This window comes from Denticeps clupeoides, chromosome 5 (assembly GCF_900700375.1).
Source record: "Denticeps clupeoides chromosome 5, fDenClu1.1, whole genome shotgun sequence".
Taxonomy (NCBI): domain Eukaryota; kingdom Metazoa; phylum Chordata; class Actinopteri; order Clupeiformes; family Denticipitidae; genus Denticeps; species Denticeps clupeoides.
The window spans coordinates 19,074,356-19,215,270 of record NC_041711.1 but is presented as its reverse complement, the minus strand read 5'-3'; the positions used below and the strand labels follow the sequence as shown (position 1 = coordinate 19,215,270).

General features: G+C 44.2%; 8 protein-coding genes and 3 pseudogenes across 31 annotated transcripts in view; 3 read left to right on the top strand and 8 right to left on the bottom strand.

The window, feature by feature from the left end:
• Positions 1-1,532, bottom strand: part of LOC114789663 (tubulin alpha chain-like) — a 1,837-nt gene extending 305 nt beyond the window's left edge. Inside the window, exons 1-3 of the mRNA XM_028978893.1 lie at positions 1,313-1,532; positions 1,024-1,172; positions 1-936 (exon numbers count right to left, since the gene is read on the bottom strand). The exon at positions 1-936 is cut by the window's left edge and continues 16 nt beyond it. Of these exons, the coding sequence (XP_028834726.1) occupies positions 1-936; positions 1,024-1,172; positions 1,313-1,493 (1,266 nt within the window). The 5' untranslated portion in view covers positions 1,494-1,532. The remainder of the gene's footprint in view (positions 937-1,023; positions 1,173-1,312) is intronic.
• A 1,115-nt stretch (positions 1,533-2,647) lies between these two features.
• On the top strand, positions 2,648-8,249 carry LOC114789907 (tubulin alpha-1 chain-like; annotated as a pseudogene).
• A 3,007-nt stretch (positions 8,250-11,256) lies between these two features.
• Positions 11,257-14,625, bottom strand: LOC114789905 (tubulin alpha chain-like; annotated as a pseudogene).
• A 2,863-nt stretch (positions 14,626-17,488) lies between these two features.
• On the top strand, positions 17,489-21,620 carry LOC114789662 (zinc finger BED domain-containing protein 4-like). Of its 2 annotated transcripts, XM_028978892.1 has the most exons (3): positions 17,489-18,486; positions 19,202-19,868; positions 20,058-21,620. In XM_028978892.1, the coding sequence occupies exons 2-3, from the start codon at positions 19,762-19,764 to the stop codon at positions 20,791-20,793; spliced, it is 843 nt and encodes a 280-aa protein (XP_028834725.1). In that variant the 5' UTR covers positions 17,489-18,486; positions 19,202-19,761; the 3' UTR covers positions 20,794-21,620. The 2 variants fall into 2 exon arrangements, with proteins under 2 accessions (XP_028834725.1, XP_028834724.1); XM_028978891.1 differs by lacking the exon at positions 17,489-18,486 and having other exon boundaries at positions 18,634-19,868.
• A 10,026-nt stretch (positions 21,621-31,646) lies between these two features.
• Positions 31,647-48,837, bottom strand: bin1b (bridging integrator 1b). Of its 8 annotated transcripts, XM_028979659.1 has the most exons (20): positions 48,561-48,837; positions 43,606-43,686; positions 43,164-43,218; positions 41,060-41,154; positions 39,748-39,783; positions 39,403-39,498; positions 39,054-39,161; positions 38,639-38,731; positions 38,375-38,460; positions 38,196-38,271; positions 38,012-38,067; positions 37,659-37,691; positions 37,314-37,380; positions 36,803-36,931; positions 34,905-34,928; positions 34,148-34,495; positions 33,881-33,913; positions 33,701-33,769; positions 33,525-33,626; positions 31,647-33,231 (listed from the first exon to the last, which is right to left on the bottom strand). In XM_028979659.1, the coding sequence occupies exons 1-20, from the start codon at positions 48,639-48,641 to the stop codon at positions 33,130-33,132; spliced, it is 1,770 nt and encodes a 589-aa protein (XP_028835492.1). In that variant the 5' UTR covers positions 48,642-48,837; the 3' UTR covers positions 31,647-33,129. The 8 variants fall into 8 exon arrangements, with proteins under 8 accessions (XP_028835492.1, XP_028835493.1, XP_028835495.1 ...); XM_028979660.1 differs by lacking the exon at positions 37,659-37,691 and having other exon boundaries at positions 48,561-48,836; XM_028979662.1 differs by lacking the exon at positions 39,748-39,783 and having other exon boundaries at positions 48,561-48,836.
• A 1,233-nt stretch (positions 48,838-50,070) lies between these two features.
• LOC114790126 (indian hedgehog B protein-like) lies at positions 50,071-55,969 on the bottom strand (annotated as a pseudogene).
• Positions 55,970-56,501: 532 nt separating this feature from the next.
• Positions 56,502-64,964, bottom strand: nhej1 (nonhomologous end-joining factor 1). Its single transcript, XM_028980715.1, has 8 exons — positions 64,944-64,964; positions 64,234-64,857; positions 63,348-63,569; positions 63,068-63,206; positions 62,867-62,925; positions 58,657-58,861; positions 58,070-58,170; positions 56,502-56,744 (listed from the first exon to the last, which is right to left on the bottom strand). The coding sequence occupies exons 2-8, from the start codon at positions 64,399-64,401 to the stop codon at positions 56,667-56,669; spliced, it is 972 nt and encodes a 323-aa protein (XP_028836548.1). The 5' UTR covers positions 64,402-64,857; positions 64,944-64,964; the 3' UTR covers positions 56,502-56,666.
• Positions 64,965-65,878: 914 nt separating this feature from the next.
• On the bottom strand, positions 65,879-100,337 carry nbeal1 (neurobeachin-like 1). Of its 8 annotated transcripts, XM_028979674.1 has the most exons (55): positions 100,185-100,337; positions 99,078-99,406; positions 92,905-92,996; positions 91,784-91,945; positions 91,174-91,255; positions 90,692-90,819; positions 90,245-90,327; positions 89,465-89,550; positions 88,479-88,815; positions 88,196-88,302; positions 87,691-87,774; positions 86,050-86,133; positions 85,314-85,412; positions 84,521-85,095; positions 84,305-84,437; positions 83,728-83,847; positions 83,298-83,604; positions 83,060-83,145; positions 82,895-82,984; positions 82,581-82,752; positions 82,112-82,245; positions 81,860-82,019; positions 81,624-81,726; positions 81,383-81,539; positions 80,028-80,186; positions 79,647-79,806; positions 79,308-79,396; positions 78,274-78,870; positions 77,548-77,723; positions 77,134-77,422; positions 76,692-77,000; positions 76,203-76,352; positions 75,953-76,110; positions 75,647-75,771; positions 75,363-75,486; positions 74,944-75,092; positions 74,551-74,684; positions 74,321-74,422; positions 74,102-74,197; positions 73,887-74,011; positions 73,077-73,217; positions 72,842-72,972; positions 72,651-72,760; positions 72,311-72,428; positions 72,067-72,164; positions 71,664-71,780; positions 71,380-71,469; positions 71,176-71,285; positions 70,917-71,089; positions 70,483-70,577; positions 70,254-70,370; positions 69,975-70,136; positions 69,601-69,749; positions 69,241-69,376; positions 65,879-68,072 (listed from the first exon to the last, which is right to left on the bottom strand). In XM_028979674.1, the coding sequence occupies exons 2-55, from the start codon at positions 99,126-99,128 to the stop codon at positions 67,986-67,988; spliced, it is 8,208 nt and encodes a 2,735-aa protein (XP_028835507.1). In that variant the 5' UTR covers positions 99,129-99,406; positions 100,185-100,337; the 3' UTR covers positions 65,879-67,985. The 8 variants fall into 8 exon arrangements, with proteins under 8 accessions (XP_028835507.1, XP_028835502.1, XP_028835506.1 ...); XM_028979669.1 differs by having other exon boundaries at positions 65,879-69,376; XM_028979673.1 differs by having other exon boundaries at positions 65,879-69,376; positions 81,383-81,536.
• Positions 100,338-102,628: 2,291 nt separating this feature from the next.
• stradb (STE20 related adaptor beta) lies at positions 102,629-109,558 on the bottom strand. Of its 6 annotated transcripts, none has more exons than XM_028979321.1 (12): positions 109,485-109,558; positions 108,369-108,444; positions 107,958-108,041; positions 107,307-107,403; positions 107,076-107,197; positions 106,854-106,962; positions 105,543-105,666; positions 105,236-105,407; positions 105,032-105,136; positions 104,529-104,776; positions 104,199-104,241; positions 102,629-104,112 (listed from the first exon to the last, which is right to left on the bottom strand). In XM_028979321.1, exons 2-12 carry the CDS (start codon positions 108,378-108,380, stop codon positions 103,954-103,956), a joined length of 1,275 nt encoding a protein of 424 aa, XP_028835154.1. In that variant the 5' UTR covers positions 108,381-108,444; positions 109,485-109,558; the 3' UTR covers positions 102,629-103,953. The 6 variants fall into 6 exon arrangements, with proteins under 6 accessions (XP_028835154.1, XP_028835156.1, XP_028835153.1 ...); XM_028979323.1 differs by having other exon boundaries at positions 107,958-108,011; XM_028979320.1 differs by having other exon boundaries at positions 109,398-109,542.
• Positions 109,559-110,260: 702 nt separating this feature from the next.
• On the top strand, positions 110,261-125,341 carry trak2 (trafficking protein, kinesin binding 2). Of its 4 annotated transcripts, XM_028979315.1 has the most exons (17): positions 110,261-110,345; positions 112,378-112,577; positions 113,449-113,592; positions 118,013-118,093; positions 118,422-118,498; positions 118,586-118,702; positions 118,971-119,177; positions 119,557-119,635; positions 120,368-120,498; positions 120,583-120,657; positions 121,795-121,932; positions 122,015-122,094; positions 122,255-122,449; positions 122,545-122,834; positions 123,543-124,058; positions 124,188-124,287; positions 124,392-125,341. In XM_028979315.1, exons 2-17 carry the CDS (start codon positions 112,523-112,525, stop codon positions 125,185-125,187), a joined length of 3,081 nt encoding a protein of 1,026 aa, XP_028835148.1. In that variant the 5' UTR covers positions 110,261-110,345; positions 112,378-112,522; the 3' UTR covers positions 125,188-125,341. The 4 variants fall into 4 exon arrangements, with proteins under 4 accessions (XP_028835148.1, XP_028835149.1, XP_028835150.1 ...); XM_028979316.1 differs by lacking the exon at positions 118,013-118,093; XM_028979317.1 differs by lacking the exons at positions 110,261-110,345; positions 112,378-112,577; positions 113,449-113,592 and adding an exon at positions 114,346-114,426.
• A 2,460-nt stretch (positions 125,342-127,801) lies between these two features.
• Positions 127,802-136,363, bottom strand: trim25l (tripartite motif containing 25, like). The gene is made up of 20 exons (XM_028980500.1): positions 135,397-136,363; positions 134,750-134,845; positions 134,219-134,452; positions 133,965-134,124; positions 133,332-133,367; positions 133,216-133,251; positions 133,083-133,130; positions 132,910-132,948; positions 132,791-132,838; positions 132,653-132,706; positions 132,465-132,530; positions 132,241-132,306; positions 130,842-130,898; positions 130,711-130,755; positions 130,416-130,478; positions 129,521-129,565; positions 129,277-129,297; positions 129,087-129,152; positions 128,933-128,998; positions 127,802-128,747 (listed from the first exon to the last, which is right to left on the bottom strand). Exons 1-20 carry the CDS (start codon positions 136,042-136,044, stop codon positions 128,170-128,172), a joined length of 2,472 nt encoding a protein of 823 aa, XP_028836333.1. The 5' UTR covers positions 136,045-136,363; the 3' UTR covers positions 127,802-128,169.
• Positions 136,364-140,915: the final 4,552 nt, after the last annotated feature.

Genomic DNA, 140,915 nt, shown 5'->3' with positions numbered 1-140,915 from the left:
AGCGCCCACTTCTTCATAATCCTTCTCCAGGGCAGCCATGTCTTCTCTGGCCTCAGAGAACTCTCCCTCCTCCATACCCTCTCCCACATACCAGTGGACAAAGGCTCTCTTGGAATACATCAGGTCAAACTTGTGGTCTAGTCGAGCCCAGGCTTCAGCAATGGCTGTAGTGTTACTCAGCATGCACATTGCTCTCTGCACCTTGGCCAGGTCTCCACCTGGCACCGCAGTAGGAGGCTGGTAGTTGATGCCCACCTTGAAGCCAGTGGGACACCAATCCACAAACTGAATTGTTCGCTTGCTTTTGATGTTGGCAATGGCAGAGTTTACATCTTTGGGCACCACGTCGCCACGGTACAGCAGGCAACAGGCCATGTACTTACCGTGTCTTGGGTCACACTTCACCATCTGATTGGCTGGCTCAAAGCAAGCATTGGTGATGTCAGCTACTGACAGCTGCTCATGGTAGGCCTTCTCAGCAGAAATAACAGGGGCGTAAGTGGCCAGGGGGAAGTGGATGCGGGGGTACGGCACCAGGTTGGTCTGAAATTCAGTCAGGTCCACATTCAGCGCACCATCAAAGCGCAGGGAGGCGGTGATTGAGGACACAATCTGTCCGATGAGACGGTTGAGGTTGGTGTATGTGGGACGCTCAATGTCTAAGTTTCTGCGACAGATGTCATAGATAGCTTCATTGTCGACCATAAAGGCACAGTCCGAGTGCTCCAGAGTGGTGTGGGTGGTCAGGATGGAGTTGTAAGGCTCAACCACAGCAGTAGACACCTGAGGAGCTGGGTAGATCGCAAACTCCAGTTTGGATTTTTTTCCATAGTCAACAGAGAAACGCTCCATTAACAAGGAGGTGAAACCAGAGCCAGTTCCTCCACCAAAACTGTGGAAGATCAGGAAGCCCTGGAGCCCAGTACACTGGTCAGCCTAAGAAACAAAACAGGAAAGAAAAAATTATTAAAAAACACTTTCAAACTAATTAAAAAATGTGGAAAAATTAATAAAAATACATACCAGCTTTCGGACACGGTCAAGAACCAAATCAATGACTTCTTTTCCGGCCGTGTAGTGGCCACGAGCATAATTGTTTGCAGCATCCTCTTTCCCAGTTATAAGCTGCTCTGGGTGGAAAAGTTGCCTGTAGGTACCTGTGCGAACCTCATCTAGAGGGGAGGGGCCAAAATAAAATCATGTTAACAAAAGCAATTAAATAAAAAGAAACAGGTTTTAAACATTTTAAATCAGCAGAATGTGAAAAAAAATCCAACTTTTTGGTAGATATTATATTTAAAGTACAACTTACCAATGACTGTTGGCTCCAGGTCCACAAAGACAGCACGTGGGACGTGTTTACCAGCACCAGTCTCGCTAAAGAAGGTGTTGAAGGAGTCGTCTCCACCTTCAATGATCTTATCACTCGGCATCTGACCATCAGGCTGGATTCCATGTTCCAGGCAGTACAGCTCCCAGCATGCATTGCCCATCTGAACTCCGGCTTGACCGACATGTATTGAAATACATTCACGCTGAAAAACCAATCAGGAGGGTAAGTAATCAATATTACATGTGATTATAATATGCAAACTTATTTAACTTTTTTTAAAAAAATGCACACATAATATCACGAAAGTAAGAAATCCCAAAAAGCACTTACCATTTTCGTTAATTCTTTTTCTGCCGACAGCGAAGTGTTTGTGCTTATATAGATACTGTTTTTTTTCTTTTTTATATAGGGAGGTGGCGCAACGCTATTGGCGGGAAACTTTTACGGTTTCAGAAAAGAATTTCCTTATTTATTTATTTTTTACTAACAAATTTTCATGACCATACGTTCCCTGAATTCTGTGATAATGTGGGAAGGGGGAATCCCGGAAAATGTTCAACTAAAGTTGAGAACCATTAAAAGTTGAACTGAAAAAACTGAATTTGAACTGAATTTTCCAGGTTATAAAAACCATAAGAATCCAATACTTAGCATGTGACACACGGATAGTGCGAGTAGTAGCGATGAATCACACATGAAGGGCCTAGTAAAAGTAAAATTGCTAAAATGTTAGCTTGGACATCATTTTTTTTCTAAAAATGTTTTTTTTCTCGATTAGTTACTAAAATAAAAGGACACAATCAAACGGTGAGTGTGCACAACTGCAAGCGGGAACAATGCAGGGTGTGGCACCCCCCCAATCTTATACAGAACTAGAAGCCAAAATTCCAGGGGAAATTTTGATGGGTCTGTCCGGGCATTGGTCACAGCTGCGGGCATGGGATTTGTAAAATGGGGCTTCTTTAATGTGGTACTGCAGTATCACTTCAAAGAATTCCCATTCGGCCTGACCACTCCGTTGTTTCTTTACGTTTGACGGTCTTCGCGTGGCGGTCTTTAACGTAAGACATGTTCTTTTTTGCCATTCTCAGCACAATAATAAATAGTCTGTCTTCCTGACAGACCCAATTATAGTAGACAACCCCTGAAACAAAATGCACACGTAATATCACTAAAGACAGAGGTCCCTAAAAGCTGAGTGCGAGAGACACGTACCATTTTTGTTGATTCTTTGTTCTTTCCGCCTGACAGCGAAGTGGGGGATTTCTCAGGGGCTTCGCTGGTAGGAGGAAAGAACAAAGAATCAAAGATCAGATGCCCAGTGATAAGACCATTGGAGGTGGAGACGACTCCTTCAACACCTTCTTTAGCGAGACTGGTACTGGCAAACACATCCAACGTGCTGTCTGAATCCAACAGTCATTGGTAAGATGTACTTCAAATATAATTTCTACCAAAAAGTTGGATTCTTTTTCCCCATTCTGCTGATTTAAATGTTTAAAAATCAGTTTTTTTTTTTTTTTTTAATTGAATTGCTTTTGTTAATATGATTTTATTTTGGCCCAGAGCAGCTCATAGCTGGGAAAGTGCAACATTCGTGCCACCTCTGCCACGCCCCCAGCGGTCGAACTCTCCCGTGTATTAGTGTGTGTGTTCTTCCGGGGCTCACTAGCACCCTGATTATTCCCACCTGTTCTTCATCACAGGTAAGTGGTGGTAATCACGGGTGCTTAGCGGGATAATGACTTCTGATCGGTGATTTCTTTAGTTTTGCGGTAATGGGTCTGTCCACTCTGTAACGAATTCGCTCAAAAGGAAATATCTATAATTAACTAGAAGCCAAAATTCCAGGGGAAATTTTGATGGGTCTGTCCGGGCATTGGTCACAGCTGCGGGCATGGAATTTGTAAAATGGGGCTTCTTTACTGTGGTACTGCAGTATCACTTCAAAGAAGTTTTATTTTACAAATCCGTTGTTTCTTTACGTTTGACGGTCTTCGCGTGGCAGTCTTTAACGTTCTTTAATGTTCTTTTTTGCCATTCTCAGCACAATAATAAATGGTCTGTCTTCCTGACAGACCCAACTAGAAGCCAAAATTCCAGGGGAAATTTTGATGGGTCTGTCCGGGCATTGGTCACAGCTGCGGGCATGGGATTTGTAAAATGGGGCTTCTTTACTGTGGTACTGCAGTATCACTTCAAAGAAGTTTTATTTTACAAATGCTACCAATGCTAAAATTAGCGATCAATACATTCCAATGGGAAATGACCCTGTTTCAGCGTTAATAGCTCGGCCAGGCCCAGTCCGATCGCTTATAAAAGTAATAGCACACCTCACACAACAAAGTTCTAATTTTTGATATATAGCACGCCGGTGTGCGTGCTTCGGTACGACCCGCATTAATTGCCGAAAAAAGGCTATAATAATAAATAAATAAACTTTTTTCGCGCATTTACACTTTTTTGTTTTCCCAAGTTTGTGCATGATCCGTAAGTCAGACGGCGATAAACCATACGTCAAATCGTCGGCCATGGCGAGATCTACGAGACGACATCAATATCTTCTTTGTATGTCAAACCGTCTGGACACAAACTCCAAAAAAGTCCAATTTTGGGCTAGAATAATAAACGCGTTCCGAAAACGTTTTTTGGCTAATTGCGCGCGGACCATAAATCCGGCCGAGCCGAGCCATACGTCAAACCGTGCGTAACGACAAGCCGCACGATTTGATATGAGATTCGTGTGTGTGCTGTGAAGCGTTTCATCGCAAATTCTTGGAAACCAGATTTTTTCACACTTTTAATGTTTTGGACGCGATTTGTGGCCCTCCTGTAATCCCCAAAGAAGCAACCAATACGTCATTGTGTGTGGAGAGGTCAGGCCTTCGGCCTGACCTCTCCGTTTTTTTTGTGCGTCTCACGGCCTTAGCGTGGCAGCCACAAATGCGAGACATGGCCTTTTTGGCCTTCTTCCCTATTTCTCATGTTTTCCTGACCACTGTTGGCGGTAGCAACACGTCCAATATGTCAGATCATGTGTCTCGGCGAGGCCTTCGGCCTCGCCTCGACTCCCGTGTCTCTAGCTTTTACAGCTGGTCACAGGGAGCTGAAAACCTCTTCCTCTGCGCAACAGTAAACCGCACTTTTTACGCTTTGAACCCGATTTGTGGACGGGCCTTGCGACCTACCAAAACAAAAAATATATCACCGTGTGCGGAGTGATCAGGCCTTCGGCCTGACCACTCCGTTGTTTCTGTGCGTTTCACGGTCTTATCGTGGCGGCCTTGGACGTAAGACGTGTCCTTTTATTGCCTTTTTCCCGGTTTTCCGGCTTTTTCCGGGTTTTCCAAACCCCCGTTGGTGCCACCGACTCGTCCCATACGTCGGATCGTAAGACTCGGCGAGGCCTTCGGCCTCGCCTCGATTTTCGGGTCGCTAGCTTCAGCGGTTAGCCCCAGGGAGCCAAAAACGCGTTCCCGGCACGATGGTAAACGGTACTTTTTACACGTTTTAACCCGATTTGTGGCCGGGCCGTACGACCTACCAAAACAAAAAATATATCATGCCTGACCACTCCGTTGTTTCTTTACGTTTGACGGTCTTCGCGTGGCGGTCTTTAACGTGAGACATGTTCCAGGGGAAATTTTGATGGGTCTGTCCGGGCATTGGTCACAGCTGCGGGCATGGAATTTGTAAAATGGGGCTTCTTTACTGTGGTACTGCTGTATCACTTCAAAGAAGTTTTATTTTACTAATCCGTTGTTTCTTTACGTTTGACGGTCTTCGCCTGGCGGTCTTTAACGTAAGACATGTTCTTTTTTGCCATTCTCAGCACAATAATAAATGGTCTGTCTTTCTGACAGACCCAATTATAACTGGTTATAATTAATAATAAACATTTAGATTAGATTTTGGAATAAACTGTAGCAGAATTAATGTTACAATTACTTGATCTGTCCGTCCACGGAGCAGATAATATAATTATTTATCAATTCTGGGAACGATTATCCCCCCTTTTGCCAGGAAAGGTAGCTTTCCCACTCTGCGTGCTAGCAGTAATTTAGCATGTAGCTTAAAGGGTCAACGTTCAGTGACTCCAGATGTGAGCAGCACACAGAAACAAACGATTGTGAATATAAAGAATTTAATAAACAAGGCTATAGCTAACATACAACAATTAAACAAACATATAAACACAGGATAAAGGAAAGTGCTGAAAAGAGAATGGCAGTATTACACATCAATTAACCGCAGCCTAATGAGAATCGTCAGAGAATCAAAGTTCACCTTAAAAGGGGTTTAAACATCCATCTAAACAGTTATAGACGTTACTTGCATTGGTCCTTGTTTCATGCAAAAGAGTCCTGATGCGGTAGGGTCACGATCCTCGACCTTTAGGCGTGAGCTGGAGGTCTTCCTTGAAGTTACTTGAAGGTAAACTTGCCCAAGAGGTGAGCTTAACAAAGTGTTGAAAAGACGTGTCTCAGGAGGAAGAAAGGTTTTCTGAGCGATGCGTGGCCTGTGTGAAGTGCTTTTGATGCTTTCTGTCACGCCCATCATGTGGCCTGAATGGCCAATCACAAGTGTGAATTTTTGGCGGGAGAAACCTTCTTTGTCTTGGCTTTTACGACCTACTGGGGGTTTATTGTTCGCTGAGAGAGAAACTGCAGTTCTACAAGGTACAAATTGTATGATGCATTTTGTGATCACCTAGTATGCGTCACTGTTTCAGTAGTAAAGAGATGTTCCTTCTGATACCAAGAAATGGACCGTTAGGAGTTAGGAAAGTGGATACTAGAGATACACAAGTATAGGTAATTAGAGTTTACCTAATGCAAAATAGAAAGTTGTAACTAGTACTAGGGAACGTACACACAACGCATGCATATACGGGATCCACTTATAATCACAGATTCCTAGCACAAGATACAGAGAATGTGTTTAAGTGTGTATTGCAAGGGTGAGCCCGACAGGAGGTTCATTTACATTTACATTTACAGCATTTATCAGACGCCCTTATCCAGAGCAACTTACAATCAGTATTACAGGGACAGTCTCCCTGGAGCAATTTAGGGTTAAGTGTCTTGCTCAGGGACACAATGGCAGTAAGTGGGATTCGAACTTCATGGTTCATCTTCTGGTTCATAGGCGAGTGTGTTACCCACTAGGCTACTACCACCCTCAGGTCTCTGGAATGCTTTGAAGCTTGGAGCCCCGATCTGTTTAGCATCCTTGTGACAGTGGTGCAAGGCTGTGGGCAATCAAGCCTCCATCTAGGTGTAGGCTGAGGATCCTGGTTTGTAATTTATATGTAAATGTCAGAGGTCAAAAAGGGGTCTTTGAAGATCGGCCATCTGTGATCCTACGCAGACGCTTCAACTCCTCTTTATAACCAGCCGGTCCCTTTAGTCCTGCGTTCGGTCTCCCTCACACAACCTGAGTTTATCTCCGCACGTTGTCCGTAACGACAACGACAGTAAACCCCACGGTAGGACTGGAACTCTACTCTCCCCTTTGGGCTCGCTACAGCTCCGCCACGCCGAAGCTCCCGGATCTCCCCTTCTCTACTGCTCTCTCGCTCTCTCCGTGTGTGTGTGTGTGTGCGCTTGTATCCTGCATTCTCTGTGCAGAATTCCCGTATGCGGTGTATCCCAGGTGACGTACCGGTGCGTGAGTGACGCAACAAGTAAAGATGCTCACGCTGCGTACGGAGGGCGCAGGTTCGAATCCAGCGCATGGCGATAAAGCACACACGGGTTTAAGCTAAGGCAAGGAACGCGGAGACGCCGGTTCGAGGCCTGTGCAAGACAAAGGCGATCCTCGGATCTCACGCTTAGGGCCTCGCTGAAGATCCTGCAATACGACCTCTAGAGGAGAGGTGTGGCACTACGATCAAGGACATTTCAGTCATTTCATTTCAATTTCCCTGAGTTTCAATAAAATACTCATTTCTCATTTCAACCGGCGTCCTCCATTTATCACCAGAGCTAGAGGGGAACATGACAGAAAGAGAATGCTACAAACAATTATTCTTGTGGTTGTAAAAGAAATCATAGATATGGTTCTTGACCGTGTCCGCAAGCCGGTATGTATTTTTAAACATTTTTCCACATTTCATTAGTTTCAAGTGTTAGTTTTTTTTTCTTTCTTAGGCTGACCAGTGTCCTGGGCTCCAGGGCTTCCTGATCTTCCACAGTTTTGGTGGAGGAACTGGCTCTGGTTTCACCTCCTTGTTAATGGAGCGTCTCTCTGTTGACTATGGAAAGAAGTCCAAACTGGAGTCTGCGGGCTGCCCAGCTCCTCAGGTGTCTACTGATGTGGTTGAGCCTTACAACTCCATCCTGACCACCCACACCACTCTGGAGCACTCAGACTGTGCCTTTATGGTCGACAATGAAGCCATCTATGACATCTGTTGCAGAAACCTAGACATTGAGCGTCCCATGTATACCAACCTCAATCTGCTCATCGGCCAGATTGTGTCCTCCATCACTGCCTCCCTTTAATGGTGCCCTGAATGTGGACCTGACTGAGTTTCAGACCAACCTGGTGCCATACCCACGCATCCACTTCCCCCCTGGCCACTTACGCCCCTGTTATTTTTGCTGAAAAAGCAGCTGTCAGTAGCTGACATCACCAATGCACGTGATGTGGCTCACTAACGTACATCTAGCAGATACTGTTTTAATTGTAAACGTAGAAAAAACGTTTCTTACGAGACTTACGTACTTTATGTTATACACATGCGTCAGATTTCTAGGGAATTTCTAGCCGCAGCTGTGGTGTGGAGGGTGTCGAGATTGTTGGCAGGAACTCCAGGTTGGGAGAGAGGTCCTGTCTCAAGTGGAGGAGTTTAAGTATCTCAGGGTCTTGTTCATGAGTGAGGGAAGAAGGGAGCAGGAGATTGACAGGTGGATTGGGGCAGCATCTGCAGTGATATGGACGCTGAACCGATCTGTCGTGGGAGCTGAGCCAAAAAGCAAGGCTCTCGATTTACCAATTGATCTACGTCCCAATCCTCACCTATGGGAGTAATGACCAAAAGAACGAGATTGCGGATACAACCGGCCAAAATGAGTTTCCTCTGTAGGGTGGCCGGGCGCAGCCTTAGAGATAGGGTGAGGAGCTCGAACATTTGGGAGGGACTCAGAGTAGAGTAGACTCAGAATATACTGTCCGGCTTAGGAACTAATATGCATGGAGAACTCCTTGCACTCTTAGTCGGCATGGCAAGCCCTTGGCTAACCAAATAATCTACCTCAGTCTGCATCACATCGCTCATGGTAGGGCTGACGCGATAAGCATGTTGCGTAATCGGTGCATGGTCTTCCACATCAATGTCATGAGCCAGCACTCTGGAACGAGAAGGAATGTAAGAAAATAATGCAGGAAATTAATATATGAACTCCCATACCTTTTTTGCTCGATCGTCTGCCAAACCTGGTAATAGCGGTCTTAAGTCTTTGAGGAGTTCCGAATTCTGAAGTCGGGCACCCGACATAGACAGACACACAGGCCATCGGTGCAACATTATTAGTCGGCGAATCCTTCGACACATATGCTTAAAACATACTCACCTCTTCCTTCTTCTATCAGGAGTATGAATCACATAGTGTCGCTAAGCTTCGAATCAATGACATAAGAAGTACTGCTATCATTCCCTGCTGAAATGATAGCAGTACATAAAGTACATTTGCGATCATAAAGTTTTTTGTATTTTTAGTAACATAATCCAATATATTGGTTGATTTAGGTTTCCTAAGCAGTCTTGGCCAGACCAGTGTGATTGTGGACCCAGTGTGCACCAGTGCCCTGCATGGTGTGTTCTCGATCATACAATCCACATACAATCCTCTAGTGTGGCCCACACAGCCCATGGTGGTGTTCTGGTGGTGAGAATAAAGTGTCCATGGCGGGAGTTGCTTCCCTCACAGCAACCTCCGCTGTCCGTTTCCCTGCAGTCGTGGCGGGCTCTGGCAGGGGCGGGTGCCAGGCAGTAACGTGCAATGTGCCCTTCCTCACCGCAGTGATAGTAAGGGTCCCGCTGTGGTTGGGGGTGCACCGGTGCAGCAGATCATACCACCCCCTCATCCTGTGTCTCACCGTCGCTGTCCTCTCAGCAGGCATGGCTGGGCCTGCCGGGTTGTCCAGTTGTCCTTACCGCAGACGGCAGAATCACTTCTGCACGCTCTGCCTCAATGATGGCCACGTCGAGCGTCTGTGGGGCGTGCAACTGTAGGGCGAACTCCTCCGTTGTCAGTCTAGAATGTCCCCACCGTGCGTAGTGGATGAGGTTCCGCCAGTGACCTCTTTTACTTTATTTTACTATATTTTACTGCAAAATCATGTAAAATAAAGTAAAGAAGGTCACTGGCGAGTGCCCTTAGCTTCTTGTCATGCCCTCGTCGCTGCTGGGCCAGATTCTCCCTCAAGGTGGCCTCATTTTCCTGCTGTCCAAACCACCGCTCCAATGTGTTGAGCAGGCAAGAATATGTTGCTTTAGATTGCTGTGATTACTGGTGTGGATTCATGTAAATGTGTTTCATAAAAGCAGGTCATTGCCTTACATAATTCAATAGTAACATCCAACCAAATAAACGGTGTTTTACTCCACACCCTCTCCTCACTCCTCGCCTTGTTCATGTTAGCCACAGGCCTGCAAGGGGACACTGGTAAGCAGACAGCCAGATCTGACCCGCCAGATCTGGCCCGCCAGATCTGGCCCCAAACATCCCAACTAAATTGTCCCGGCCTCCAGATCTTCACTTGCCAGCTTGTACTGAGCGCTGCAGGGACACCATCCTCCCTCCTCCACACATGACGTAAGCAACCTGTAAACACAGCCTGTCCAGACTTACAGGCCCATTTTATAAACCTGCAGTCATGAAAGATGAAACTGTGGGTGTAGTGAAGTGCTGAATCTAAAGGTGAACTGCGTTGGAAGGTTTTAACAGTCAGGGTGGACAAATCAACCCTCCATGATTAGTGCGTTCAAGCGCCTAGACACAGTTCTTCAGCAATACATATATAGAGAAGTTAGGCTGCCTATTCTCTCCTCCTTGAACTGACACCTTATCGTGGAGGAGGAGTTTGAGAGCCCTAATGGTCCTAGGAGCTATGTTGTCTGGGGCACTTGGTGCCCCTGGTAGGGTTTCCCATGACAAATTGGTCTTAGGTAAAGGGCAAGACAAAGAACCCACCACTCGCAGGAGGAACATGAAGGGTCCGGTGCAATGTGGATCAGAGGCGGGAGCTTTGGTGATCCAATCCCCGGACAAGGAAACTGGTTATTCTGACATCACCTCTTTGGCGGGGAAGGAGCTGGAGCTTTTGGAAGAGGTTGAGCGGTAGCGGCTAGATATAGTCGGACTCCCCTTGAGAGAGGTTGGACACTCTCCTTTGCTGGAGTGGCTCCGGGTGAGAGGCGGAGGGCTGGGGTTGGCTTTTTGTTAGCTCCAAGACTCTCAGCCTGTTTGTTGGGGTTAACCCTTGGGGACGAGAAGGTAGCTTCCCTGCGCCTTCGGGTCGGGAAAAGGGTCCTGACTGTTTTTTGCGCTTATGCGCCGAATAACAGGTCAGAGTACCCACCTTTTTTGGAGTCCCTGGGACAAGTGCTAGATAGTGCGACTGGGGACTCGATTGTCCTGCTGGGGGACTTCCATGCTCACATGGGCAATGACAGCATGACCTTGGGGGGCATGATTGGGAGGAATGGCCCGCCAGATCTAATAGTTTAGCCATAACAAACACCATGTTCGAACATAAGGATGCCCATCGGTGCACTTGGTACCAGGGCAGTCTAGGTCGAAGGTCAATGACTGACTTCGTAGTCGTATCATCTGACCTGCGGCCATATGTTTTGGACAATCGGGTCAAGAGAGGAGCGGCGCTGTCAACTGATCACCACCTGGTGGTGAGTTGGATCAGATGGCAGGGGAAGATACCACGGAGACCTGGCAGACCCAAACATATAGTGAGGGTCTGCTAGGAATGCCTGGCAGAAGAATCTGTCAAGATGGTGTTTAATTCCCACCTCCGGCAGAGCTTTGACCGCGTCCCGAGGGCAGTGGAGGACATTGAGTCCGAATGGACCTTGTTCCGCTCTACGATTGTTGAGGCGGCTGTTGCTAGCTGTGGTAGGTGGCCGGTGCCAGTTGCGGTGGTAACACCCATACCTGCTGGTGGACACCATAGGTTAGGGGAGCCGTCAGGCTGGAGAAGGAGGCCTTTGGGGCATGGCTGGTCTGTGGGTCTCCAAAGGCTGCAGAAAGGTACCGGATGGCCAAGCGGGGTGCAGCAGTTGCAGTCGCCAAGGCAAAATCTCGGGCATGGGAGGAGTTTGGTGAGGCCATGGAGAAAGACTACTGATTGGCTCCAAATAGGTTCTGCCAAACCATCCAACGCCTCAGGAAAGGAAGGCAGCAACTCGCTCACACTGTTTACAGTGGGGATGGGGAGCTGCTGACGTCGACTGGGGCCATAGTCGGGCGGTGGAAAGAATAATTTTAGGAGCTCCTCAATCCCACCGATGCGCATTTTGATGAGGAGCCAGAGCTGGGATGCCTGGGTATGGACTGTCCAGGGGCAGAAATTGCTGATGTAGTCAAACAGCTACACAGCAGCGGAGCCCCGGGGGTGGATGAGATCCGTCCTGGGTATCTCATGGCTATGGATGTTGTAGAGCTGTCATGGTTGACGCGTCTCTGCAACGTTGCGTAGACATTGTGGCCAGTTCCAGCGGAGTGGCAGACTGGGGTGGTGGTCCCCATTTTTAAGAAGGGGGACAAGAGGGTGTGTTCCAACTCTAGGGGGATCACACTCCTCAGCCTCCCTGGTAAGGTCTACTCCAAGGTACTGGAGAGAAAGGGCCGGTCAATAGTTGAATCTTGAATTATGTTAAGGGCCATTCAGTCTCTGTACCAGAGGATTGTGAGTTTGGTCCACATAGCCAGCAGTAAGTCTGATCTGTTCCCGGTGAGAGTTGGACTGCAATAACTTATATGGACAGAATTTCTTGCCGCAGCCGTGGTGTGGAGGGTGTCGAGTTTGGTGGCAAGAGAATATCGTCTCTCTGCTTTTTGCACATGATGTGGTCCTCCAAGCTTCATCAGTCTTTGACCTTCAGCTCTTGCTGGGTAGGTTCGCAGCCGAGTGTGAAGCGGCTGGCATGAGAATCAGCACCTCCAAATCTGAGACCATGGTTCTCGACCAGAAAAGGGTGGCTTGCCAACTCCAGGTTGGGAGAGAGGTCCTGCCTCAAGTGGAGGAGTATAAGTATCTCGGGGTCTTGTTCACGAGTGAGGGAAGAAGGGAGCAGGAGATTGCCAAGCGGATTGGGGCAGCGTCTGCAGTGATGCAGACACTGAACCTATCTGTTGTGGTGAAGAGGGAGCTGAGCCAAAAACCAAGGCTCTCGATTTACCGGTCGATCTACATCCCAATCCTCACCTATGGTCATGAGCTTTGGGTAATGACTGAAAGAATGAGATTGCGGATTCAATCAGCTCAAATGAGTTTCCTCCGTAGGGAGGCTGGGCACAGCCTTAGAGATAGGGTGAGGAGCTCGGACATTCAGGAATAACCTCTGCTCCTCCACATCGAAAGGAACCATTTGAGGTGGTTCGGGCATCTGGTCTGGATGCCTCCCTGGGGAGGTGTTTTTCGGGCATGTCCTGCTGGCAGGAGGCCCCCAGGTCGACCCAGGACACACTGGAGAAATTATATCTCAAGTCTGGTCTGGGACTGCCATGGGGTTCTGCCGGAGATGGTGGATGTGGCTGGGGAGAGGTCTGTCTGGGATTCCTTACTTGGGATGCTGCCCCCATGACCCGGACCCGGATAAGCGGAGGAAGATGAGGATGAAGACTGCCTTTTAGAGACTAAACCAGAAATCAGTTTCTGTTTGCATTGTATACAGTTCTGTGAACTTCTCACATTTACAAAACACAGTTGCTGACACTACTGCTTTGCTGCAGAGTTCATTATTATGTGGACAGAAACATGGCGGTAAGGAAAAAAATGCACTGTTACAATGAAAGACAAAAGCTAATTTTTAAACATTAAAAAAAAAGTCACACAACACAAAACTTCTCTTGATGCCCACCTTGAAGCCAGTGGGATAACATTGTGCGCTTGCTTTTGATGGTGGAAATGGCAGAGTTGACATCTTTACAGCAGGCCGTGTACTTACCATGACGTGGGTCACACTTCACCATCTGATTGGCTGGCTCAAAGCAAGCATTGGTGAGCTACTGACAGCTGCTCATGGTAGGCCTTCTCAGCAGAGATAATGGGGGCGTAAGTGGCAAGGGGGAAGTGGATGCGGGGGTACGGCACCAGGTTGTCTGAAATTCAGTCAGGTCCACATTCAGGGCACCATAAAAGTGCAGGGAAGTGGTGATGGCGGACACAATCTGGCTGATGAGCTGGTTGAGGTTGGTGTAAGTGGGAGGCTCAATGTCTAGGTTTCTTCAACAGATGTCATAGATGACATTGTCGACCATAAAAGCACAGTCTGAGTGCTCCAGTGGGGTGTGGGTGGTCAAGATGGAGTTGTTGGCTCAACCACAGCAGTAGACACCCGAGGAGCTGGATAGACCGCAAACTCCAGTTTGGACTTCTTTCCATAGTCAACAGAGAGACGCTCCATTAACAAGGAGGTGAAACCAGAGCCAGTTCCTCCACCAAAACTGTGGAAGATCAGGAGGTCCTGCAGCCCAGTACACTGGTCAGCCTAAGAAACAAAACAGGAAAGAAAAAATATATAAAAAAAACACTTTCAAACTAATGAAATGTGGAAAAATTAATCAAAATACATACCAGCTTGCGGACACGGTCAAGAACCATATTAATGATTTCTTTTCCGACCGTGTAAGTGGCCACAAGCATAATTGTTTGCAGTGTCCTCTTTCCCAGTTATGAGCTGCTCTGGGTGGAAAAGTTGCCTGTAGGTACCTGTACGAACCTCATCTGAAGGGGAGGGGCCAGAATCATATTAACAAAAGCAATTAAATTAAAAGAAACAGGTATAAAAAAATATGAATCAGCAGAATGGGAAGAAATAACCAACTTTTTGGTAGAATTTATATTTGAAGCAGAGCTTACCAATGACTGTTGGCTCCAGGTCCAAAAAAAGACAGCACAGCACGTGGGCCGCGTTTACCAGCACCAGTCTCGCTAAAGAAGGTACTGAAGGAGTCGTCTCCAACTCCAGTGGTCTTATCACTGGGCATCTGACCATCAGGCTGGATTCCATGCTCCAGACAGTACAGCTCCCAGCATGCATTGCCCATCTGAACTCCGGCTTGGCCGACATGGATTGAAGGCCAATGTAAAATGTTAGGTTACTAACGTTTTTCAGAATCTGAAAAATCTCTCCCAGCCCTTGAGGGAGGCATCCGTGGTCACCATCTTCCTTACGGACACGACACCCAGTGCCACGCCGGACAAATAATTGCCCGCCTTCTGCCACCAGCGGAAAGCCATGAGGCAGTCCTCCGAGACCATGACAGAACGACAGTACGCGACTGTAAGATGGGGCGTCGCAGGACCATGGCCTTTCTACGCTTTTGTTTTGCATAGCGGCCGTCTGTAAGAAGAAATGTGACATTCCTGTGCCTTTGTTGTGCATGAAGATTCAACACCTCAGTTTTACATGTCTTTTGTCAGACGGCAGTGCAACATTTGCCTCCCCTGAGCCAAATATGTGAGGTGTCGGCCGTCGGGGCCGCCCACTCTCTTTGTCTTCTCAGACGGAAGGCACCGGGGGCGTGACGTCAGAAACAACAAGTTCTGATTGGTCTGTGAAAACTTCCTGTAGGCCAGGTGTATTAAAGATCTGTTCACATGTGGGAAAGGGACTGGGCTTTCTTGCTCAGGGGTTTTTCCATCGGAAGCCTTCCGGCTTCCGAGTTTTTTCTCTTCTTTCATTTTTCTCCTAGCTTTTTTCTCTCTCTACACCCACAAAAGCACTGTATTCAAACCACTTGATGTTACCTGGAAGAAAGAGGCATGGCACAATAGAGGTTAAAAAATGAACAGTTTCTAATTTATTAACACCGGTAAATTATTATTACAGTTTCATGTGAATATTGTATGTAAAATGGTACCAATGTTACAGAGAAAACTAAAATGGAAAGAAAGAGTAAGGAGAGAGAGAGGGGGGAGGCAAATGTTGCACTGCTGTCCGACAAAAGACATGTAAAACGGAGGTGTTGAATCTTCATGCACAACAAAGGCACAGGAATGTCACATTTCTTCTTACAGACGTCCGCTATGCAAAACAAAAGTGTAGAAAGGCCATGGTCCTGCGACGCCCCATCTTACACGACAGTCTCTCGGACAGTGAAGTGCAAAAAGACACAGAATTTATCTGGAGGCCCAGATATTCTACGGTCTGGGACGGAACCAGTGCACTCTTGGCATAGTTTATACTGAAACCCAGGAGATGGGTCACCAGTACCTTTGTTTCATGCACTGCCTGCTCGGGCGCAGAGCAGATAATGGTCCAGATAAGCCAGAACCTTGACGCCCGAATATCTGAGTGGGGTCAGAGCTGCTTCTATACATTTGCTGAACACGGGGCGCGAGGCTCAGGTCGAACGGGACCATGAGAAACTTGTAATCCACGCCGTGGAAACAGAACCTGAGATACCGCTTGTGGGCAGGATAGATTCCTATGTGAAAATACGCGTTCTGCAGGTCCACTCTAGTGAACCAGTCGCCGGGACGGACAGAGCAAAAAAAGGCCCTTGTGAGTGAGCATTCTGAATCTGAACTGTCTGAGGTGTTTGTTGAGAACACGCAGGTCCAGGAAATAGCGAGAATAAAAAACATTTCCTTCACAGGCTCATTTGCTTATTTGCTCAGAAGAGAGGTTATTTCTGCCTCCAAAACCTGAGCTGCGTCCCAAGTTGCCCCAGTTGTTGGAACCACTCCGTTGAACTCAGGGGGCTGCAGTCTGTAACCTTTTCCTACCATTACCAGGACCCAAGGGTGAACTGCACATGCATGCCAGCTGTCCACACAGCGTGCAAGGGGGTTCATCTGCCCCACCAGCGGCGCGTGAGCACCATCTAGTGGAAGTGCAGGGGCATGACGCTCTCCGCTTAAGTTTCGTTTTTTGGTTGTGGAACTGCGCCCTCAGCCGGTTGCTTGGATGCGTCAGTGTAATTTTTAATGGTGGCGAGGGGAAAATCATCTGAACAAGCTGAGGGGAGGGCGTAAGAGGGAGCACGGTGTGAACTGGTGGTCTTGTCCTGCAATAAAGCGGAGGAACATAAGTGGGCGCTGAATATTGAACAGAACTGTCTGCCGACATGCACAGCTTCGCCCGTTTTGCTTGGGGAGGGGTGAGCGGAACGTTGGTCTAGAAAGAGGGGAGGCCAGAGACCACGTGGTGCTGGCGACGCCCCTGCTGTGAGGGAAATTAATCCCTAGGTCTGCTGGCGCTTCTTATCGCTGGGGGGAGGAGCCGGGTGTTCTGCTACGTATAACGGCTTTGTCCCCTGTCTGAAGCTGGTAGCCCGGTGTTGAGCTCGGGCCTCAGCTGCCCTCCCTGTGGCCTGCGGGCCAGGTGACCATGCCGGCTTGGAAGGCAGACAGAAGTCGAAGGCTTCCTTCTTTCTTCTGGAGGTCGCACCTCTCCCACATTGCCTCGACTGTTGGGCCGAAAAGGTTCTTACAGTCCACTGGCGCGTCGAGAAATTCAACCTTCTCCCGGTCAGTGAAGCTGGATAAGTTTAACCACTACAAGCGCTCGCCTGCGACGGTGAGACCAATTGTACGGCCACAACTCTGAATTGCGCCATGTGAAGTGCGCAGATTCAGGTCTGAGATCATGCAGATCTCCTCCCAGGTCGCTGGATTGGGGTTGTCCAGCTGCTTTCCCAGCTCCTCGAGCAGTTCGACTTGGTACGCCGTCAGGAGCAGTGTTGTTTTCGTCAACGATGACGATGACGAAATCATTTCGTTGACGTCACTTTTTTTCATGACGATAACGAGACGGTGAAGAGATAAACACTGCTCTTTGATGACTAAAACATGACGAGACGTGTATGAGTTTTCGTTGACGAGACGAGAATGGACGAACATGTTAGTGGGTGGTCTGTCAGACGTTTAAAATGCATGACATTTCTGCTTATTGTGCGTGTCAATTAAGGGTGTACTCACACTATGCGGTTTGAACCGTGCCCGAGTGTGTTTGACCACCAAAGCGCGGTTCGCTGGACTAGCGTGAGTGCTCCGAGCCGTGCCCGGGCGCGGTTCGTTTAGCCGGCCCTGGCCCGGTTGGAAGAGGTGCGTCCGGGCGCGGTTCAGTTGGACTCGGTTCGCATGAAGTGTGAGAGCTAACCGTGCTGAAGCACGGAACAGTACGCGTGATGTCACGTTTTTGCGACGTTCCAAAACAAACATGGCGGGGAAAGGGTCGCTTTGGTCTACTGCAGAGGTGCAATGTTTGTAGGAAATTTGGGCAGATGAGAGCATACAACAACAGCTGGACAAAACGCATTAAAACTCCGATATATTTCGCAAAGTCCGGGATTATCTTCTTCATACGAGCAGCACGACTGCAAGAAAACTTTCGTGTAGCAACAGACTGTGAGAGGGCTGTGGACCAAACGACTCAGTAGTAGCCACAAAGTGACCAGAGCGATGGACTCTATTGCAATCAGCGAGAGCGCCGCGCTTTCGGTTTATCCTGAAACCCCGCCCACCATAATGACGTAAGCGTGCTCCGGCACGAATGCTGAAAGCATATGTGAGAGCAGGCCGGGGGGGGGGCATCGTACTCGGGCCCGGTTCACGGCAACCGTGCCTAGTGTGAGTACACCCTAAAACCTAAAAAGTATCTGTTGCTGCATTCTATCCTTGTTTGGTCACGCCCATCACCTGGCATGCAGCGCTCAACACGTCACACTGTTGTCACTCATCACAGACAATTGACCACAATGGTGGCAGTTTCAACACAGGGGCTTGGTGGTCGCAAACGTAGAGACGACATATGGGTGTATTTTAAATATAACCCAGCAGATAATAAAACAGAGTGTATTGTGAAGGAAGACGGTGACAAATGTGGCCACAAAGTAGGCGGAAAAAATACGACCAACCTTAAGCGGCACCTGAAGGCTCACCACAAGGATATTTTTTCGAAGGTAAGTTACAAGTGCTCTTAACATATCGTATAGCCTACGTAACGTTACAATGTTACTCGACAATCGGCTCGTGCTAAATTTCATAGTAAGCTTATAAAATATTAAGTTTTCCACATACTCTTGCCGCAAATGGGCTGCTAACTTCAGGCTAAAGTTAGCTTTTGTTATGCTAACGTCAGTTCATTGTGTGTGTGTTACTTTAGCAGCATGTTTAGCCATGTTTACATTCAGTGACGGTGTGGTCATCTCTTTGTGTGTCTATGTTCTGTCAGCGTGTAACTTGATATGTTAAACAGGTCGAGTTATTGTTATACGTAGAGTCTGCTAGCTTCAGTCTAAAAGCCACAAGTGACGCTCTACAGCCCTAACCATGACCTGTGCGCTCACAGTAAAGTTACACATACACACAAACACACACACACACACACACAGTACAGATACATTATAATTTGGTTGCTGCTCAGAATGAAAGTACAGAAAGTTTTAGTACAGGGCCAGTTAATAAGCTAGGTATTTTTGTTTTGCTTGTTTGAGAGAGTTAAGACTATTCTATTTTCTTAACATGGTAGTATTTTGAGTATTTTTCATAGTATTTTAAGTATTTTTATGGTATACCTACATTTGATTGTTTTGTATTCACCTGTAAACCTTGGACGTGTACGTTGTATACAGAGATAGAGTAAATGTATCCCTTCTTTGTTTTTACCTCAACCAGATCCCAGAGACCAGAACTCCTAAACAGAAACCTGGTGGTCCAAAGAACAGGGCACAGTCATCTATTCCAGCAGCCTTCGCCGCAGCATCCAAATATAAGTCAGACTCCCTGGAACAACGTGCCAAAGAACAGGCAATCGCTCTTTGGATTGGACGTACTGGTCTACCTGCTTGCACAGTTGAGGATGAAGATTTCATCCTCATGATGGAGACCTTTGATAAGAGGCTGACCATACCCAAAAGAACAAAAATAAACAACTTAGTTGACAAGATGTTTGATGACGAAAAACAAAAGTATAAAGAGAGGCTTGCCACAGCACGCAAAATAACAATTGGGCTGGACATATGGACCAAAAAAGGACTTACATCATCATTTCTGGCAATTAGTGCATGCTTTTTTTGCACTGTGGAAAACAAAGCAAAGCACATATTGTTGAGACTTGACCAGATTGCTCACCCACACACTGCAGAGTGTATAAAAACAGTGTTGATCTATGCACAGAGGACTGGGGAATACCACAACACAAAATTCTGACAGTCATAACAGATAACGGAAGCAACATGATTGCAGCGTTCAAACCTAATGAATCGGATGCATCAGCCAGCTCCGAGGAAGAATCCTCCGAGACAAGCGACACTGAAGACTCTGAGGTGGTTGAAGACCAAAGGTAAATTATTTCAGTTTGCTGTTAATTAACAATTTCAGAATGTCAGTCACATTGAGTTATGCTAGGTTATAGTCACTTAGAGCTATTGTTTATTGTATTGCATGGTGTTGTTCATGGCAATTTTACTAAATTTCTTATATAAGATTAATAAAGTGTCTTTTTCTCTGTGTTTTTGTCTTATCTATCTAGGTTTGGACACATAAATAGGACTCCCTGTGTTGTACACACACTGCAACTCGTGGTGAACATCATCCAGAAAGATGCAAGTGTCAGCCGACTGCTGGGCAAAGTTAGAGCACTCGTCAAGCTCTTCCGCAAGTCATCAGTGGCAACTGAGCGACTGCTGCAGCTGTGTCAACTAACTCTGGTCAAAGACTGCCCTACTAGATGGTCCAGCACATATCTGATGATATCACGGCTTCTTCAAATCAAGGACTCAGTAGTTCAAGTTGCGGATGGGATGAGCTGGGACTATCTACTGCCAAGTGAGTGGCAGAGGCTGACTGCTCTAAGAGATTTACTCCTCCCCTTCACTGAGCATACCCAGATGCTCCAGAGCGACACACAGTCTTTATCCCTTGTTGTGCCTGCCCTTCTGGACCTGCAGGGTCATCTGTCTGAGTTCCCCAATGCCGAGGGTTCTAGCTTCAAGGACCTAGCTTCCCTGGCAAAGAAGATGAAGGAAAACATGGGCAAGCGGTTAAGCTGCTTTCTTGATCACACTGACTCTAAGTTTTCACCCCTCACTGCTGCTGCATGCTTTCTTGACCCAACAGTTTCACCTGAAACACTCCTTGAAAATGATGATCAGCAAATTACAGCGCTTCTGGAAAAAGCAGAAGAGTACATTGCTCAGTTGGTGCCACCAGTTGTATGGGAAGAGGAGGTTGAAGATGTGAAGCCAGAGGAGGAAGAAAAGGAATAAAAAAAGGGACCACAAAGAAAGCGCCCCAGATTCAAATTCTTGTCAAAAACAAGCCGGCCATCCAGGTCTAGCTGCTCAAAGCCATGTGTCAAGGAGGAAATAAAGAAATTCAAGGAGCAGCTGTCACAGCCTACAAACGAAGAGACTGCCCTTGAATTTTGGGCTGCACAGGGAGATTCTGTTTATCCAAGCCTAAAACCTATCGCCTTAGATCTTCTGGCCATGCCAGCATCTCAAGCATTTGCTGAGAGAGTGTTTAGCATTACAGGTGACCTCACTCGTGGCCGTCGAAACAGAGCAAGAGCCATTTTAGAGCGAAGCGCTTTTCTGAAACTAAATCGAGGTCAGTAGGCTAATTTTGCTAACAGCAAGCTGTTACTATAATTAGTACAGTTACAGATATGTGATTGTGATATTCTGTTTGTTCTTGTTGTGAGACGGACCCTCCTCTGCTGTTGTTGTTGTTGTTTTTATTTGTTGAATTTACTACAGTGTTTACACTATTTACAAGGTGGTCTTATTTATTTTGTTCCAAAAACTTAAGAACATGCTTGTTTCATACTTTCAAGTATGTATAACTGGTATAACTTACAACCTACCTCACTGTACCTCAGGGATCTTTAATTATTTTATTACATTGTTTGCACAAGTTAAAGTGGTGTTGTATGATGTTTGTTTTTACAAATAATATGCATCTTAATTGCACTGGCAGACAAGGCCAAGTTGAGCATATGTGTTCCTCATCCATCACATCCATTTTGGGCATGTGTATGTTCATTGCACTTTAGCAAATTCTGTGAAATAAAGCCACAATTGTTGAAGTAGAATGTTTTTGTTTTTGGCTTTTTTGGAGTAGTGAACATTGATTCCACTGTTACCACTTTATCTGTGTGTAATGCACAATCATTAGATCAGAAAGTATTTGCAGTTGGGTGGAAACCTTATACGTCTAAAACCATTCCTTTATTATTGTAATTATTGATGAAAATAGCTGATCTGCAAGCTCACAATGTGTTGAACTTATAGATCTTCTGCTATTTTCACAACTTATCTGTGACACTGCCCAGCAGCAATCCCCAATACTTATTGACCTAAATTAATTTGTTAAAAGACTACTTTTTTCCTTTTTTTGACTGAAAATAGACTAAAACCTTTTTGAGTTTTTGTCGACTAAAACTGGACTAAAACTATCACATATAGAAGTGACTAAAATTTGACTAAAACTAATAAGCATTTTAGTCCAAAAGACTAAGACTAAGACTAAATCTAAAATGGTTGTCAAAAACAACACTGGTCAGGAGTGAGGCCCTGGCAGAAAGAGTGTAAGATTTAAGAATCTTCTGATAAATGGACGCGGTGAAGCGATACATTTTACCTGGGAGTGACGGTCCTGTTGATGAAAAAGAAGCCCTCCTGGTCGGGTGGAGTTGATGAGCCACCGAAGCCTCGACCGTGGGGGGGCTGGAGAGCCCCAGCTCCTCCATGTCGCCAATATCCAAAAACGATTAGCCCTTGACGGGAACGTGGTTAGAAAAGGTTTTATCCCAGGACCGCCTGACTTCGGTCACACACGCAGGCACCGTGGGAAGCTATTGGCTGCATGCGGGCGGACGAGAAGGGAGTCTTTTCCCGTCAAAAAAGTCCCTCTCGACCCCAAGGTCACCACGGGGAGCTGGCCATGCAATGCCCAGCCTGGCCGCGGCTCTTCAAACAAACCTCGACCAAACCGAAGTCCCCCGTGGAGGGCTCGCTGCCCTGAGCGCTGGGAGGTCTAGAGGGCCGCGCATTCGGGAGAATGGTGTCCTCGTCATCCTCCTCCTAAACGTCTGCTACCTCCCTGTCCGCCAACATGTGCTCGTCGAACAGCAGGTGCAGCATAGGGCACTCGACATCCATTATGTATGCCCAGCTAGTGGAGGCACCCTCCGCCGTGGTTGTAAGCAGGAGACACGTGTCGGTGCTTGTGGCCATGGCAACGCGTAGTGTCCTCTCCAGAGTTTTCAACGACATGGCTTTGCAGTGATTAGATTAGATTAGATTCAACTTTTTTGTCATTACACATGTACAAGTACAGGGCAACGAAATGTAGTTTAGGTCTAACCAGAAGTGCAATAAGCAGCAAGTGCAGGATACAGTTCAAATAATTTATATATATAAAGTGATATGTGCAAGATAAAGTGATATGTGCAGGAGTAGTACAGTGCAGTGATTATCAGGAGTGTATGGGGGGGCAGAGGAGTTCAGCAAGGGAACAGCTCTGGGGAAAAAAGCTGTTCTTAAGTCTGCTGGTTCTTGTCCGTGGTAGACTGAAGCGTCTGCCTGAAGGCAGGAGAGAGAACAGTTCGTGGGCAGGGTGAGAGGAGTCCTTAAGAATACTGCGAGCTCGACGCAGACAGTGCTTCCTCTGGATTTCCCCAATGGATGGAAGTGGAGTCCCTGTGATGCGCTGGGCAGTTTTCACCACCCGCTGCATCGCCTTACGCTCAGCAACAGTGCAGCTTCCATACCACACTGTGAGACAGCTGGTTAGGATGCTCTCTATTGTAGAGCGGTAGAAGTTCAACAGGATGATTGTGGGTAGCTGGTTCTTTTTTAATGTTCTCAAGAAGAAGAGGCGCTGGTGAGCCTTCTTGACCAGGCTGGAGGTGTTAATGCTCCAGGACAGGTCCTCTGAGATGTGGGTCCCCAGGAACTTGAAGGATGTAACAGGCTCCACAGTCATCCCATTGATGTGGAAGGGATCATGCGAGCCTCTTCTCTCCCTCCTGAAGTCCACAATGAGCTCCTTGGTCTTGGTGGTGTTTAGGAGAAGATTATTTTCTGTGCACCAAGTGGCCAGATGCTGGACCTCCTCCCTGTAGGCAGTCTCATCGTTGTTGTCGATGAGACCTATCACCGTGGTGTCATCTGCAAACTTAATAACGGAGTTTGATCCATACATAGGTCGGCAGTCGTGGGTGAAGAGGGAGTAGAGGAAGGGGCTCAGCACACAGCCCTGTGGTACACCAGTGTTGAGCGTGACAGTAGTGGAGCGGATGTGGCCTGACCTTACATGCTGTGGTCTGCTGGTCAGAAAGTCCATAATCCAGTTGCAAAGTGAGGTGTTGATGTCCAAGTTTAGAGATTAACTTAGAGGGGATGACAGTGTTAAATGCTGAGCTGAAATCAACAAACAGCATCCGTGCATATGTGTCTTGCTTGTCCAGGTGTGTGAGTACAGAGTGCAGCGCTATGGAGACTGCATCCTCTGTGCTCCGATTGCTACAGTACGCAAACTGGTGTGGGTCCAGAGTTGGTGGGAGAAAGTCCCTCAGATGTGCCAGGACTAACCGCTCGAAGCACTTCATGATTATGGGTGTAAGTGCTACAGGGCGGTAGTCATTCAGGCATGTTGGGCTAGAATGTTTTGGCACTGGCACAATGGAGGTGGATTTGAGGCATGTAGGAACAGCTGCTTGGGCGAGGGACATGTTAAAAATGTCTGTGAATACGCCAGCGAGCTGCTCTGCACATGCTCTAAGTACGCGCCCCGGGATGCCGTTTGGTCCAGCAGCAGCCATCCGGGTCAGCAAGCGACGCCTGAGTGTGCTTCATCCCCATGCACGTGATGCACATGGGGTGCGGGTCCTTGCCTGAGATACATTTACATTTACATTTACATTATTTATCAGACGCCCTTATCCAGAGCGACTTACAATCAGTAGTTACAGGGGACAGTCCCCCTGGAGCAATTTAGGGTTAAGTGTCTTGCTCAGGGACACAATGGTCGTAAGTGGGATTCGAACCCGGGTCTTCTGGTTCACAGGCGAGTGTGTTACCCACTAGGCTACTACCACCCAGATACTGAAACCACAAGCTGCAGGGCAATAGTGGGACACGACGTCCTTTGTCCAGGAGGACCCGGCAGCAGAGGGGTTGGCCATCAGAACTTGGTAAGAGCGTTAGCGTCAAATTTCGTCCTTTCGCATTTTTTTCTGCTTTCCTACCCCCTTGCCTTGACACGTTAGGCAGTATTCGGAGGACAGTGGGGTTGAGACCACTGTTCCTCCACAGAAACTGAGTGAAAGGAAGACCTCTCAGTACCTCAAGGAAGGCGACTGCAGGCCTGCCTTCTGCGGTGAGGTCCTTGACGGTTCGCCTGTTTATTGTAAGCAGGGGGCAGCCACAGTCTGGGCACTGAGGAAAGTCCGCAGATCTTCACGGAAAAGAGTGCAAGAAGGCCATTCCAGTGGGCTGCAGTCACCTGGTAGGGAAGCGGGGCTCCCGAGATGCAGCTGCCATTGGTCCGTCTGTGACGGACGTGGTGTCATTGGTGCTTCTGCGATCGGTCACACTGAGGGCATTCCCATAGTGAGATACTGAGCGAATGTTTGAAAGAGAACAGTGAATATACAATAAATTAAAACATATCAGGAGGGTCAGTAATCAATTATTGATGTGATTATAATATGCAAACTTATTTTACAGGTCCCAAAAGTCCCATTAAACAGGACTCAATGACTGCAGTGTAGAACTGGCAGCCCCTGTGCAAGACTGGACTACCTCAGTTGTACATTTTACTTTTACCGCATTTGGCAGATGTTCTTATCCAGAGCGACTTGTGAAATGAAATGAAATCCCTTTTTTGGTTCACTAAGACCCGATTTGTAGGTTCATATAGCAACTCAGAACCCAACCAAGCATCTGTATTTTGAACCTGATGTGGGCAGCTATGGGAAGCCATTGTAGGCAACACAGCCGGGGAGTTACAAGCAGCAGGCAAAGACCTTTAATAGATCATCTTGCTAATAATACTCAATCACCAGAGCTACTGGCTATAATGTAAAGACAAACCGATATCACATTAGCCATGGTACAACAACACCATAAGTCGTCATTGCCAGCAAGGGAAATTCCACAGTTTGACGGGGACCCTCTTCAATTTAGACCATTCATTAAAGCATTTGAACAGGGTGTGGAAAGCAAAGCTAAAGATGAAGATTGTCTGTATTATTTGTAACAGTTCACCAGAGGACAGCCACAAGAGTTGGTGCATAGCTGTCAACATATGACACCTGAACATGGCTACACCATGGCGAAGGGTCTTTTGCAGGAGCACTTTGGCAATCCATATAAAGTTGCTACAGCTTACATGAAGAAGGCTTTGGCATGGACAACAATTAAGCCTGAAGATGTGGAAGCACTGCAAGCCTACTGATTGTTTTTACGAGGTTGTTGTAATGCGATGTGGGAACTTCAATACCTACAGGAATTGGACATGCCTGTAAATATAAGAACGATTACTTCAAAACTTCCATTTAAAATGAGAGAGAAATGGTGATCTACTGCTCATGATATCATGATGAGGACTCAAGACAGAGCCCACATCAGTGATTTGGTACAGCTTATGGAACACCATGTTCAAATCCTTTCTGATCCTCTCTTTGGCAACATACAGGATGCACGTCTGGGAGTTTCTGTGTCAAGGCCTACATCAGGGTCTAAACCACAGCCTAGGAGTTATGCAAGGGCTAACATTGTGGCTACTACTCTAACCTCTAAAGATGTGTCTAAAGATGCAAAGGAGGAACTGTTGGATAAGGAGGATGTAGTGAAAGAGAAATGTCTTTGTTGCAAGCATTGCCACTTTCTGGAGGAGTGCAGGCAATTTGAAGTAAAGAAGCACAAAGAGAATATTCTTTTCTTGAGACAAAGGGGAATTTGTTTCGCGTGTCTACGCATTGGGCACATGAGCAATGATTGTGAAAAGCGTTTAACATGTAAAAGTTGTGAACGGTCTCATCCTACTGTGCTACAACCGGACAACCGGAACAGTTAAGAGCCTCAACTGATCAGCAGCAGTTGGTATTAGAACCATGGGAGGTCATCAATAGTTGCCATAATGGTCCATATGCAATTAGAACAGTGTTGGGATGGGTGGTCAATGGCCCACTGAGTGGAAACAGTGAGGCAACGTTATCGTATGTCACAGTGAACGGTATCTCTCTGCAGAGGCTTGAAGACATGCTCACCAGTCAATATAATCAGGACTTCATTGAGAATGCTACAGAGAAAAAGGAAATGTCTCAAGATGACCTCAGATTTATGGAGATAATGGAGAGTTCAGTAGCCTTGCAGGATGGAAGATACTGTTTAAAGTTACCTTTCAAGAAGGAGGATGTTTCTCTGCCCAATAACCTAGCAGTAGTTAAGCAGAGGATGCACAGATTAAGAAGAAGATTCTTGCATAATGAATGCAGCATATGTGAATAATCTTATTTCTAACACCAGCGGAATCTCCAAGGCGAATCTGGCAAAGTATGGTACGTTCCTCACCATGCAGTTCGCCACCCAAGGAAAGGAATCCTTCGGGTTGTGTTTGATTGTGGAGCAACGTTTCAGGGCCCATCCTTAATTAAAGAGTTACTTCAGGGTCCTAATTTTACCAGTTCATTGCTTGGGGTCTTGCTTCGCTTTAGGAAGGAACCTGTTGCATTCATGGGTGACATACAAGCCATGTTTCACCAGGTAAAAGTTGCTGAAGAGGATCGTGATTTTCTCAGTTTTTTGTGGTGGCCCAACGGAGATATCACTCAAGAACTGATAGAATACCAGATGACCGTACACTTGTTTGGAGCTGTGTCTCTGAGGAAAAGTGCTGATGATCATCAGTCTGAGTTTGCGGCCGGTGTATGTCAAGCAATCAAGGAAAACTTTTACGTGGACTTCTGTGAAGTGGTGCAGGCCCAATTACATCACTTTGCTGATGCCAGTGAAATTGGCTATAGATCTGTGACATACTTAAGGATGGAGAATCGACAAGGGCACATCCATGTAGCCTTTCATCTTGGCAAGACTAGAGTTACACCGCTGAAGGCTATAACCATTCCACGACTGGAACTGACTGCGGCAGTCCTGGTTGTGAAGGTAGACTCAATGCTGAAGATGGAGCTGAATTTAAGATTGGATGATTCTGTTTTTTTGACAGACAGTACTTCAGTGTTAAAATACATCAAGAATGAGGATAGAAGGTTTCACACATTTGTAGCTAATAGAATATCAACCATCCGAGGGGCATCAAAGCCTTGGCAATGGAGGCATGTTTGCTCCAAGGATAATCCAGCAGATGATGCTTCGAGAGGTTTGAAGATAGCAAACTTTTTACAAACTTCTAGGTGGTGTAGAGGTCCCACTTTTCTTTGGAAGTCGAAGGAGGACTGGCCCAATGCTGTACTGGACTATTCTTTAAGGGTTGATGACCAAGAGGTGAGAAGAGAGGTCTCTACAAATGCTGTAGAAGTGTGCGTCTTAGTCAAGCCTACTGACCAACTCATCGAGTACTTTTTAGACTGGAGAAGGCTCAAAAGAGCAGTAGCAAGGTTTCTCCATCTAAAAACCATGTTGCTGGAGAAAGACACTGAAGAGTCCTGTGGAAAGGTTCAGGGTGACACCGTGTAAAACATTGATTGTGGATGATCTGTTGCATGCCGAGGCTGCAGTGATTCGCTATTGTCAGCAGCAGCATTTCAAGAAGGAGATTGAAGCATTGTCCTCTAAGAGGGACGCAGTGAGTCGCCAGAGTCCGATATACAGGTTGAACCCGGTTCTGGTTGATGGCCTATTGAGGGTTGGAGGCAGACTGAGCAGAGAAGCAATGCCTGAAGAACTTAAACATCCCATTATTCTCTCTAAGGAACAACATATCTCAACACTTATACTCAAACAAGCTCATCAAAGTCTGGGTCATGCAGGACGAACTCACACATTGTCATCAGTTAGAAAGAAATTCTGGATTACCAAGGCAAATGCAGCAGTGAGGAGAATGATTGCTGGTTGCAGCTTCTGTAGGCGATACAATGGACGTCTTCTGGAGCAAAGAATGGCTGATCTTCCAGAAGCAAGAATCCAGCCTGATCTACCACCTTTTACCAAAACGGGAGTGGATTATTTCGGTCCTGTAGAAGTGTGGAAAGGAAGAGGAATATGTAAAAGGTATGGCGTCATATTTACCTGTTTAGCTAGCAGAGCTGTACATCTAGAAGTTGCAGCTTCTCTAGAGACGGATGCCTGTATCAACGCTCTGCGGCGCTTTATCAGCAGAGGAGGTCAAGTGACTCACCTGGTATCTGATAATGGTACAAACTTTGTTGGCGCAAATAGAGAACTGAAGGAAGCTCTTACTGCAGTGAACAATCAGCAGATTGAAGGAATTCTTTCACAAGTTGGAATTCATTGGCATTTTAACCCACCAACGGGTTCCCATCATGGTGGTGTGTGGGAGAGGATGATTCGTATGATACGAATGGTCCTTAGTTCGGTTCTACGTCAGCAGACGCTGGATGATGATGGTTTACATACAGTGTTCTGTGAGGCAGAAGCAATATTGAACGATCGACCACTTACCAAGTTGTCAGATGATCCCAATGATTTGGAAGCACTTACACCTAATCATCTTATTTTGTTGAAAGGAAAACCAGCTTTGCCAACTGGAGTGTTTGAGCCTCATGACATCTATGTAAGAAAGAGGTGGAGACAAGTGCAATATCTCTCTGACTTGTTCTGGAAGAGATGGATACGAGAATATCTGCCTATACTCCAAGAGAGGCAAAGGTAGAATGAGAAAAGGAGGAGTTTGAAGACTGGAGACGTGGTTGTTATCATGGATGCCTCAGCTCCTCGAGGTTCGTGAACATTAGCGAGGGTACTTGAAGTTCATCCTGATAAACAGGGTTTGGTACGTTCTGTGAAGTTACAGACAAAATCTAATGTTATAGAAAGACCTGTGACCAAGCTTTGTTTAGTCTGTGAGGAATAATTCTTGAATGTATTGTTTTGTTTATCACATAATGTTTTGCAACATTTGTCTTTTTGTTTTTTTTTGTTTTTTGTTTTTGGGGGGTTTTGAACAATTAGGGGCCAGTGTGTAGCTGCCAAATGTTGCAAGGTTAATGGTTATAATATCCCAGGTGGAACACAGGGTGGCGCATGCAGGTATTCAGGTATAAAGGTAGCACAAACTATGTTGTTGGTAGGTGTTTGACCCGGAAGGGCAAAGGGTTTTTTGACCACTTGCCAGCTCTTACAGGACTGTTTGCTGTACCTCCAACTGCTAACTGGTGATATCTGCAAAGTGCTTTGGAATAAATGGACATTTTTGTATTAGACATCGAGGTTCATTTAATTGTGTAGCATATAACGGAACCAACAGAGTATAGCATTGTTACATCAAGCTCGTCAGCCAGGCCACGTCCCGTGTCAGGCACCTCAGTAGTTTGGTAAAAGACAAAACTCCTTTAATACAATCAATTAAGTATTTATAGCATCACTAACATCTGGTTAACTGTGAGGCTCATTTATATCTTGCATCTAATTATACACTGTTCAAAAGGTGGAAATTATAGGCGATTAGCAAGACATCCCCAATAAAGGCCTGGTCCTGTAGGTGGTGACCACAGACCACTTCTCAGTTCCTATGCTTTCTGGCTGATGTTTTGTTCACATTTGAATGCTGGTGATACTTTCACTCTAGTGGCAACATTAGACTGAGTCTACAACCCAGATCAAGTGGCTCAGGTAGTGCAGCTCATCCAGGATGGTACATCAATGCACAGACCTCCATGTGATCGTCAGAGGTAGCCTGACTGCCATTAGTTACCGAGATGAGATCCTCAGAACCCTTGGGAGACCATATACTGGTGCATATGGCCCTGGGTTCCTCCCCAATGACATTGACAATGACATTAATGTTTTAATGTCAATGTTTTAAAGGCATTGATGCTAAGGACTAGGGTGGTAGTAGCCTAGTGGGTAACACACTCGCCTATGAACCAGAAGACCCGGGTTCAAATCCCACTTGCTGCCATTGTGTCCCTGAGCAAGACACTTAACCCTAAGTTGCTCCAGGGGGACTGTCCCTGTAACTACTGATTGTAAGTCGCTCTGGATAAGGGCGTCTGATAAATGCTGTAAATGAAATGTAAATGTAAGGACTAGACTTCCCATTCCCCAAACTTGATTCCAAATGAGGAAATCAATTCACACATCATGTCACGCTCGATCCACCAGTGTTGCACCACAGACTGTCCAGGAGTTCGCGGATGCTTTAGCCCAGGTCTGGGAGAAGATCCCTCAGAAGACCATCCATCACCTCATCAGGGGCATGTAGGTAGATCATACAAGCACATGGAGGCCACACTACATCAAAGTCAAATCAGCTGTAGTGTGTCTTTCCACTTTTTGGGTTGATACATTTGATATACATCTATACTGTTGTGAGATTTTGTCATCAACAAAGAACAAAGTATTTAATAAGAAGATTTCATTCATTCAGATCTAGGATGTCTTAGAGAAATGTATATACTGATCATGCTAACAATAGTGTTAACATCAGAATCAGAGTTATATGTTAACACACCAAGGGATTTGGTAGCTGCTCTCTTTCCTGCTGTGATCTGTAACCACTGACTGGTGTCTAAAAAGAAGACAAAACACAAAACCACTCTTGAACACATTTTCCTTTAACACAAACTGTTGATTTCTTTGGGAACTAAGTGATCAGCCTTGAAGAAAAATATTCCTCTCCTTCTTCATCTTCCTCTCCAACACAGTCAGTACTAACCGCAATGTGGGTTACACTTTCTTAAGTGATTTGCTATTGAATAATGAGAATTTTGAAATTATTGTGTATGTTTTGCTAAGCAACCTTTTTTTGCATGTTCAGATAAAGATTTTGGTACTGAACTGTCCACTGTTTGGTAGTTAAATTCTAATAAAATTACAGTCTACAGACAATTCTTGAGAATCTTCTTTTACAGTTTTCTAATTCAATTCCTGTATAAAACCAAAGATGTAGAGGTAAAAAAGGAGAGAGGATGTTTAAATTAATCTCGTTTTTTAATGTTCAAGATTTTCAAGTTGACAGATCAGGAGACAGAGTGGTTCTATAATTACAGTGTGTTCAGACAAGAGAAACAAACAATTTCTCTGAATAAAAAAAATTCCAACTTTATAAACAGACCCAGGATCAGTTTTCCCGTAATCCGCAAACCAAAAAAATCTGTAACTGTTCTTGTTTCATTAGAAGTCCTTATCTTAATATTAGAGTAAACACATAAATTGTTACCCCTTTTAACCATTTTCCTAATAATTACTAATAGTATGTGATGCAGATAAGGGGCAGTGGTCTTCTAGCGTTTAAGGAAGCGCCCCATAATCAGAAGGTTGTCTGTTTTAATTCTGATCCACTAAGGTGCTACTGAGGTGTCACTGAGTAAAGCACCGTCCCCACACACTGCTCCCCGGGCCCCTGTCATGGCTGCCCACTGCTCACCAAGGGTGATTGTTAATATTATTCATATTAAGGGAATATGAGTGGGCGTAAAAATTTGCAATTTCCATTCATTTGATAACGGTTAATAATTTCCTGTTTCTGGTTCTATTTGACATTCCAGCATGCATCAAACATTGATTTACGTTTTGAGACAAAGTTCTTCACTGACGAGTGCCTTGTAAGGAAGTGACTTATTTTTCTGAGCTGAACACCTTTCTATTTGATCAGTGATGCAGCTGAGATAGAAAGTTCAGTTACTGCGATAATCAACCTACACACTGGTCCAAGCTCAGATCTCTGAATTGATTTGTGGGGGAAAAAAAAAAAAACTGATCCCACATCAGTTTGTTCCAGTCTTTTACACCAACATACAAAAACATACAAACAAAATTCACCATGCAACTATGACAAGGTTTTAAAATATATATTTTTATAATACATATTTGTGATTATACGAGTATTCATTCTAATGAGGTCCAAAATGTGCTTTTCTTTACTTTTTCCGTTTTGCTTTCATGTCAGATGATATTCTCAGAACAATCAAACAGAAATATATATAAATAAAACGAAAGCTACGTTAAAAGATAGGTATGTCAGTGAACAGGTTTTTATTTATACCCGAGTCATCAGTGACTGAGGAGAGGTGTTTGTCACCTAAAGGCCAGACTAAAGGTTAAGGGTAACAATGATGAAGGGACAATAAATCCTTTACAGCATCTTGGAGGCAATTTTATCATCATAATCATTCATTGGTGTTTCAGGGAGATTTCTTGGGGTCCTAGTGAACCGGAATTGATCTCTTCATTGATGGTAACTTGAAAGCACGTTGTAAGTCGCTCTGGATAAGGGCGTCTGCCAAATGCCGTAAATGTAAATGTAAATTTGAGTAGAGAACACAATTTAGGGCATGGCATGTGTTTGGTACAGTTCGTTAGCCCTTCATTCAAAGAAATTGAGAAAGACAGATAAGGACATGGGAGTGAGGAGGATAGAAGGAAGAAATTAGAGAAAGCAAGAAATTGGACAACTCAGCACTTCTGGGTGAAGTTCTCAGGAAAAACTCCCTTTGCAGAGAGACTCTTATTCTGAAGCCAGTCAGATTCCTTCACACCTAGCAACCATCCATCGTCCTAAATTCAGAAGAGAAGCGCATAATCATGTGTTTGAGGGCGTTTTCCAAGCATGTTAAAAGCACAACTGATGAATGTTGCAGAGCTCCACTTACATACACATCAAGTACAGACTATGCATTTTCCTAATAGAACAATAGCTCTGTGGGTGATCTCTGCTAGAACAAATGTGAGATTTTCAGAGATATATAGGTTAGAAGTGATAAGTTCTGTGCAAGCTAATACTGGTACTGTGATACCTTAATACTGAGCAGTGTGTATATGGGTACATGGAAGTATCTGTTCTGTATGACCTGTTCATCAGGGCTGTCAAAGGCAATCACCAGAACAACATCCCCAGCTTTCATGTCCAACTCATCTGAATCTGTAGCAGCGTAGTCGTGCATCGCTTTAACCTGAGCAGAAATCACACTACATTTATTAGTGCTCTCATGTAACATACCTTGTAAATGCAAAGACACAAACACACCTTATAAAGCAGTCCAGGTGGTAACTCTCCACTCTCAGATGAGCCATTAGTTACCGTTGGAACAGCATTCTGGGGTAAATATGGATAAAATAGACAATTCGACATGCACAATTAAATAAAAAAATGAAAGCATGACAAATCATAAAATTAGTGAACTTTAAATGAACTTTAAAGACTTACAGATGTTGCTTCAGTCACTGCAAATGTGTCAGTCTGGGGGGGAGAAAATGCATGGAATAAGCACAGAAAAAAAAAAACTAAATAGTGAAGGCTGAGAAAGTTGAATCACTACGCCAGTATCACCCACAAATGGACCAATGACACTTTTACTTACAGAACTGGCCTGAAACATCATTGTGTACCAACAAGTGCCTAAAGAGATCTGGCATCTGTGACTACAAAATCTAGCCACACCAACTTTTACACCTATTCAATCTGACTGCTTACACTCTGTAAGTCATCCCCTTCCCAGACTGCCTGCGGAGACTCCGCCCACTCAGTTCGGGCTTCACCATCCCATTCTGCCTCAGCAACCTCATGAGCAGATCCCTCCAACCCCACTTGATTCTCCTCATGAGCCCCATCCTTTGACCAGCCGGTATGAGCTGTGACATAGTCATCGTTGTCCCAGCCGGCCTGATGAGTCTCCTCTGTGCAGTCATCATCCCAGCTGGGCTGTTCATACGACTGCACAGTTTGGGGGTTGCCATCCCAACTTGGCTGTGCATTCGAATCCAAGTCTTCGTCTGAGTCCCACTGCTGAGGCTCATCTGAAGCTGCAGGGGGTGCTTCAGGCTAATGAGGATTGGTAGGGGTTGGCAGGTAGTTAAGAGGGGTCAGTGCCGGATTTGATGGGACAGGTTTTAAGCGTGGAAGGGAGGAGTGAAGAATCCAGCAGAAGATATTTTAATGCTTCTGAACTCAAAGACTATATTATAAAAATAAGCGTATAAAAAGAACTATTCTTAAGTACATAATTGTAAATTTATTCCTTGCTCTTTATAACTATTATCTTGTAGGTGATGTCTTCAAAGGTCCTTGCTATTCAACATTCCCTTTAAACGATCTTCAAAAAAACTTCAAATGGCATTCATAACTGACCCTTTAGTATTTATAGCAAAATATGGACAGGACAGCTAATAAACATTAACAACAATAACTGCTCCATTGCTTATGAGGTATGAACCTATGAACCCATGCTTACCTCCCATGAATCCCAAGACGGCGCCTTCCGTGAGGCAGTAAAATGTGACAGTGTGTGAGTGTTACAGAGAGGGAATTATGTTGAGGGAATTATTTTTTCATAAAGACATTTATGACATTTTAAAGGCTATTTAAAGACATTTATAATAAGACTACTGTTTGGAGGCAAATTACATATAGCTCCGTGGTCAATTGTTTCAGTAGACAGACATTTGCATTTTGCAAGCGCCTTGTAATTAAATACATGTAATTAACAAAGCAACGAAATGAAAACAGGCATTAAGGGGTCACAACCCTGGTCCTGGAGAGCACCAGCCCTGCACAGTTTAAATCTTTCAATGTTCTACCAAACTTGATATAACTCAAGAACTGTGTGCTAAAGAGGCAAAAATGTTTGCCACATGTGTGCTACATGAGGGGCAAACCCAAAAATATGCAGAAAAAGAGTAGTCCAGGACTAGGGTTGCTGACGTCTGCTTTAGAGAGTAAGATAACATTCTTACTCAAATATATTGGGAAATGAATTTGCTTGCTGTAGGACAGAGGCCAGGTTAATGCTTGAGCCAAACAGTGATTTTTGCCAGGACAACAAATGTTCAAGTTTTAGGCTTCGTCTCAGCTTCCTCTCCCTGAGTTATGTCAATACATAGAACAAGCACCAACTGAGGCAGGTAGCCTTTATGACAAAGTGAAGTGAAGTGATTGTCCTTGTCATTGTGAAATACTGCATCACAGCACACTGTGCACACAATGAAATGTTTCCTCTTCATTTAATCAATCACCTTGGTCAGCAGTCATGACAGGCACCAGGGGATCAGTGTGTGGGGACGGTGCTTTGCTCAATGGCACCTCAGTAGCACCTTGTCGGTTCAGGAGAACCGGTAACTTTCCTATTACAGGTCCGCTTGCTTACCCGGTAGGCTATCCACTGCCCCAAAGCATACAACGTACCAGAGGGTGTGCTTTAGCGTGACCCTGGTCAGTCCTATTCAGGACAATGCACATAGACCTACACACCCCTCATCTGGGCACTTGTAATTATGTCACACAGCTCCTGAATTTGTAATATAAAGCTTCTGCCTGAGCCTGACCTCTCTTGTCCTGCAAAACCCACCTGGGTGGTTGGTGGGACGGTAATGGCCTGCATGACATCCAGGTCCATATCAAGCAGATTTCCCACTGCTGGGGTCTCAAACTGCCCCACAAATGCAAGCACACACACAGGAGTGGCAAAGGAGAGATAGAGCATATTTACTGGGGAGGGTTACTACAAACACTGCTTAAAGGTCCCCTATCATGAAAATTTCACTTTGTGATATTATTTAACATTAATACGAGTTTCCCTAGCCTGTCTATGGCCCAGTGGCTAGAAATGGCAATATATATAAAGAGTGCTCTGGCCATTCTGTTTCACCGACAAGCCTTCCTGTCTGCGCATTGTGGTTGGTGAATGGTGATAATTTCTGCGAATGTCCTCCACCTTCTATAGGCCGACCTTGCCCTAATTTGCATTTAAATCTACACACACCAAAACAGCACATCCAGGGGGAAATCTCTTTGTGGGACTGACTAACATTGGATGTAATTCTACACTTCAGATATAGTATTAGGGGACAACTAACACCTACAGAAAGCAAAGAACATTTTCATATCAGGGGACCTTTAACTAGGAGAGGAAAATTGGAATTTACAGGAGTGCATATAAACTCATTGCAGAATTGCAGAGCACTAGTGTGCAAGCACTATCAGAGAGTTTGTGTGAACTCTAAAAACCATGATGGTCCTTAAAGTGGTCCGTATGTACAGGAAGGTGTCTGAGTTTATATGTATGAGGATTCTAAAGGTTATCAAGGAGCAATTAGAGCAGGATAGATGGGAGTGGGATGCTGGTTATCTGACCTGTGTTGGAGTGGTTGTGTTAACAGTGGGGACTGGTGCATCCCCAAAGAAGTCAATTATGTTCTCCTGCTGAACGTCTTTAGATGGACTTGCTTTAGGCATAGGGGGAACAGGTGGACCTGGTCTTAACTGTGATGTCCAACACATTCACAAGCATGCACAAGCATGAAGACACACACCCACAGCAGCAGTAAAGGGGAAAACAGACATAACGCATGGTTAGTACACTTTACCAGTACACACCATAGGTTAATGATTTAACTTGTTGGAGCAGATACATTCTTGCAAATGTGGGAACAAGATTGCAAACAGTACCCATACAATTAAGCATAATGAAATTGTATGTTGATAGATTATTTGAGGAAAATGTTACACTAGTGTTATGATTTTTAGGAATAAATTTTTTTTGCAGAGACTTTGTCTTGCACTCACCCATATAACAATACCTAACTCCCAAGATGTACATGTACATTGGATGACATCTTTCAGTGTCTTTCTCACTATACTGTACCTTAGACGGTGATTTGGGAATGGCTGAATCCGTCTCTGTGCTGAGGTTATGATTGGCTGCTGCTTCACTGTGTGACAAAAAAACACAATATGGTTTTTAGAAGCTTTTGCTCCTCCAGATTTTTACTGGTATAAAATCAGCATGCACCATTCTACTCATCCAACAGGGGGAAGCAAAGATCTGTGAGATCAGTAAGGCTCCAGCAGCATGCAGGTCATGTTTGTTAACAGCTGTTATCTGCAACATGCATTTTGTTCAGTGAAAATTTCTTCACTAATTTCTACAACATGCAGATATGCACCCAAGCACACAAAGATTCAGACAAATATGATTCCTTGCAGTTACCTCCTCCCTTTGGCTGGTGTCTTCACATTTTTTCTGTAAACATCGTGAGTCATTTACTCTAAAAGCATGCAAAATCAATAAATGCTACAGCTGAATGACTAAATAATAGGGAAACTTGACAGAAAGAGAACTTCAATTCAGTCCCCAATTCAAAAGGGCTAGGCTTAATCCATGAACGTGTTGTTATCTGTAAGCAGGGTTCATTTCCACAAATTTTGTACTGGGAATTCTACTGGGAAGACTTGCTTTGAAAAATACCCCTACTGTACACATTAACAGACTGTAAACTACACAAGTGACTATCACCTGCATGTGGACTGTTTCAGAGTATGTAGAAGTAATCAAAGACTCACTTGGCTTGACGCTGTTCTTCCAGTTTGGTCATGACATCATACAGATTCTGACTCATCTGTCAGCAGGTGGAAAAATAGTAGATCCACAATGTAAATTTAACAGTGTATTAAATCAAGCAACAAATTAATTACTTCAGAACTCTATTTAAGTTACTTATCAAATAGTCTTTCTGAAGGTGCATACCTTTCCCATTTCTCTGTGAAACTTCTCACTGAAACTGGAAACATTCTGGAATGTCTCAACGTAGAAGCCAACACGACTGGATTAAGGGGTAGAGAGAGGGTTATAAGGTTATAAAAACGTGTCAATTCATGTAATATAAAGGCTGTGGATGAGAGAGAGAGATGGTAAAGACTGTTCACCTGTTCCACAATGATGGGAGATCCTCCTGTAGTTCCATATTTAACTCTTCAAAAACTTTCTGAGCTCGCCCCAACTCTTCTTCTGCCTACAACCATACACAAAATTCCTTTATAAAGGCAATGTCACCCTTGAGGAACATTTTTTTTTGTAATCATAAATAAATCATCTGCAGAATGGAATGAGCACAAGCAAAAGGACAAATCAATAGCACAATCTGTCTGGGGTTAGAGTGGAGACAGAGGAATGAGTGACATGTGAGTCACCTGGTTCCAGGTGAGGTTAGTTTGAGCAACGTGATGCGCAGAGATTATCCCCTGGGCCCAACCTGGAGCAGCCTTCTCCAGAATAGCAACTGGCTAAACACATTGACAGATGTCAGAGAGATAGGGGTGAGTAAACATAGAAAGCTAGAGAGTAATTAATAAAAGCAAGACATCAGTCACTTAAAATGTTATAAATGTGTTTTATGACACACACACATTTGTATGCAAGCACACAGTCATATAGGCCACACATGGTATGGCATCCACAGACATTTATCAGACATAGGATGCGTCAGATATAATCCTGGACATGCAGGACATTTGCAGTGAATAGTTTTTGTTTTGAAGTAAGAGAATTCTCTCTACAAAACATACATGAGAATGATCGAGTAGCGTTTGCATGCAACTCCATTACCTTAGCCATCTTCACTTCATCCTTCTTCTTGCCCTTCTGCAAAGAGCCAAAATGATGTCTGGCGCTGTCATAATCCACCAACTTTCTGTCACGCTTAGCAATGCGAGCCTGCAGAAGGGCACACAGAAGTTAGTTAATCATAAATTCATAAGATCAATTTAATGTATGATGTATGTGGACATTTACCAATTGATACATAAACAGAAATAGCACAAATACATAATGCCTTTTGCTCTAAATTCTTTATCGAAGACCAATGCATTATAATACAATAACATAAGACAAGTATGTCAATATAATATTACAATATAGCAACAAAATATAAATCCAAATGAATGACAATGTTTACCTTAATGTCTGGAAACTGGGACAGATATGTATCCATGGACATGACAGCATGGTCAACCAACTTCTGATGATAATCAATCCAGAGGAGGTCTGTGTCCTGCCACATAAAACAATATTAGGGGCTGGAATAATGAGCATTACATTCACAGCTACACAAAACACAACTGAAACTAACAACTGATTTTAAAGATTGGTAAAGCATTTGCACACTGGGTTTCTATAGCGGCAGATCTATATTTGTAGATCTATAGCATCTAATTTACTCTTCCAGTCACACCTCTACAGTCCAGCACAAATCAATGTGACTCTACTGAGTATCTACAATAATGAAACTTTCCTGTTTTACCTCCAGGTTATTGTCCATTTCTTTCTCTATCATCTCCTTTTGAGATTAAGGGGGGGGACAAGCAGTCCCGAGAGAAAAAGCAAAGCATGAGCCGACAGAAAACTAAACATTCTTCTGAATGAGACATAATGGGAGGACCCCTAATCCTAAAATTAACCCACAGTCACTGTTAATTTCCATAACTACGTTGTTTATCATGTTCTCATTAGTCATGATAACGTGTTAAACAATATGAAGGACAAAATGTATTGCAAAACTATGCCAATTTCTAGTCTATATATTTAATATATTGAGTTCTAAAACAAGGATTTGACTGGGATATCTTGTTTTGCTTGTAGAGCCTCAACGGTTGGTTAATACCATCATGCCACTCTTTCTATTAATGTTGGTGCAGTACTTTGGTTTAAGGAGATATAGCATAATACAGTTATAGTTGTAGTATTATAGTACTAGTGTTGTAATAGGTATGTTGTCATTAGTGCATAATCAATTTGCATTCATAAGCTTTACATCCACTTACAGAGCACATCCTCTTTCAGGGAGGCTGCCATGTTTAAAGTAGCATTTTAAATAGTAGCAGCTATGATCACTTTAATAACACGTTAGGATCTAATCCATGATAGGAAAAGAGCATTCAGATGGTTACAATCTCAAGAAATAGTATACAGTATCTTTTACAATAAAGAACCTGGTTCACAATTTGTCTACAATCTACAAATCCTTTGTTTAAACAGTCCCCAAACCACAAATGTTAACCTGAGGCTCTCTAAGTGATGTGACACAGGTTCCTGGCTTGCATCATTGTTTTGGTCTGATCACCAAATGTCATGACATATTTTAAGCAAGATTATTGTTATGTCCATAATTTACACTAAAACAGCACATGGTGCACACCATGAAATGTGTCCTCTGCTTCTAACATTTGGTGAGCAGTGGGCAGCCATACTACAGATTTAATTTCTTAAGATATCTTCCCCATGTCACAGGCTCCAAGACAAGCCCAAAGCATCATCAAAGCACCCCATGTGGAACTGGGGTGATCAAAACATTTGGCATGGTATTTCATTCCTTTTAATAATGTATAAGTCTTACAAAATGCCTTTTGCTGACCACTTCATTTTGTCCACTTGACTTTTCACTTTCAATCACTATCACTTAAATGCCACTCTATATAGAATGAAATTAAAAATAAAATTTAATCAGTGTAAAAACCAGTAAACCACACATGCATGACAGACAGACTGTATTCAAAGAGCTCTGAATTAGGAGTTAAGGTGGCCACACATTTTCCTGAGGTGATCACCCCACGCACCTCTGCAATAGAGTCCATTTCCTCCTTGCCAAACCACTCTGGCTCGTACATGTCTGCCAGACAGTCCTGTAGGCGCTTGGACGACTCATGCATGGCTGTGAAGGCGAAAAGGATATAGTTGACAACAGAGAGATGCACATACACATGAAAATAGGGTTACAGGTGACACATAGAAAGAGAGATATGGCGGATGATACAGACAAAGGGATTTGCTGTCTAGGATTGGCCTGATAAAGGTTTTGTTTGCTAGGGACCTCGCATTTATCCTGAAGGACCTCGTCGCGTGGACTAACTGCAAGTATCATTTCTGATGTTAAAGGACTGCTAGACTGATGACAAAAGAAAACACCACCTTTCTGACATTATTGTGTCAAATGTTTTTTTTTTTTGTTTTGTTTTAAGATAGTTTACTCTGTTCTTAAATGTGCAGCCTGTGAAAAATATTTTTTATTGAGTAGGTCTCTTCCACTAGGGCTCAAATCTCTCCGTTTTCTGAAAAGGTTTGAGCTGGTGACCCTGTCCTCTCTAAAAGAGATTGTTGGTTGATTAAAGCCTGCTGAATGATAAAGTCTTTTGCTGACTGTTTAAAGAGGTGTCACCCACAGTTGGACCTGTGATTGATCAGAGTTTGTCAGGTGTGGTCCCAAAAAATATTAAACAGTGGATCAGGCCATTATACTATCTAATTTGAAGCAGTGGTTGGGTATCAGGGGCACAAAACTTGGGTGCTGCAGGTCCTACATGACAGAGCAAACTTTTTGTGTCAGTCTTTGTGACATTCTTTGCTCCTCTCTTGTGTGGTGTCCCACAGGGCTCCGTTCTTGGTCCCCTCCTCTTTTCTTTGTATTTACTCCCTCTTGGATTTATACATCAAATAAAAATACATCACTTTTATGCTGATTACTACCAGATCTGTGTCCCCCTCAAGAAAACAGGCACATGCTCTGTTCAGACATTACTTAGTTGTCTTTATGATATAAAAGCCTGGGTGGCTCTTAACCTTTTAATATTCAAGGAGAAAAAGACTGAGATGATGGTTTCTGGTAGCCCCTCTGACACCAGTAAGGTGTATTTAGATTCCTTGACCAGTATAATAAGCCAATTGCCACAAATTTAGGAGTCTAACTAAAAGCTGAACTTAAGATTGATTGTCAAATTAATGCAGTCGTTAAAATCGAGCCTCTTCCAACTGAGGCAGTTGGCTAAAATAAAACCTATTCTTTCCCGGCAGAATTTTGAGACTGTAATGAACGCCTTTGTCACCCCTGCAATGCAATGCACTTTATATAGGTGTCAGTGCAGTGGGGCAGTGGTGGCCTAGCGGTTAAGGAAGTGGCACCGTAATCAGAAGGTTGCCGGTTCGAATCCCAATCTGCCAAGGTGCCACTGAGCAAAGCACCGTCCCCGCACACTGCTCCCTGCACACCTGTCATGGCTGCCCACTGCTTACTCAGGGTGAGGGGTTAGGGGTTAAATGCAGAGGACAAATTTCACTGTGTGCACCGTGTGCTGTGCTGCTGTGTATCACATGTGACAATCACTTCACTTTATTTATTATTATTTATGCTTATTCCATCATGCATCTTCAGAGGGTTCAAAATGCTGCAGCGCATTTTTATTTGGCACTCTGACGTTTGAGCACACTACCCCTATTTTAGCTTTTTCTTTTACTTTTATTGTAGTATTTTGTTCGCTTTTAGTGATTTTATACACTTTTGATTTCATTTTGCTGATTTTATTTATTTTATTTGTCGTATATTTTATGTGGTGCTAGTTATTTTTAATTATTGTTCTAATTTATAAAATGTACAGCACTTTGGTACTGTGTTTGTCCTTTTAAGTGCTTTATAAATACATTTACATTTACATTTACATTTACAGCATTTATCAGACGCCCTTATCCAGAGCGACTTACAATCAGTAGTTACAGGGACAGTCTCCCTGGAGCAATTTAGGGTTAAGTGTCTTGCTCAGGGACACAATGGTAGTTAGTGGGATTCGAACCCGGGTCTTCTGGTTCATAGGCGAGTGTGTTACCCACTAGGCTACTACCACCCTGGATTGGATTGGAGTTGGATGCAGAGAGACAAAGAAAAGACAGTACTTTTTACTGCTGCCAGATACGCCTTCAGGTCTTTCTGTAGTTTGGTTCCCTCTGCCTGGCAACACAAGCGCAGATTACAGTTAGAGCATTCCCAACACTATAATATTCTTAGACTTTATATGGAACCGTTCTGCTCTCAATATAATAATGAATGCATGTTACATGACAATTATTCTGTTAAATATATACATTTCCCACCAAATGGATTATAAGAATATATATTTATTTTTACTTGCTATAATGCATTTAAGGAGGAAAAGGGAATTCAGGAGGAAAAAGAAAGCCATAAGCTGACATCAAATGTATTAAAAGGAAGTGTGTGCTAGCAGTTACCCCTCTGGACTGATGTACAATATGAAGCTGGAATTTGACTAAGTGACAAGACTAGCATGAAAAGTAAAAAAAAACAATTATATTAGATATGTGTGTGAACCATACACACCATCTGCTTGTTGAAGTTTGTTACCCCTTCTTCAAAGGCTGTGTCTTTGGTCTCATCGGCTTTACCCAACTTTTGTAAAACCTGATTAGACAGAAAAGAGTAATTTTTTGTTAGTTTTCCAGTATATCACAGTAAGTCAACAACAAAGAAAGAAACTAAAAACCATGAACAAACACACCAACCCACCCTTCAACTCCCCAATCATCACCACGTACAGATTGAAAAATTTTGAATACAAAAGTACATTCAATATGAAACCTGAGAAATACAAATAAATAAATAAATAAATAAATAAATAACTATACCCCATTTATGCTCATAGAAATCGAATCTTCCAGACTTCCTGTAGGACATCTTTTTGAATGATGCCACTCTTGCCAGTTCCGCAGCCCATTCCACGGTATTCCTTCGGCCTTCCAATTTCTTATAATATCGGTCAGCCTATCATGATATAAGTTTGGATCCATATTTTAATGTATTTAAATGAAGTGGATGAAGTGAAGTGATTGTCATTGTGAAGCGCAGCACATGGTGCACACAATTAACACAATGAAATGTGTCCTCTGCTTTTAACAATCACCCTTGTTGAGCTGTGGGCAGCCATGAAAGGCGCCCGGAGAAGCAGTGTGTGAGGATGGTGCTTTGTTCAGTGGCTCCTCAGTGGCAGCTTGGGATTTGAACCGGCAACCCTCTGATTACGGGTCCACTTGCTTACGGACTAGGCCACCAATAACCCATCCCCTATATACATTCTGAACAAATAACCTGGGGCAGAGCTCTTTTTGATTCATGAGATCTTGCCCTCCTCCAGAACATCTGAATGGAGTCCATTAGAAACAGTGACTAGTGAATAAACTCACACTAGCATCCTTTGATATGCTTTTTATATTTTAACAGATCTTTCCCCATACCTCTTGCCAGAGTAAATGATTTTAATCCTCTATTTAACTCTCAATTGAATAGAAAATTGAGAAACATGAATAGCAGAAATAATAGAATTATAGAAAAGTGTATAATGCCCATCTGCTCAATTCCCTCAGCTGCCTTATAATGAACACAACTGCTGGCACAATATAGGCCTGAGCACAACACGGTTTTTGGATCTAATTTTGGACCTAGACTAATTGTGCATTCATTCATGGAAAATATTGCATTTGGCAGTTCCGAAAACAATTCTTCATAGAGAACACAAACTGACAAATGAAATTCATTTGCACTTGGGTATATAAATCACTGAGATTCTTTAAACAGTTAGCAGTCCTAGTCTCTAAGGCTGAGTGGATAAAGAGGATGTGAAAGAGGAAGCTAATCCATTTTCAAGCTTTCTGTAATCCCAAATGCACCCTATGCTGAGGCGTCTCATGTAATAAGGAAACGGAGACTGGGCACAACAGCCAGAACCATGTTTGCTGCAGTCAATCTGTGAGCCATGAATATGCAGTTTCACTTCTACAATCTAGGGATGCTGTGTCTGTGTGGTCAAAGAAATGCAGACTCCAGCACATCAGACGCTGATGTAAAGAAACAGCATATAGAGTATATAAGACAGAGGGATAAAATATTTATGATTACAAGAGAGGGATCAAAGTAGAGAAGATAAATCCGGGCATTCACAAATTCCACTTCTGCACTTCTCCAAAAATATTTATACCTTTTACTCAATAAATCATTTGAGACCGTGGATCTGATTACCCATTGTGAAACAGAAAGCACTTTCCAAAGGCCATTGTAGGCATTATATTTTAGTGGACACTATAATAGTGTGAGTTTCATTGTGGTCACTGTTGTGGTTCTTTTTCTACGCCGGGTAAATATGGCAGCTTTGCTGCGGTTTTGCTTCATGCAGACGTGACACTTGGCAGTCGGAGTGCATTTTGGTATGTTCATTGTGCTGCGGTACTACACCGGTAAGCTGAAAGTAAGGTCTTCGCAAATCTGTCTAGGATGCAGAGCATCTTTGATGCAGTGTCTTATATAACAAAGAGCTACCACATATCTAAACATCTAGTCATAAGCTCCCACACCAATGCACAAGGCCCCGATAAATTCCAATAAAAATGGCAGGCAAAATCATAGTGTAATCCACCAATGAGCAAACATTTGGATCTAAGCATGAAAAAGGGGAGGAAACAAATCATTTAAGCTATTTAGGCACAAATTACTTGTTACCATTTGGGGCCAAACAAGCTCCTGTCAGGAAAGACAGGCTTCCTGTACGCAGAATAACGAGTCGCATTTCCTGTCAGGCATGCCCTGCATGAAGTGTGACTCACTGGACTCTGAGAAACCCCCACCAGGCCGATGAAGGGGGAGCTGAGCACGGTTTTAAATGGAGCACATTTGGAAACTATTTTAAAGATCACCTGCTCACCCTATGCTACCATCACTCACATCAAGAGACAAGACTGCTGCATCACTGAAAGACGCGTCTTTATTTCCTTAATGTCTCCAAGCCTTATCATTTTTTTTTTTTTTTGTACTCAAATAAAAGCATGTTTATCATTACTAAGAGCCTCAACAACATTCAGCAAAATGTTAATGAAAAGGGAAGGGATATTTAGAATTAAAACTACAGGTTTTCACAAGGACAAAGGTGGTGACCTTAAATCAGGAATGTCAAGCAAGAATCATGGGGGTGGGAGTGGCCTGTTTTGGATGTAAGTTGATCCTGAACATCAACCTCTTGACAGAGAGGATATGGGATGAAGACATAGAAATGAATAATAAAATCTTTCACAGCTAATGATCTCTTTGAATCAGCCAACCTGCTGGTGGTAAAGTGCCCCAATGAAAGACAAAAAGAAAGAAAGAGAAACAGAAGGAAAAACAGGCAATGCATTTTCATATGTACTTCGGTATTCTTTGCATATTTGAGCCTTTCAGTATGCTGTTTCATTTTACACAAGCATTCTGCATAGCACTCCATGAAAAACACAGCTGAGAGTCCATACAGTTGAGCTGTCTTTGCAGTAAAGACCTGCCATGTTTAATTGATTAGCCTCACAATGCCAAGCATTAGATCCTATACTGAGACACAGTTCTTCTGCTGAATGAAAATGAGAAAACCCTCATATAGTGTGGACATACCAATGCAGGTTCTGAATATATTACACACACACACACACACACACACAATCTGCTTGCCTGTGTGGATATGCAAACGTATGGTCTCCATTAGGGGCTCTCTTTACTTTGTCAAGCTCAAGATATGGCGGATTTAAAAGCCACAGCTTTGTGCAGTGTGTTTATTCTGGATAATCAGATCAAGAAGACCTTGCCATATGTTTTTTTTTTTTTTTTTTTATTTAAACAAATACTGAGTTCTTGGTGTGTGTTGGACTGTACACTTCCACATCGCCACGTTGTGTTATACCAGTACTGATGGCACATGGTGTTCAGTTTCCAGTCCAAAAATACCCAGCACACTGTTGCTATCCCCCCATCCACAACTCATTCAGGGAGGTCTGGGGGTTTAGCATTTGCTGTGTACTGTGTGTACTATTCATAGGGGGAATGATGGGCCAACAGGAACAGGTGGACTGGTGGAGATGGAAGAATGGGTGCAGAAAAAAGGCATGTTATATGAGACAGGGTGGGGTCTGGTAAACCACTAAGGATGGTAACAGTAAGGGTGATGGAGGTTCATCCCAGCACTATGAATGAATGGCACTAGTCATAGGTCACAATTGAAGGGTCAGCATGAGTTTCCTAGGAAGGATGAAGCTGCCAGACCCTCTATTGTAGGGTAATTCCAAACCCTTAACCCATTCCTGTCATTATCCCACATAAGGACATCTACTACACCATAAACACACTGGACACAGTGTCACTACAGAAACCTGAGACACAAGGAGATTCCTGTTTCCAGCTTCCTGCTGAAATGTAGGACAAGCATCGGGAGAGAAACAACACTCAAAGCAAACATCAACGCTGCACGATGCTAGAAATAACGACATGAAACAGAAAGAAAGGGAACAACAGAGCGATAGGGGTGAGTGGAACTGGGGCCTTTGCCAAGGCTGACACCATTGCACTACCTGGCTGGGTGTCAGGGAGGAGTGGCTGAGTGTCTGGACGTCTCACGTGAAGTGACGAGACTGATGTGGCGTGATGTTCACCATTGAAACTACAGATATTATTGAAGGATCTACCAAATGAAGTTTACCAACTACACCTCAAGTGCCGACCAGAAGACTACAGAGACATCTGCCAAATGGCCCGAGCTCATCAGAGACCCTCATGAAGTGTTAAACCTATTAGGCAGAGTTACACAAGGAACTCCTACAAGCTGATTCCAGTCGCCCGGAGATGAAGATGTGCACCTCAACACCCTCAAAGTTCAGAGCAGTTATGACCTGATATACTGGGGGAACTTCTCCTTAACCAAAGCTCAGCACCGAAGCACACACACACACACACACACACATTCCACTACAACACTACTAAGTGAACAGGGGCTCTATGCAACGTTTAGTGAAGTCTGAACAAATAAATAAAAAACACTAATGTCATCTTCATCTTACACAGAAAGTCTGAAGCGTGGCGGGTATTTTTGTCTGGAGGTAGCGGGTCTAAATAGAAGCGTACACGCCCGCTGCGGTTATTACCGACGCGGGGTCCGGTTTCTTCTGCTGTCCGAGTTAATGCGACTTACGCATTAGCGATTAAAAGCTCCGTTCGGTCCTCGCTACCTGCACACGAAGCGTCGCGGGGACTTAACATCGGTTAACAGGGCTTCATCGCAGTCAAACTTCACGTCGTTTTACATTTTCGATGACTGAGCAAAAGCAACAAGTGACCGTAAGCGGCCGTAAGAATGACGTTTTATTATAAGGGGGATCAGAGGCGCGCCAACTTTTTAATCGCCACCGGCCCTCCTTCCAGGTACACGCAGGGACGTGGACCTGGCTGTCAGCGGGATTATTCTGGCTGTCACAACTCCCCGAACGTCTCACCTTCTCCTGCGCCCGGGTGATCTTCTTCTGAACGTTGCTCGCCAGTTTTCCGGCCGTAACTCCTTTCCCGGTCTCGGCCATCGCGTCGACTCTCCGGAGAAGCGGGGCGCACGGCGGCCAGCCGAGAACAGCCGAGGAGCCGAGTTGGCGGGGGGGGGAAGAGCTCCCGTTACACAGTAAAACCTTCTTAAAGGTGCAGCCGGGCTGCCAGGCGCGCAACCCCGGTCTCTTAAAGGGAAACGCGTCCGTCCGTCCGTCCGCGGCGGCGCGCCGTGCGTACTGGGACGTCGGGAGTAAAACTCGCCCCGAGCAAGTGAATGAAGGCGATAGGGTTTCCCTCGTCCTTAAAGGGCCAGACGTTTACATTTACCAGACGTCCTTGTCCAGAGCGACTTACAATCAGGGACAGTCCCCTCCTGGAGTGTCTTGCTCTGGGACACGATGGTAGTAAGTGGGGTTTGAACCTGGGCCTTCTGGTTCACAGGCGAGTGTGTTACCCACTAGGCCACTACCACCCTGGTGCGCACAACTCGGTTCATGCTTGAGGGAAAATTGTGGTTTGCAACACGCTTCTTCCACTCGAAAGTTGTGCTGTTGGTCAGAGGTTAAAAGCTGGCCAATTCCTCGAGCAAATGATAAAGCTACAAGCTTAATTTGCAAAATGCGCAAAATCTACTTGGTTGAACTCAGCGGAGACTGTAGACACTGTCCAAAGACTGGGTCTTTCTCATGGAGGCAACATTTGAACAAACATATGTTAACTATAGGCCGCACTCGTACAGTTTGGAAAAGAAAAAGCCTAAGACAAAAAGACCAGCAAAAGCCTGTAATGGTTCGGCAACGTCTAATTACCCTTTTAAATGACCTTGTAAACTTGACCTCTTGCAATTTGGAGTAGATGTGCAATATTAAACAGGTTGGCCTGGTGGTAGCGCTATAGTGCATTGTGTTAGGTTAGCTGTAATGGAAACTGATTTCTTTTTCTCCACACATTCCTTGGCTCATGTCACATTTACTAATAAGCCACACGCCTAAGCTTTATAGTTTATTTGCATAGACAGAATAATAAAAAAAACAACTCTTCATCTTCAAACGTTTATCCAGACTTGATGCATTTTGGAATGCTGACACTGTCATGAAAATGTTCCCACGTGGCCCAGTTCCATGCTATTCCAGGCCCATTGGCCAATACTAGTCGATAATTCAAGCTGCAGGTAGACATAACAGATATGTAATGCTCTCAGATCTATGTATTGATATTCCAATAGAGCATACAGCATTTGTATACTCTCATGGACTTTTTACTGAGCAATCGCATGTAATCCTAGGTCATAATGTGGATCGTTGCTGCCCCTAAGTGGATGTAATGGGACGTAGATAATAAATTAGATTTTCTTGTTTGATAACTGGACACACACTTTAGAAAAACTGACCACCTACAAATTCAGACAACACTTTATCATAAAAAAAGCATTTGAGTTGTGAAATCAATGCTTTGACATGCTATCAATATATTTACATTTATTTTCTGTCTTATTCACAGTACATGAGCAAATACTTGGAAGGATAAGTTTGCTATATGTGAGTTTTATTCCCATTATTGTCGGTAGCATTCTCATTTATTTTAAGCTTTAAAAATAATGATGGCAATAAAAACAATATGATACTAGAAAATACTTCCAACTTAATTTAATTTAAAAAATAAATCTTTAAATATATATTTTACTTTACATAACAATAATAACACACATATATCTGATGCCTACAAGTAAAACATTGGAATAGTTATAGTTATTTTTGAGGGGCGCGGTGATCAGATGATGTATAAGAGCAGCATTGTTAACTGTAACACACAAAGTTGACATACAGAGTTGAGAACAGGTTTCCTTAATCATGTCTAGCTGTATGTAACTGTGTTTGTATGTAAATTCAGTATTATTTTACCTGAGCAAAAACTGATGTGTGTGCGTCTGCATGTATTGAGGACACTTTGTTAACAGTTCAATTAATGGCTAGAATTCAAATATTATTTTTGTGCTTTTCTTTATTGCACCTCTGGCATCATGCCCATTGGGTGAAAGTGATCTGAGTTAAGAATCAGGGTTCCGATCCAGTGTAGAGCCCATGAATACCAGTGCAGGCCACTGCTGCAGCACTGGGGCACTCCAGTCCAATGGTACAGTAGCCTTAGAGGGCCAAACGCCCAGTGAGCCAGCTGCTGTTTGTCCACCACTGCATAACATGAGGCTAGCACGCCATTAACCACAATGGTCCCATGGGCGGTGAGCGGCGCAAACACACCCTTGTCCTCCCAAAAGCTCACCCGAGAAATACGGGTCAGATGCTGCTTGCTCCCCTGCCCCTGTGCAGCCAAGACGCACTGTCCTGGCTGAGCATCGCTGGCAAATATTGTCCGGAGTTTGCCGGCTGATCCGCTGCAGTTTCCTTCTGAGACGAACAGTAAGTGGGCCGCAGTAAGAGACAGCTAGCTTCTTCCTCTGTGCTGATGATGTAAAAGTGCTTGCGGGTGGTGGGGTTGTAGTCCAAGAAAGCGAGGACCTCGCTGTAAAGGAGGCCTCCACTGCCGTCACTCTCGGAGGAGGCGAGGACACGGTCACCTGGATGGAGGTCGCGCATCAAGCGCTGCTTCCCATCCTCCATGGTCACCCAAGCACTTCCTGGAAAACAGCCACCTGTTTCGGCTGAGCGTTCTGTGATACACACACACACACACACACATAAAGAGCATCAGTGACTCCACTGATGAATCCACCATAATCTGACATTTCATTAAGTTGTGACACTCTACCTAGGCTGTGTGCTTTTGACCTCCAGCTCTTCTTTCATTGAATAGGTCAGAAGAAGCGGTATGTTTGGGGCATAAATGTATTGGACTGACGCTTAAGTGAGAGGGCTTAGTTTAATTCTTCAATCTAATGCAAAAGAACTCCTCATATAAGCATTTGGAAAAATACGAGCCCCTCTGAACTGTCAGAATGCACTACAGTATGTCTGAAAAATTTCAGGTGGGTATAAATAAAAGTTTAAAACAATGGAAAGAAGAACAAAAAAAGTACGGTGTGAATTCTGGTCCAATCAACTCAGGTACAGGGATCTTGCATATCGATCTGGGCACAAAGGATAGAGAGAGAAGAGAACGAGTGAAAAAAATTAGGGATGGGCAGGAGAGAAAAAGAAAACAGTATAAGGTTTGTTTGATGTACTCTATGTGGATGCTATGACAAATGCACACAGATGCTGGTTGCTCCAGGTATACAACATTGGTTTAAACATCAATATGAAGTGTGGTTGGGGAGCCCATGGAACAGAGTGCATCCCCATTATCAAATGATGCTGCCATTATGAAAGTAATTAGCCTTTTTATGACCCTAGAGGTCATTCAAGAAACCCCAGCTACCGAGATAATTTTGTAAGTGCAAAACTCACTGTAGAAGACTAATGGTGATCACTTCTAAAGATCTGCTGAGTGTTAGTCAGCCTCCAGCCTGCAGAGGGCGACAGGATCTGCTCAGGTAGCAGTGTCCAGGGTGTAAAGTGCTGAGTAGAAAGATGTAGTTAAAGAGAGGGAGTTAAATTCAGAAGAGAAACTTGTTATGATTAGGAGAAAGTTATGATTAGAGGAGAGGGGCAGTGTGGAGAGAAGCTGCAAGTTGCCCTTTCTTCGTGCTGGAGTGTGAAAGGAAGAAAGCCCAGTTTATTTTCAGCTTAGAACCAGATTTCGGCAGATTCTGTATCTGTGTTGTCCACTAAAAAACAAGCACACTCTGATTATGGGGAGTAGGTGGTGAGGCCTTATTCGTTAGTTCGTTAAGGTGGAGATTTAATGTTGCAAGGCCCAAGCAGCCTGTTCTCCTGCTTAAATTCATCTCTGCTCTCTCAGGCTCTTCCATTAACTCTTACCTTCTGTCGTCCTTTAGTGGTGCTTTAATCCTTCTGACCCACTCGTTTCTGGCTCACCTGATTTAACACTGCAGTGGATGTGGGCCTTGGACTCGTAGTAGACCCAGTCAAAGCCGGCTTCCACCGCCAGGCGGGCCAGCAAGGCGTATTTGTTGCGGTCGCGGTCTGATGTGGTGATGTCCACGGCTCGACCTTCGTAGTGAAGCGACTCCTCCGAGTGATGACCATCTTCGTCCCAGCCCTCTGTCACACGCAGTCGAAGCCCCGGCCACACATTCCTCACTGCGATGGCCAGATTGTTCAGCTTATCTTTACATCGCTTGGGGGTGAAGAACCAACAATCACACATTCATGGGGAAAGAAAAAGGCCAAAAAGTAAAATAAATCATATAAGAGATCTCATGATGATGACAATAGTGAACAAAGCAGCCATGAATGTAAAAAGAGGCAACTCTGAAAAAAGATATTCACTAAATATACTTCACACTTTCTACAATCTCCTTCTACAAAAAACATTAAATATGTTTCTTGCATTGGAAAATGTCCTCCATCTTAATTTCCATTTCTGCAAGAGTAGGTGTGTTCAAACTTCTCACTGGTAGTGTACCTATGGTATATTACATGAGAAATTACCATAATAAATTAAACAAAAATGTTTATGACTCTTCATGGAACTAAAGATTAATAAACCATTATCCAATATGATTTTCATATTTACAAACTATGAATGTTTATTACATTACAGTACAATATATTATTAAACTATGAATGTTATTTATCATATGTGGCCTGTTCTCTGTACAGCATTATCATAACGTAGATTTAATAAAAATGAACAGCTGAGAAATATGAGACAAATTTGTGTATATAAACACATATATAGTCAATAAGTAAATTTGATCACGTAAACAAGTATAAGGAACACATAGTAATAATAATATCCCCTCATGGGAAAACTTGTGATGTTTAGTTTAAACCCAGCTTAATTTTTGATTTGATAGAGATATCAGAACCCTCAACAGTAACTCTGAAACTGTTCAGAAAGAGGGAACCTAAAAGCTTAAAAAACACAAATAATAATCAAATAGTGAAAATATAAAATGGTTTTATACCTGTATAATGAATGCTTTGCTGATGGATGAAATCTATAGTGAATGAATGATTTTTCCACATTAATTAAGTAAAGCCTTGACAATTATTTAAATAAAACAGGCACCCTTCAGAGTTTTAGGCCTGGCTATGTATGTGACAGGATTTGTAAAAATAAAACATGTATACATTCGGAAACGATGTAAGGGACAAGACTGCCTTGTTTTACTGGGCTTTTAAGGTGACTGGGCCATGGGAGGCTTGAGTGGAAAATAAATCAAGCGAAGACATAAAGCACATTCTATATTTAGCGGTTTCATGTATTGGTGCTCTGTGGCCTGTTTACGTACACCTAGATTTAACACCTTCACCTGAGCTCCAGAGTTCAGTGCATCACTGATAAAGCACGAAAATAAATGAAACCAAATAGGAAAATAGGTTCAGTACCCTTTTTTTTTTTACAGAGGGGTCATAGGTCACCAGGAAATCTTTGTGCCTTTCAATTAACGTGTTTTCACTGGTTTGTTCTCATTAGAAGTCGCTTCCTTCGCTTCTCCTACAGTTCACCCACATTAACTTGAAAGGGTTTGGAGGAGCGTTTCCATCTACCGGCCGAACACAGGATCCTTTCAGTGCTGAAATAGGCTGCAGGACCCGATGCAGCTCAGGGTTCCCCCGACATGGATTTTGTGGTCTTCCAACATTTTGAGCTTTTTACTTGCGAGCGCTCCTGCGGGGCAATAGACGCCCCCATTCACGGTCCCCTGTTTTCTCTCTGCGGTCGCCAGGGCGCACGGGGCTCTCCATAAATCAGACGGCGCTCTCCGTTGTACTTTTTTTTTTTTGCAGGGGACTTCGCGCCAACTTCGAACCCGCGGCTGCGAGCGCCTGAATGGCCGCGTCTGTACATCGACGGACCGGCCGCGGCGACGCGCGCCTCCGAGGCCGCGTTTTGAAGGGTGGAAATATGCGCGTAATCGGTCCTCCGGCTCCGGTTCTATAAAGGGCGTAAAACCAGGTGGCGGTGACAGGCGGGACGCGTAAAACGACGTCCGTCGTGCTGCCTCTTTAGTGAGCTGTAAACGGCACCGTCGTTCCTGTTGAGTTTTTCGGAAGATGCTGATCGTAGATACTCGGAGGGTCCGACTGTGTTTTTTCTGGTCTTTTTCCTTCGGTGCGTGTTTTATGCATGATCTATTTTTAAAACTACAATAAAGACCAACGAAAACGAATGTTTTGGAAGCCCTTACACACATTCCATCTAACTTTTATTCCTTTTATTTGACTGATTTTAAACTATTTATAAAACATTCTAAACAATAATATATTTAAATGAGCTGCTTCGTAATAGTATTTGCCCATTTCAGACCAACGTGTTATCGCCAGTAGGATTTCATCATTCTGCTCCTTCAAGGCCTCGTACCCAGGACGATTTCCCGGGAGAATCTGGTCCGTGTCGGAGTCCGCGGATTAAACTCCACCCGTCGGGTCACGTCTAAGGCGCAGAGATCCTTTCTGGGCAGCAGAAGTGAACAGCCGAAGAATCGATCGCGCAGGGTCGCGGACCGCCGGCCAAAGTGCACCTCATGCAGCTCGGCTTCTCTAAAAACCGGCGTCGGTGTCGCCGACTTACCTGCGTCATCATGCGGTCCGCTCCGGTGTTCTCCTCGTCCTTGAAGATGATGTCGGGGTTGTAGTTGGGCGTGAGCTCCTTGAAGCGCTCCGAGCTCCGGGTTATTTTCCCCTCGTACCTTCCGCTCGCCCCCAACGTCTTCTCGGCGACGCCTGGGCTGAACTGTTTGTAGGCGAGCGGGGTCAGCTTCCTCGTCGACCGCCTCTTGCCGTGTCCTCTGCCCGGGCCGCAGCCCCCACAGCCGGGTGAAAGAAGCAAGGCGCAGCCGACCAGAAGCGTCACCGTCGCGGCGAGTCTCATGCCACCTCCGCCACCGGGCACTCCGCTCCGGAGTGTGGGACACAGGTAAAGGTGTATTTCAGGAAGCCCCCCTCCCCCTGGTCGCGGTTTTGTTGGAGGGGGAGGAGGACGCACAGTTTAACAGCGTATTAACGACTCCGCGCTCTTGGGCATCTCTGACGCGCAAAGGCGCATCCTTCTCTCTGATGCTTGGTTGGGTGTCAGGTCGCCCCCCTTGTCCCACGTCGCCAAGATCCGAGTACAGACTGAGTCCGCTGTGGAGACAGGGACATAAATAGGGCAGGGCCGTTTGTCTTGGCAGGCGGGTTCCGCCGCGCGTCGCGCCTGCAGGCGGGTGCTGGTTGCGCGGCGCGCTGCCTCCGGGTCGCGGTCCCCGCAGCGGTCAGGCTTCTGGCTCCCGATGAATCGTGCGGCTGAGATGGAAATGGAAGAGATCCGGGACATCAGAACTCCGTCCCGGGCTCCCTGCGGTCCTCGCCGAGGGGGTCTAATGGAGCCGCGGAGGCGCGCAGCCGAGTGGACTCCCGGCCCCTGAAGCGAAGAGTCCTTTGGACCAGAGCGGTTATCATTTACTGCTGCGGGGTAAAGAAAAGTTTACAAGGCCTGCGTATCTGTCTTCACACACACACACACACACACACACACAGGACTTCTGGTCGATGAGCGGCGCAGTCCGGGACGCGCAGCGGCCCCTCTCACTCACACGATTATTAAGCGGCTTCCACCAAGAGAAGAGGAACGAAAGGTTTACTTTAATAATATTTTTATGAACCAAGTTTCAAATTGGAAGAGCACATGGCGACCACGACCGACAGCTTTCATCTGGAAAGTATTTCTAGACGCACGATTTTTTTTTTCCGGCCACGACTGTCCAAAGTACTCACAAAACTATCAAAACAATCTGATAAGAGTTTAACTGGTGCAGCTACTTAAATATATAACTTTTATTTGTAAACACACACAGAGCTTATGGTCCTACATTTCAGACAGACAGCATGTTTGCAATAAAGATTTATTATCAGATTTCATTTCACTGATGACTTATAAAGCCATAAAACATATTTATATAAAAAAAAAAAGTGTCAATTTGTTGTCCAGACTTCTAACAGAAGTGTGATAGCAACAGACTGGGCTGGAACACACTGGATGTAAAAGGCCGCTTTTCACCGGAAGAGACCCACAGCTTTCTTCTTCTTGGGTTGCGTGGTGGATGGTCGTTGGGTAGCGGGGGGTATGACGGTCTGAAAAAGTGGCACATGGTGTTGGATTACAAACGTTTACATTTTTACATTTACATTTACAGCATTTATCAGACGCCCTTATCCAGAGCGACTTACAATCAGTAAGTACAGGGACAGTCTCCCCGGAGCAACTTAGGGTTAAGTGTCTTGCTCAGGGACACAATGGTAGTAAGTGGGATTCGAACCCGGGTCTTCTGGTTCATAGGTGAGTATATTACCCACTAGGCTACTACCACCCATACGTGCCTTATATCGGCATCTTAAACCTTTTAGAGACCTTTCCCCTCAAAACTATATATACTGATACACCACACTGAGTGTAAATATTAAACGGGGCAGAGTGTCCAAAACGAGCAGCGTAACTGAAAGGCTCACAAGCGAAAATGAAAAAGTGAGACGTAAGCAAAAACGTATGTTGTGAATATTCCAGCCTCTTATTTTACATTTCAACATTGTATTTTTGTTTGATGTTAGGAAAGTTTTGTTTCAAAATTTTGGCACAAATCTGATTCTATACCGATCCGGACAGACTGAGGTCTCCCAGTCAGGACGTCCAAGATCCAGAGTTCAGGCCCAGCAGGCTCAGCTTCTAGACCAGGTGCTAAGGAATGATGTGTTGAATGCTGAACTGAAGTCTATGAACAGCATTCGTGCGTATGTGTCCTTATAGTCCAGGTGGGTGAGGGTCAGATGCAGGGTGGTGGCGATGGCATCGTCCGTGGAGCGGTTCGGATGATAGGCAAATTGCAGTGGGTCCAGGGTGGAGGGCAGCAGGGTCTTCATATGTTTCATATGGTTCACTGTTTTTTCATCCTTGGACCATGTTTGGCAGTTCCTGACAACTGCAGACCGTGAACATTCCACAATAGGGGCAGTGGTGGCCTAGCGGTTAAGGAAGCGGTGCAGTAATCAGAAGGTTGCCGGTTCGAATCCCAAGCGGCAAGGTGCCACTGAGCAAAGCACCGTCCCCACACACTGCTCCCCGGGCGCCTGTCATGGCTGCACACTGCACAGCAAGGGTGATGGTTAAAGCAGAGGACACATTTTGTTGTGTCACCGTGTGCTGTGCTGCAGTCTTTCACAATGCCAATCACTTCACTTTCACATTCAATAGCTGCAGTTTTGGAGGTGCTATGACCCAGCGGTCTAGCCACCACAATGTCTTTTGTCACTCAAATTCGTAAACTTGCCCATTTTTTGCTTTCAACAACTTAAAGACAAAATGTTCACTTGTTGCCTTATATATCCCACCCACTGCCAAGTGCCAGGGCAACAAAGTCAAGGTTGACCATACGTCACAATGATGTGGATTATCAGGTTCTGACCTGTTCACTTGCAGCTTCCTGGGATCCACCAGTAGCACCTCCACCATCTGATTCACCGGAGCTCTTCTCTCTCCGACATGATGTGGCATTCTGACCAAAACCTATGGAATTTAACCACAGGGTGAGACATTTGCACTCATGTGCCTACCACATGGGAGACTGGTGACCGCTACGGGGACTTCAAACTCCAGGAAGTAATTAACTAAATAGGTGTATAAAACTATACGAGATGATCAGAGCTGGTAATCTCTATTACTGGTCAATACTACTTCCGTGGTTACATGGAAAGACGTCCGGTTTAATTTAATTAGTGCAGTTTCTCAACTCCTACTGCATCCTGACAAAAACCCTATCATCAGGGTGTATCGCCACGTTGTTGTTGGACACTGATATTCCACTATACAGTTCATCCGGAATTTTGTTATGTTATAGCCTTATTCCAAAATGCTTTAAATTCATTTTTTTCCCCCACAGAATTCTACACTCGACATAATGTACATAATGACCCCAACATGAAAAAAAGTTTGTGGTTTTCGCAACTTTAAAACTGGTAGAGGTGTAAAAGTGGAAATGGAAAGTGTGTTAACCTGAGATGGTTGTACTGGATTGTTTGGGAACGGTCAGTGCGGCTGCGTGGTCTCTGTCTTGCTCGTCGGTGCCATCGGCCGTGCCGGTGTCGCCGCTGGAGCGCCTGCGTTTGAATGCGTCTCTTTGACTCACTGCCACATAAAGTTCCTGCAGCTCAGAGCTGAACCCCAAACGGTCTCGCAACAGACCCATCTGTGGAAGAGTCTACGGAGCGAGAGAGAGAGAGAGAGAGAGAAAGAGAGAGAGAGACATTTGTAAAAGAGGGGACGCATTCACAAGCGAGCATGTACTTTGATGTAGGCTGTGTGCACCCACTGCAAATACAGATGAACATTTATTTTAAAACAGACCCACCCAGCAGCAACATGACCTGCCGATAAATGTGCGAACATGTACACTGAAACACACACTACTGCACAACAGGCACATAGTACATACACACACACAGAGTGAGAAACACTTTTTTTTTTTTTTTATAGAAAAAAGGGACAAACTCTCAAAATTAGCTGTACAAATATTGACCAGGAGAAACTGGTGGTCTACTGTCAGAGAGAGAGGGGCTTCTAAATATCCTGCTCAGGTTTCCACGTTTACATTGATTTATTTTTATTATTTGTTTGTTCAGAATCCATAAAAATAAATGTAAGGTCTGGTCAGCTCCCCTTTGGGCACAGTGAGACCAATGTGAGTGGGGGGAGTTATCATCAACGGTCCGCCAGTCTTCAAAAATCTTTTTTTGCACTCTTTTTATCCCTCCAAACACTCTTAATTTTCATTTTTCACTTATTATGTGACCACGTAATTGCTGATATACACAAATATGCTGTATTTATCATTACTGAATTCTTAAGCTTTAAATCAGCAGAAAGAAAAAATACGGCCAAGTTCATATACTGTTTACTCTCCTGGAAAATTCCTCTTCCATATTTACATGCATAAGGGACACACACGCGTGCACACACTCGCGCACCATGACCTGTGTATCACCTACCTGATACATTTCACCTGTGAACCACACCCAGTCAATGATTCACCCCAAACTCAGGCCAAGCGCCTCATCTAAACCGAGCCCCTCCCCCCGAATGAATAAACCAGTGGCAGTGAGGATGGGGCTGGGAAGCCCAAACAGCCCAATGAAAGGAGAATCTGTGGAGAATCAGCGGAACAGAAGAACGTTTGCTGCTGATCTGCTATTATTAGCGGGTAAACAGCTACGCATTAGAGCAGTTTGTTGTCATAATTTCGCTGTCAGCCTCAGCTTCCTGCCAAATCCAAATACTGGCATTTCCAAATCAGCTGTAGACCACAGAGCGCGGCTGATGCAGGAACAGGCCTCTCCTCATTAAACACGAAGCGCAAACAGGTAGACTGACCTGAGGCCAGTACCTTTTCCTGCTACACTTCTCCTTAATCTGTGGCACCGACTTCAGATTTCAGGCCTCTCTCTCTCTCTCTCACACACACACACACACACACACACACACACACACACAGGGAACGGGTAGGAAAAACAAACAGAGGCAGGTGAAGTATTAATCGGCCGTCTCCAGATAAACCTTGGGAAGAGTCTCGGTTTACATTGCTTCATAAATCTGTCTGCAGTGCCCCAAAAGAACTGTCTTCTATTTCCATGTTCTTCCTACACCTCTCTCTTTTTCTCTGTTCATGAAGTCTCTTCCTCATGGTCCTGCCTGTTTGGGGGCAGAGATGTGAGATTTCAGCCTTGTTGGGTTCAATGAAACCACACACACACACACACACACACACAGTAAAGCCACAGCATAAGGTAATTACAGAGAAAAGACTCAGCACACAAGTGCTTTATGGCAATCAGTTCAGGCTGATTACTGAACGTTATGACTTGGTCCCGGTTACAGAGAGCTGCCAACCAAACCCAAATTTCAAAGATAGACAGTATTCTTAATATCATCTGAATTGGAGGAGCAGGAAAAAAATAAAGAGCAACAATAGCAACACAAACAGCACAAAACTACAAACCACAATAAATATTTTAGTTCAGTCAAAAGAATTACACGCATCAATCAGACGTGCGTCACAGCTCCTGGACCACAGCAGGCGCACAGCAGTCTCCTCGCTGAGGTCAGGGAGGGGTCCTGTCCAAATAAGGACAGGACAGGAAATGGGCTAAAGAGCGCAGGGACAGAGGGTGGGTCGTGAACCCCAAAACCGCAGTCAGTATGGCTGAACAGCATTGCGTGTGAGGGAGGGGGCACAAGTTATAATTACTCACTGGTCAATATTGACTGGTGGCGATGGGTTTTTGTTGTTCTTGGTCTTGACTGAAAGAACAGTAAATAAAAGTGGGTCATACATCTCTCCATTTTTCATCTCGTCATCCTCTTTGGCTCCAGAAGGACAAAGTCCAAGGAGGAGAGATAGACTGGGATGAAAGCTTGAGTGGAAAGTCCATTTTGAGCACTAACCTTGTCTTAAAATACTTACAGAGCTTTGCTGGGTGTGGCACATTTTAAATCCTTCACCCAGATAAAGACATCTTTCAACAGAGACGCCGACAAACATGGCAAATGACTGAGACGTGCTCACATTCACACAGAGCTGCTATCTTACAGGATTCCAAGTAATGCCAGGTCTGTTTTTCAGGGTCCTGCAATGTTTGTTTGTCACTTCCATATGGAATTTGTGGAAGTTTTTTTTTTCCAACACTGCTACATTTCACAGTGATCTGAGAAATGGGCTCATAACCAAAAAGATTCCATGTTGCTTCAAATCCTGGCATAGTACAATAAAACAAACTTCTCTGACACTTTTTTTTTTTTTTAAATCATTTTTGATCTGAAATGCTGAGTCTTTGGTCTTCAACTGGTCAGTGTTGAGCCAGCGCAAAAACTGGGAATTGTACTACAGTAACCGTAGCCTACGCACCATGTCTTGTTGAAGCCCACAAGCCACAGGCACACTGCTCAGTCCAGGAGATGAAGCACTGCTTGGACCATGAGTGTGAGATGAAAAGTCACAGTCTCTCACACACCCCCGCATGTGTGTGATGCTGAGGCCCCTGGCTCGGGGACAGTCACCCATCCACTTTTAGACCAGCCTCTACATTCCCCACTGTCTAGAAAGGCCCGAGACAACGTCAGTATCACTCACCTCTCTCACTCGCTTTACTTGTCGATGTTAGAAATCTAAACATGTAGTTTAAGGATTTCAGTATACTTTGATGTCTTTTGAGGTCTGACTGGGTCTTGGCTATTAATCAGATCTCATGTAATCTTAACGCTACTATGTTCAGGGTACTTGGGTCATTCATTCACTCATTCATTAAACTATTGAAATTCATGTTTTATTGTTATTAGCAACCCTCTTCAATGGGTCCAGATCACATTTTTACATGTGCCAATGCCTAAATGAAGAGAATCAACATTTCAAAGTCTTATAAAATATTATACAATATTCACCAACATGCCACTCATTCCTCTCACTGTCTCTAGACAATGTCATTCAGAGAAGTGAACTTTATAAATAAATAAATACTTTCTGGCTTACAACTAAATTCCCAATCCAACTATAGTCACAGATGTTACCTGAATGCAATCATGCATTTATTTACTGTGCATCTAATCATAATTAGCACATATATATTATGTATTTGTCTGGGGGAAATATTCAATGAATTTGGATTATATGGTTGTCCAGTAATAGGTCTGAGATGGCCTTTACACTTTGAAAACGAGAAAGCCTTAAATGCTCAAGGTAAAAATAAAAAGTTAACTACAGTTACGAAAACAAGAACAAAAGGCATCCAGTCGCACACACGACTTAAAAAGACACAGTCATTCCTGCTCCTTCTGTCATCTTTCTTAACCCGTCTTAATTGGGGTGCTGGTTTGGCTCCACCTTCCCTGACCATATTCATTCCTGTGGTCAGGAGAACTGACAGACTGGTGAGAGTTTACACTCCAAAAACAGGACACACACACACACACACACAGACCAAACCACATTCTAATTATACACTGGTTTCATATGTGCAGTGTGTGTGTTCAACAGTCTACCTCAACTTAGATTCAAATAAAGATATCCAGTCTTAAAACTGTCTGGCTTTGTGCTACACACTCCTTTCTTTTTTCCTTCCCTCTGTGGTGTTTATACATGGAGGTTTATGTAGAACTGTGGATGCAAATTCTGCTTTTCTTTCGGTGTATGTTGGTGTTCGCGCATAAATCTCACCTGAGTCATGAAGTTCTCTCTGTAACTCTGTTCCTCAAACACGTCTGTCTGCAGTCTCTCTACATGAACACACAGGCGACATGAAGAGTGAGAGTTTGTTGAGCTGGGTTCCCAGTCCTGTAGCCTGTGTATCCATGGGGGTAAGTTTTCATCAATAATTGTGTGTGTGTGTGTGTGTGTGTGTGTGTGTGTTTTAAGAACCTCGGCTGAGTACGGCTCCGTTCTCCTTATAATCCTGTATTTCTGCATCCTTCCGCACCAGCATGGCCCCCAGTTCCTCCACCTGTCTTTGCAGTGCCCTGCTCATGACCACAAGAGGGCACACCAACTCCCTACAAACCTGAGAACAGGAGTAATCCTGTATTGTATCATTAGCATTCAACTAAGAGCAAAAAAGCATAAAGTTCATCAGAAAACAGTAAATAAAGACTCTGTTCTCTTGGGAAACAGAGAAACCAAAGACAACATCGATGTGCTGTACCACTGAGAGAGAGGTGGGCCCACATCGGAACTCCCAGTAGAAGGGCACCCCGGCCAGCTCGCTCTTCAGTCGGACAGTCAGCTGGTTGTCACGGTGCTGCAGGGAGAAGTGTGCTGTGTCCTTGTTGTCAACGCTTGCCTGTCCGGAGAAGCATGGACCCGCAACTGAGCAGAGGTGAGAGAAGAAAGCCTGAGGCGGTGCTCGGAGGCGCTTGTTCAGCTCCTGAAAGGGAGACAAATTCATATGCGGAAACACATTTGAACATCTTTAAGGCATTTTCTAGTACGTACTCACAGACACATCGGCTGAACATGCCGTGTGCTGACTAATAACATTTAATATCCTCATTAATTACTGTGACTTATGGAGACGATGGTCATTGCTTTGGTTACCAGATACCAAAGTGATTGTCATTGTGATACACTGCAGGACATGGTCACGTAAAACCGTAACAGTACAGAACAAGTTGTAACTTTGCTTGTGAAAGTGAAGTGATTGTCATTGTGAAACACTGCAGCGCAGCACACGGTGCGCACCACGAAATGCATTTAAAACCGTCGCGTAGTGAGCAGTGTTTTCTCAGGGGAACCACAATGGAACCTTGGCGTTCCTGGATTTGAACCGCTTTCCCCACCACGGCCCCTCAGTGAAGCTGCTGAATAAGGGACTGTATACTACTGCATGCCATGCGAAACTCATCACCCGAATTAGTGGCGTCGCAGGACACCAGGAATGAACCACAAACGTCCCACTTTAATATCGCGAAGATTCCACAAGGTCTGTTTTAACGCACAACTTACTCCCTAAAAGTCGAATAAACCAGGTAATAAATGTAAGCACGTGGTCAGGCAGTGTATAATATGTAACAGTGTTGCGTGACTCTCACCTGAGACCGACTCTGAATAGAAGACGCGTCCATCGTTTCCTCCCAAACGCAGTCCAGGTCGCTCAGGAGGACGCGGTACTGCGTGTCGCCGAACCAAGCTTTAGCCAGTAGCCGAGAGTCGTCTATCCAGACGGGCACCCAGGGTTTAGTGACGCCGGCGGCATCCATGGCTTTGGGCTGAACGTAGTCCCCGGAGCCCCGCAGGTCCGGGAGCTTAACGAAACCGACTACCGAGCATTCATTTAGAGCTCATTCGATCAATCAGTGACGGTGGACATAAGTGAAATGGTACCTAAATAAATGTCAGCGCGTATAAATAATTAAAACGATTAATGTATGGTTATATCACATTCGGATCTCGTCCAAACGGGGAATCGTCCGACCGTCACACGTTCCGTCGGGAAAACAAGTACCGAATAAATAGTTCCGCCGCATTACAGCAGGCACAGCAGTCAACAGCCGAAGGCTCGTTTAACTGCGTGGCAGTAAGGACAGTCGGCTCCAATTCTCTCTCGGACAAATCATTTACCTGGCTGGTCAGAGACTTTATCATTTCTTGCTTACCGTCCCAACCGATCCACAGACGACGGCATCTCATATCTCCTCCATACAGCACTCACCCACCTGGACACTCAGAAGGGAAATTTTGTTAAAATGCTTTTCATTGACTACAGTTCAGCATTTAACACAATAATCCCTTCCACACTCACCATCAAGCTGGAGCACCTGGGACTCAGCTCATCTCTCTGTCAGTGGATCTCCAACTTCCTAGCTGGGAGACCACAGGCAGTAAGGATGGGCGGACATGTCTCAGCCTCCATCACTCTCAGCACTGGAGCCCCCCAGGGCTGTGTTTTGAGCCCCCTGCTGTACTCCCTGTATACATACGACTGTGCAGCCACTACTAACTCCACCAGCATCATCAAGTTTGCTGACGACACCGTCGTGGTGGGCCTGATCTCTGACAACGACGAGACTTCCAACCTCCTCCAGGTAGGCAATCTGGTGAACTGGTGCCAGAGGAACAATTTCCACCTGAACGTCAGCAAGACAAAAGAGTTAATAGTAGACTTCAGTACAAAGCAGGAGAGGACCTACCAGACCCCTGTCATCAACAGGAGCCCAGTGGAGAGAGTGGTCCGCTTCCGTTACCTTGGTGTCTACATCACGCAGTACCTGTCATGGTCCTTTCACATCAACACTGTAATGAAAAAAGACCCGTCAGCGTCTCTACCACCTCAGACGCCTGAGAGACTTCAGACTGCCCTCCAAGGAACTTCTACTCCTGCACCATAGAGAGCATCCTGACGGGAAATATCTCAACCTGGTTCAGGAACAGCACCATGCAGGACAGTCGAGCCCTACAGAAAGCGGTGCTGGACCAGGGCCAGGAAGATAGTGAAGGACCTCAGCCACCCCAACAATGGACTCTTCTCTCTGCAGCGATCAGGGAAGCGCTTTCGCTCCCTGAAGTCCAACACAGAGAGAATGAGGAGGAGCTTCTTCCCAAGCCCTTAACAACAACAGCACGTAGAACTTCAATACACTCCAGCACTTTCACTTTCAATCACTCTGGACTCCTTGCACAAATTTTTTTAGATCATACAAGCTGTAGGTGCACGATGGATTAAAAAAATGACTGAAATTAATGATTTTCAACAGGGATTTATTCTCATTTTTAATTTGTGTATACAAAGCAGTTTCTCTGTACAGAGGACGTTTAAAACTATTTTACAATCAATAGTACCTTCGAAGTTGAAACAAACAAATCAAAAATACACAGAAATCAAGATCATGCTGTACATTTTACATACTGTATTTATAAATAAAGCACAAATTTACACACAGTATCAGTGAGCGGTTGACTCTAAAGCAGCTAGGTTACATAAGTCACATCAATTCTAATTCAGACTTTCAACGATTCTTGGTTCTCCCAAAAACAACTGCATTTGTAGAATGTGAAGATCATGTCAGTTTTGCATTGTTGAAAGGTAATGCATTGTGGGAAAGGCACTCTGTTTCAGTGGTGGAATAGTTTCCCTCCAATAGTTCTGAAAGTGGTCACAAAATAAGAAACTAACTAACTAAAAAAAAAAAAAAAGTTTCAGTCACTCCCAGTCAACCGAGCAATAGTCCTGCTTACCCTTCAGTTTGAAGTAGGAACATGTATTGTATAGTTATAGCTCTCACAAGGTCAAAATTAAGGCAACTAACCAAAACAGAAACAATTTCCCAGCTCAGACCTACGAACTTGCAAAGTGCAAGAAGCTGCATAGAGCAAAGATCAAAACAATCAAAACTCTTCAGACTGCAATTAAAAAAAACTAAAGAAAACACCAATGTCATTGAGGATATTCAGAATTTGGCATTAAAAATATTTTATTATATTCTCTTACTATGGACATTGATGAAAAATACATAATTTCTTTAATAAAATTATAATTGAAATCTGTGTTGCACCAAACATAACATGTAAAATTACAGTACAGACAGTCATACACACACTCATACACACAGTGAAAGTGGAAGAACAGAGGATAGAAATGCCCCTCAGTTACAGAACTCTGGAAGGAAGGGGCCAAACATGGCCTCACAACCAGGTGCTCTTTGCTCAGCATGGCTTTAAAAAGAGTTTACAATGCAGATAGCAGAAATACAGGTTTGAAGAGGAAAACGCAACTTCTGAAGTACATTGCAGCATACAAGAGTAGTGCCTGATTACTCAGACCGGTTTAACATCGCAGTTATAAGGAAGACAATGCAGTTACAAGGAAATTCTGAATTGGTCAGCCTCTGAAATAAGAGGCTGGAATGTTCAGTCACTAAAAGGGGGCGTGAGCGATATTGCTTGCAGTTTTGTTTCTGAAGCCCTTAGAACACCCCCCAGGGTGGGTCCACTTTGACAAAGTTTGTGTGATAAGTATTCCCCTGTTCCTGTTATCATATTTGTTGGAAATGACTAAAATTTTCTAAAAAATGGATTCAAGTAATGAACAAAAAAACATTCTATGTTAAGTACTACACAGCAGCACATCATATTATCAGACGAGTGTGTGTGTGTACATATGGATATTATGTAGTGTTCACTGCATTAACTAATATTACTTTAAAACTGATGTGTAAAAATTGCATACATGTGGTTTACTTCAAAAAACCTTTAGACAAAATACACCATATATCATATTATGCTATGCAAACGCTTTAGAAATGAATGTGAATGTACTTATGTTCATGGAAAACTGTTAAAACAAACGCAGCACATGTGGCAGCCCTGTGGCCTTTACACAGCTCAAGATACAAAACAAAATTTAAAATGACAAGGCCACCTTCAGAAAGAAAGATAATCCACACATGAACTGTGAGCAGTGACAACTCACACATACAGACTGATGTATATATGTGGAGGTGATGAGAATGATGGCAGGAGGGATGTTGAAACCGAAGAGGAAAAAGGGATAGAGGGAACATTCATATGGTGTGTAAAAACACAAAGAGCAAAGAATGGTTGCACACAGCGCCTGCACTTGCTCAACCATCTGACACACACCCACACACACACACACACACACACACACACACAAACACACACAAATCTGGGTCTTCACACTACAGGAGGCAGAAGGGGGTCAAACACACTCAGCCCCAGTCATCCTCCAGTCACACAAGGTCCAATCTGATAAGGTGATTGTCATGATTGAGAAGGCAGTGGATCAATCAGGCAGTGGGGAGAGGAGTGGTGGGAAGGGGCGGGTTCAGTGGTACTCCGTCTCTCCCGAAGAGATCTGTGTCAGACGCTTATTGGAACCCCACAGCTTCCGAGTGATCTGGCCAGAGCGCATCTGAGAGGAACGGAGGACAGGAGAAGGAGGAATGGTGAAGAGAGGAGAGCAATGTAGTCAGGAGGACAGGCCAAGGGAAAAAATTAAGTAAAAAGAAGGAAAGAAAAAAAGGGAGAAAAATGATGGATGAGGGATTGTTAGTCCATTCAGGTTTCTGATTCAATTTGAGATTAGGCATTCAGATGAAAAGAAAACAAAAGAATAAAAATCTTGAGTGATTTGAGTGAACCAAATTAACCAACACAAATGGAAGTGAGGATCACAGAAGAATCAAACTGTTGAAATGTCAGTCAAAAATAGCCCAAACCTGAAACCCGGGTAATTTTTCTAATTCAAATTCCTACTCACAATACTAGTCCTAAATTTGTTTCTTTTTCTAATGTCAATACTTGGTTTTCTACTACTGGTTTTCGATTAAAAAGGTGGTGACGTTGACAGCATCCAGGAATGACAGCTAATATATATATATATCTAATTATATATTAATAATTATTAATGATATAATCGTTATAATTATTATGTATAAATTTACTTCACAGTAAAATTGAAGTTAAGCATTGGACGACAATTATGTAAACAACATGTGACCACCCAAACAAATAACAAAAGGCAACTTCGAAACAAATTCACAGTCCTTGGCATCGCATGTGTAAATCGCACAGTACAGTATGAGACACTCTGGTCCCAGTTCAGAAGTGTATTTGATATGTAACCGAGTGGTATATGTCACTTTGTATTTACGTTTAGTAGATGGATGCATAGTGAGGGTGTGTAACTGGACAGGGTGAGCTGTCCAGTTTAATGTTGGTGAGTTCTACCTGCCAGTAGCCATGTTAGGAGTCAGAGGGTCAACTGTTAAATATGTCCTCCTCAGCAGTGATAGGGTATGTGTTTATGCTTAGACAAGGATGTTATTTAGTGTCTGAACGTGTTAGTCCTATTACCTGGTAAGTGGCAATTGACTATGTAGTCAGAGTATGGCTGAATGTTTACAAGTGTGTGTGTCTGTGTGTAGCTTCAGTTATATTGTGTTGTATGCGCTGTCGGGACTGAAGGTATTCTGGTCTCGGAGGTGGAGGAGGCGGGCAGGTGAGCGCACTCTGAGCGTGCTCATTAGGGGTGACCCCTCCATCCTCTGGGTGATGTAGTTCCTGAGGGAGCTCTTTACCTCCGCTGGCTTCCCCACCCCCACGATAATCAGCTTCCCATCCTCCAGTCCCACCAGCACGTGGCTCTGCTCTTTTGTCACTGACACACAGCGGATGGGCACACGCATCGCCATGGGAGACGCACACAGCGCCAGGCTAAATGGAGAACAGATGCAAACACAGAGTTTATGATTTTCAAGAAAGATAAAACAACGTTTCCACTGTGACGTGTGTATAGATAGTGACTACTGCATATTAAATTTTTTTTTTTTTTTTTAACAAGAATAGAAAATGACAAAGGAGATGCAATGGATTCAACTGGGATCAGATCATATTCACTGCACATAATGAATCATATTAGACAGGGGTTAAGCATTTACCTGTACAGGTCTCTGAATGACAGGTAGCCCTGTTCACTGCCCATCACAATGTACTCGCCAGACACACAAAGGTCAGTCACCTGCTCCTTTAGAGCCTCTGTGCCCAGGTGCTTTCCATTCACAGAGTACAAGTGCAGGGCATTTTTATCCTAAAAACACAAAGTAGCAGCGCATTACATTTTTAGCGATGTTAGCTTGCATGCACTGTACAGTTCTGCATGTGAAATATGTTACTGTTTGTGTGTTTGCATGTATTGATATTTCTACACATTGTGTGCTGAACATTGAAAATAAACAAAGATCCTTCAAAGACACAAACATTCACCTTCATCATAATTATATACAACCCTACCCCTTTCATAAAATATATATACCTTCAGTGTGGCTTTGCCCTCCACACAGGTGTGAACCACCAAGTGTCCCTCCCAAGACACAGCCAGGTGCATGATAGACATGGGAAGTGAGCTATCGCAGGGGGGACGCAGAGAACGCATGTACTGACCCCTCCGGACTGTGTGTATTATCACTGTACCATCCTGAAACACACATACACAGTATCACTTTGTCTCTGCAATTTCAAATATATTTCATAGACAATGGTGGGGTTTATAACAATGTCATTATTGCTTGTGTTATGCATGCTTGTGTCTTACCCGTGCACCAGACACAGCCATGTCTAGTTCTGTGCTGATACAGACACTAACCACCTCATCAGTGTGTCCATACAGCACCTGCACTGGCTTCGGACTCAGACCTACCGGAGTGCCGCCCTGTAAAATTAAATCACACTCACTTTTACAAAACCACTCACTGTAAAATTTCCACCATTAAATGACATGTGGACAGATGGGAAGGGGAAAGTCAAGAAAAAAAAAATCTCACCTGTTGTAGAACCTGCCACACCATGCATGTAGAGTCCCTGGAGCCTGAGATAAGGTGGATCCCACAGTGGTCTGTGCCAATGCAGGTCACTATGTCTGTTCACACACACACACACACACACACACACACACACACACACACACACACACACACACACACACACACACAGAGAGACACATATAAATCTTTCGGAGCATTAATCCGGGAATTACACATGCAGAGTCCCGTCATAGTCTGGCCATTATTAAAAAGACCAGGCCGCTGCCTTAGTTCATTGGTCCAGTAATGACAGGATCTACATGCCCACTGCAGGCTCTTTTGGTACTAGAAATGGGTGCTTGAAGTGGGCATATCAGCACTTCATTGTAATTAACAGCAGTTGCAAAGAATTGGTAAGCAGGTTTATTTGTCTGCATCTTTTTCTGTATATGTACCCATGTGGCGGATGTGCTGGCTCACGGTTTTGCCCTTCACCAGAGAAGTAACTCTCAGGCTGTTGTCCCAGTGTCCACCACTAAATAGCAATTTCCCATCATGTGACACCACAAACAGCCCTGCTGTCACCTCCACATCAGGTGATAAGGGACTAGTCAGGAACCGCTGAGTCCTGTGGCCAGCAAGACAAACAAAGATGATTAAACCAGTTTTAATGAGCAGAGGGCTTCTCATTATTCCTGATGTATAATAACGCACTTTGGGTTTGACACAGTGGGGTCTTTGATGAAGGTGAAATAGTTGGAGATGTTTTTGTCATAGGGCAGCCAACCATGAGTCCCCATCAAGTAGTTTTGGCTGAGGGTTACCTGGGTAACAACAAATGTACTAAATTACAGTCCTGTTATTTCTGTCATGGAATCATGTGTGGAATTATACAAGCATCAAAGTACAGGCACTCACAAGAGTGTCAGGACTGCCCTGAGAAATAAAGGAATGTGACTGGTTTTTGGGGACAACAGCCTTCACCAGTGGAATGTTGTCACTGATCCCCTGTAAAAAGAACATTTAACAGAACATTTAAACTGATTCTTCAATTCGATCACCAGAAATAAAATGCATGAGCAACACGAGCAACTTAAAATGATCAAAAGGTTTTTAATTAATAGAGATGTAGGGGGAAAAAAAAACCCTAAAATATTATCAACATTATAGGTTCAGCTTGGGTGAAACCCAAGTGTACTCACTTCTACAAAAAATGATTTCAGTTCAGTAATGTGCTCGAAGATGCTGAGGGGGCAGGCATCAAGACGGGCCTTCCTCTTCTCCAATTCCTCAAGAGACAGACGGACTGGGTGAGGCTCCTGAACCCACCCCCCCAAAAAATACACATTAACAAGATTTCACAATAAATCCTGAAATTCTGCATTGCATCTGTGTCAGTTATTAAAATATATATTTCTCTTAATTTCATGAGAACCAAATAAATTAATTTGCGAATAGTAGTCATTTCAATACTGCACTTAAGAGAAAAGCCAAAGCTAGCTGTGATGCTGTACTGATGTTCCAACATGTTGTACTATGTTAATGGTAATTCAATTTCATCTTACAGCAAAAGTTGTTCAACCACAGCTCCATTCATTGGATTACCTTCAGCAGCTGGCAGGGAGTCTGTCCAAAATTACTGATCATGCCCTCCAGAGCTTTCCTTTCCTTCTCGTCAGTAATAGCATCCAGGTCCACCGCTCCTACAAAAGCATGACCATGAGCCAGTGAACAACATAGTGATCACAGTGTCTATCCACATCATTGTAAATAATCACAGTCCAATGAAAATGTAGTGCTGGTTAGTGTACAACAAAACTAATACAGGAATAAAGCATTAGCTTTGTACCTTCATAAGTACAGTAATAAAAGACATTGAGAGCTTCCACAGCTGCAGGGCCTCTCTGCTTGTAACCAAAGATCAGATCAATCCACTCATGCAAATGGGCAGACACATACTCAGACTCCTGTGATAGAAAAAAAATAAATAAATTATAGCTACTCTGAAATGTTTTGTCTTAACCCAGAACATTCCTCACTGACGCTTCAATTAGTTACTTTAAGTCAGATGTGGTAATGTGACAAGGCAAATGCAGCATCTGGGTATACAATTTTATACAAGTTGCAGTTTACTTAGCAGCAAGGCCGCAGGGTTCTGAGGGCTGTAATGATATCAGTGAGTGTATTACCAGGGCCTTCCTGTGCTTGTATATGAAGTCCTCTGGAGACTTGGCCCATTTTGGCAGAATGACATCATTTACCCTCTCCTTAGAGATCTGCAGACGACCCAGGTCAAACGCTGCAGAAAGAGACAGATATAACATTCACTACATGTGCTGTAATATAACTGCTATCGCTGTTATGTAATAATTCATCTCACCATTCTGATTCTCAAGGAATTCCGGGAAGTAGAAAAATTCAGGTATTAGCTCCTTGACATCATTGGGATTGTCCATGAGGGTTTGCCACGTAGCAGGGATAGAGTGGAACTGACGATCGGCACAGTCAAACCTGTAACGCAAACATGCACACATAGACACAGTCCAGACAGCGCAATACAAACGCGGTGTGTGGTTAAAAATAAATGTGTTTGAAAGTGTCAGAGAGCTACACACCGGCCGCTCTGCAGTTGAATGTGCAGTGAGGTGAACGGTTCAACCCGTATGAGGTAGTGCATCACTCCTGCTGCATTTGAGTAGTGTGTGCCGTAATGGAAGCGATCGATTGTGCCTGTCGGGTCTTCAAAACTCTCATACCTGAAGACAATAAAAGAAACTGAATGAGTCATTCTGTAGCACAACATTATTAGCAGGATTTATAAGAGTTGCCTTCACACTTGGATCATCGGTCATCTTATAGTCTTTAATAAATTTAAGTCTGTTATAATGCATTTTGTTTTACTGTAGTTCAAAATGTAAAAATGATCACAAGTTGTCACATGTGACACACCACAGCACAACACCCAGTGCACATGTAGTCTCTACTTTAAACCAATCCCTTGAGAGATCCCCTTCTCGCCTGGGGAGAAGTGTGTGGAGACGGCACTTTGCTCAGTAGCACCTCAGTCGTAGCTCCCGATGCTTTCTCACTAGTGGAAACCGCGTCCAAATGACTCTTTGAGCTTTAAAGGTTGCCGACCCCTGGTCTAAATGAATTTTATATGAAGCTTGTTTAGCACCAAATTACCATAAATATTATCCTAATTAGTTGAACAATCAGCTGAAAAAAAAATAAAGTGTTGTCTTTCACAATCTGCAAGAGCATTATATTCTCCACTGGGGGGCAGGGTTTGCTTTTGGTCTATGGGATGAAGTGTAAGAGATATGATCAGTATGTGCTAAGGTGTCAGATTTTGTTAATTTTTGTTTTCTAAAGTGATGTTTTTTCTTCTGTGTGGTTTGAAGTCAGCTGAGGTCAGAACTCACTTCTCTCTGACTGCTTTTGCATTCCTCTCGTTTAAGACGGCCACAGGTTTGGAGAGGTCTCGGAATACCCGAGGGTCACTGAGGTCAAGCTCTTCTGATGTGTAGTCAGCCAAGATCCAGGGGAACTGGACAAAACACAAACTATGAAAGTTATGACACCATTGGAATTAACCACATTTTGAATGTAACAGAGGTTTACTACATATGGCACATACCACCGGATACTGGGCCAGGTTGTTGTATGTACGACCTGCAATGGTGTTTAGCTGAATAAGGTAGTCAAAATTGGACATTTCCCGGTTCACCCATTTCTGAAGGCAGGATCATAAGGGATAGACAGTATGAATGAATAACAGTGAATTGATTTAATATGGCACATTATGAAAAAAGTTTACAAAATGTCCATTCTGCGATCTTGCAACTTTTGACCTGACCTGTGTGAGTCCGGAGGCCTTGAGCAACTCCTGTGGTGAACGTGTCCCATGCAGTGTGAGTGACCGAAGCAGCAGCAACCGACTGTACACTTTATTCCGTGCCTATTGGGCGCATGCATGCACACACAGAATTAGCTAAATAAATAAAATACATCATGTGTATTTAGAACAGAAGCTATGTACAGAAAGTGAGTCTCTCGGTTTAATTTGTACAGATCTCAGTTCCTCACCTCCTTAGTGAAATTGAGGAAGTAGTTGGTCTGGTCGATAAGGAAGATCTCAAGAGCAGAACGTCGCAAGTTGTAGCGACGCAGGTGGACCTCTCTGATCTGGGACAGCGGCCACTTGAAGTCCTGACCCACACCTTCCAACAAATACCATATGACAGGAAAGTGTGTATGTGTCCAGTAAAGATGAAGTTGTACTGCTATTTAGGAACTATGGCTTTAAGTGAAAGGACAGGCCATCCTCAACCTAACAAAAAGCTCAGTAGTTTTGGTGCAAAAGCAAGAATATTGAAAAGGTTTTTATTTTGAAAAATAGATGTAGAATCTATTTATCAAAATCAAGTCATAAAAATTTCTTTACCAAGTCAAATTGTTTTCTGAATTTCCTCCACTCACCTTCCTCTTTTTCAGTGCTGTTGTCATAAAAGTAGATGTGCTGGGTTGTGAGCTCTAGTCGTCCGGGGTAAACAGCTACCACAGTGACTAGCTCACAGTCCTCCAACAGAACCATCTTCTCCTTTTGTCCTGCATCCTCTGGGTCAGCCCTGAGCAAGGATTACCAGTCATGAACTTCAATTGACTTCAAAACTTCTTAGACACACTGCTACCTGGGCACGAGACACTTTCACTTATGCCCACAAATAATCCCAACAAAGCATAAAGAGGGAAACGAGAACGGGTGGACTTAGAAGATTGCAAATCAACTCAGTTCCAGTTCAACTTAAGAAAAATGTTAAATCGAATCAAATCAACTTAAAACTGTTCCCACTGCATGCAGAGCCAGTGACTGATCTCTTGTTGTAATTTAGACTCACTGATTGGTTCCAGCAGGATCTTCCTCAGGCAACTCGAGGATGTCATCCTCCAGGTCACTGACTTTAACCTGCTTTACAGCCTCCAGCAATAACGACTCCGTATTAATCCGCTGCTGATGCACACCTGGTAGTGGTCAGATGTCACAGGTCAAGGCCAGGCAGTACAGAGTTTGGGTGATCACATTGGTGACAAATGTGAGCAGATATCAGAAAAGTGGTAATAAAAGACACGGCTCTTGTAAACACTGGTTGCAGAGTTGCTATGGTTACGTGGGGCATCTTACCAAAGTTGTCCCTCAGAGCACTGGCCTCGCAGTGCAGGTCAAAGTTGTAGTTTCGCACCAGTTTGAGCCGCATACGAGAGTAGTTCTCAGCACTGGAGAGACGCCAGTGAAGTTCAGTGTGGTGGCTGAATGACAAACACACAAAACCGCACATACTACATACTTAATCTTAATTTAAACACCCAAATTAGTTACATTTCCATATATTTAACTAAACTCTAAAGTGGTTCAGATTAATGGTCAAACACTAAATTAGTAATTTGCCTTTTGCCTGCTCCACAAGTCAACTGTATGAATGTTTCATACCAGTCAGCCCAGGGCCCGATCTCAGACACCAGGCCCCTGCGTACCACCTTCCATTGCCTGAGGGTGCCGCTGTTCTGCATGTGCAGCTGCTTCAGCATGCTGTTGTAGCGCAGGTTCTCTTGTCGCCCCCGGCGACTGAACGGCTCCACAAAGTTCTCCTGAACCGGGTGGGGACCATATGATAACTGAGTGTCACAGTGCCAAGTGTGCTTTGATGCTGACATCCAATCAATTGCGTGTGTGTGCATACCTGAAAGCGGATCTTGCTCTCGCCTCGCTCTCTTTCTCTGCGATGCAGGTTGACCATGAATGCTTCATAGCAGTCCTTCCAATACAGAGCCATGTTCTCATGACCCTGACTAAATGTCTCAATCTCATACTGCTTCATATAAGGGATAATCTGAGTGAGAGAAAGAAATTGTATGGATATAAATGTTTTTGCATCTGAACCATTAAAAATACCCATCTAATATGGTGTCTGTCTCTCTTGTGGCCTGTGGATCTGATTTTGATGGTCAATCAGATTAAGATCTAAATTGTAACTTTTTTGTTAGGCATCTTTCTACCAAAAAGTTCTTTAAGAAAAGACCACACAGGCTAACCTTCACTTTCTATGCAGAGCAGTGAGCCTTCAACACCCCCCAAAAAATCTAAGTAATGCCATTGTGTATTGGAGAAATGACTATGACTCATTTTAAATCAGTTTTACAATTTACATTTCAATCCCTTTCTTGCTTACATATTTGTCCAGGTAGACTCTCCACTCAGGCGAGCTGCAGTACTGCTGGAAATCCTCAAAGAAGGATGGGCTTCCATTGGTGTCAGGCAGTGATGGGAGGTGTAACTCCATGTAAAGCAGTTTGTGTACTTTGGACAGCAATGTCCTGAGCAGCGGCACCAGGAAGGAGTAGGTCTCTTCCGCATGCGCCGCCATACAGCGGCGTAGGATACCTTCCACTTGCCCCAGCAGGTAACAAGCTTCATCCTGAGACTCAATTGTCTTTGTCTGCAGGATGCCATTGAGCTTTGCTGTTGCCATTGAGCACACCTTACACACACACATGCAATAAAATGTATAATATTAATGAGACAAAAGACGGAATAACAAACATATACTATAAAAATCTTAACGGACTTTCTGCCTGCCTGTGTGTATGTTGGCACACACCCGCTACGCTCACCTGGTTGTCTTCCTGTGCCATGAACCCTAGCAGCAGCCTCAGCCCCACCTGAGAGAGCTGGAGCCACTGTGTGCCAGCAGTGTACCAGACCATCAGACTGTCCATAAGTGTCACCATCTCATCCAGGACCTTCTCCGTCCACAGCGCGGGGTTGACCAGACCCTCCGCCTGCAGGAAGTCCTGCACAACATGCAGCAGCCGCACCGCATTCTCCGTGTGCTGTGGCAGCATCGCTGCCGTGGATTCTCGGTTATCAGTTACGGCCCATTCCAACATGCGCTCCATCAAACTGAGAGAGAGGACAAAGGGCTTTTGAAATATTCTGAAAAAGGGGTCTGTAAAATCACATGACCTGATCGGCCCCTCTGTCACACAGTTTTTTTTTACTGAGCTACTGATGCTTCTCGTACTCACCCAAGCTTAATGTGATCGACGGGCATTAGGAGCTCATTGGCTGTGCCCAGTTTTGTGAGGGCAGAGAACACCTGACCCCTCTCCAGCCATGCAGCATCATCTGAGCCCTCCACCCCACGCCACATCACACAAAGCACCATCTCCAGCACCATCCGTGCCAACTCCTCCTCTGTACGCTGGGGAAAGCAGAAGGAGATAAAGTTACGTTAATTAGGTCTAGCACCTCAAAACTCAAAACACGAACCTATAATAGCTGCCCCAGGGTAGCTATCTGATATCTGATATGATATGAATCTCAATAGGTCTCAATTATGATATAAATTCCCTCATCTATTTATAGTAAGCCACAGTTACAAAAAGCAAAGCGACAGCAGTTGCACCACCCAATGCAGACATATCTAGTTAGGATAAAAGAAAGGCCAAACACACTACAGGACACCTCCCTCCTCTCACACACTCACATAGTGATCTTTGGAGCACATCCTAAACCATAATGAGATCTTAGTCAACAAGTTATGGTAACACAACACCATCATTCCACCCAAGAGTCACATCAGTCAACAAGCAATATAAATGAGTAAATGATACAAAGTAAATGGTCAGTACTTCCATTATTTAGCAGCAAACATATTTCATTTCCCTGTTTGTCTTACCCTGCAACTTGGTGAAATAAGAGATGCCCCCTATTTTACTCTGAAAACCAGTCCCAGGAGAACACCATCTCACCTCTGTGCTGCTGAATGACTCTCCCAGTGAAATGTTGTCGCTGAAAAGGAAGCTGTCATCAGTCAGGGTGGAGTTGGTGTCACGTTCTGCGGCAGCAGTTCCAGGGAACGGTTTTGATGTCTCCAGGGGCGAAGGAGTGCTGGCCATACTGCCAGGAGTCTGGCTCCCATTCTCACCCTGTTCAGCCCGGTGCACGTGGGTCAGGTCTAGACTCAGGACTCCAGTTTTACTTGTGGACACCCATGGATTAGGGATTGGAGGGTCCCCTGGTGTATCGGACAGGGACACCAGCTCCCCATTGTCTAAGCTGTCAATTGAGCGGCTGTCCCCAACACTGTCTGACGCATATTGCTCATCATTTAGACGGCTCATGCTGCCTGACAAGTTCCTCCTCTCCAAAGGCGGTTCCAGGCGGCTTCCACTGCCCCGGCTGAGCTCCAGGCTGCCCAAGCTGGCTGCATCACCCCTATTGGAATTGCCCTCCGTGCTGCCGCCTCCAGGTGATCTCACGAACAGTCTCATGAATGTCTCTTGCCAGCAGGTCTGCCGAGAGATCTGCTGCACAGCGTCCTGTTGAGACTGAAGCAACGAATAAATCTGTCCGGGAGAGACAGAGATAGGAAGCTGAAAACTGCTATTCCGAGCTATTTTATTAACATAACATTTAAATTCCAGCTCTTCTATATCTGTAATGAAACATTAATATTACAAAACAAGTAATTTCTAAAAGTGACATCAAAATGTCAATATGTAACTGATATCATAATATGCAACAACCCCCAGACAACAGGACAGCCTCTTTGGCTCAGCCACATACTAAATATTTTGGCCATTACACTACACTCTAGCCAGCAATGACATATGCCATTCAGAATTCCTGTCAATGTAAATGGACATGATGCCTTCCTGCAAACAAGATATCAAAATACCATACCACATGAGAGGTATTTTGAAAGTAATAAATATTTTATTATATATATATACACACACACACACACACACACACACACACACACACTCACCCACACACTCACCCTCTTGCACACCAGCAGGCGCACCCCAGGTCCAGCACGGTGGGTCAGCTGGACCAGAGCCATCAGATCCCTGTAGTTCACCGCATTGTCTGAATACAAAGAGAAGTGAGTTTTTTTTTATCCTTATATTCACAGGGCATCACTTTTTCACATTTTGTTGTTCAGCCTTATTTCAAAACTGATTCAAACACCCCCCTCAGAATTCTACACTCAACATACAACAATGTTAATGTAAAGGTTTTGGCAAATTTATTAAAAATACAAAAACTAAAAAACAATAACAATTTAAGTAAATAATAACATGAAGTGTGTTTAGTTTTAAGAAGTTGCTGCACAGACCTGTAGACAGGATGTGATTCAGGAGACTCTTGACGAGTGCTGATGTGATGTGTTGGTCGGGGAAGAGAATAGTGAGGCCAGAGTATCCCACCTCCCTCAGTTTCAGCCTCTGCTTACTGCGCTCGTACACACGGTCACACTTCAACATGCGCTCAAACAGCTGGAGACAGACACACACAACCTGAACCTCAGTTACCAAAAATGATTTTGTTTGTTCGTTTGTCTCATTCAGTCTTGGAAAATAAAACATCAAGTTTGACTAGAAAAAAAGTACACACGTTGTACAGTTGCAGACATAAAGCACGTTGTAAGTCGCTCTGGATAAGGGCGTCTACCAAATGCCGTAAATGTAAATGTAAATGTAAATAAAGGTGCGCTCACCTTGAAGACCACCTCTCGCAAGCGGTCTGAGTATTTGCTATTGAGGAGTAAGGTGTAGCAGGAGTCAGCAGCTCCTGGCTCAAAGAGCAGCAGAAAGAGCTGGTCCCTGGCTGTGCTGGTCTGCAGCAGAGTCAACAGCAGCTCCAGCATCCCGCTCAACTACAAAACAGGGAGACATAGCCAATGAAGCACCTCATGACGTGAACAGCACAGACAATTGAACTACTGCATCAAGCTCAGCTTAAATTAGGGATACAAACAGGTTAGGGTGACTCCAGTCAGGCTGTGTTGCCACCTATGCAGAATTACAAGAAGCTCAAACATCACAACAGTCAAGTAAAAACTGCTCCCTACATCTCAGTCAGTTACGCAATCAATGATGAACAACACAAAGGACCAGTGGATCATTTTTCCCACACCGAAAAATACAAAAGAAGGCTAGACCAGGACGTCAATTCCTAAAAGAAACCAAATGAAATGTGTCCTCTGCTTTTAACAATCAACCTTGGTGAGCAGTGGGCGGCCATGAAATGCACCCAGGAGTGTGTGGACAGTGCTTTGCTTAGGCACCTTGGTAGCTCGAAAATCGAACCAGCAACCCTCCTATTAAGGGTCTGATTCCTTACCCGCTAGGCCATGTATTTCATGTATTACATAGTGTAAGGTAAAAGAATGGGCCAGACATTAAAAATTAATTGCCTGGACAATGAATCCTGTTTGCACTAAGTAAATTTTGTGGAGCCTGAGTAATACAGAGAGAAGTGGTGACTTCAGATGTGTCCATCAGTGTGAAAAAAGTCAATAGTCATCAGCGAGAGTGCTTTTTCTGGGACACACAACACACACACACACACACACACACACACACACACACACAGGATTTCCTATATAAGCCATAAAACTCAATCATTTTAAACCAGGTTGCAGCTCTCATCATAATCTGTCCAGCTGCATCACTGTCTGGTATGGCAAATATGGCAACACTTCTGAACGCAACAGCCTACAGAGGATATATCTATACGCACACACAAACTGATCAGTACTGCACTCTTCACCTCACACTGTACTGCTGCATTATTTTTATCATACCACTATTATTATTATTATTATTATTATTTCATATACTGTATACATCAATACACTGATATTATCATATGGCTGCTACTTGTCCATCTGATTTGTCTAGTTGTCTCAACCTATATTACTCTATGCATTAACTATATTACGGGTTGGTGCACAATGTCCTTTGCCCACCACTAACTAAAACACACAGTTTGGATTAATGCCCAACTTCAAAAGGTGAATCTATTTCTAGAGCAGAATACGCTTCAGCTGAGACTCGTGAGACCTCTCACCTGTTCTTCATCTCCAATTGCCGCAATATATCCCAGGATGCTTTGTACCTCGTCCTGAGTTGTGCCCTTGCTTATGTAATACTTGAGGAGGCCACAAAGAGAAGCTCTGATGGTACGAATGTCATCCTCACTCAGTTCAGTGTCCTTGCTGTTGCTGCTGAAAGACAGAAAGAGGACTTGGATGTGATTATCAAGTTTATATTTACAATATTAGATAGAGAGATCAACAGAGGGTTGATACCCATAGTGAAGGCGGATTGTGTCCAACAGAAACTGCACACCGTATTTCTTCCTGAACTGTTTCCTGCTGTCTTTTATCACAGTGGACATGTACTGTATATGACCTGCACACCAGGGATAAGTAAAATGTTTTAGAACATTCCATGTAAACCCAAAAACCTGCATTACACCCAATACTGTTAATAGTGATCATCACCACACACACACACACACACACACACACACACACACACACACCTATGCGCAGGGTGAAGTCTCCCTGGATCCAGATGCTGAAGTTGAAGAGGAGGTGAGTGTGCAGTTGTTGAAGAAGCTGTGGGTTCTTCTCATAAGTCACCTGCTCTATAATCAACTGCACTGCCACCAACACACTCACATCCACCAGGAACGCAGGCAGCTACACACATGCATACAAGGAGGAAGAAACCCTGTTAATACTTATACATCAAAAGAATTCAAGGCTCAGAGAATGAATGTTTGATATCTTACCCTCTGCAGCAGTGCTCCCACTGTGGGTATGGCGTGTGCGGTCAGCAAGCTCTCCTGGTTAATTGGGTGTCGCTGCAGAAAGTGTTTGATCACCAGCAGAAATGTGGCAACCAGATTCTTCTCCAGACGTGCTTCTGAAGAACATATGCAAAGAGATGTATTTAATTACAACATATGCACATACCTTAACAAAAAAAAGTGTGTGGATTATAAAGACGTTCACACTAGGTAGAGGAATCAAAGAGAATACCTCAATAAAATTTCAATATGTTGTCCATAATAACAATGACAACATAGTGCTGTTGCTTTGCAATGTGTTGCAGGACAGTTGTAGCATAACTGCTGTAAGGTGAAAATCTCTTGGAACGGTCTAAGTGCTCAACTTAACCTTTGACACCAACATACTGAAAATATATCACTATCAACTTTTTGTCCCTCTCCTAATACAGGAAAAAAAAAAAAAGTTCACCTGAGGCCCTGTTGGAGGGCAGGATGACCCAGTCTCCCTCGGCAGGAGTGGAAAGGTCAGGGGTGATGAACTCTGAACCAGGGGGTTCTGTCTGCTGTTCAGGCGTCAGTAGGGACAGCTGCTCCAGGATGGGGAACAGAACCGGCAACCCCCCTACACAGTTTATCATATCCTGCATGCAATGAGTAGGTCAGTCAGTCAGAGTTTCTATATACATGTTAAATCCATAAGTAGTTAATCCATAAAACACAAGAGCACTTGGTTACATTAACAGCAAAATGTAGAGGATGCAGCTACAACCATGTTATACATACCTTTATGTCCCAATTTACCACTTTGTTGCCAGTCAGGCGACCATGCAGTAGATTAGGTGAGAGGTCAAGACATATTGGGTTCTTACATGCCTGTGGGTGGCAGTAAGGCAGTACAGGTGAACAATTTAATTCAATCAAATTCCAACTGATAAATAACGGACATACCTTTGGGGAGTAGTGGAGAAGGAGTTTCGATGAGAGGTCACCAAGCTCTGCCTCCTGGCTTTTAAATGGGGAGATGCAATTGGGACCTGAAGAATGAAGAAAGAACCAGAGTACAGAGAGTACACATAGTTGATGACTGCTAGGCTATTGCCATATAAGCACATTTACAATAGAATAATAAATAATGACTATATAAAAACCATTACTTGAAAACACTCCACCCCTGTAAATGCCATACCTGCACTGCAAATTGCCTTAACATGGTTGTGCTGCAGAGCTTCATGGAACACCATGACACTACCCAGCTGACCCTGCAGAGAGGTGGGGCTGCCCCACTCGCTATCCTGAGTGCCCGCCGAGATTAACTTGGTGACAGACTCCGGCTTGCCCCCAAGGAGGCCACCCCAACCCTGTGCAGAGAGGATTCCTCCCAGTGAGGAGCGACCAGATGTGGGCGTTGATGAGAATGGGGGGTCTGGGATCTGGGAAGGGGGTGGAGTGGTCGTCCGATGTCCTGCTGATCCGATACAGCAGGAGGTAAAGGGCTGAGGGAGAATAGGAACAAAGTAAAAAACAGAAGGCATTGTTGACAGAAAGACAAACTTGGGTATTCAGAGTTTTGCTGGTTCAACTAGCATGACTGAAGCAAGCTTCTCTGTGGCTCTCACCTCTGTCATGTTGGGATACTTCAATGGGGCAGAGAGCTTCTGCTGCCCATCAACATAAAGGTAGACTAGACTCTGTCCAAAAGGTCTTTTTCCAGGGACATGAACCACCCCTATACTGTGCTGTAGTACAAAGACATAGACACCTTAAATAAACATATAAATTGGGCCTCGTATGGGCAGATACATCACATGTAAATAGTAAACTGGCTAAATAGGGCAATATTAATATCCGCATCAGTGAAGGTGAAGTGATAGTCATGACAGGCCATGACAGGCGCCCGGGGAGCAGTGTGTGGGGACGATGCTTTGCTCAGTGGCACCTTGGCGGATCGGAATTCGAACCGGCAACCTTCTGATTACAGGGCCGCTTCCTTATCCGCTAGGCCCCCACTGCCCCCATTAGGCCACTCCGCCTACAATAGACAAACATCACTATGCTGGTAGCTAACAAAGACAATTAGCAAAAACTGACTGCCAGCCAAAACAGTAGACTGTGATGGAAAGTGATGAGCGAACACTTCCACACAATGGCAAGCATCTACTGACCACTACGGCTACATTTGGTTGTCCCACTCACCCAGAGTGAGTCACAGAAGCAGTAATCTGGCAGCATGACGGTGACGTATTCCCTCTTTGTGCACACAGCCACCACTAACAAGCCTGCTGAACTTATGAAGGCCTCAAAACCTGTTCCACTCGGTGAGAAAAAACTGCCAGAGCAAAACACAGACACAACACACATATAAGGTTTGGTTCAGCTATTTACTTGTTCCCTAAACAATAGTCCTCTCACCTATAGAGTTGTTTCCTTTTCTCTCCTTTTCCTGCTGATTCCAACTGGTCCTGGTCTAATGACAGCCAGGCCAGGAAGCTGAAGGCCGAGCCCGGCCACCTTTGAATAGGAGGCACAACGATGCCGGCCATGCTGGGCGCCAGGTCAAAGTACTGCATGGCACTCTCTAGTCCCTGCTTGCGCACCATGCCCAAGATGGCCCTCAGCACCGGTCCCACATACGGGTGGGGCTGCTTGGAGTCGTCCTGTCGCAAAAGCCGGAGGAGTTGCTGGAGCTCAGTCCTGCTCAGAGATTGGCTGCCCAGGGAGCCCAGCAGTGCCACCAGACTTTCGGCACAGGAACGGTGCAGACGCCCGTGCCTCCCCAGTGCATCTAGAAGTCTCAGCACCATGGCAGCATTGACACAGGTGGCACGGGTCCGACGGTTGGTGCAGGAGATGCGACGCAGCCAGTCAGACGTGAAAACCTGCAGCTCTGCAGAGTCCAGCTCTGGCAGCCACTGGATCAACAGCAGCAGCGGCTCCACGTTACTGATGCCCAGGATCCCCACAGACGAGTGCTCGCCCTCCACTGCCTGCAGTCCAGAGTACAGATACAAGCAAGTGAGCATCTCATAATGTTGAGCAGTAGCAATTTAAGGATGGATGAACTGTGTGTGTGGATGAGAAGAGAGAGTGTGTGATTAAAAGAATGTCAACGCAATATTTGAAAATATTATGATATGTTAACTATTGCAAACTATTAATTGAGTCATTAAAATATGCAAAATTAAAATAAAAACAATTATCTCACCATGTTCATGAGCTCCTTCAGTAGTTGCCTAGAGGGCTGACCCAGCGAGACGAGCACCTCATAAAGGTGAATGTAGCCAATTCGCTCCTTAAACACTTCCTGTAGAGTCAGGACTTAGCAATCAATATGCGGGATAACAAACCTCAAAATAATTAAAAGCAAGCTACAAGTTGAGTCATATAGTCATATTTCTACCATTTTAACCACACAATTCCCTTTTCAAAAAATGGGATTCTGTGTTTGCCAACGTTTGTGCTAATTACTAAATAAAAGTGAAGTGATTGTCATTGTGATACACAGCACACGGTGACACAACGAAATGAGTCCTTTGCTTTTAAATCATCACCCTTGGTGAGCAGTGGGCAGCCGGGGAGCAGTGTGTGGGTACGGTGCACCTCAGTAGAACCTTGGCGGATAGGGATTCGAACCTGCAACCTTCTAATTTCAGGGCCGCTTCCTTAACCGCTAGGCCACCATTGCTTCACACACTAGCCAACATTGTAAGCATTCTGGGATTTCATTAGCTCTGAAAAGTCAGACATAAAACTTCAAAATCTTCACAAACTCACCGAAAGTACAGTTCATAAGCAACAACAAAGAATTTGCATTGCACACAACAGTTTCCTGGATCAAGCGTACTGGTGTGTGCAGTTGTGTGTGCAGTGTCGCTCTGGGGTTTTTGTGTAAAGTCCACACTGCTTGTTCAACTGCATTTATGGTGAAGATCGTGACCCACCTTAGCAGCTGGTGACTTGTGCATCACTATTGTCAGGGCTTTAATGGTGGCCACAGCAAGAGAGTCCAGCCTCCCCTGAAACACCTGAGCAGACGAATGAAATTATGTCTCAAAAACAATCACGCACCGCCTTATGTTACCAGCGAGGCAGAAAGCCACTCCTTTTATTCCAGCCTTAGAGACACACCCAGTTCATACAGTCAAATGGAGAAAATTATCTTTGACATGCATGAACAAAGCATGAAAAGCCACGATTAGGACCTCGTCATCCTCATCTTCAACCAGATGCGATGTAAACAGCATGCTTATTTACGGTCCACAGGCAGGAGTAAATGGAGACCCCAAAACATGAGTGTGCCAACAAGTAAAGAAAAACCTTATATGACTGCATTGTTTGATCAGTTGTGTGAGTGATTGTGTGACAGATTGAACCCATTCCTGGTAAAATTGTGCTTGCTTTTTGCTAGAGAGAATATTCATACAAGATGAGGCAATATAGATTACATATAATAAAAATAATGATTAAAAAATGAATAAGCCTATGGAGCAGGGAGAGGTTACAAAGGCTGTTTTTACATCAACTGCCCACACACTCTTAAGCAACTCATAGTAACTGCAAAAGTACATTAACCAGTCACCATTCAGACTTGCCCTTCTACAGAGAAAAGTTAGTTCTCATTTGTAGACTGATTTCGTTGATTTATCAACCCAAACATGAGGTGCAAGCTGAACAGACTTGAGATGAAATGTGTGAAATCAGATGACAAGATAAAAGAAAAGGTAAAACATTCAACAAACACCAAATTCAAATGAGCCATCCATGGAAACACCAGACACCGCAACAGCCTCAGCACAGCAAGCCTAGCAACATCAGAAAACACTGGCAGGACCCCCATGCTGTTCAGCATCACCAAGGAGAAAAGGAAATTGAAGGAGAATCCAAGAAAGCAGAGGAATAAAAATGGGCCTTGGGGAGGGGGTTATGATGATCACTGACAGTATGGGCTCCCAAGAGACCACTCCTTCTCAAACCAACCTTCTGTCTGTCTCTGAGAAATTTGGCATGACCAACTAAATGAATACTTAAATCCAACAATTAGTATGAATATTTTAATGTGCAATTAATTGTTTGTGAGGAAAACAGCTCATTAAAAATATTTTACATTAAATTCTAAAGGCATTAGAAATGATCTTTCCCAGTATTATGTTTTGATCGTTTTATCAATTAAGATGAATTCCAACTGATCAAGAATACTATCCAGACACTGTCTGCATAATATATGCATAATTGGAGAGGCTCAAAGTTCTCAAATATTTTCTAGTATTCTCTCTTCAAACTAATTTGTTTATGAAAAACAAGGAAAACCTTTGAACTGTAGCATTTAATACTATAAATCAGTCATATAGCCATGATTTTTGTGTTTTATGGAAATACTTAAAAGATAAGAAAAAACGCAGACACAGATCACTTGCAAAAAAAGTAATGTGTGTGTTAGAATTGGTGTGTTAAGCAGTCGGTGAAAGCCAAGTGAACTGTTTAACTGCTTATCATGGCAGGTGAACAGAGGTATGGTTGGAGGTGCGGCCTCTTTGGGCGTGGCAGCGGCGGCTGGCAAGTGGACAGCGACGGGTAGGCGGTACCTGAGTGTCACTCTCTCCTGTAAGTAATCTGTTGGCTAAATCTTTCTGGTCCTTGTCAGCCACTGAGCATCTAGCATTTACCAGCTGCATGGTTGGGGGCACCACAAGAAGTGTGCAGAAAAGGGCAAAAAGAGAGGAGGGTTACAGGATTGGTTATAAGTTAAAGGTCATAAGGTTGTCACGACCATGAGGTTCTTAGTGGGCCATCGCTGGAAAGGGTAAACATGCACAGTCAGTGAGCACATTGTTAACGCACGGTCTTTTGCAGAGCAAAACACATGCAGTGTGTGCTACACACTATCACACACACACACACACGTGTCAATTAGCACTCATACAGCAAAGTATTCAGCACATATGAGATCAGGGCATAAAAATGCAGTTGTAGAAAATATTTCATTAGCTACCACCAATATACACCACACTTGGCTTTTGTAAGCCTGAAAGGTAACTTCTGAGCTCCTGTTAAAATGACCACTAGATATCAGTCCAAAGAAAAGGGCACCTTGCTGTTCTGCAAAAGACGTGTCAGGTGCTCAAAGCAGTTGCTGTTTAGGAATATGGCCTGCAGGACGGGTCGATCCAGACACTCAAACATGTCACGGATGGTGTCTGTGGAATGGCGGAAAAATAAAGAAATAAATAATTGCACAGACACAAGCACAGTCTATTGTTTAGGCCATATCTCATGGAGCAGTCACACACACGTTATGCTGGCCCTTGTTATTGTTCATTTATGAGCTATGCTCAGGTTACATGAATTCCTTCTTCATGTTACATTAACTCACCTAACATGTGCACTTGCAGTGCAACAAAGCGGCTCTCCCAGTGCCGGGAGCGAATGGGTGGGCGCCCCTTCCCCTGCATGGCAGCGGCCGGGTCAGAGTTCAGGAGCTTGAAGTAGTTCTCCAGAACAGAGCTGATTTCCACCTGTCTCTGGTCAGAGCTGCTGGCCAGCAAGCAGTGTACCACCTCCCTCAGACAGCCAAGCGTCAGCAGGGCCTTCCGGTCTGGAGCCTCGCTGTCCCAGTCCTCTCCGTCCACCCCATCCACACACTCCCCCCCACCCAGCACACTCATCAACACCTCCATGGTGGCGGGAGAGATGGCCAGCAAAGCATTACGCTGGGTGGAAGATATTGTTGAAGTGCAGAGACGGTGGAAGGTATGATATGGAGAAGAATAGAAGAACTTGGATAAGAGACAAGAGTAAAACTATTTAAAAAGAGCTAGATGCAGTTCCTAAAATTAATTTTGACTATAATTGGGATTGACTATATTATTATATACCTCGATACACTACCAGTCAAAAGTTTGGACACATTTTTGAGGCTTTCCAAAGCAGGCAGCATTTCACAGTCTTGGCTTTTAGACAATGGGGATGGTTTTCCAACAGACCTGAAGGCATCTCATGGCTTTTGATTATTACAACAGTGAGCAGAGCTTTCTCCTGCTACAAAATATGCATTCGATTATTTAAAACGGCATTCATTTTAGTCTCCATAACCACAGAATAGGTGTGGCCAAACATTTGAATGGTACTGTATATGAGGTATATTTTTTATGAGAAACACATAATGCTATACCCACCGGAATTTTATTAAATATCCTGTGCAACCTTGACTAACTTTTGCGACAAACTTGTGAACAATCCAATATAAACATTATGTGTGATCATCCTTGTATTGAAGGGAAAACTGTTTTTTCCACTTCAAACATATGGTCTTTCTCCTCTTTGTTCACTGTCTCACACACAGCCAGTAACTGGACTTACCTGTCCTCCTGCCACAATAGCACCAAAGAGGTGGAGCAGACAGCATTTCAGACTGTCCTTCAGGTGTTCACTCTCCTGGAAACACTCTGAAACACACACACACACACACACACACACATACACACAGCAGTTCAGACACCTATGCAAACTAAACAGAACTGTGGTGAAAGGTGTACTCTGCACTAAAAGAACATGGCTTGTGCACATACACAAAAAGTCTGCCTTACTCTTAGAACACACACACCTGCAGTTGTGGCTAAGTGCTTTTTGGATCAAGCGTACCGGTATGGTTCACATACATTTTATACTAATTAAAAGCATGTACACATACAACCAAACCAAATAGCAAAAACAGACAAGCATGCAAGCACACAGAGTGGTGCTGATGCTAAAAGACCGGTTTGTGTAGATAGTTGCTGTTACTACAGGCCTGGGGGTCTGAGCCGCTATCAGGAGATCAGTGGAGCCCGTTAACAGACACACCAAAAACAAAGGGGGAATTCAGCTACTCTTGAGGAGAAGCAAGGTTGTGGTCACAAATGAATAAATAGTAGGGATGGGCAAAGAAGGTGATGTTATAATGGAGCTTATTTAATTTCTTTGATCAGATGTACTTTTTGTACTGATTTCATACTGAATGTTTAGCCATAAAAAATTATATATGATTGCTGTTATATAGTTATGATATGGTCATATTCTGAAACTAAAGCAAGAACATTTATTGTTCTGCCAGGCAAATTTCAAAGAATTAAAAGAATAGTTAAATAGGGGAAAACTCACGGTAAAAGAAAGGAACAAATTCTACTGTGAGGGGGGCAGCCTTGTATTTCTGTCGGCTCCTTTCCACCGTGCTGAGTTGCTGCCTAAACACACAAGCCAAAAGCATAAAATTCATGTTACATGAACCATTCAACTAAATTCAACTGATGACATTTATCAGACCAATAAATAGGCAAACTATTTTTTAATGATTCAATTAGTCAAGTGAAAAAAAACATTTCATATTATTATTAATAAAAATTTTTTTTTTTTTTAAATGACATTTAGAAAAAAAAAAAAAAACACAGGCACGGCACTATTAGCAGCCCTGAGATTAAATATCTTTCCCAGTGCAGACAGGGAAGTTACAGACTTCTCCAGAATTACAACAGGTGCATACAAATTAGGTGATGTGCATTTCAATATAAAATTTGCATCAGCAGAGTGTTGAAAGGTGAACTAGCGTACCCGTGTATGCCGTGCCGCCAGTTGTGGTATGGGTCATATAGTGTCTCACAGAACGCCAGAGCATGACGCACAAACTCCTCCGCTTGCGTCTGATCAATCAGCTCCTTTTCTTTCGTCTTACTTTTCAACTGACACACAAACAAATGAAACAATTAAACAAGTGAAAGAAAATTTGAGTTGGGAATAAAAACCAGACTGTACTGTGTCTAATTGCACATGAGCATGTTTCCTCTGAGACCTTCATATTGTTCCTCCATGCAAAAAAAGATGTCTCAGTCAAACATGGTGCACATTTCATGTCCTGAAGCCTGTTCTACAACACTCCTAACTGATCCAACAGTCCAATGGTAAAAATCAGTATGCATATCAGCATTCTAACTGGACATGAAATAAGTCATCAGCTACCTTGTCACATCATGATGCATAACCCATGGCACATCCCTACAGCTTTACAGGGAGAAATCGTTCATATTTCACCACACCTGCTGGATGTAGAGGGTTGTCATGGTAATGATATGGTTGATATAGGAGCAGGTGCCGATCTCATCAACGTTGGAAAGGTTCCTAGGACACAAAATGATTTGGCTTTTATGATTAACCAGATTTAACTAAAATCACAGGATTAAAAAAAGGTAGTATTGTAGTGGGTAACACACTCCCCTATGAACCAGAATACCACAAAGTCACAGGTTCAAACCCCACTTACTACCATTGTGTCCCTAAGCAAGATACTTATCCCTGAGTGTCCCTGTAACTGCTGATTTTAAGTCACTGAGCACTTTCAAACGGCAGCTCAAGACCATTTAACTTGTAACCTTCATATTGTCCTTCTTATGTATAGAAACAACAACAGAGTGAATAAAAAGATTGTATTCATAGTTGGGGGTTCATTGATGGTAACAGTGGATAAGGGCGACTGCCAAATGCCATAAATGTAAAGGGAAGACACCCGTAGCCTGATAAATGCCTTAAATCCATATGCAAATAAATCCTGAACATGTAAGTAGACTGAACATGAACATTTTTAAATCAGGTAAGGATTAAAGTATTAATAAGAACCATTGACTTTACCTGCTCTGTCCTGACACTCACCTGCAGATGACTATGAGGAACTTGAGCAGCAGCAATGCTAAACTCTGCTGTTCAGGCTCCAGGCCATCCGAGGCTTTCTGCACACATTGCAGCAGCTGCTGCCGCAACACCTGCAGGATGTTGTCAGGGAGCAAAGAGACGGCCGGTGGCGTGTCTTCTAGCCTGGGAACACGTTATAAATACGCGCAATCACACACACTATACAAACTAGGACAACACACTACATACACGTGATCGATCGACTAACGCTGCAAGTGTCACATGAAGAGTGCACCAGCTCTAAAACTCAACCAGTCGAGGTGAAACAGAAACACCTTAAGGCAACATCTGCGCACACACAGCTGCACACACACACAGAGGTTGGGTGACGTGAGGATACGCATCAGTTATTACCATTCAGGAGCTGCTGCCCCAGTTTGATTTTAGTGCTAAAGCGAGAGTGCTCTGAAGTTTCATGAGGTTTGGATTCAGCTGAAGAACAGTTTCTGCTAAACAAAAAGTCTGGGATTTTGGAATGCCGGACAGCTGTGGGGGTGGGGGAGGGAGAAGCGAATCTAATGGGATTTAATCTTTCCCATTCTTGCTCTCATCCAAACGCCGCTTTCCCTCTCTCCTCTTGCTTGACATTACGTAACGTAATCTGACAGCCTGAGCACTTCACTGGTCACGTGACCACAGCTGGAGAGGAGAGGGCTCAGCAAGCACATTCAGTCTCTTCCTCAGAGCCACTCTCCATCTGTTTCTGAAGATCACTCTCAACATCCTATTTCACGTATAACTGTGTACAACACAGTTCTCTCTCGAAACACACATACATGGAGCACATACATGTCTGCACACAGACACACATCTTTTTCCCTTATCTTAGATCACGCTGTAGAATGACATGACCTTTGTGTCACTCTGACTCTGTCTGTCTGTCTGTCTCTCTCTCTCTCTCTCTCTCTCGCTCGCACACACACATTTATATTGCCTTACTGGATGTTTGTCTGGGAGGTGGCGCATAGTATCAGTCACAGGCGACACCGGACTTTCTCCTGAATACTGATTGCTCGGTTGTGGTGTTAATAACTAACTTCAAACTCATCCCACATTCACACAGGAAGCAGCTCTGGCCTCACCTGGTGGGAGGCTTCTCGAAGTCCACGTCCAGACATCGCTCGTAGGAGCTGATGAAGATCTCCAGCCAGAGTTTCAGATAGTCTGGGTCTCTCTGAAAATAATAAAACATCCAAAGCTATTATTATCTACCATAACATAAAACAAGCATTGCTTGTGCATTGCGTTTAAACCAATGTGACCCAGTAGGTCAGGCTCAGCCTGATAATAATGTCATTCTGCCTGTCAACATTTCAGCTCCTTAGTCACATTCTCATGATAACCTGTGTTACCTATGTAGGTTGAATGGGTGGAAAATCATGTACAAAGAGTGAGGATGCCCACAGTGAAAAGTGACAGATGTTATCAAGCTGGGACAGCATAGAACGCAGAACCAGAAGATATAAATCAGGGTTGTGTCGCAAAGAAATCTCATAAATCAGTCTGATCAGTCATTTATTCCAGTTTATTGAAAATATTTCTAAATACCATACATGAATTCAATGAAATGCAAATAAATTAATACTACAGAACGTTAATTGCAGCCTAATAAAAAATGGAGAGAAATCTCATGACATTATAAAATGATCTAATCAAGCTTATCATTAAGCACTAAGCTTGGTATGCGTGCTGTGTTGTTGGAGAGGTAAAAGATGTGTGACCGGACATACTACATTACTGTGGCATGTTGTTGTGGCACATATTAAAAGGAACCCAACCTGAAATAAACATGCTCGACCACATTCCATGAAACAAACGGGAATCACGAGAGTCCTCGTCGCAGGCATTCCTGACATTCCCTCGAGTGTGGGAGGGAACGTTCCTTGCCCTCTCAGTTTCGTTCTCTTGGCCGCAATGCTAATCATTTAACCAGTCTGATCAGTCATCAGCAAACCAGCATGTGGGCCTGGCCAGTGTGTCCGATTGACCGAGACGGCAGAATTCAGAATTCAGGCTCCTCTCTGGGTTCCTCCGAGGGAAGCTTGCACGGAGTTGACCCTGTTGCAGTCTCCACTGCACACAGTACAGTTCTGAGAGAGGTGAGACTGGGTAGCGTAGGGAGAAAAATGGATTGAACGTGTTATTATAAGGCTACTGAACTGTGCTGCTGACGGCATGCCGGTGCGGAATGATCCAGAACAGGAAGTAAGCTCTCAGGAATTCCTCTTAGTGAGATCATCAGAACTGCCAGTTGCTGTGTGTGTGTGTTTTCAGAGCCTTAAAGAGTATTGCACTGAAATGAAGCAACACAGCAGCCAAGAAGAACAACAAATACAGAGAATGGATTAATTTGCTCGAAGTGTGAAACGTACATGCTTAAATTCACAGCTCAGTGTCTGTGTGTGCATGTGTGTGTGTGTGTGTGTGTGTGTGTGTGTGTACACATGCTGCAGAGAAAGTTTCTCATCTAGAGAGAGTGCTGTGTGTACTGTGTACTGGAGAATAGTGCCTTTCATTCAGCAGTCCAGTGGTACACAGATGCCCATTGACGCCTGAAACTAAACAGAGGTGACCCACCAAATTTATTTTAGACTGGTCAACTAAGGCCACACAGTTTAGCACTGAATGTTCAACCATATGGAGCAGTACAGCCACACACACACACACACACACACACACACCCCAAGACCAGGCCTTTTGTAACTTGGTCATCTGACTGTTGGGGAGAGTTGAAAGTTGTTATGGTAACAGTCTTTATGATTTGATGGCAAATTCCATTCGAATGCCCAGTGTGTCAGGCCTGCCTCAAGCTGTGAGCTCACCCCAGTCACATGACCTGAGCACATGACCCTGGTCACCCCAGATCTTCTGAAAATTAATTAGTGAAGGAGAACTCCCATTTTCTCCATGCCTACAGACACACAATCACTCTCCTAAACCCATATTAAACTGTGCCCTGTTGGCCCATAACTTTTCACCGACCCGCACTACACGACTTCTACTCTGTAAGTGAGACTGTATTTAAAATAATGTGAGATCATAAAACGTGACCTGTATGAGCAGACAGGCGTGGTTGATTTGGAGCCCAGGCCTTCTGTGTCCGCGGAAAGGAGCAGCGCAACCACATCATTCCCTCACTCTCTCCCAAACCTCTCCTAAAAAAAACCTCGCTCCCCACCTCAACCACTCCTCTTCCACCATCCTATGCCCCTGCACATCCCCGTCTGTCTGTCTGTGGTCTTTCCACAGTCTCCACGTCTGTGCCAGGCCCTGTCCGTGGTAATCCTCACCGGGCCCTGATATAATTACAGACCTCGCCATGCCTGCTGTGCCAGGCCAACACTCCCTGGAGGAAGGGTGGAAGAAAGAGAGAGCATGGCTGTCACTTTACATCCGTTCAGGCAAAGACATCGTCCGAAGATGGAGGACATTGGCTTCTTGCAATGAATGCAGCCTCTCTCAATGGACAAGGACATAATCATCAGCGCTATAGTCTGCCCGCTGTGACCCAGTGTTTCAACTGCATATAGACACATGCCAGCATTAATCAGCCAGTGGGAGAATGTTTATGAGAAGGTGTGTGTGTGTGTGTGTGTGTGTGTGTGTGTGTGTTTGGTGTACTATGTTGGAATTTAAACTCATACGTCTGATCTACACAGAGACCCGTGACAAATGTGTCAAGGTATTTTAGGCACACTGAATTGAGGTGTGGCCTGAACTGAAACGCCATGACATCACTGTGCCTCAGGCAGTATTTTTAGAGCACAACAGAAAGAGAACGAAGGAAACAGGGTGCAAGAAGAGCAAAATATTGTGTGCGTGTATGCAAAGGTTATACTTCACGCAACGCAGCACGGGGCAAACCGTTGAAGCAGGTCAAAGGTCATGTTGCACCAAGCAACGTTTCTGCACAGTATTACAGCGCCATTACCTTACTGTTACCCATACAAACGCAAGACTGGCAAGCCCAGCGAGGACAACTGGACTGTAACCAGGAAACGAGGAAGTGTAACAGGCGAGCTGCAGAAAGCCAGGGGTAATCTGCTTTGGTAAATATGTGAAAGCACAGCACTTCTCCCCCTCTCTACATCGCCGACTCGCCCTCCATTCATTTTCCTCCAATAAAGCACATTCACTCACTCCCCCTCTTTCACATAAACCCTGCAGCCATCGGTCTTCCTTTCCGGCGTGTTTGGTGAGAGAGAGGGAGAGCGATCAGAGAGAGAAGGGCATGCTTGGTGAATTATCTCTGTTTAGATACTACTCAGAAGCAGATCAATAAGAGCAAAGCCAGGGGCACCACCTGATACACACTGGGCACAAACACAAAGCTCTCTTCATGCCATCCAAGGAAGAAAAAAGGGTGCTTTGTTGAAAGATTTAATTATTATTTCATGCATAATGTAACCTGAGGCATGGCAGGTTTGACAGGCAGTACATGATTTTATGCTGTAAAATGTATCTGGGCCACATCATAAGGGGGTGAAACAACAAACTAGAAACTTTTGAGGGTTGTGAGCAAGCATATAACAGAACGGGCCTGATCTACAATGACCTGCTTATGCATTAACAGAATTGCCATCTTGTACACAGTCTGTGTGAGTGCATGTCATTGCCTTGTCATCTCCTTTCCTCACATACTAGTCACGCTGGAGGAACCCACATTTATCCTCAAAAACAAGTAGGGCTGGACAAATGATTTTCACAATAACAATTTTTTAAATCATAATCCAACATTTTATCCTATTCAATATGGTCATGAAGAAGTTCTATAGACTTTTTGAGTTCTGCTGAGTTATTATTTTGACAAAATATACAGAGCTCGTAATCATAAACTGGATGATCTGGATCACAAAGTCACCAGATGACAAAGCTGCTTCCTCATAGGACAGTAAAATAGGACAGCGAAAATGTAACCACACTCATGGACTTCTACTCTCCAGCAAGAAGTCAAGGGTTACCCATGTCCTCTGATGTGCACAGGAAGAAAGAAAGAAAAAACAAGAACCTATTGTAAAAACTCAAAATGCTTTAGCTCGATTCAGGGGTTTGCAGCAAGAAAAGGACGGGGGTAGGCATGAGAGAAATCTGTGGCATGTGGGTCGTCTGCCTTTGGGTCTGCCTGAGACCTTCAGCCTGTTGGCTTGTCATGTAGACAATTCCAGGCTCACCTTCAGAAAGCAAACTCAAATTAGCCTCTTGCTGGAAAGGTCTTCTCGTGTCTTCCTTATTCATTTAGACTCACCAAGGTATCTTTCAGCATAATTATATAACTCATGAATCGCAACCGAGTTAGTTCTCCCTGTGATGGATCCTTCATGCCCTCTGTAATAAACTGACGGTCAATCAGTCTGAGCATGACACCGAACCTGTAGTTGCTCCAGGGGGGGACTGTCCCTGTAACTGCTTGATAAGGGCGTCTCTGGACAAATGCCGTGAATGTAAATGTAAAAAGCATGCGCAGCCAAATTATGGCTTCATGAAGTTAATCATTCCTGGAAATAAACAGTGACAGGTCACTGTCTCACTTCTGTTTCTCACTGTCTCAATGTACTTCAGCCGTTCATGTTCACCACTGAGAAAACAGAGAAGAGACAACAGTTGGGACACGACTGAAAGTGCATGTTGTCTTTAAAAGAAACTGCAGTTACTTCCCTGTCAGGGGACTTGATGCAAAAAGCTCAATGTTCACACAATCATTATGGTTACAGCAGTAAAGGATTGAATCATAAAAACAAGTCAGTACAGTTAGAAAATGTAGCCTGTTTATTCCAGACAAACACACTCTCTCACACACACATTCCCCAGTTGATTTAATTTTAGTGAAACTAGAGCAGAGAAGTGTTCCCTGAAATGGTCCAAAATCTCCTTCTCTCAGGCTCACCAACTGTTCCCACCACTGAATGACATGGCGGAATTGAAACAGGTTCTCCCTCTCACACACACCTAGAACATCCGATCCTACCCAGAGTGTATGGGTCCGTAATTATCAGCTCCAAGACGGTGGCGCGTTTAGGGTGCCTGTGATGTTTAGGGGCAAATGAGTTCACAGACAAAGAAGCGCACACACACACACACACACACACACACACACACACACACACACACACACACACACACACACACACACACACAGCAGATTGCAATGTACAATCACAGAGTAAATGAGAGAGAATAAGTGGGGGTGTCACTGGTCACACCACATTTTCTAAAAAAATGATCTTATGGTCACCACAATAAGTTCCTGATCAGCAGTGAAGTAGTAGCCAAGCGGTCAAGTGACGTGACTGCCCTACAAACCTGCCATAGTCCTGCTTTACAGAGGGGTCTTAAACAGAAAAAGGAAGCTGTCTGGGTGAACACTGCACACTGGTTCGTCTTACACTAACATTGCAGTCTTTTCAATAGTAAATGCATTATATGGACCCAAAATAGAAAAAGACTTGACAACAGTGTGTCCAGGAGTACCCTTAAAATAACGCGGCGGACGAAACAAGCCAGCTGCACCAGCTCAAGTCAAACCCGATTACGTTCGCCCTCCATTACATCACCAGGGTCAGTAGTTACTGGCCTTTTTCAAGGTTGCCAGGTTAGCAGTTTTCACACAAAACTGGTCAAATTACGGAACACGACTGCGAATGAAATGAACAGGTAGGGCTAGTTCAAAAACGGATGGCGGAGGGGAATAAGTGTTTCATATCAAAACAACCAAGATGAAACGAAGCCTGTAGCACTGTAGTCAAAAACAATGGCGAGGTCACGAACCATGTGGGTGCTTCCCTTTCTCATGTTCATGTTAACTTTGTGCACATTGGTTGTTATATTAAAAGCTGGTAAACTGTTGACTCTGGTCACGAGCACATTTCGCGTTTGTATTTGCGGTCTGGAAATGGACAAACATGGCAACACCGTGCACACGAGTGCCACATCCTCCTTCCTACTGGCGAATCACCGTGCGCAGGTCACTCGAGTCTCAGCCGGCCCGTCCTGCCGGTTGGGCAGCCGATCCTCACACGGATCAGCCACACCGTGTCAACCACGCATGTGGGCAACAACAACAGCAACAAAACAAAGAAAGAAAAAAAAGAAGAAACAGCGGCGACCGAGGTTTGAGGGTGAAAACCCCAACGGTGCGGTTCTCACCACCATGCACCTACACTACATGCTGGATTTCCATTACACGCTGCACGCTACACGAGAACGATAGTCAGGACCCACGCTTAAAGAAAGAGAAAAAGAAACAGAAGGAGAGTACCTTGTTGCAGTACAGCATCCACACCTCGTAGAGCCTCTCGTTTGATGCCATTCTGCACGGCGAGCATGTAGGCAGCTACCGGATAGTCCTCACTGTCCCCGGCTCCACATAGTCTCAGATCCTCCGGAGTAAAAAAAAAAAATGTCCCGCAGCGGACGAGGGTTCACTTCACACCGCATCCGCCGATAACCGAGGCGCTCCGGTCCGTCAGCGGCGACCGCCCCGGGGCGACGGGCAGAGGATCCCCGCGCAGAGCTCCATCGTCGGCTACAGAGCCTCCGCCTCGATCCCAGGATCCGCGCCCCTGCACCGGCGTTTTATTGGGTCTGCTGTAATGAAAGCACGACCTGTCACTGGCCTACAACCACCCGGCTGAAGATGATGGGGGGGGGGGCTCATTAATATTTGAAATGCACAAAAATTACTTTTCGTATTCATTGTGGGTAGGTATAATATATATATATATACAGCAATATATCTATAAAAGTCCAGCAAAAACATCAAGCATTGATAAGATGACACTGTACATTTTAATGCATATCACACGTGGTTGTGTATCCCTCAGCTGCACCGATAAATTAATATATACACACACACACACACACACACACACACACACACGCAGGTATAGACAAAACCAGCACTTTGATGGTGAGTATATTCTTATACATTAAAATGAAAGCAGCACACGAGAAGGGTCCAGTCTAGCCTGTAGGAACTACAGTGTAAAAAAAACAAAACGGGCGTGCGTGTGGAAACGCGGTTCACGGCGGATTAAAAAAAAAATTTGCGTGGGTTTCGAATGCCGCAATTCATCGACAAAATTCTGAACACTTTACCTGTTCACACACCTACGCTTGATCGGCTCGGGGTTCTGGCCCGAGTGAAGTTCTGCAAACCCCCCAGTCCGCTGACAAGTTCTTGTCCACTGGAAACGGTTCTCCGACCGCGTCAATAATTTATTTGTGTAATAGGGGCAACCACACCAACACCAAGTTTGCCCGGATCCCCTTAATACATTTTTATAAACGTGATCACATCCTCGGCGTTTCGTTTGCCTGCGACAAGATTCCAGCAACCGCTGAAAATAAAGCTACTGACACTCACCCGTGACACGCGGCCGACCAGCAGGTATTTGGCGAAGCGGCCGCGCCACGGCCGTGCGGAGACGGAGGGGGGCGGCTTGTTGATTTTTCGGAAAAGCAGTCTACTTCGCGACACCCCGGCGCACTTTACGGTGCCGATGTGGAGCTCGCGGGTCGCTAAGGGCGTGGCCTGGTTGCGAAGGAGGGGGCGGCGCTCGTCGAAAATTATGTCACACGCACGCCATCGTTTTACCGGCCAGTGTGCTGCTCTACAAGGCGTCGCAGCTTTCATTTGTTGGTTGGTGTGTTTTTACTCTCTTCGCGGCATAAAGAACAACGGGGCCTCCTGTTACGTTCCTCTTTCAGCCTGAACCCCCAGCACGAGGGGGGCTGTCAAATCCGACAACATCGCCATCTTCTGGTGGTGCTAACGGTACAGACAGTAGACGGTACAGTGCCGTTGGCATTCCATAAAGGTAAAGGATTATCCGATATGCAAGTTTATTCTCCAATATTCTGAGACGATTAGTGCTAAATTCCCTTTTTATCTATACATTGGTGCCATCGGCTTCCCATACATCCTACAAATTTATGGCATTTAGCGGTTTGCCCGTACAGGTGTTACACCGTCATATCTGACTCTAGGGGTCGCTGTGTCGATTGCTGTTGGCAATAAACACACTATGCGCGTTCACGTGCACGCGCCGTGTACGCTTGTTGCGTAACGCTCTTCTCTTTTGCGTATGTGTTACGGATTTTAACATGATTTTTAATAATGTGGCTCATAGGAGGGGAATAATGCATCGATAATGCCTCAAACGATAATGCCGCACCTTGGCGGTTCGGACCCACAACCTTATGATTATGGGTCCGCTTCCTTCCTTTTACACAGGGTGTTACAGAGGGTGCCCATCCCGGACAGGACACCAGTCCACCACAGATTACAATCATGACCAGCTGTAGTGTTCCACTTTCTGAAAAAAATGTACACCGTGCATGTGAATGTGCATAATGGCTTTATTACCCACCTACACTCGAAACAGAGCCCCTAGTCACACATTACGGTGGTCACAAAATACGGTTTAATGCCTGTTCCAAGCCTGGGTAAATATTGAGAGTTGCAGTAATGTGGCGACCCCTGACGGGAGAAGCTGAAGGAAAGAGGAGATAGAAGATGCCCTTATCCAGAACCACTTACAGCCAGTAGTTACAGGGACAGTCCCCATGGAGACACTCATGTCTTGCTCAGGGACTTTTGATTGATTGTCAAAAGTAGTATATGTCAGAACAAATGAGAAGAAAATTTCAAAGAAAGATATAAAGATTTATAAATAGAGCAAAAAGAATCATGGAGTGGATATAATCTGAACTGGGGCGATTGCCTCAGTTTACTGGCTCGGACATAATGGTAGTGCTTTTGATGATGTAGAGGAAGACTCAACAAGAAAATGATTAACAATATGTTCAGAAAAGGACAGTTAGTTTAATGATTGTAATGCGGTAAATTTGTTTGGGAGAAACAGAAGTGGTAAAGAGGGTGCAGTCTTGGGTCTTGGGGAGGGGAAAGACAGTCGGAGCTGTCGAAAAAAAAGACACTAAGCTGGGTCCACTGGCAGAAAGGGGAAATCTGTGGTGTGTGGTGGCAGCAATACTAATACAGATTGGCAAGGTCCTCTTCATTGAGCACACTTGTTACAATATGATTGGATTCCAAGTGCTGCTTTCTGTAAATTGGTTCATTCATGACATTTACTAGTGGATTCTTAGACAGTAATTTTTCCAGGTTCCGTTGAAAAAATGTTCATCAGTTAAAGGCTGTTGTTCCTGCTCCTCTTCTAAATGAAGCACATAAAGTGTTCAACTGAACTACAATGTTACAATCATAGCACAGTCCCATGTAGTTAAGCCCAAAGAATGCAGATATTGTGGTTTAGAATAATTATATACGGTTATGCATCACATTCAAGCTGAAGATAGACGTTTAATAGACTACATCACAATCAGTCTAATCTTTTTTTCACCAGATTGTGTTTGTGTGTAGGACAGCTTTATGACGGGGTGTAATCCAATGTGATAGTTTCCCTACATAAATTTGAATTAATACTTTACCAATCCTCCTTTGTTGCTGACCAGATAGCAGACTAGACAACTAGCTATTGTATGTTTTGTTTGGCTTTTATTCTGTGACACCTTGAACATGATCTAATTTCCATAAAGCAGCAGTAATATGATGGTTTAAAAAAACTATATACAGATCACTGAGGCACCATACAGTGCAGCCAATTAGTGAATTGCCACCCAAGGGCATCGTAAGATTTAGCAGAATTTGACATGAATAAATGAGTGATTGAAATTAGGTCTTAAAGACTCCCTGTTGGCAATAACCATAATGAGGCCAAAAAATTAGGACTAATCTACTGGGCAATCACTACTAAAGAAACGAAAAGAAGACACAATACCAAGCAATTTAAAAACAGGAAAATATATTTTATACATCTAAACAGCAATATAGCTGGTCAGGTTTGAAGATTGACATAAAAGGTATGACACATTTTCACAGTTCTGACTGCATATTCCTTAGCAGTACAGAGGTTTCATCCTCCATGGACCGGCTCTTTGAGGCAGTGTTGAGTTTGGAGATACAGAGCACAGTATTGATGGATCAACTTGTTTTCATTCACAGGATTCACAAGGTATAATATCTTAATATGGATTAAGTTGGTATAGGTAAAATAACAAACATGCCCAGCCTCTTTCTCACTCTCACACACACACACACACACACACACACACAATCATTATTGCATCTAACTCTAGCAGTCACACAACCATTCATACTCACTCACTCTCAATTACTTCTCAAAACGTTCAACCAATCACCTCTTTGCCCAGCTGTAACGGCTCAGTTTACGGACCTCACCCACTGAGGTCGTGTTCCAGGTATTGCTTGGGCAAGTCTGTCACTGGATGCTATTGCCACTGACAGGCAGCCAGAAGTAGCCCAATACATAGGCCAGCCCATGACCACAAAGCCAAATTCAAAACGGCATGGTCTAATAATCAACCAAAGGCTCAGTGTGGTGGGAAAAAAAGCACAGTAGGAAGGTTTGAACTTGCTGCTTGGTTGTCAAAAGTAGTATTTGTCAGAAGAAGATGAAAATAATATTTCAAAGAAAGATATAAAGATTTATAAAGAGAGAAAAAAGAATCATGGAGTGGATATAATCTGAACTGGGGCAATTGCCTCAGTTTACTGGCAAAAGCACATTTCTAACCACCATCCACAAAATGAAAAAGAAAATATGCCACTGATACAAGCCAAACAACATCCAAATATTCTGCAATTTGATATGGCTGAAATAAAATCGGAGCTATTCAAAACAACAGATTCATCATAAGTTGGCTCTTCAAACAATCATCTGTGCACCAAGTATGAACATCCTGACTAATAAGAATGCATGCTTGATGGAGCACCACAGAAACCGTGGCAGAATTAGAAAGCAAGACTAAATCAGTTACCAACCCATTTACTGCCCATCAGTATGGCTGATTCACCCTTCACTCTTTGCCCATTAGCTACAAGGTACAAAAGTCACAGTCCATACTTCAATGCAAATTGTGGTAGAAAAATAGCTGCAAGGTGAACCAGTGCATACTGATCATTCAGTATAATTCAAAGAAAGACTAAGAAAAGGAGGTGCAGATTTGAATGTGAAATTCAAAGCTCACCAACGTTCCAGGTATAAATCATATCCGCTCAGAGAGAGGGGAAAAAAACGGCTGAGACAAGGCTAAGAGAAGTCCCACACTCCCTCTGTGCCCTCCTCTGTGGGGGAGGGAGTGTGGCAGGGTGGTGTTTGAGGGCAGGATGGGGGCGTGTCAGGAGGGCTGGAGAGAGGCAAAGCCGGGTACATCATACTGAGGAAGGAGTCCCTGGTGTGCCTTTTTGCCTGCAGAAAACACACCCAGTTCCAGTAAGCATGCTGCTTGAGCTCCTAAGATCTAAAGTGAATAAAAGGCAAACTCAGTGACTGGCCTGTTTGAAGAAGGCATGGGTCAGCAACACTGATGCAGACGGCCTGTGAGACAATACAAATAAAAAAAAATTATAACACTCCTGGCTCAGTCTCTCTACCCATTATCACCAAGTTATTCAATCATGTGTGGTGGAACATGGAAAGATCTAAGCTGTGCAGGGCTGGTATCCTCCAAGACCAGGGTTGGTGATCTTCTGTTGACAGAGTGTCTCTGTTTCTCCAAATGCCCACCAAAGGGTGCACCAGGTCATTTAGTACTGTGTGTGAGGTACATCATGTATAAATTATTTGTGAGACTGTGTGTGTGTGTGTGTGTGTGTGTGTCCCACCTGTGGTCAGGTTGTTGCCGCAGACACAACTGCACCAGGTTGTGGAGCGTAGCTGAATGGTTTTTGGGTCCTGGGCTCTGAGGTCTCTCTGCTGTGGCGGTGCGGGTAAGGCTGCCTGTGGCAACGCTCTCCCCAATCCCCGAGTCCACGCCAGAGCGTGACACTTTCAGGCCTCCCAGCTCCCCCAGTGGGAAAGGGGCAACATCCAGCAGGCAACAGTGTGATCCACGTAACTTCTGAAGCAACATCTGAGTAGAGACATATGCAAACACAATAATATTTACCATGAAAATGCAAATCATATTTACAATTTACAACATTTGCAGAAAGTCAGTGGAATAAAATATGGTAATTGTAGAATTGTAACCTCTACAGTTAACAGTAATCAATGAAAAATTCTCCGCTGTCTCTAATTGAAGCGGCTAAGAAGAAGCTGATTATTCTGTACATGAGCAGCCACTGAGCTGTTTATTAAAAGAGACAGAGCATGCCAGCAGCAGTACCAGTGTCGGAGGCATGTCCTGAAAAGGCACCCTGCCGCTGACCAGCTCACACGCTACAATTCCCAGACTGTAGATATCAGATTTTACCCCATAACCATGGAGGTCCTTCAAAGAGAAAGGGAGATTACGAGAATGGACAGCTCAATGTAATCATCATCATCATCTGATAAAAATCTCAAAGAACAGTTTTTAGCCCAGCTTCACCTGACGGAGCAGCTCCGGGCTGAGCCAGGGTAGCAGGGAGGGGCTGTGGTGGGGCATGTCAAACACCGCCCTGACTCTCCTGCCCTCCCTCATCAGACTGTACACGCTCTGGAGCCCAGACAGGCACACGCGACCCTCTGATGACAACAGGATATGGCTGGCCTTCACACCTCTGCACAACATCATCCAGAAAGATCCAGAAAGCAGCAGTAAATTATTTTTTTTCACACAGAGCTGAATAAACATTGAGTTTTAAGTCTTGCTCATCGAGTTCACAAAGTGCCCTAATCGACAGGCACAGTCTAACCTGTGCACGTAGCCCATGTTATGCAAGTATTCAAGAGCTCTCAGGACCCCGTAGAGAAGATAGGATATCAGCGATTCACTCATACCATCCGGGAAATATGATCTGAGCAAAGAGTCTGCAGAACCTGGAGGAAAGAATCAAAGACAAAACCAAAGTCAAAACTAAAGACAGAAAAAAAAAATAATTTAGCAGATGGAACACCACATTAGTACAGACAATTGTCCTGTAATATCATATGTATGTATCTATATTACCTATATTGGGATACTCCACCAATTAATTGAATTCCACTGTTCCAATCACTTCTGTGGCCACATTAACATTTACGACATTTACCAGACGCCCTTATCCAGAGCGACTTAGTAGTTCCCTGGGAGACATTCCGGGTTGAGTGTCTTGTACAGGGACACAATGGTAGTAAGTGGGATATGAACCTGTGACTTTGTGGTCCTCTGGTTCATAGTGTCTAACCCTCTACGATGCTACATACGATGCCCTAGCATTTATCAGACGCCCTCATCCAGAGCGAGTTGCTCCGGGGGGGACTGTCCCTGTAACTACTGATTGTAACTCGCTCTGGATAAGGGCGTCTGATAAATGCTGTAAATGCCTCTACCACCCTACACAGGTGTACAAAACCAAGACCCTAGGCAGGTAGGCTGCTTCTACAAACAGCATTAAATAATATGTTGCACGCAGGGGCTCAGAGAGTTCTATCATTTTAAAGAAATTTTCTCACAACTAAATATTTTAGTCAACTGACCTCACAAATGCTCTTCTAAAAGAATGGTACAAAATACTATAAAACACATTCCTAAACCTTGTGGAAAGCCTTACTGGATTTGTTAAAGCTACTATCAGACTATACTATAGCTGCAAAGGGTGGGCTCATTATATTAAATCTTATGGATTATGAATGAGATGTCATTAAAGTTTTTGCGAGTGTGTATGTACATATGTAAAAGTGAAAGTGAAGTGATTGTCATGTGTGATACACAGCAGCACAGCACACGGTGCACACAGTGAAATTTGTCCTCTGCATTTAACCCATCACCCTGAGTGAGCAGTGGGCAGCCATGACAGGCGCCCGGGGAGCAGTGTGTGGGGACGGTGCTTTGCTCAGTAGCACCTCAGTAGCACCTTGGCGGATCGGGATTCGAACCGGCAACCCTTCTGATTACGGGGCCGCTTCCTTAACCGCTAGGCCACCACTGCCCCGATAAAAGCAGCTATCACATTACTTATGGCGCTAAAGTTTATTTGTGTATGGACAGGGTTTCAAGGAGGTAGGCTGGGACAAACAACCATTACCATATCTCATGAGTGGGGAGAGGACCCATAGCTGAGAGCAGGAGCTGAAGACTAAGCAAGAGGTCAGCAGGTTTGGGTGGCGGAAATTTCGGGACATCATCACCTCATTCTGAAATGCCAGGAAACTACACATTACACCAATGCATCTGGAAGTAGTATCAACGTTCTGCTACATGACAATTCTTCAAACTCTAGTTCTGTGTGTGCGTGAGGTTTACACACCAGAAGCTGAAGCAGCTCTTCTTCTGTGCACTCATCCAGGTTAGTTTTCTTCACAACAAGAGGGCGACCAGTGGGGTTGTGGCGAGCCATGCTCACCTGGCTCAGGTTATTGAATCCTCTTCCTGTATTACACACGCACGTGTACATACACAACAAATAACAGCCACCATTGTGTTTGAAAATTAGAAAAGAAAAAAAAAAAGAATTTTTGATAAGAATCAAACAACTCACCCAGTTCTGATAGCAGCTGATAGTGTGAGGGGTCAGGAGAGAGACCTGTGATGTCATCCTCACCAGTCCCTGACAAAGGACATGGGACATCGTTGCCCTATGAAAGTCAAACACACACACACACACACAATATACACACACCTAAAACCAAACGTGTCAACACACGTGTGATTAGACAATGTGTGTGCCATGCCAGTAATGACCACAGGGGGGGCGGTGAACTGAAGACAAAATATGAAGGATTTGGACAATAGGAGATGCTGTGACAAAATGCTAAAGGCTGGGCGCTCGAATGGAATGAAACCAGAGTGGGAAGAGTGAACGAACCCTAAACCAGAACTAGCAGTACATACTAGCCGATGACTATCATATAAGCAGCTATGAGCATCTCTTAAAAAAAGCTGAATTAATGTAAGATAGCTCAGATATATTTTTTAATTGGAAACGGTCACCAAAGCAGGTGGCTTTGGAAAATAGTGCATTACTGGACAATAACAAGATTAATACTAATAACAGTACACCAATTTATACACCATTGCAATATGCTGTCAGATTCTCACGTATTTAACTTACTGACTATACAACTTTCCACACACAATGCAAACATTTTCAAACTGCCCTTTCTTTCTTTCTTGTCTTTTCTGTACTAACCAGGTGCTGCTGGCTGACGTCCTGGTACTGGTCCTCTATGCTCACTGCTCGGACCTGTGTGTGGGAGGAAAGGCAGGAGCAGTCCTATTGGAGAGGGGAGTGAGGAGGAATGAGACGCGTGCACACGGGGGATGGGGTGGCGAATGCATGACATTGGATGGCGATGCAGGGTCAGCGCTGTGACCGCGGACAGGAAGGGTTCCACGGAGGTGAGAGAGGGGGCCAGATGCATCTGGGGGAGGGGGATCCGCGGAGAAGAGTTGCGGTTAATGCACACGGTTTACTGCGCTGGTAAGAACGGATCGGATAGTGGCACACAGCGTTTAAAGCAGCCCAGAAATATCTAAAGTAGTCAATGACATCAACTCCAACTGGGCTGTTTTTAGAGAAAAAGACACACACACATCTTACCAAGAACGACATGTGGTCCAGTTGGCGCCGGAGGACGTTCAGTCCAGGGCATTTATCCGCTCCACGGGACGCGAGACTGGAGGAAACAACGAAGCAGATGCGTGTGAGCCCGTGGTGGGCGGTGGGGAGAACTGAGAGAAAACGAAGGAGCCGTCCGTGCGTGTCTCTGACAGGACCGTGGCGGCGGGTGGAAACGCGCTGCTCCCCGCGCGTCGCGGCGCTAAATGGGTGAGACTCGGGACGCGCGTCGTCACAGCCGACCGCGCGTAACGGGCTCTCTGGATCGAGGGGTGCGCAGCGACTTTAGCATTTAAGTTAAAAAAAAAAAAAACAAACAAACAAACAAAAAAAGCCACGTTCGCTCGTTTTAAAACTAAGGCTGATAAATAACGAACATAATGAAATGATACAAGTGCAATAATACGCGGTCTTCCGTACAGCCCATCCATCCCGCCCAACCCCCTCCCCTGTACCGCTTAGAAAAAAATATTACGCGCATCTGAAGTTTTGCCTGGTCAGCTTCGGGGTACATTTTAGACCAAATGGGGTGCGCGAGATTCGCTGCTAAAAAAGTATGCAAACGCACACTTTAATGCCTCTGGAACGTGGAAGTCTGATCATTTGTAAAGAAAACACTTCACCTCCCCACCCCCCACGTTTTTAAACGACAAACCCCACCCATCAGAAATCAGATCCAGCTATTCCATCGCAAACTAACGGTAAGGGCTGACCCTGGCCATGTCGTGGTTGAGTACCATTTTAACCATTGTAACATTTAAAAAGGCCATAATTTACACAGAAAATTAAATCCTTGGCACATCCGCGTAGTTATAATACAACATAATTGTTTATAATGTGAGCAGGCTGCTCACATTATAAACTGTGAGCAGCCTGCTGTATTAGGTTGTAGGCTGGAAATTTAACCGAGTTGTAAGGCTACATATTTTCAATAGTAGACTAAACTACAACTCAACGCCACCTACATACGAGACAAACTTTCGGATGCGACATGTCCAGCCTTCAACTTACCATTGGTTCGGCTGAGGATTCAATGAACTACGCCGTGAAATATAATTTATTTAGGAAAACACACATGACAACTTAATAAGGACTTACATTTAAGTGAGCATTATATACAAGTGAGCTGCTAAAGACGTCCTGCCCTTCGCCCAGCTGATCTGACGTAAGCCAATGGCGATGGATACGTTGGAGGTTGGTTTCAAAATAAAAGTCCCTCTTTTACCCAAACTTAATCATTACAAACTCAAACCGGCAAGTACAAAATACAGACAACTCGGCATTTACCATCCAGTCAATGTGCCTGTTACAGGCAAAAAAACATATGATGACTACATTTTGAAATAAAAATTGATGATATAATTGAATCCATATTTTAAACATTTTTAAAATAACTAGATATGTGGTTTAAAATTAACATAATCTGCTGTGTTTATATTTTTTCGCATTCCGAACGCATAATCATGTCATAATAATCACGTCATACGAATGCCGCCATGTCTGCATAGATGACGCAGTGAAGACGGCAGCTGCCCCTACTTTGCCCCAAAGCCCCTCCCTCCCTCCCGTAGATGACGCAGTGCCGCCGCCAGCTGCCCCTACTCTGCCCCAAAGCCCCGTCCTCCGTCCCATAGATGACGCGATGACGCCGCCAGCTGCCCCTACTCTGCCCCAAAGCCCCGCCCTCTCTCCCATAGATGACGCAATGACGCTGCCCCTTCTCTGCCCCAAAGCCCCTCCCTCCCATAGATGACGCAGTGACGCCGCCAGCTGCCCCTACTCTGCCCCAAAGCCCCGCCCTCCCTCCCATAGATGACGCGGTGACGCCGCCAGCTGCCCCTACTCTGCCCCAAAGCCCCGCCCTCCCTCCGCGCCCGCTGCCTTTTGTCTGAATTGAAAATTGACAGGCGCGCATGTAGTCGGTACAGAGTGCGAGGCGGGCGGAGAGATTTCTGACCGGTATGTACGTTCCTTCAGATGTTCATCATTTATATTCACTCTGCCGTAGTGCGTCTAGACCCTTTAACCCCAGAAAGGCGTTCACTTTGCGTGGGCAGACAGCACGAGACAACTCCGAAATCACGGATATTAGCTTAGCCTGTCGGCTAACGTCAGGTTTTGGTATCATTCCAGCAAGACCATCTGCTCACAGCTTCCCTGGCGGTCTTTAAAACTGCGAGCTGCCGTGATGCATAATCAAGAAGTTAATTACATCAGATGAGCTGCCTGGTAAACCGCATGTTAGTGTTTCTGTCTGGATGATGAAATAAGTGGTTAACGCTGTCCATGTAACTTACCATTCGGCAGGGATTTTCTCCAATATTGCGATTTTTTTTCGAATTTTGGAACAGCCGAATTAAGCCTGAGATGCATTTGCCAAAATTAATCCTCTCCAGCACTTTGTGTATCTAACATTAGTTATCATTTTACCACGTGATGCCCTGTCTCTACATGATTATTAATGACTTGTTTGGCTTTGTTGCCTAGATTTATCCATAAATAATTCCAGGGACTATTCGCAGATTCCGTCCCCTGGAACAACGGGAGGGTCAGTGTTTTAATCAGAGCTGGCAGTGGTTACATGTTGTTAATTACAGTTTATATGAAAGGCACAGCAAGCAGTTCGGGTTCATTTGTGGAGAAACACAAGTAACTATTCCATATTGAAAGGAATGTGGTGACATTTTACAAATTTTTTTACAAAATAATCAATACTCGAGTCATAGGCTTTCTAATGCAACAAGCGCTCTCGTATCTTCCGTAAACAATGATAACTTTATGCAGAATGACTTGTTAGTATGAGTAATTTGTTTGTGAATGACTTGCTAGTGTTGCTTCAGTTTTAAGAAGGTGACAACGCTACGCTCGAGGCTTCCATCCTTCAAACAACACAGCTCCTTGGCTCTGTAAGAACTGCACGCTGTCATCTGTTGAAACAAGTTGTAATGAGAGGAAGAGGAAGGGGGAAGAAATAAACTAGCACGGGTCTTTCCTTCCAGACGAACGCGCGGAGGCGTTTCGAGGTGCGTCCGTGAGGACGAGTAATGTTAACCGTAGTCCACTCACAACCCCATGACAAAAGCAGCACTTTGCACACGAGCACATGCACATTGTGTGTCGCTCGGTGTGGTCTACACCATGAATTGGTGTGCATAACACTAGTTGCTTATGCTTATGCCTTGTGTCAGTATGAAGACTGATTTGTGACTCGCTGTCTCACTGTTTTCTCACGTCTGACTGTATACTTCCCCTCCTTGCCTGTCCCTTTAAGTCATGTAGCTGTTTCAAGTGTGTCAAACAACAGGAAATGGGGGTTTTCGGTCCAATGCCGAAACCCAGCATTACACTGGATTCCACTGTGTTGCGTGACAGTCACAAGCTGACACTGTTTACTCTGAGATGCCATCTGCTGCCCTATAACTAGAATTAGTATAGATTTGTGCTATACAACGCGCACTCACATGGAGTGACCTGGCCCAGATGTAGAATGTAGGTCTGGGGGGGGTTAAAGCGCATTACAGCTGGAGGATCGGCCTCGTCACTGTCTGGAGAGAGTCAGGCGCACAAAAGAAGGGAGTCTAATGGAGAACAACAGGCACCAGATGCAGGGAAGAGAGAAGAGGGATTGAACGAGGGGAAGGGTGCAGGACCGTGCTGCTCAGTGTGTGGAGCTGTTCCTTCTATTCCTTCTTTTTTTTTTTTTTTTTTTTTTTCTGCATTGAGCTGCTGCTTTAGAATTTGACAGTCAGCCCATATCAGGACTCTTTCATTGAACTAGTTGTACAAAGCTTAACAAACAATAAAACTGTTCTCCAAATTTGAACGTTCGTGAAGCAGATATTAATTTGAACAATATTCAGACTGGTGAAGAAGTGAATGACTCATCACATTACAGTAATTATATTTATTTGCCCTTGTTTTTCATGTTTGTGATGTATGAGCGGAAGAAGACACTTGCACTTGCACTCATGCCGCTTCCTGTCTCCTTCAGGTGAATGGCTGTCGGCATGTTCCTGGGCTGCTGCTAGAGTCGGAGCAGGATGTGACATCTCAGTGGTGCTCCCCCCTCGCTTTTCGGTGAGTGTGTGTTTGTGTGCGAGTGTGGGGAGCTCCACCCACACACTCTACTCTGCGGGATGTTTGAGGTCAAGCCTATGAGTCTGGAAAAGAAAGAAACGGCCTCGGGAACAGGTGAGAGACAGTCTTAAAAAATCATCTATCCATATTATTATAATAAGTCATATTTTCAGATGAAAATCACGTTGTCATGGAAACCATGCAGACTACCAGGATGCTGGTGAAGAGGCCTCAGTTCTGTGTGTGGGTTTGTGAGGTGGCTTGATAGCTTGAGGCAGCCTGCTATACTTAGCGTCTGCCCCATTGAACCATATAACCAGTCGACTGGAAGCTCTGCATGTTATAGTTTCCTGAGACACACACACACACACACACACACACACACACACACTGAGCCGTGAATATGCAAAGCGGCTGCACACACGTGTGCCGTGCCAGACACTCTGCACACCAGGCTCTGTGCAGATGTGTTAGAACGGCCTGTGCACAGTGTGTGTATGATGGGTTTTTCAGCATGTCACCATAGATCTTGTCTAGTGTGCGCTCTTTGTAGGAATTGGTCAGGATAGACTGTGTTTGTTTGTGTGTCTGCGTGCTTGTCAGTGTGGATTTTGTCCTCTCCATGCCTAGAGTGAGTTTGTTACTGTGTGTGTGTGTGTGTGTGTGTGTGTGTGTGTGTGTCCTGATATTGTCAGGCTAGATTTGGTCAGAGGCTGACTTATGTAAGGGCTATTAAGCAGCAGTCATATCTTAGCGTCTTGCTACAGCGCCGCACTGTGGTTGAATTTGGTGCAACTATTATACTCCTTTCACCTTGATTGGCCATTTACCATTGTAATGGATCCAGTCTGGTTTATAATTATTCTTGTAAATAAAATGTAATAAGTTGTCATGGTGATTTGTGTTAAACATAATAAATAATATTAGCACTTAATGCTATTTTTCCATCCTTCCACCCATCCATTCTTCTCTCTCTCCCTGCCAGACGATGATGGAGGGAAGGGCAGCAGCAGCTCTGGCTCTCTGTATTTGTATGAGGGGCAGGACTGGGTGCTGTCCCCTGCCTGCACCCCCGATGAACCCACCGGCATCTCCCCCTTGCTTGCTGAGGAGACCTTCCGCTACATGAGTGAGTCACGGCATACGTTGCTTTTTGTCTGGGGCATGTATGTTCACTGAGGCTGTGTTCGCCTTTAATGTAACAGTGAAGAACATAAACATTTGTCTGTTTGTGTTCGACATGAACTAGTCAATTTTTTTACTTTTAGAATTTTTTTCTTTGTTACATTGCAATCACAGACACAAACTTGCACGTGCACCCACAGAGAGTTGGCCTATACAATGTTCACACATCATGAGAATTGTGGGTTAAAATACAGTGATTTTTGGCAGTGAGAAACCCTTTAAAATCCAGAACAGTCCCTCTACTGCCAAAACCATGTGACATATTTTCACACTTTCCTCCTTCTAATGTGGTCCTAAAGGCTGCTGGAGATCATATAAACAAATTGACGTGTGTGTGTGAGAGAGAGAGAGTGTATTTTTCCTGCGAGCATGTGCTCATTTCAGCAGTTTTATGTTTCATCAACTGTCTGTAGGCCATTTTTAACCTTATCTTGTGTTTTAGTGCGTGCTTTCATGATATTGGCGGGGGGGCCGTTTTAGAGCACGTGTGTCTAGCGTGTAAGATTGCTTAGGGACTCTTTAACAGAGCAGAATGTATGTGTGTGTTTGATATGGGCAATGGAATTCACTGATCTGGCCCATTAATAGTGTAGCTGGCAGCCGAGCCAGCACTGATGTCACAGGGCAGATAGAGAGAGAGAGAGAGTGAGGCAGAGGACATGCAGCAGAGGAGAGTGAGGAGGACCGAGATGTGGAATGAGGCAGCAGACAGGAGAAGCAGCCATGCCTGTGCTAAATTCTCCCAGTGAAGAGCTGTATGAAAGTTATGCTGTGGAAGGTGAGAGAGAATGACTATGAATGCGGGTGTGTGTGTGTGTGTGTTGGGGGGGGTGGTGGTTACGGGTTCGCGTCGGTGTGTGTATTGCTTTCCTGGTGCCTCTGCAAGGTCATTGAGGAGAGTCACTGGGTGCAACTGTGAGGGCAGAAATAGCCGTTCTTAACTTTGCATGCTTTTTAAAAAAAATAAAAATCATTGCCCTATCACTGTAATGCTACTTGTTCGCTTACAGAAAGAACTGCTGTGTGGGTATCAGATAAAAAGAGTGTTTTAATGGCGTTAGTAGTGCACAAGTTTTGACTACTTTGGGTGCAGAGTGGATGAATGTGGAAAGAGGGGGACAGGGCGTCTGGAGAGGAGGTGATGCATGGATAGCGTCAGATCCTGGGGTCCAACAGGACAGTGAACCTGAGGTTTTGAGGGGGGTGGGCGAACTGGGGACCGCAGGAAAGGACAGTCAGGCTCCTGCTCCACTTTCACTGTGTAAATAAAGCCTCCAGTGCTATTTATAATCCACAGCTGAGAGAAGGGGGAGATAGAGAAGGAGGAAATCCATGCAGAGAGGAAAAGATGAGGTGAACAAGGCTGGGACAGGAAGTTGGAAGTTGTCTGATCGAAAAATATTTGAGATGGTTGAACAGAGAGAAAAAGGACAGAGATCCTTTGCTGACTTATTGTCTGCATCTTACATTAAAAGGGAATCTTTAGTATTTTGGACCTGAGCTATTCCTGGAGCAGTATTTGGCAGCACTTGTACAGTTTATATAGAATATGACTCACAGATGTGTACTGTACCACCAAACCATGACCAGAAATGAACATTCTTCTATTTTGAAAAATTATATTTTACCTTTCACCACCTTTCACATCGTTACTCCTGGATTTCTTTTTTTTCCCCTCCTCACAACTCAGGTGGTGTAGATATCCTCCTTTACAGAATAATAAAAAAAAAACGTGTCGTAGGCTGTTGCTTTCCAAGGCGAGACAGAAGAGAACTGGGCAGTGCTGATGATATTGTACGGTGCAGTTTTTGGCACTTTCATCACTGGATGCTAACATAAAATTCAGGATTTCTGCAGGTTTATTCAGCAGGCGGAGTGCAGTGAGAACTGTGTAATTGTATTCTGTAAACCACACATCCGTATTTACTTATGACTCCCGCTACTGGTTCCTCCAGTTAACAGCACTTCCTCAAGCAGCAGTAGAGAAAAGGCACATTTTAGCACAGTTTAAAGACTTTTAAAGACACCAAATGCAAAATAAATACGTACTAAATACAAATCTGTACAGAAGTGTGCAAAACAATTGAGCGAGGCAGCGTACTGGTATGTAATGTAGTAGCAGCAGAGCAGATACAGTGTGTATGTCTTCAGTTGGTGTTTGAGTTAATGAGTGCTACTGCCTGGATGTAAAAACTGTCCTTTATTCTATTTGTTCTTGACCTCAGTGCCCTGAATCTCCTGCCACAGAAAGAAAGTGAAGTGATTGTCACTCGTGATACACAGCAGCACAGCACACGGTGCACACAGGGAAATTTGTCCTCTGCATTTAACCCTTCACCCTGAGTGAGCAGCGGGCTGCCATGACAGGCGCCCGGGGCGCAGTGTGTGGGGACGGTGCTTTGCTCAGTGGCACCCATTACGGGGCCACTTCCTTAACCGCTAGGCCACCACTGCCCCTGAGGGCAGCATCTGAAACATGTGTGTGTGCAGTCTGAGCACGAGTGCCACACAGAGATGCAATATGTCAGCACACTCTCAATGGAGCAGTGGTAGAAGACTGTCAGCAGCTCCTTCTTCAGGTTAACTCTCCTGAGGATCTTCTTTACTACCGCCGAGGTGTTGGAGCTCCTTTTCAGACTTGCATCCATATGCAGGAACTAAACACTGGTCACCCTCTCCACACCCTCCCTTGATGTAGATGGGTTGCCGGTCGACATTTTTCCTCCTGAAGTTGAGGATGAGTTCCTTGGTTTTTGAGGTGTTAAGCACCAAGTTGTTTTCCACCCACCATCATACCAGTCTCTGGACCTCCTCAAATCGTCATTGTGAAATGAAGTGATTGTCACATGTGATACACAGCAGCACAGCACACGGTGCACACAGTGAAATTTGTCCTCTGCATTTAACCCATCACCCTGAGTGAGCAGTGGGCAGCCATGACAGGCACCCGGGGAGCAGTGTGTGGGGACGGTGCTTTGCTCAGTGGCACCTCAGTGGCACCTTGGCGGATCGGGATTCGAACCGGCAACCTTCTGATTACGGGGCCGATTCCTTAACCGCTAGGCCACCACTGCCCCGCTAGGCCACCACTGCCCCCACTGGAGATGTGCCCCACCATAGCCTATCAGCTTTGTAAATCATTAATGTTTTGTGCCTCTGCTTTCTGCTGTTTACTAAAATACAACTAAAATACAACAGGCAGACGGGTAGAAGTGACGTGACGTGACTTTTTACCTCAAGGGCAAAAGTGCAACCATGATACCAGCTGTTTCATAAGTTTAGAGCTGCCTGGTTTTGTCATTGGCTTCCTGGCTATGGAGATGGAGTCAGTGTTGGACGTTTGCTGAATGGAACCTCCAGGAGGTTTAGGGAGGGCTACTTTAGGTTGAGAACTTAGGAGGAATTGTTTATGACTGAGGCTGTAGCAATACGCACATTCTTGATAGTATAATTTGATAGTAGGGTTACTATCTGATAGTAGGGTTACATACATACAATGTTTCCTCTGACGGAAGACGTCCTTGCCTCTGCCTCCTCTGCTCAGCTCACAGCAGGTATATAAACATTCATGGAAGGGCGCGTGTGTCTATTTTTTTTACTTTGCTATGGGAAGTATTTAACTGTATAGATTTCAGTGCTTGTGAACAGACGGCAAGGTCAAGTGAATAGTTGTACATTGCTGATGGAAGAGTGTGTGTAAATAATCGTGTTTAAGTAGACACTCAGATTACTGACAAAAGTAAGCCTGTAATCTCTGACTGAGTCCAGATGAGTTGAACACCCGACACCCATTCATTTCACAGCTGTGTGAGTGTGCGCTAAAGAGACAATATAAATAATTGAGCAAAATGTGTATTATAATGTTTTAGTGTGTGTGGTTTTTTATGGTCTAATTTTTACCCAGGTGTTGCTCAGGCCACCAAGACAGCCAGGTGTCCCACGTCATAACAGCTCTTCCCTTCATCTTTTCTCCCCCCCCCCCCCCCCACAACATCCAGCTTTGTACCTATTGATGTCTTGCATATCACACTGAACTACAATCCTGCTTTGCTTTTTAATGCCCTTTCTTTCTTTTCTTTTTTTTCCTCTTTTTTTCTTTTTTTCCCCTTTTTTTCTTTTCTTTCTTTTCTTTTATTTCTTTTTTTCTTTCTTTCTTTTATTTCTTTTTTTCTTTCTTTCTTTCTTCTTTTCTTTCTTTCTTCTTACTTTTCTTTTTCTTCTTTTCTTTCTTTCTTTCTTCTTTTCTTTCTATCTTCTTACTTTTCTTTCTTTCTTCTTTTCTTTCTTTTTTTTTCTTTCTTTCTTTCTTTTCTTTTTTTCTTTCTTTCTTTCTTCTTACTTTTCTCCATTATTTCTTTCTGCAGCTTTTCTTGCTCTGGAACCTTCCTCTTCCTCCAACTCCTCCTCCTCCTATGTCCATCCTGGCTCCCTCAACCTCTCCAAAGGTAAATGGCTTTTCTGTATCTCCCTCACTCTGTCGCTTTAAGTGTTCCATCCAGCCATCATTCTCTCTGCCTATCTAGCTTTTACCCTCTTCTTTGCCCATGTCTAACACACCTTTGAGCTTCTTAGTGTTAAGGAGTGTCTAGTTTTTGAGTGTTTTATGGCTGGGTCTGGATGTCCATGCGTAGAACAGCAGTGAACCCTGTAGGTCTGTAGGGGGCAGTAGAGAGCTGACTAGCACTGAGCTGCCTTGCTGCGGTAGACTAGTGTTACAGACATAGCGGGGTGTGTATGGTTGAGTGTGTCCTGACTCATTCCTTCTATCTGTAGTTCTCAGTGCTGATCGGGTGGAGCAGATGACAAAGACTTACAATGACATTGAAGTGGTTACACATCTGCTGGCTGAGGTACTGTGTCCAGTTGAATTGTCTGTGTGAAGTTCATGCTGATTAATTCGGATTGACTAATGCTCTTGTGGCTTTCTGATTGGGCAGCGGGACCGGGATTTGGAGCTTGCTGCTCGGATTGGTCAATCACTTCTGCAGAGGAATCACATGCTTCAGGAGCGTAATGAAGCAGTTGAAGAACAGCTAGCACAAGCTTTGGACAGAGTAAGACATAATTTCTATTCATTCAGACACTTAGGGTTAATTGTCTTGCCCAGGGACACAATGGTAGTAAGTGGGATTTGAACCTGGGTCTTCTGGTTCATAGCCGAGGGTGCTACCCACTAGGCTACTACCACCCCGTTTTAATATTCACAGTTTGATTATGTGAAATATTAGACTAACACCTCCTATATTATGCATTCTAATAAAGTACAATTAAATTTGGTTTTAGCATAGTTTACATGAACATACATTTGCTTTTCTGTACCAGGTGCACCAGCTGCAGCATGAGTTGGGGAAGAAGGATGAGCTCCTGCGGATGGTGGCAAGTGCTTCAGAAGAAAGTGAGATGGACTCCAGCTGCTCCACACCACTCAAAATCCATTCTGCAGGGACCGGCGTCACACTTGGCCAGCTGGAGGTTCTACAGAGCAAACTGCAGGAGCTGGAGGATGAGAACCTGTCCCTGCGCACTGAGGTGTGCACAGAATTGCCTGTGGTATTACATATTTACAACCTCAGCAATGCAATAATGCGGCACCATTGGAGTGGTTGACCTTTTTGGGCAGTGGTGGCCTCGTGGGTAAGGAAACGGACCCGTAATCGGAAGGTTGCCGGTTCGAGTCCCAAACCGCCAAAGTACCGTCCTCACACACTGCTCCCCAGGTGCTTTTCAAGGCTACCCACTGCTCACCAAACTGATGGGTTAAAAACAGAGGACACATTTTGTTGTATATTTGTACTGGAGTGTTTCATAATGACAATCACTTCACTTACGCTTTTCACTTTGGTGACTTTCTTCTTTAGTGGTGAATGTTCAGATCAGTCCAGTAATGACATCTAATTTTATGTTTTAGGCATCACATCTGAAGAAGGAGACCATCACATATGAAGAGAAAGAACAGCAACTTGTCAATGACTGTGTGAAAGAACTGCGTAAGTGCATGTTGTATAGATAATACACCATAATACACCAGTCAAAAGTTTGGATACGCTTATTTAGGTCTGTTTTTTTAAATGCTAAGACACAGAACCATCAAATAATAATGGTTTAGGTTACGTAGTAAACTAAAGATCAAAGCAATTTTTCATATTTTCATTTAGGCTCTTCAAAGCAGCAGACCTTTGCTGTGATGACAGCGTTTCGCTCTTCATTTTCTCAGTGACAATTGTTTTCCAACTGTCCTAAAACTCTTCTGAGAACATTTTGGTTGCTTTACTGCTAGTGACAATCTCATGAAGCTACTTATAATGATGCCAATATTGTTCAAAGCAGTCATGAGGTAAAGAGAGACAAATCTGATTCATGAATCAAAATACTCTTTCTTCCAGTTAAGGGAAATGAAAGTGATGCACCACAATACAGCACAGTGACACAACACAGCACACAGTGAAATGTGGTCTCTGCATTTAGACCATCCCCCAATGTGTGGGGATTGTACTTTCTTCAGTTGCACCTGAACGGTTTAGGATTCGAACCAGCATCCTTCCGATTACGGGTCTGTTTTCCTTACCTGCTGGGTAATCGTTTGCCCCTTAAGACTCCATTCGCATCTTGAGAATTTCCTGTCATTTCCTCCAAAGAGTAGGTGTGTCCAAATATTTGCCTGTTAGTCTACATTCATAAGCTGCAAAACCATATGGTAGTTTTTTTTGTGTTTGTTACAGGTGAATCCAACAGTCAGATGGTGACTCTGACTGAGGAGCTCTCTCAGAAGAACGAAACTCTCCTCCGACATCAAGAGGAGATTGCACAGCTGCTGTCACAGATAGTGGAGCTTCAGCACAGAGTGAAGGAGGTGAGGAGAAAGGAGTGAAGACACTGTTGGTTAACTGAAAATTGTTCATGCTTTGTAAATGTGCTTGTCTGTGTGTGTGGTCAGCTGGCTCTGGAGAAAGAGGAGCTGAGGATTCATCTACAAGCTTCTAAAGATGCCCAGCGCCAGCTTACTGCTGAGGTAAATAGGACATGCTCACATGCTGCATTGCATGTTGGGAATTGTTAATGTTTTACTGATTTTAATGAGCGACCAGGGAACAATTAACCCTTACACTGTACAGCTTTCATTGTAGACAGAGCCATTTCACTAAGGGCTCAATATTTATTTTTGTTTAAAACATAAAAAACTGAATTGAAGCTGCTGGTTTGAATCACAACTTTGTGATTCTGAAGTTTAGATTTTTCTCTTAATTTTTTTAGGCCAAGGGAAATCAAGGGAAGGTTTTTATCACTCTTTTAATCGTTAACACAGTAAATAATTGGTCATGGCCTGATCTTGTTTTTCAGATCCATTGGTTTACAGAATTACCAACATTTCAAGTTTGGTTTTAGCTGCAAAGTCTGCAAAGATAATTAAATTATCACTACAAAATAGAATGAGATGGATTTGAACTAAATGCTGGATTAAGTATATAATATAGGGTAGTGGCCTAGTGGGTAACACACTCCTCTATGATTTCATAGCCTAAAGTTTAAAGTGAAGTGATTGTCACACGTGATACACAGCAGCACAGCACACGGTGCACACAGTGAAATTTGTCCTCTGCATTTAACCCATCACCCTGAGTGAGCAGTGGGCAGCCATGACAGGCGCCCGGGGAGCAGTGCGTGGGGACGGCGCCCTGCTCAGTGACACCTCAGTGGCACCCCGGCGGATCGGGATTCAAACCAGCAACCTTCTGATTACAGGGCCACTTCCTTAACCGCTAGGCCACCACTGCCTAGCGGGTGACACTCGCCTATGAACCCAGGTTAAAATTCCACTACCATTGTGTCCCTGAGCAAGACACTTAACCCTAAGTTGCTCCAGGGGGGGACTGTCCCTGTAACTATTGATTGTAAGTCACTCTGGATAAGGGCATCTGATAAATGCTGTAAATTATAATATAAAGTGGCTTGACATAATCCATTTGGCTTGAATGAGTATTATTCCTTTCAGTTTGCACTTTGATTACACCGCTTGTCAAATGAGAGATTATTGATGAACATAAATATTTGGGGGGAACATGATTGTATGTTGCATTATGTATGCCTGCCTATGTTTCAATTTATTTTCTAACAATATTATAATGTGTGTGTATGTATATTTATATAGCTGAATGAGCTGTCTGACCGGAATGCGGAGTGTGTTGCAATGTTCCATGAGTCTCAGGAGGAGATTAAGGAGCTTCGTAGCAAACAGACCCCAGCTGCTGGCCTACGGAGACACCTGCCTTATGGACTCTTACCCATGGTGAGACACACCTGTCTGATGCTCACTGTGTCTCTGCTGACGTCTTTGGTCAGCCCTGAGTTGGAGTTGTTGTTTTTTTCAGGACTCACTAGCAGCTGAGATTGAAGGAACAATGAGGAGAGAACTTAGTGTTGAAGAGGATATGGCTTTCCAGGAGCAGAGGTAAACAGACATGGAACAGGATTTGTCAGTCAGACAAGGACATCCAGTAGCGTGGGAGAGTAGTTAAATCTGATTAATTTCCATGTGTAAAATACTTTCACAGTGTCATTCTTTTTTGTGACCTCGGCCCTTGTATGATCTCTGATCTCTGCACCCTCAGGGTCTCTCAGAAACGGGTATTCCAAACAGTACGCTCCATAAATGAGACGGTTGTACGGGCAGCATCTCTGGCCCCGTCCCTGCCTCCCATTCCTGGCTCAGGCCGTAGCACCATGGTGATGACAGCACAGCCATTCTTATCATCTGCAGAGCAACAAAGCAGCCAAGACTCTGGAACAGCAGCTGATAAAAATAAGTGAGAATCTATGTGTGTATAAAGACTAAATTTCAGTACATGGTGGTCACCATTTTAATTGTATTTTTTTTTTGTACATTTCTGATTTTTAACAGAGCCGAGACTCGTTTGGGTCAGCCTGGCTCTCCTGGAGGAAATGACCTTGTCTCTGCCTTGCACCGTCTCTCACTACGCCGCCAAAACTTCCTGTGTGAGCGTCAGTTCTTCCAGGCAGAGAAGGACAGGAAGTTGCAGGAGCAGGCTGAGGGTGACTGGAATTATGGTTGCAGCTCTCCAATGGCCAGCAGCATGTCCTCTTTTACCAACCTATCAGAGCTCTCTGCCTCCTCAAGCTGTTTCAAGACCTTCCTTCCTGAGAAACTGCAGATCGTCAAACCCATGGAGGGTGTGTGTGTTGGTGTTGTCATCTCAGTTGTCATGGATTCACACCGTACATACATGACTTATGCTCCATAAACCAGTTTCCGAATAAGTATGCTCATGTTAAAAAAGAAGATGAAATCATACTCAAGCAGATATGAATGGTGTAGACTTGCGTTTAAAATTCAAGCAATATAATTTGGTCATTGTTCTGAAGTGAAAGTGACAGACCACACTACAGCACAGCACCCAGTGCACACAGTAAAATGTGGCCTCTGCATTTAAACAGTCATCCTTAGTGATCAGTGGGCAGCCATAAAAGGCGTCCTGGGAGCAGTGTGTGGGGACGGTGCTTTGCTCAGTGGCACCTCAGTTGCAACCTTCCGATTACGGGTCCGCTTCCTTACACACTAGGCCACCACTGCTCCACAAACCTGTAGTATGTGCTCCTGGTAATAAAATTTATATTGGTTAATATAACCAATATTCATATGGAACACACTGTTAATAAAGAGTTAGAGTTGTTAGGATCACTTTGAATGCGAGCATACAGTGGTGAGAAAAAGCGTTTGCCACCTTTCTGATATCTTACTTTTTTCAAACAAATGTAAATATTACGCAATACACGTAAACACAAAATGCAGTTAAGTGAAGGATTTCACTATTTAGGAAGACCTACAAGGAATCAGAGAACATTTTTTCACGCCAATGTATGTTTTTCTCTTCTGTGTAGGTTCTTTGACTCTGCATCACTGGCAGCAGCTGGCCAAGCCACACCTGGCCACCATCTTGGACCCCCACCCAGGTGTTGTCACCAAAGGGTTTCGCTCACTTCCACAAGATGCCATCTACCGTCTGACAGACCTGGAGGAAGATGAGGAGGAGGAGGAACAGAGAGCTAGAGGAATAAGGGAAAGTCAGAGACAGAAGGAGAAACAAGTGGGGATGGAGGAGAAGGAGATTAGGCAGGAAGAGGATGAAGAAGAGGAAGAAGCAGGGATTACATTCCAGGTTCAGTGCTCATCCACACCGGAGGAGAAGGAGAGGGGGCGTGAAGGCGTGCCACCTTCTGTGTCACCTCTTACCTTGTCCCCCCAGCCTTCAACCACTGTCATTGCAACCACTTGCACCACACTTTTGACTACAATGGTGACTTCGGATCCCCCAGTGTTGTCTAATCCTGGAACCTCAAGGGAGTTGTGTGTGTCACAACCTTTCCAGATTCTTACCACTACAGCACCCTCTTCAGGTGAGAGTTTTTATTCCTTTCTAAATTAATATGTGGTCAAACATTTATTTTTGTGTAGTGTAGCGATGGCATGTTAACTGCATGTCTCTTCCTGACATAAAAAGTGTTCTTTTATCTGTGTTTGTCCAGTCTTTAATCCAGGGAAGTGCCAAAGCTCAACATTCTCCACCTATACATTCACCACCTGCAGAATCATGCACCCCTGTGACGTCACTCAGGTCACACAGAGGTGAACTATCTTTCAATTATCATTGTATATCATTGAAGATTTGTTGTATGCTTATTTATTTTTCTTTCTTTCTCTCTCTCACTCACTCACCTACCTACTTTCAGTTCTGTGAGTAGTCCCTGTGTGTCTGGATCCAACACTCCCAGTTCCCTGCGCACTGGTCCCAGCACTCCAGTGACCCCCTGCCGGCTCAGCCTGGGAAATTCTTTCCCTCCCCGTCATGCCTCTGCAGTGCCCCCCCATGGCCTGGCCAAGCTTTTACTCGAGCGTGGCATTTCTGCCCAGGTTTCCATGGAAGCCATTGCTCTTCCAAAGAAGCCTGCCCCAATAGCTCTCCGTCTGCGTCCCAGCACACCCCCAAATTCCCCATCCCATTCTCCTTGTCCGTCCCCCATTCCGACTGAGTCAAGGGTCCCTGGCCCCTCTGACAACTTCCTGGCTTCCCGTCCGGCAGAGCTTTTTCTGCAAGACGTGTATGGGGTTAAGTTAGGACGTGCCTCTCGCCCAGATCTACCTAGTCCTGATCCTCCTGTCACACAAGACCCACAAGCTAAACCAGAACACCTCAATGTCAGCCTGGTTGAGCGTCTGCGTCAGCTGGGATTTGCCACTGTTTGTACTGGGGCCAATTCAGATGCCAACCCTTGCCAGGACTCCTCTACCTTTTTAGCAACTGGTGCAGGCAGCCTACTGGATGGACTAAGACGGAATCAGAGTGTCCCAGCCATGATTGGTGGGCAGAGAAATTCGATCTCCAGTCCATCACATCCGACTCCTCCTCGGCACCCCACTTCTCTGGCCCTACCCAACCCCCCCTGGGGCAATTTGAAACCAAAGTCTGGCCCACGGCGCCATGCCTCGCTGTCCCAGGCTACCATATCCCACTTGCAGAACCACTGAAACCTGATGGGAACAGAGAGTGGGGTTTCAGGGGTAAAAGGGAGGTGCTAATAGTGACTACAGACAAAATGAATTGAAGGAGCAGTTCTGTTTTTAAAGCACAGCTGATTAATGCCATGGTTTCTAGAGTAACATTATTTAAGGGCCTTAGCATGCCCATAGTTGTTAGATGCTTTCTGTTCTTCTACTTTCTGTCTTTTATTTTATGCCTCCCCATTTCCCATTGAAATCCGGAAACTCCAAAAGCTAGCTGGCAAAGAAGGGACAGGTAAAGTTGCAGAGGGCTAGTGAAGGTTGATCGATACAGATGCAGTATATCTTGGTATGTTTGTATATGGGGTTTAGTTGGCTACGAGTTTTTGCCCCTGTGATGGAAATGGAATGGAGAGAAGAAAAGGTGGCACAAAGAAGGAAACTGTGGTTGAGTAAGAAATTGTGGCAGAATGGTGAGTGAGCTTCCAGAGTCATTTTCTTTTTGCATGTTTTTTTCTGCAGAGTGTAAGAAGCTTCTCTGAAGCTAATAGTCCATTTTCCTTAGCTAGTATGTATTACTCCATAGCTAGCAAAAGCCATTTGTGTTAGGCATGCTGTATTGGCATGGAAAAGACCAAGCCTCAAGTTCCTAGGCTGCTGAAAGACTGAACTTGCTTCAATGGTCACCCTGTACCAGCTTCTTCTCAGGCATTTCAGACGAAGTGTCCTGGCCTTAACGAAAGGGAGAGTTTCTTATAATATTGTTATTATGATATTGCCAATGAACCAGGTCTGAATAGGGAATGTTACTGATGCCATCCTCCTCCTTAATATCTTTTTAACAGCCATGGTTTTATGTAGTAATTGCTGTGGTCAACCATAATGCAGGATGAGGTCAAGGGTTGTGGCAGCATTTATTGTTAAATGTTCCATGTTTTATACGGCACAAGGGCTTATGGAACCAAGTGCGTTTATGATTGGTGGGCAAGTCCGATTGGACTTTATAAGGACAATCCAGTATTAAACTGTTAAATAATGCAGCAGTGAACATGGTTACTGGGCTGCATGCGCACAATTACAGGTTTAGGGTGAAGGTTTATATGTTATAATATTACATTTAATGTTAAATGTCAATGGTGGCCATGAAATGTGGTGAGGTAACATGGTAGAATCACCATGGAATCATTGCCTGTTCAATGGCAAAGAGTGCTGACTAAGACCCCTTGAATTACAAACCTCTTTTATGAACCCTGAAGTACACAATGATTAACCTGTCCTTTAAAATTCTGATTAGTTTAATGTACTTTAGTGATGATTTAGCTTATAATATTGTTATTAAGAAGAGATATTTACCTCATACTAACGTCATCCCCATCTATAATTCTGTTTTAATGAAACATCTTATCTTGTATAACATACTAACATGATCAAAATCTCCCAATTGTATAGTATTTTGCCAGTCATCTTCACCTGCAGAGTAGTCCTTTTGCTAGTTGGGATACAGTTGAAGAATTCAGGCCGTCACTCCTAGTCTCAGATTTTGTGGGAATCCTTAAAGTACCACCCTTTGTGCCTCACTTTGAGTTCTCAGTACTTTGCTGTTGCCCATGCACCTTCTCACTATTTAATTTATTTAGTGCACTTTTCCATTTTATTTTTTTATTGACTGACATTATAATTATTATTATTATTAAGGTCATATAGATATTTTACATAACCAACATGTATAATTAGTATTAAATAATGTTTCCCTCCATGTTATCTTAATGCATTATTTAAGCTCTGTGTCCTCTACTTACAGCATATTATGTTGAATAAATACATATGCGTAAGCTTATAAAAGTCATGTTTTGTGTGTCCGTTGTACAAAGCCATTTGAGAAGGGAATGTAACAGTGCTTCTTTTAAACTTGCATTGATGATGCTTTCATCTATATGTCATTTCCATCATGGAAAACCAACCTGATCGCTATAAAAAAGACTGGCTTGTTTTGCTCGACTGAACCAGTTTCTGTAATGTAACCTCTGTGCAATTGCAATGACTATGTAACAATGTCAGGGATGTCACCAGCGTAACCCTGGGCTCATTTGCGATGGGCAGGTGTCATGGGGAGGGGGGCGGGGCTTCCTCTGAGATTAGTGGGCTGATTTTAGAGCTCAGCATATTTGTTGGTGTGTTTCAACCTTCGTGACCCTCCTCTGTGCTCCACCCCTGTGAAGTGCCCATGATGCATTCTGTTGCATTTTTTTTTTTTTTAATAAAAAGAAAAAAAACTTTTATTTGGCTCCTTTTTATGTATGTACTTGAAATGGACATTGAGCTATTAATCTGAAAGTACCATCATTTTAATTTAAAATATAATTTTACTAAGTGTACTGTAGATGATACTAAAAAAAAAAAACCTGATCAATGATTATAACCAGTCTTATAATACCAGTCTATTATGGCCAACATGTCTACAGTATTTTTTTGCACACTTACATAATCCATATGAGTGTTTTGAGCCCATCCTAGGACACTGGGTTCAGGGTGTGGACCCAACTGCTGCAAAGGTTGGGTCCTTTGCAGCAGTAGTAGTATTTCACACATTCATTTTTTAAAGTGTTTTATGTAATACATTTAATGATTGAAACAAGAACACTTAACAAACCATTATTTCTTTATATTTATATTGGGGTATTTTACATTAAAATGAAATAAATGGTTTAAAATATAATTTATGGCTTAATTATACAAGTTGTGCAAATCAGATTTTGATAGACTTTCCCTGTCATCAAGTGACAAGAATTTGTATTGCACAAAAAGGGCTTCCCTTGTTAGAAATAAAAAAATTCCTTGTGACTTCATCATGTGCTGCATGTTAAATATTCTTTTGCATGCATTTGTTTGTTCATTCGTTGGAGTTTAATTCACTAAACAGAGTTAACACAAATGCAAGTAGTGTGATTCACAAGCACTTGGTTTACACTTGGTGGCCAGTTTTGATTGACTACAATGCTGAGAAAAAAATCATAGAGGACAGATTTTTATACTGTCTGTGGAGGTACTGAACTGCCCTGTGGCAAAGTCCAGTCCTACCCCGACTCCACACCCAACGGCAAACGCAGCATACAGAGCCTGCTGAAACACGCTTGACTGGAAGGTGTGCAGGTGCACCAGCTCATCGTCCACGCTGTAAAAGGCCAGTGCCCCTGCTGGACGGTCCAGGAACACGCCCACGCGAGGGGAATAGGTCACAGGAATATCCTTCTTCTGGTTTGCATGCATGGCAGCGCAGCACATGTCCGACAGCTCCAGGCTCCAGGATTGGCTGTTGTAGCCCAGCCCTGCTCTTGCATCTGCACCCTTCCTTGGCAAAGATGAGAGGGCCACGCCCACAGAGGAGCCACGCCCCCTCCACTCCACCTCCCAGTAGCACTGGCTGCCAGTTAGCGGCTCTAGACACAGAACCTGCGTCCAACCATCGAAACGCTGAGGAGAGTCAGGGTAGGGCTGGGATGAGGTCTGGAGGGAAGCCTTGGTGTTGTCCTCTGAAAGGATCAGTCGACGATGAGCCGAGTTCAGGTCCAAGGTCAGCGAACAGGCATCTGGAAAATAATGTTTACAGACACTGAACATTTAGGAAAAAATTTCATGAAATATTACTCGTTTAAAAATTATTATTTTTTTTTTTAAAAGCAGCTCTAATGATAGATTAATTCCCCTTGGACCTACAGGGTCATGTATTATTTATTTTTTTTAAATATACACCGACTTGACTTAATGGACTCACACTGAAGAAACTCATCTCTGGTTCTGGGTTGTGGGGCCTGGATGCTGTCGATGTTGATTTCCCTCACTACCAAGGTAAAAAGGAGAAGAAGTCTTCAGTAGATAAAGATACAGGATAAGCTACCAGCTTGAAATGTATAGGGCGGCACACTTACATGTTGACAAACCTGGTATGGTTAAGAATTCTGAAGAGGGAGAGTCAAGAAACAGGCTGGGATTGACTGTGAGAGAAAATTGAACAAAAGAGAGAACTTGTTGATGCTCATCTCTCTGTGGATGTAAAGTGCTTGGAATTTTTTGGGAATGAATTGATTTATTGCTTAAGACTTTTTTGAAGGTTCTTACCTTCTGTGGATTGGGTGCTCCCTGGTGGAATGAAGGAGGAAAAGAATTAGGTTCTCATTCAGATTAACTGTCAGTCACTTATTACAGAGACATTCCGAACAAAGGGTTAAGTATCTTGCTCAGGGTCACAATGGCAGTAAGTAGATTTTGCCACTAAATCACCATTGGCTGTTTTAACGACACATAAATATTTATGCACTTTTAATAACTAAACATAGTGTGCAGTTGTAAGTGCAGAACTCACACAGATCTGTACTAGGCAGAGCAGGACTGGGCATGGCATCTCTCACTGCAGACAGAGTCAAACAGATTACTGGAAAAAATCCATACTGAGCACTTCCTGGGTGTTATTTAATGAAACATGTGTGAAGGGAATTTTGTTCACTGATGAAAGTGAAAGTGATTGTGAAACACTGCAGCACAACACACAGTGACACAATGAAATGTGTCCTCTGCATATAACCCATCACCCTTGGTGAGCAGTGGGCAGCCATGACAGGCGCCCAGGGAGCAGTGTGTGGAAACCACCACTTCCCCACACTGATGTGTGGAATCCTGATAAAGATCTTATGTTGATCTACACTACCAGCCAAAGGTTTTGACACACCTGCTCTGTGGTGGTTATGGAGACTAAGATGGAGCCATTTTGATGAGTGCAATGCAAGAAACATATTTAGTGAGTGGTAGTAGCCTAGTGGGTAAGACACTTGCCTATGAACCAGACAACCCAGGTTCAAGTCACTACTGATTATAAGTTGCTCTGGATAAGGGCGTCTGATAAATACCGTAAATGAATTCAGTATTTTTTGTAACGGGAAAGTGAAGTACGTTTGATGAATCTGTTTTTTCAGTCGCCCCTTTTTACCTTCATGACCTGCTTTGTTCATAATTAATTGTCATAATTAAAAAATGACTAGAAAGTGTTCAGCATAAACCTTTAGGACTGTTGGAAACCATCCCCGTTGTCTAATTTGAGGTGTTCCAGAGATGCCAAGAGTGTGAAATGCTGCCATCGCAGCAAAAGCTCCCTGCTTTGAAAAGAGAATCTCATTTGTTAAAGTAGGTGTAGGTTTGTCAAAACCTTTGTCTGGTAGAGTATAGCCTCTGTTTGGTGTGTATTTGAGTGCGTAAAAGTTTACCTGATGCCCGCTCAGCTCGGTTCCGTCTGTGTGGCAGCAGTGAACTCAGACTCCAGCGATCACCTGAAGGCCGAAGACAAAGAGGAACAGAGTTTTGTGCAACTACACATACATCTGATGGTGACTCTAGAATCTGATGAAGGTCTAGACAAAAACAAAAATCACAAAGATGACCCTTGTGACCCCATTGGCCCCCTACAGGCCTGTGATCCCAAGCAGTTAAATGAAGGCGAGTGATACCACTACATAAATAATTTTGGCCAAAAAATGTTTGAGTGTGTGAAAACTCTCTTACTCTGCAATTTTCTTCCTCTTTGGGAACCCAGGCTCTGGTTATCAGCTGAAAAGCGAAATCAAAAAATCCAGCTGAAGAGGCTGTCTCTTGTCTTTTTAATTACATGTATTGTCTCTCTATCTCTCTCTCACCTTGCTTTCTACCTCTCATTTGTCCATTCTGAGGAGAGGTGGAGTTCCCCCGCTCATCTGTACAACAGATAACACAGTAAAGAATAAAACAGAGAAAATGTGGAAAAATGGAAAAAACATTATTTGAACCCCTGCTCTGCAGGTTTTGTGAGTTTGTCCACTAACAAAGAAATGATCGGGTTTATTTGAACAGTGAGAGACAAAATAATGCATAAAAAAAGTTAGAGATTAATTAGCAATTTCATGAACTGCTCATCAAGGTGTTGGGATAAAAACATTGCTGTGCTGCACTGTTTTACAATGAAAATCACTTCACTTCATCAATCAAGGACCTGACGTAAGGAGGACCAAGGATCAAAGAGCTTTCCAAGGATGTCAAGGACAAGATTGTGGACCTACGCAAGGCTGAAATAGACTACAAGACCATTGCCAAACAGCTGATAAGGTGGTCATTGCATAATTTGGAAATGGACAAACCATCGGTCTCCCTCTGTCTGGAAATCCTTGCAACATCTGGCCTTGTGTAGTTTGAATGATAATAAGGATGTTGTGGAACCAGCCCAGAATTTCTTGGGAGGAACTTGTCAATGATTTCAAGGCACCTGAGACCATAGTCACCAAGAACGGTTGGTAACACACTACACAACGAAGGACTGGAATCCTGCAGCCTGCAAGGTCTCCCTGATCAAGAAAGCACATGTACAGGTTTGCCACTGAACATCTAAATGTGACTTGGTGAAAGTGTTGTGGTCAGATGAGATCAAAATTGAGGTCTTTGGCATCAACTCAGGTTACCGTGTTTGGAGAAGGAGCAATGTTGCAAGAACAACATGGAGTAGGAAACATTATGTTTTGGAAGTGTTTATCTGCAAAGTGGACAAGACAACTGGCCGACATTAAAGGGAGGATGGATGGGGACATGTACCATCCAATCTTGGGTGGGAACCTCCATTCCACAGCCACTTCGTAGAAAATGGGTCATGGGATGGTATTCTAATGATCCAAAACACACTGCCAAGGCAACAAAGGACTGGCTCAAGAAGAAGCTAATTAAGGTCTTGAAGTGGCCTAGTCAGTCTCTAAACCTTAATCCTATAGAAAATGAGATACCCCCCTGAGATACCTACAATAAACATCCGACCTCTGTGATTGCCAACAGAAGTTTTGCCACAAAGTACTAAAGCACGTTTTGCATTAATAAAAATGCAAATGAATTTATAACTATTTTGAAACACATTTTTGGGGATTTTTTTTATTGTTCTGTCCCTCACTGTTCAAATGAACCTTGAAATTATAGACTGATCATTTCTCTGCTAGTGGGCAAGTTGGTATCACTTCAAAAAAATCTCTGACACACGCACACACACGCACACACACACACACACACACACACACAGACCTTGCTCAAGTTCGTGTCTGCTCTGTCTGTTTCGGGATCTTTGTGAACTCAGGCTCCAGCTATCTGCTGTTAGAACAAATAGAATGCATTTTAGAAATATAGCTGAGTGATGTGTGTTTGTGTGCACGTATATGTGTGTGGGGGGGTATGAAGGTGTGTGTGTGTATGCGTGTGTGAAGGTGTGTGTGTGTGTGTGTGTGTGTGTGTGTGTGTGCACATTTCACCTTGCTCACTGTCCCTTGAATGTCTGTCCGGAGCCCTTGAATTTTGTGTTGGTTCATATTTATTGTCTATGGGATGAAATAGAGCATTTGAAACAAATTATTCCTCCTCACATACTACTACTCTCTCTCTCACGTTGAAATAAAAAAACTTGCTTAATGTGTGACTGTGTGTTGCATGGGTGTCTTACCTTCATCAATCTCTCGTCTTGACTGTCTGCTCTGAATTCTTGGTGAACTGTTGGCTTGGGGAAAAATGATCTTTACATGGTCTCTCTCCCACACACACATAAAATAATGTATGTACACACAAGTATATTACAACTAACCACGTGCTTCATTCCGACTCCTGACATCTGAGGTACGAGAGGCACGAGCTGGAAAATTTGTCTTATGTTATTAAATTATCATGAGAAAAATGAGAACCCATGTAGGATCAAGTCCTTACCTGGGCCACGCACACTCACTGAAGGCATTGGAGGCGGAACTGCAACACACACACACACACACACACAAATATAGACATATAGCACAGCACACAGAGCAGCGAAGATTTGTTGCTGATGGTCTGCATTTAGCAGACTTAGTCTTGTTCCGAGCTCAAGGTACTAGAATACATACCTCTGCTTGGGGGTTTGCTGGTGTTCTTGGCACCGATTCCTGAGAACACTGAGAAAAACACAGACTGTAGATCTTACTCCTACTCCCACTGTCATTATTACAACAGCATGAAAGCAAACAATGTTAGACCTACACTTCTTTATACCCCCTCTCTGATCTCCATTCATCTCTGAAAAACAAAAAAATGTGATAAGACAGATGGATTAGAAAATGGATTGACTGAAAAAGGTTTATAACAGCACAACTCACCTTTCTTAGTGACAGTGCAGACCATCATGTCAAACACTGCAACGAGAGAAGAGAAGGCCCGGTAATACATTTACACAACATTTTCCTCTAATCTGATCTATTATGTAATGTACTTGGCCTACGTCATTAATAGTTATGTGTTTTGCACATTCCCACAAAGTCTTTTAAACTAATATCAAATTATTATCTCATTTGGCGCATTTTTCGATATAATTCCAATTTCATGGCATGGCAATTTCCAAATTAATTTTTACTACTAATATGATAAATTACAAAAGAGGACCATTAATTTTTACATCATGTCAAATGAAAAGCACATTCAGGTAAAGAGGCATTACAGTGACAAAGGTATATTAGTGTGGTCAATAATTTCATTAAAAATTTATAAAAAAATAAATATCAATATTAACCATACATTTAGGTAGTAAGGCACTTTTCATTCACTGTATTGTTAAAACATGTATTGTTACAGCACTCCTTATATTACTTATATTAATTATACTCACTATTAATAAAAAAATATTTTGAAAAAATGACTTGGATTGACCAAATGTAGCGTCATATTGTTTTTGCTGCATCTTTTATGTATTAATGTATTCCTTGAAATATGACTGTGCGCATGAAACAGTCCACCTGTTTTGTTGATCTTGTTCAGTTCCTGGTTGCACATGTCCTCCACTCTGTCTCGGAACTCCAGGATAGTGCTATGCACCCAGTCAAACGTGGCATCCATGTTCACCATCACACTTCCCAAATCAGACACCTCTGCTGGAGAACACAGAGGCTGGTAGTTCTACAGATGGGACCAGGACACAGGGCAGAATTAGTAATGAGCAGAGCTATGTAAAATGATACAAAGGTCTGGTTGGGATTGTAATACATCTGACCTGCAGGAAGTGAATGTTGTCCTGGCACCTGATCAGGTCTCTCATGTCAGTGTCCCTCTGTTTTATCTGGTTGACGTCTGCCTCCAGCTTGTCCACCACTTCCTGGGCCCCGGTCAGCTTTTCCTGAACAGTGGAGCCCATCACCTCCCCCAGCAGATCCTGCATTCGCTCTACTGAGCGCTGGAGCTCAGACAGGACAGTTTCCATGTCCTCCTTTACCTTGTCTGAGGATCGCTATGATCACACACACAAATGAGTACAGGGCTGGGATTGTGATAAGTGTGAATAAATACTCATTGGGCTGGTGAATCTGATCGATAGGCCAGTAGAGCCTTCATACAAGTACATTTTCTTTTCTCCATGTAATGGTGTTCTTGGTTTTTTACTTTTTGTTTTAAGGGTTTATTTGTTACTTGGTTTATGAAGTTTGTTTAAGGGACACAGTGCATGCATCCAGTGCTGATTCCACATATGTGACGTGCATCTTCTTTTGGCTAGTGCTGTGCATTTCACAGCCTTTACTGCTCTTACCATGAGTACTTCTAGTACTTTCTTCAAGTCTTTCAGCTCCCGCTCTCTCTCCTGAAGTCTCTGCTGGTTCTCGGAGCGGGCTGCTTCCAGCTCTTTCTGTCAAAACAGCACAGGACAGTGCCACACTGCATTAGAGACACAGCATAAGTGACGTTGTGAGTTCTATTATAGGCAGGAATGCAGACTGGAATGCTGGAACACTGGAAACTTCTCTAACTGTTGGGTTTAACGTCACAAGACTAGCTCAACAATTCTCAAACTAATGAGCCAGCCAAACTCACACCATCTTAATCATACTGTACACTCCGCCCAATGGTATGACTGTAATATAAGAATCATGAGCATATGATTAACAAACACACCCCACATGCAGCACAACTGCAGAATGTTCAATTTAAATAATTGTTAATTTAATACATTTTGTTACCTTTTATTTTACTCTTAAATTAACCCTTAAATGTATTATTCTAATGCAAGAATGGGTTCAGTATGTTGCTTCTGGAGTCTCTGAGCTAACATATAATTAAAAAAATACATTTTGGACAATGCTACATGTAAAAATGCTTTATATAAAATAAATTCTTTAGTTACTGGTAAAAATGACATTTGTGTTATTTTGTGTGTGTGTGTATCTGTGTTCTCCTCACCTGTTTGTCATTGCGTTGAGTCTGGGTGGATACACACTCATGTCCTTTGTGCTCATTACTGGTGCACAGCCAACACACATACATCTGGCAGGGCCGACAGTAGAACTCCTGCAGGTACTTGTGTTGGGCGCAGATCTTCTGGGTCAGCTGACCCGTGGGCGCAATCATTTCATGACCCTTCAACTTGGCCTGGGTCTTGTGAGGCTTCAGGTGGGTCTCACAGTAGGACGCCATGCACACCAGGCAGGTCTTGACGGCTGCACAAGCTCCATCCACGCACAGGTCACACGGCACGGCCGTGGAGGGGAGCTTCGCCCCAGGTCTGGCCGTTCTGACGTTGGCGCTTGCTCTGATGCTGGCCCCATGGGCCCGGCGAATGGTGTCACGTGCGCTGGAGCTGAGCTTCCCCTGGCGGAGCTGCTCTATGGCCTCTGCCAGCATGGTGTTTCTGCAGAGGGGAGGCCGTGGGCTGAAAGTCTGCCTGCACTCGGGGCAGCTGAAGACGCCGGGGGTCTTCTCTGTGGTCCAGTAGTCGTTGATGCAGGCCATGCAGTAGCTGTGTCCACAGGGGATGGTGACCGGTTCCGTCGGCAGGTCCAGGCACACAGGACAGTTGAACTGCTCCTCCGTCCATAACTTGGTGGTCATCCTCAATCAGGGCAAAATTCAGAGCGAGGGAGAGAGAAAGACACGGAAGAAGAAAGTTATCCTGTCTTCAAGGAATGCTGTGAGTGAAGGAGTGTGTGCGAGAGTCAGAAAGGAAGTGTGAGAGGGAGGAGTTCTACTGACGGAACGGGTTTAGGTGGTCGGACAGGAGTTGCCTCTCGGGTCATTGTCTCTGCTCTCTTCCACTCTCGTCCCTTTGAATTGGACGATAACTAATGCAGACTGGACTTGAATTGTGTTTCTGAAGATCTTTCTCCTTATTTACCTTCCATCTTTGTCTTACTCATTTCACATAAACAAGCCAATGTTGCAGGTTGCAAACATTGTGGATTAGAATGAACACATTACAGCATGATGAAGAACAACTTGGTTTTAATAAAAAATGTATATGATGCCCCTTTTATTTACTTTTGAAGTGAAGTGAAAGTGAAGTGATTGTCATTGTGAAGCACAGTACACGGTGACACAACAAAAAGTGTCCTCGGTGAGCAGCCATGAAAGCAACGGGCGCCCAGGGAGCAGCAGAACCGGACACTTTCAGATTACGGGGCTGCTTCCTTACCTGCTAGGCCACCATTTTTCAATAGATAAGACAAGAAAGAACTGCTTGGTTGTTAACTGGGAGTTGTCTTGAAGTCCGTTATTTTTATTTCTAGCACGGAAGAGCATGATCTTTGATGATGGCTTTCAGAAACTATTTGAAATGAGCACGATGATTGACAACTATCACAACTTCCTCATTATAGACAATTTAAACCCACGTCTGTCACACAAACATAGATAACGTTTCTTGTCCTGTCTATTTAGTTATTTAAATCCTGAGGACACCCATGCCATTAGTGCCAGGGCCTGGTGTAGTTAATGCCAAAACGTCTTTGCTATCAAATGTGTTGAGAATTATTTAGCTAAATGAATTCCAGACCCCTGTGGATCTGAATAGGCCCAAGTGGCTGAATAAAGAGTGGATGAACTTACCAACACAATGCCAGTTTTCTCTGAACAACAGATTCCCTTTAAGGGATTTCTTATGAATGGGAAAATCATAAACTAATAAACAAACAAAAAACCCACTGCCACTTTCCTCCTTCTCTTTCAAAGCTTTCTGCATCCTCACTGACCAAATTCTACTTTACATTTCTAAAGGTGTTGTTCTACAGTCTCTTTTCTTTCACAGGTCACTGGAGATTCCTGAAATTCCCCTCCCAGTTCATATTTTCCTGGACTCTAGCAGCAGTTCCCAAGCAGTATGTTGGTCCAATCTGGAATGATCTCATTAAAATGATCTGGCACTATTTCAAGCCTTAATCATCATGATTTCCTGTATTTAATACTTGGCCACTTCCTTTTTTGTTGTAACAGAATCACTTGCACAGAATCGTTTTTGGTTAGAATTTAATTTCTCATTCAAGAATGTTGCAGATGAACTCCCACAGTACAAAAACTCGTCTTGCAGCATTGAACCCGGTGCCAGCGATTAGTTTGATAAACCAGACATAAAGTTGAGGGGTCTGTCCAGGGGAAGGTCAGCTCTAATTTTACTGAGCAGAGCGTATCCTGACGTTTTAATTAATGTGTCGGGGCATTTGAACTGCCTGGAAGTTGAAACCTTTCATTTCACCACTGAACTGTCGTCTTGTTGTGCATCGTGCGTTTGAGGTTTAAGGCAAGTCACAACTTTTTGCAACCTAGTGCTCGTCCGCGTAAATGGTCTACAGATGAAAATCCATATCGTTTCAACCAACACGCCAAAGCAATTGAGAACCGCGCCGTTCATGCCTTGACGTCTGCACTTCCTCGCTCCACCACAAGGTGTCAGAAGAGAACAGGCAGCGCAGGAGAAGGACCATGACCGTCAACAGGGCCCTGCGGTGGGGACGTGGTGACATGCTAAGAGCACCAGTCTCACGCCCATGTCTGAACTGCATCGCCATGGATACGGGCTGCCCAGTCCGTCCTCAATGGCTCTGCTGTGTGCGAGCCGATCAGGCTCCTCTTTGTGCACTTTCCAGCTTCTTGAACAAACACAAACAAGCGTGTTGAAAACACACTCTACATATGTGTGTGTAGAGGGGTGGATGGAAACTCTCTCTTCCATGCGCGTTGACTGTGTGAGTGTGTAAGCACAGCGCAATTCTCATCAAGAAGGGGAACCGGAGCAGAGTCGAGGACACCGACAGAGGCTGGCGTCCATTCTGCAGTTCGCATGCTGGCGTTAGAATCTGTCAGTGGTCATTATCACTCATTTCTGCTTACGTTCTCTCACTCATTCATGAAAAAAATATATATGAAGATTTGTTCCAGATGACCATTAGCTGGATTCCAGTTGGAGAAAATCATGCCACACACACACACACACACACACAGAGCTCAGCTGACTGAACACACCGATATGTTTTATACATCTGCGTGTTTTTGTGTTTTTACATGTTACACATCAGATGCCTATAGGGACAAGAAGTTTGTTTTGGTGTGTGTATGTGTGTGTGTGTGTGTGTGTGCGTGCCAGTAGGAATAAATGGGTGTTGCCGCTGTAATGGAGTCTGTAATGAATCAGTAAATGATCCATGGAGTTCTAGTCAGCCACTTAATGAAAAGATGAACTCCCAATGTAAAACCTGCATGTGCCTGCATGAGTAGAAAAACCTAACTTACAATAATTTACCTCAGGAACGATGCTGGGCTTTATCATTTTTTATATTTCCTAACAGCAGGATATTTACTTATCCAGCTATGCCCTCTACCTTTTGACGAATTCTACGCTCATACTTCGTCGAGGAAGGGCCATTAAATGGAAAACCTTTATGGGAAAATAATAAACACGTCCACATCCTTCTTGCAGTGAGTGGGGTATTTACTGAGTGAACAGTAGGAACCACTCAGCCTGCCTCATCACCGGTGCCAAAACATTTTTACAAGAGAGATAAAGGGCTTGAGAAGGAACTGACCTGAAAGAAAAAAGAAGGTTCTGAAAGTTCTTCAAAATACTGAATTATATGTCTGGACCATTCCGTCTCTCTGTTCTATTCAATCAGATGCACAGAAGAATGGAAGCTACCCTGTGCCAACATTCATCATCGTGGAGACCAAATTGTCCAGATGAGTTCTGAGGTCAGACGTCCAGATTTGGGGCTTGATTTGGGCCAGTGTGTAGAAGATGGTTGCGGGCATGTCCTGTCCTGTTGGTAAACAGCCAGCCTGAACGGTTTGGGAATATTTCGCCTCGGTGTTGCTGTAGTGGAGTGTGTGAGAGGACAAAACATCTCCACAGGCCCCAAGCCCTGCTGAGGGACCGGCCAGCTGCGGAGACACTGGAGGTGTCAGCACGTCTTATTGGCTGTGTGTGTGTGTGTGTGTGTGTGTGTGCGTGCACACTTGTGTTCCCTGCATACTGCCTGGGCACATCACTGACTGCCACTGTCTGTCACCAAGGCAACCTCTCTGAACCTCCAACTGTGACCTCCCCTCCATCGTCTGAAAGGTCCTTTGTCTCAGGACGTCCCAGAGCTCCGGTGTGTGTGTGTGTGTGTGTTTGGGAGTGTGTTTCTTCCCTCTACCTCTTGCGCACAGAGCCTTTTTGATTCATGACAACTTTATGTAAACATTATGCTGAAAGAGCTTACCACATATTTTACAGCCTACCAGCGATGGAAAAGCAGGAGAGAGCGTAAACCACCCTCCAACAACGTTATTACAACATCTCTCCCGCTCACTCATTCCTGTTCCCAGCGTTCTCCTTCGTCCTCAACCCAGACTGACGTGTCTTCTACAGAAGCCCCAGTGGGACAATTAAAAGCTGCTTTTTGTCCAGCTGCTGATGAGGTCATAGACGAGAAAGGATGTTGCGCGTGTCTGAGTAAGTGGACAGAGCGAATGTGTGTATGTTCGTGTGTGTGTGTGTGTGCGTGTGTTCCTCACACGGAATTCTTGACGGATGTCCATGGTGGTGAGTGTTGCATACATAAGCTGATCCAGATGTCTGAGTTCCTCTGCATTCCACAATTGACAAAATGACTCACATATGCGCCGGTCCCTGATTGGATCAGTGGCGGGGAGATCAAACGATTGCCCATTCAAATGAGTGCACTTATTAAGAAGGACATGCAGTCCCGGTTCCTCATTATGCACTTAATCATGGGAGTGAGCAGCAGAAGGTTGCGCTAATGTAGCACACTTGGTATGCGCTAGAGAACGTTGAGAGCACAGCTGTCCCCAAACACCAATGGATGAATGAAGAAGGACCTTTCATTTTTCATGCATCATGTCCTCCCGTCCTGTCCCCTGTTGCCAGTTCTCAACTTTTTTAATCCCAAAATGAAAACCATTTACTTTCACTTCATCTCACAGTTCTTTTATATTGGTCAGAGCTGTGTTCTTTCACTAACTACTGTTTCAGGCCCCTAGCGTGTTATTAGGTTAAGACTGCTCCATTCTCACCATTTTTTTTTATATCTGTGTCCTCTGGATCTCTAACCACAGCATTGCTCCAGAAATAAGTAAATCACCTATGACACATATTTTGTGCTCTGGACTGGTCTAACTGGGCTGAAGTAGGAAAAGTTCAGCACCACTCCGGAATTTCATCAGCAGTTGTTTGCCTTTCCCTTTTCTGTTTCTTTCTCGACTTCTCTTGAAGATGTAATCAGTCTAAAGCTGCCCTCATTACCAGATAGGTGCAAGGGCTTCATGTCCTTCAGTGGGAACCACTTCCCTCATTCTGCTTCCTCAGTCACATCTCTCCTTCAGTCTTGCATTGATTATTCTTTTTTTCTTCTCACAGGATTTTATCCAATCATTTCCATTCATTACTACTAAACGGGAGCCTTGAATCAAATATTCTGTTTTATTTATTATTC

Coding starts and splice junctions, on each gene's coding strand:
- bin1b (XM_028979659.1), bottom strand. CDS start 48,641: ATGGCCGAGACCGGGAAAGGAGTTACGGCCGGAAAACTGGCGAGCAAC. Junction 39,784..41,059: donor AAATGGACTCTATTGCAGAG/GTGCGTGGGGTG, acceptor TAATCTCAAAAG/GAGATGATAGAGAAAGAAAT. Junction 39,499..39,747: donor AAATGGACAATAACCTGGAG/GTAAAACAGGAA, acceptor TTTATGTGGCAG/GACACAGACCTCCTCTGGAT.
- trak2 (XM_028979315.1), top strand. CDS start 112,523: ATGTTTGAGGTCAAGCCTATGAGTCTGGAAAAGAAAGAAACGGCCTCG. Junction 119,178..119,556: donor ACCTGTCCCTGCGCACTGAG/GTGTGCACAGAA, acceptor TTTATGTTTTAG/GCATCACATCTGAAGAAGGA. Junction 124,288..124,391: donor GTCACTCAGGTCACACAGAG/GTGAACTATCTT, acceptor ACCTACTTTCAG/TTCTGTGAGTAGTCCCTGTG.
- stradb (XM_028979321.1), bottom strand. Junction 107,198..107,306: donor TCAGCTGCTATCAGAACTGG/GTGAGTTGTTTG, acceptor TGTGTAATACAG/GAAGAGGATTCAATAACCTG. Junction 106,963..107,075: donor AAGAGCTGCTTCAGCTTCTG/GTGTGTAAACCT, acceptor CTGGCATTTCAG/AATGAGGTGATGATGTCCCG.
- LOC114789662 (XM_028978892.1), top strand. CDS start 19,762: ATGATTGCAGCGTTCAAACCTAATGAATCGGATGCATCAGCCAGCTCC. Junction 19,869..20,057: donor GAGGTGGTTGAAGACCAAAG/GTAAATTATTTC, acceptor TTATCTATCTAG/GTTTGGACACATAAATAGGA.
- trim25l (XM_028980500.1), bottom strand. CDS start 136,044: ATGACCACCAAGTTATGGACGGAGGAGCAGTTCAACTGTCCTGTGTGC. Junction 133,131..133,215: donor GAGAGGGGGTATAAAGAAGT/GTAGGTCTAACA, acceptor TGTTTTTCTCAG/TGTTCTCAGGAATCGGTGCC. Junction 132,307..132,464: donor TTCAAGGGACAGTGAGCAAG/GTGAAATGTGCA, acceptor TTGTTCTAACAG/CAGATAGCTGGAGCCTGAGT.
- nhej1 (XM_028980715.1), bottom strand. CDS start 64,401: ATGGATGCCGCCGGCGTCACTAAACCCTGGGTGCCCGTCTGGATAGAC. Junction 62,926..63,067: donor CGGAGCCGTACTCAGCCGAG/GTTCTTAAAACA, acceptor GTGTTCATGTAG/AGAGACTGCAGACAGACGTG. Junction 58,171..58,656: donor ATCCAGTACAACCATCTCAG/GTTAACACACTT, acceptor TAAATTCCATAG/GTTTTGGTCAGAATGCCACA.
- nbeal1 (XM_028979669.1), bottom strand. CDS start 99,128: ATGGCATCAAACGAGAGGCTCTACGAGGTGTGGATGCTGTACTGCAAC. Junction 79,807..80,027: donor TGCGAGAGGTGGTCTTCAAG/GTGAGCGCACCT, acceptor GTCTGTCTCCAG/CTGTTTGAGCGCATGTTGAA. Junction 71,090..71,175: donor CCCACTGTGTCAAACCCAAA/GTGCGTTATTAT, acceptor TGCTGGCCACAG/GACTCAGCGGTTCCTGACTA.